At 37.1% G+C, this 144179-nt stretch overlaps 6 protein-coding genes, 1 long non-coding RNA gene and 1 other non-coding gene across 17 annotated transcripts; 3 read left to right on the top strand and 5 right to left on the bottom strand.

The window, feature by feature from the left end:
• Nucleotides 1-9447: 9447 nt before the first annotated feature.
• On the bottom strand, nucleotides 9448-12153 carry LOC110868398. 9 transcript variants are annotated; one of them, XR_004862545.1, is made up of 7 exons: nucleotides 11907-12150; nucleotides 11537-11816; nucleotides 11378-11412; nucleotides 11093-11279; nucleotides 10407-10721; nucleotides 10214-10301; nucleotides 9448-9796 (listed from the first exon to the last, which is right to left on the bottom strand). It is a non-coding gene; the product is annotated as an uncharacterized LOC110868398 (long non-coding RNA). The 9 variants fall into 9 exon arrangements; XR_002552420.2 differs by having other exon boundaries at nucleotides 10407-11279; nucleotides 11907-12151; XR_004862546.1 differs by having other exon boundaries at nucleotides 10407-10669; nucleotides 11093-11412; nucleotides 11907-12151.
• A 14714-nt stretch (nucleotides 12154-26867) lies between these two features.
• Nucleotides 26868-32887, top strand: LOC110868397 (Golgi to ER traffic protein 4 homolog). The gene is made up of 12 exons (XM_022117550.2): nucleotides 26868-27061; nucleotides 27264-27343; nucleotides 28099-28177; nucleotides 28347-28428; nucleotides 28757-28913; nucleotides 29845-29935; nucleotides 30043-30126; nucleotides 30210-30256; nucleotides 31254-31382; nucleotides 31456-31540; nucleotides 31651-31731; nucleotides 32596-32887. Exons 1-12 carry the CDS (start codon nucleotides 27014-27016, stop codon nucleotides 32599-32601), a joined length of 969 nt encoding a protein of 322 aa, XP_021973242.1. The 5' UTR covers nucleotides 26868-27013; the 3' UTR covers nucleotides 32602-32887.
• A 5598-nt stretch (nucleotides 32888-38485) lies between these two features.
• LOC110868395 (transcription initiation factor TFIID subunit 10) lies at nucleotides 38486-42403 on the top strand. Of its 2 annotated transcripts, none has more exons than XM_022117548.2 (7): nucleotides 38486-38642; nucleotides 39813-39959; nucleotides 40059-40123; nucleotides 41034-41096; nucleotides 41340-41397; nucleotides 41469-41519; nucleotides 42114-42403. In XM_022117548.2, the coding sequence occupies exons 2-7, from the start codon at nucleotides 39867-39869 to the stop codon at nucleotides 42192-42194; spliced, it is 411 nt and encodes a 136-aa protein (XP_021973240.1). In that variant the 5' UTR covers nucleotides 38486-38642; nucleotides 39813-39866; the 3' UTR covers nucleotides 42195-42403. The 2 variants fall into 2 exon arrangements, with proteins under 2 accessions (XP_021973240.1, XP_021973241.1); XM_022117549.2 differs by having other exon boundaries at nucleotides 38513-38642; nucleotides 39803-39959.
• Nucleotides 42404-49874: 7471 nt separating this feature from the next.
• LOC110866837 (uncharacterized mitochondrial protein AtMg00810-like) lies at nucleotides 49875-51962 on the bottom strand. The gene is made up of 2 exons (XM_022115987.1): nucleotides 50917-51962; nucleotides 49875-49935 (listed from the first exon to the last, which is right to left on the bottom strand). Exons 1-2 carry the CDS (start codon nucleotides 51960-51962, stop codon nucleotides 49875-49877), a joined length of 1107 nt encoding a protein of 368 aa, XP_021971679.1.
• A 3251-nt stretch (nucleotides 51963-55213) lies between these two features.
• Nucleotides 55214-57027, bottom strand: LOC110868394 (parthenolide synthase). The gene is made up of 2 exons (XM_022117547.2): nucleotides 56110-57027; nucleotides 55214-56022 (listed from the first exon to the last, which is right to left on the bottom strand). The coding sequence occupies exons 1-2, from the start codon at nucleotides 57025-57027 to the stop codon at nucleotides 55411-55413; spliced, it is 1530 nt and encodes a 509-aa protein (XP_021973239.1). The 3' UTR covers nucleotides 55214-55410.
• A 10694-nt stretch (nucleotides 57028-67721) lies between these two features.
• LOC110868393 (R-linalool synthase QH1, chloroplastic) lies at nucleotides 67722-70590 on the bottom strand. The gene is made up of 7 exons (XM_022117546.2): nucleotides 70368-70590; nucleotides 69919-70198; nucleotides 69401-69782; nucleotides 69052-69270; nucleotides 68811-68949; nucleotides 68512-68739; nucleotides 67722-68081 (listed from the first exon to the last, which is right to left on the bottom strand). Exons 1-7 carry the CDS (start codon nucleotides 70584-70586, stop codon nucleotides 67797-67799), a joined length of 1752 nt encoding a protein of 583 aa, XP_021973238.2. The 5' UTR covers nucleotides 70587-70590; the 3' UTR covers nucleotides 67722-67796.
• A 31378-nt stretch (nucleotides 70591-101968) lies between these two features.
• On the bottom strand, nucleotides 101969-102074 carry LOC118480665. The gene has a single exon (XR_004863645.1). It is a non-coding gene; the product is annotated as a small nucleolar RNA R71 (small nucleolar RNA).
• A 38266-nt stretch (nucleotides 102075-140340) lies between these two features.
• On the top strand, nucleotides 140341-141694 carry LOC110866836 (glutamic acid-rich protein-like). The gene is made up of 3 exons (XM_022115986.1): nucleotides 140341-140872; nucleotides 141212-141301; nucleotides 141387-141694. The coding sequence occupies exons 1-3, from the start codon at nucleotides 140341-140343 to the stop codon at nucleotides 141692-141694; spliced, it is 930 nt and encodes a 309-aa protein (XP_021971678.1).
• The last annotated feature ends 2485 nt before the right edge of the window (nucleotides 141695-144179 follow it).

Consider the following 144179-nt stretch of genomic DNA (forward strand, 5'->3'; position numbering starts at 1 on the left):
TGACAGAATTCAATCACTAGTGGAGCGCCCCTACCCCTAAGTGACGTAGAATTAGTGAATGTGTAGTCATTCTAAAATAATTAATATAAACTTATATCAAGTGATAGTCAAATATTTAAACATAAGAAAGAAAACTACCTTATTGATCAAATAAGTGTTAGCATTATTTTGTTTCAATTAGTAGAATTTAATTTGTATCAAACAACTATTGGAATAATGGAAATGATTTGTAAACACATTAATTGATTTACAAGCAATTTTTCAAAAACATTTTCACTAAATCATACACTTTCCACGTTGCTACAAGTTCTACAGATTTGTAAAGCTGATCAGTTTCAGCTATAAAATGTTTGCTTGATTCAGTTACTGAAAAAGCTGATTCCGTTAACTATTAGTTAATAGCTTCGACATTTATGGTTGCAAGCAAATTTTAAGGGGTCAAATAAAATGTTACCACCATGAGAGTATCAGTATGGGATTAAGACCCTTAACCTTTACTACGCTCCTGATAGGCTGATATCGCAAGTATGGGATTAAGACCCTCATCTTTACCACATTCCTGATATCGCTAGGCTATAAGCCCTTTGCTAATTATAGTTTAACTAGAATTACAACCCGCCGCAATACAGCGGGGATTCTTTATTTATAACTAAGTCGATTTAGGACCCGCACGTTATGTTGAACCTGTCAAACAGGAAAAAAAATAGACGATGTAAAAACGTTCACCCACACACGCACGTTGCGTCGTGTTAACTCGCAAAATTTAGAACGAAACGTAAAAACGTTAAACCAAAGACGCACGTTGCGATGTGTTAAGTCGCAAAATTTAGAACTAAGCGAAAAATTTGCGGAAAATGAAAACTATAAAGGACCAAAGTTGAAAGTAAAAAAAGTTGTGAGGATAAATTGCAAAGGATAAAAAGTTTTGGGTTAAAAGTAAAAAAAACAAATAGTTTCGGATTAAAAGTAATTTATGAAATACTTTTGGGTGAAAAGTAAAAAAGTCAATTTTTTTTTTGAAAAACCCCCAAAGCCAAGGTTACAACAACCATATGCATAACTATTTTTTCTTTGAAAAACCCCAAAGCCAAGATTACAATACATATATGCATAAACATGTTGCTTATTTATAAGGTTTTAATTATTTAGTTTTTTATTCTCTCCAACCCGGTATAAATTCTAATTCAGTCGGACATTTAATCCCATTAATTTGTTCATGAAGCTTAAATGCTTAATGTGATTGGTGTTTTGATCACTCTTTTGTTGATGCTAGGGCTTCAAATGAACCGAACGTTCAGCGAACAGTTCGTGAATTGTTCGGCGTGAAGTTCGTGAATCGTTCGACGGGAATTTCGTTTATGTTTGTTCGATTAGCTTAATGAACGAACACGTTTCGTTCAGTTAGCTTAACGAACAAACATAAACACAGGTCTTGTTCATTCGATTGCGTTTGTGAACGTTCGTTAATATGTTCGATCACTTTCATTCATATTCGTCCGTGTTCGTTTGATTATATGAAAAATATAATAAATAATAAATCTTTTATCTAAACATATTGAAAACTTGAAACCCTCTTTTTTTTTTCTAAGTTAGCTAAAATATGGAAATTCTAAGACATTTTTTGGGATAATTATGTCTAAGGTAGTTAAACTTAATTTATTGTTTGGTGGTGTAGTAGACTTCTTGTGTTTTGATTTATCATTCCATGGTTGTATTTAACTACTTATATTCAATGGTTAAGGATAACAATGTTTTAATTTTTTATTTTTAAGTTAAGTGTTATGTTGTGTTCGAGACCAATGTTCACGAACTGTTTGTGAACAACTGAATTTCCTTAACAAACGAACACGAGCATAAACTTATGTTCGGTATGCATTCGTGAACAATTCACGAACATGTTAATTTCCCTAACGAACGAACATGGATTTGTTCGTGTTCGTTCGGTTCGTTTACAACCCTAGTTAACCCTAGTTGATGCATTTTAGGTGGACCAATTATATATGCCAAGGTTTTCAATGGTGGATCGTTGAGTGAATGATTCTTCAAGTGTGAGTTAGTTAGAGTTGGCCAAAAATCGGTTCTGGTTGGTTTAGAAACCGGTTTGGGCATATACCAGTTTTGGCCAAACCGGTTTGAATGTCGGTTTCGGTTCGGGGTCAAACCAATTTGGTAGGTTCGAGGGTGGGTTTTATCCAACCCGGTTTTTTAGTTTCGGTTTGGTTCTAAACTAGTTCATGTTTTTTCCGTACATTTTGTAGTTGACAAATACGAAGTTATATAAAAATAAAAATGAAAAATCCTCATTTTCCACGCTTTCGGATTTACACTTTTCTAAACATAGTATCATTAATGTAAAAATACATAATAAAAATTACAAAGTGGCGTCCATTATAATATTCTAACTTTTTAACGCTCTTCCATTAACCCGTTCATATTTGGCTATAGATTCTTCAACAACATTCTCATTGTTATTTGGATCTTCCAACTTGTCCATCCGTCTACAGTAGATTATGTGAAAACTTTCAAGCAACGTTGATATACTCAACATCTTTCTTTTGATTTCATCGCTTGTACGCTCTGTTGCAATTCCCATTTCCTTGTCAACTCTATCCTTAAAGCGATTTCAAAAATCAGGATGACATTGATACTGTACTTGTAAGTCTAAGGTCCTAATGTGTACAAAAGCACGGCCCAAGGTGTACTCCTCGTCTTCGGTCCAAAAGGGAACACTTGGAAACATTTCGGAAGTATGGTGAAGTGAAACATTTGCGATGCGATAAAGTTTTTTTTTTGTTTTTTTCGTAAGCGATTTTTGCGTTTTTTTAAGTTGTGATAAACAAAATACATCCACTAGGTATTTATAATAACAAGGGATGGCAAAAAGGTGATTTAAGGGTAAAAACGGCTAGAAATCAGTCCCAAACAATCAAATTATCGTTTCTAATTGCTAGAACGAGTCCAACGGTTGAAACCGGTGTCATTTGATTCGGGTTGGGGATTACTTTGGGCATGAAACCCGTTTGGTCAGTTTTGAAGTCTAGGGAGTCAAAACGGCCGAACTGCCTTTTTTATCGGTTTTGGGTGACACCGGTTTAGTTCAGATCTGGTTATAGGTTTTAGTTTCTAAACCGTTTGACGTGACCGTGTCGTCCCGATCAGTCAAAAACCCAATTAAACCTAGGTAGCTAGGGTAAGTCGGGTATCGTATCCACGAAGAGCATGTGGTCAGTATCGCACGACCCGTTCGATTAGTTAGATTATTTACAAATAATGTACAAAGTGATTATGAAGTTTGCTAATTTTTATTTGTTTGTTTGGTTTTGAAAATAAATTGGAATGAACCGACAATTGGTTATTGTCTAAAACAATGTTTGATTAACTAAGATTGCAAACTAAATTACTAAATTGAAAACAAGAATTGGGATAAAGTTCCACACCCGGTTCGATAATTGTAAGTCCTAGGGTTCCTACATGTTTTTAACTCAACTCAATTGCATAACGATTAACGGATTTAGTGTACCGTAACTTAGGTGCCAATAACTATCAACGTCCCGAAGAACGGACAAGAATGCACTTTGTAATCAACACAAGTAAAACCTAACCATGACAATGCATAACTACACATAACCATTTCGTAAAGTCATAACTTTTAACATTGTTCGACAATTTACGAATACAAAACAAATGTAAACTATTGTCAATGGTTTCAAAAATCAAACACAATTTGTCACGAAGTTGAAGCAAGAAACAATTCAAAACCCTAAGTTAAACAACTACCTATACCAGGGTGAAACCGAAGAGACTAGCCGCTCATGGTTGGGTGGACGCGATCACCGGCCGACAAACACGAACACGGAGCCATGACCTTGAGCCTTGAGGAGTGGTGGAGGTTAGGGTTTGAATGGTGAAAGAAGATTATGGTGATGGTGGGATGATGGAGATGATGATTTGATTAGGGTTAGGATGAAGAAGTTGTTAGTGGTGAAGGGTGATGTTGGAGATGAATGGTGGGTGTTAGAGGTGGATTAGCTGAAGGTTGAATGATCCCCCATGGTGTTTTTATCGATCACCACTCGTAACCCCCGAAAAATGGCTCCTAAAACCGTTACAACTCGTCCAAACTCAACAAAACTTGAAATTCGCGATACAAGAAACGGAAAGCCGTCGGCGACGGCCTGTTCAGGCGTCGGCGACGCCCTCTACAATTGCCAGTTTCTGCCAAAACTGTTTTCTTCATAACTTCTTCGTTATAGCTCCGTTTTACTCACCGTTTTCGCCCACGTACTCGTAATTCAGCCCTCTATCATGCCATATTCCAATATATTCATTTTAACTCCATTAACATTCCCTAAAACACATCCAATCTTCGTGATTAACCCGGTTTTGTTCATTTCACATCCCCGGTTGATCCCGTTCACTCCCAGTGTTCCGTAAAGCTCCCAAATAGCTCCTTAAACTCCGTAAGACCTGGAAAACACAAATCCCATTAAAAGTAGGCTATTCGAGATTAAAAGTTAAGCAAATACATGAACTTAAACATTAACGAACACCGGTTTTCGACCACGTATCACCGTTTTTTTTGCCAAATCAACATTTAGTGAGTTTGTTATAGATCGGAACAAAATACCTTGGAGAATCATCGACCTTGCATTTATATTAGATCTACAATACTATGGACGTTTTATGCTACATACTTTATAACTAATAAACTTACACACTAAGATCTCACGTGGTGGTATATAACAAGTTGCACGTCAATCACACAGGTAATAAGCAAACCAATATGTTGTTGAGGGCACACTGGGAGAGGAACCCACACGGAAGAACAATAACATACCGTAAGCTACACACTTGATGCAATATGAAACCTACACATAATATAGCCAAACATGGTCGAAGCCAATCCCTTTTTCAAGACACCATGAAATTAATCAATCATAGAAACATAATATTCATATAACGTCTGAGATAAAATCACATCACAAATAAAATGAAAATCAATCTCAAGACGTTTCATATGTCAAAATTTCACCTTTCGACTTTAAGATCCAGAAATTACGCACATCGTCTCTACTATTCACTCGATTGTTATGCTTTTTGTCCCTACATGCAATGAATAAGTAAAACAATAATCTTTTTTTTGTTTTTTTAACAAACGGGTAAAATGATTCATCATCATCATCATCATACTCAGTATATCCCACCAATAGCAAAGCTAAGGTAGGGTCTCAGGAGGGTAGATGTAGACAGCCTTACCTCTACCCCGTAGGAATAGAGAGACTGCTTCCAGTAAGACCCCCAGCTCGATTGTAGTTTTGTATCAAACCTTGGACCTAAGACACATAACACTCAAACAATCGGGACAGAGACTGATTGGTGCATGTACCCCAGTGTCTTTCAGCTATAAACGGGTAAAATGATTACTTTTTAAAAAGAGTAAACTGCAATTTTACCCCCTGGGGTTTGGGGTGATTGGCACCCTTACCCCTCCTAAGGAAATAATTGCAATTTTACCCCCCAACGTTTGTTGTTATGTCGCAACTTTACCCCCTGCCGTCAGTCAACAGTTATTTGACTGTTATAGGCAGGGGTATTTTGGTAATCTTACCCTATATTTATTATTATTATTTATAAAATCAAATTATCATCATCTTCTTCAAGTAACTCACAGATCCATCATCATCATCTTCAAATTATCATCATCTTCTTCAAATAACCCCCTGTCGCCGCTCCTCCACCACTAGTCGCCGCTCCTCCCCCACCGCAACCACCCACCCCCTTCTTCAAATATCATCATCATCTTCAAACACCTGTGGTTTGTTTGAAGATGCGTGCGCGTTTAGGGAAAGATTCTTGATAAAGTTGATCTTTTAATTTGATTTTGGTTATGTTGAAATAGGGTTTTCTTTGTTCTTGTTTAAGATCCTAAAAAGCATGTTCTCATATTACTGTAGCAAAGAGATTGCTTTGGTTTTCGATTAAAGTGAAAGCCAATACTTTAATTGTTGGTTCTGCTAAGGATTTTTGACTGTGCTTTGTCTTAACAATAGGCATTATGAGATCTGCCTCATACCAACCATTGCAATGAATTAGATTTGTTTTCTTTTTTTCACCAGAGTCATTGCATACATAATAATTTACTTGCAAGCAAGCTAGCATATACTTATCTCTTTTGTATGTATATCAGGTATCTAAAAAAGCATTTAGATGGCAAATTCATCCATACCTGCTTTCCTGTAGAAGGTAAGTAGCTATGGACTCCATAATACACGTGAAAGCGCTTTAGAATTGATACAACAATTTTTGGCTCATGCAGATGACGGGGAAGGACAAAGATTACAGATATATGGCAACATATGACCTATTGAATGAATTAAACAAAGAGGGGTTTAAACTTGACAATGAGCTTGAGGTGAGATTGTCCAATATTGTTCTACAGCAGCTTGATGATGCAGCTGGTGATGTTTCTGGAGGTAGTTGAGGGTGGTGGCTGGAGGTGGTAGTGGTGGTGAATGGCGGTGGCAGTGGTGGTTGGGGGTAATATTACAGAGTAGAACAAAACACAGGGGGTAGTATGAAAGGGCATTATAGTCATTTCACATTCCAGTTAACAAATTTGAGGCCGGGGGGGGGGGGGGGGGGGGGTTGTCACACCCTGGCTTTGCGGAAGCGTGGTTAATTTGGTGTGACTTCTTAATACCATAGCTTAACCATAACAAAGCTATATGAATAAAAACCATGCAAGATCATCCATTCATTTAAGTTTTAAAACCAAATACAATAACATTGTATCAACGGAAACACACCCTAACGACATAAACATTGTTCAGCAAACATAAACATATACACAGTTTAAGGACTGTGACTTGTCCAGGAAAGAGTCACATTCCCTAAACCCGGATGACCTCGTACTAGTGCAGCGGGAAAACGTGCCATACCGTGCCAGATCCTTTAATTCCCTGAAATACATGTAAGTCGAAAAATCAACAATAATGTTGAGCGAGTTCATGTGTAGTGAGTAAGTAAAACCTTTGTAAAATGTCTGTATGTATGAAAATTCCTGGTATGTAGCAATAAGGAAAAAGAGATCAATTAATGTGTAGCTAATACATTAATAAGTGAAATGGCCTAGGAAGCACTCAAACCTGTAACGCGAATTTCATACCGGTCCTTCCGGCGGAACGACATAGTCACCACATGCAGCCACACGCTGGCTCATGCGTGGGGCTCGCAACACCCGATAGATCTATCACTCATGCCTCTCGGTCCTTATACAAGGATTAATGGTCTTACGATAATAGCCTACCCATTCACATGATCTAGGTAATAACCCTCCTTACGTTATCCATACCATGTAAAAAGTACTTGTAATCATAGTAACATGTATTTCACCCCCGCAGTTTAGAAAACTGAAAACAGTTAAGAGAAAAGGGGGACATGAACTCACAGCGGTGCGTCTCTACCAAGTAATACTCCAAGTCAAGCAGCTGTGCAACGACCTACATGTACTAATTCTATTAGACGGACGGCCGTGCCTTAGTTTAAGGTTTAATGTCTTTGGGAAATAGTTAGGCAACTATTTCGTGTTTACACTTCGTAATTATTTGATAAATATATTCCTTCCCAAGGATGGGGGTTTTGATACACGTGCATTTTCTTGTAAAACCAAAATATATTATTAAGTCTCACTTAAAACATATTTAAATTCTATCTCCAAAATATAAATATTTTTCCCAAAAATATTATATTTTATTCCATATAGTTTTTACCCAAAATAATACTTCTAACGAAATACACACTCATGAGTATTTTCTGAAAATACGTAAGTTACGTTGTGAAGTCCGGGTGGTACTAATAATACCGGTGTAACTTAAATATTTATTGTGAAGGCGTTCGTATAATTTTGGAGCCGTTAACCTTTAGTAATATTATTTTTACCCTAAAAATAATATTTACGTAGTTCACAAAATAATCACAAAAATTTACACAAGTGTTGTTATGAAAATATATATTCTAAATATATATATTTTAGCAAGTTGTATTTATAAAATTTCCACCTCCGACACTTGGTTGTTTTATAATAAAATCATGGCGAAATTTATTTGGGAAAAATAAGTTAAAAATTATATTCATAACACTTGTGATAAAAATATTTCCAAGTGTTAGATTTTTGGAAAAATTTCGCCAGAGTTTCCCCTGTAACTGGAGGTGGCCACGCTTTCAAGCGTATCATTTTCTTTTAAGAATTCAAATCAACAATGTTCCCAACATTAACGAACAATATTTCAACATTAAACTAGTCAAAATAGATATAAATAGCAAAAATACATGAACTTGTGGTTGTGTAAAAGTATGTAGTAACCTCCTATTATTTTTAGTAGATCTTTTTATCCTTAAAAATGAAATCGGTTTCTTGAAAATCTAGTTTTTAAAGAAGATGTATCTTTACAACTTCTTGGTCAAAATCACAAAAATATTTCTTTGATAAATCATTTCGTTACACAAGTGTCTACACACTTTTTGGTTCACAAAAATGCCTTTGTTTCAAGAAATATCCGGGTTTAAAACATGATTTCATTTTACACTTGGTTCTTCGAAAATACCACTTGTAGATCTTTAGATCTACTAGTTTAGAACTCCATTTCATAAGAAAAATTGTTTTTACATAAGTTCATGTTTATGTTGGAAAGGGTTCGTCATCTAGAAACTTTACGACTAAACATAAGGCTAGTTCATGTTTTGTGAACATGATCTAGCGGGGTTTGATGACGATCCATTCCCATACTAGCAATCAACAACAATAAATAATCATAATAAAACTAGATTTTTAAGTTTTACACTATTATTACTTATTAACCACTTTGTTTATTAATTTTTTTTTGTAGACTTTAAACTTGATCTCTAGTGTTTATGAGTTTTGCCCGTTAAATATTTTATCAACCATTTTAAAATAGATCAAGAAGGCGTTTGGAGTCACTTACTACTAGCTCGAGGCTAGGGAAGAAACTAGTCGAAAAACGAGTGGTTAAAAGCAACGTAGTGAGGTCCCTTGCAATCCGTGAGCACCGGGCTTCCTCGTACGCGATCCCTCACACTTGTAGATGTATAGAATGGCTTGTATGAAAGTTGGAAGGTGAGTGGGTGATGCTTCTTGGTCTCGGCCGTGAGTGTCAAAGAGAGGGAAAGGAATTGATTTTCTAAGTGGTGTGTGTGTGAAGGTGATAATTATCCTAAAGGATTATTTATAAACCATCCATTGTTATTAACCAACTAGTGTTTTCGATGTAGCGCGTTGCGTTAGAGGCGTTTGTGTTTTCCTTAAAATGTTGCAACCTCCAATCCCAACCCACATTTTCCTTCAATTCAATTTAAATTAAATTATCCGTACCTATTAACTATGACACCCATCATGTACTTTTCTACCTATGCTTTTCTTTCCATCATTCATTTTTTTATTTAGCCAGCCAAAAGAATCACTTTATTACCACAGGAAACAACAACCGAGCCTTAGCAAGCTGCTAAGGAGAGCAGTACACCAAAACAACGAAAGACGGAGCCAAATAGTACAAAAAAAAGAAACCCATGTGTATTAGCCAAAGCGCACTTTGGTGAAATTGCTCCAATTCTCTTGGTTCAGACCCAGAACTTGACTTCAACCCTTCGCCCACCTATACGCTTCTCCTTTAATCTCCTCTACCACCTGTACGCTTCGCCTTTGACCTCTTCTACCACCTGTACGCTTCGCCTTTAATCTCCGTCAGTTCTCTTGATTCCATCATTCCTTTCCCCACTAATACTATGTTTACCAATCAAAATTAACATGTAATTTTTAAAAATAATCACAAACTTAATAATCCTTGGAATAACACATGAATAAACATTTTGAGTATATATTTGTCAGGCTCTTAATACATGTCCATAAAATTCAATATTTTGAACAATGTCTATATTTGAATTTATTTTTTATCCCAGTTTTGACCATTTATCTTCTTATCTACCTACCATAAAACTGCAGCAATAACACAACAGGATATAGGAATTTTTTTTTATCTTTACAATATAGATTTCTGGTAAGATCAAAAGCTAAAAAAGACTAAAAGTGAAAACTTCACAGTATATGATAACAAAACTGCAGCAATAGACCATATAGTATCCAAATTTAGCAATTAAATCATATAAACCCCAACAAACCACCTCAAAAAACTTATAATACCTGTGCCTCAATTCGATATGCCAGTTGCTCTGGCATATAGGTTTTCATGAACCCTAATCTTTGATGTCCCAAAAGTCAATGTCATAGCCTAACGCAACAATAAATAGGCCCACAGTCAACAAAATAGCAAGCTTAATTTAAAAAATATATAAAAATCTCAATAAAAAAGAAGAGATCTAGGAATTTTGTGTACCTTATTCTAGCTATAATCAATCTCCACCACAACCTACCACTTTGTTTAAACGGAGGGTGCTTCATAAACGCCCTTTCTATAACCAACGAACAACCAGGACCTATAAAAATCAAATCCGTTATCGCTTCTTTTTATACACTAATTAACCACTCAAGCGAACAAACAAACAAACAAATTAAGTGGCTAATTGTTATCTCTGTTCATATGATCAGTGGTTTGAGAGTTCGTCACTTTCTTCATCTGTGGAGTTTGGTAGTGTGCACCTGAAAGATTGATCAAGTTGACTTTTATGGAACAATGGAAATAAACCTTGTCCTACAAATCAATTCAAAAGCAAAGATTATTGGCTCAGCAAAAAAAATGGGTTCAGTCTAACCAAACCTGGGATCAAACTACCTGACCAGCCTAAGACCCACCCACCCTATATTTATCCAGTTCAGTCCTAAGCCATCTGGTCCAGTTTCGACCCGACGCACAATTGCCCACCCCTAGTTAAATATTAATTTCATAATTGATGTAAATATTTGTTACTTTAATTAATGAGCATAAATATTAAGTTATATGTAAAGTATGCAAGATTGTTAATCTGATTTGGTGTTGCATGAATATAGGGCTATCACTGAAAACATATAACAGCTATGTTCTTGGCTGTTAGATTATACTGTAGTTTTGTTCTGGAATATTACACGTAGCTTGATTTGGCTACAACATTGTTGGTCATCTTCATGGTTCTGTTCAAGCTCAAATCAAATTATCCTTTTTCTCCATCACTTGTTGAATGCCTTCTTGATAACCTTGTATGAGTGCATCTCTATAAGAGGCCCGGGTCATGTAAAGCCGTTGCAAAGCTTGCCTGAGTGTCTCATTCAGCCGCTAGCAGCCATCGTTGACATCATCAATCCAAATAAAGTTATGGTTTTGAATTTACATTTCTACAAGTAATAAATTAACATTTTTAATACATAATTTACCTTGATCCTTGAATGTTGAAAACTCTATTTATCCACTGGTACTCATAAAGATCGACACCAAGAAAAATAAATATATACAATGAATTAGTTGCAGGAAAGGGATTTGATTGGAATGGTAAAATACAAACAAAATGCAACCATAAAGACCATAGAACTTACCTGTGTCGCAGGAAAAGCATCGAAACCCTAGCTTCTGGCAGGAATATAGAAGAACCCTAATTCAGCCATGATTGTGGTCAATGTTCACCGCCAACCCTAACTCAGCCACAATGGTTGCATAAATCGAAATCCGACCGAAGATCGGTGACCGGTGACCATTGTGAGGAAACCGGCCCTTCTTTTTTTCCTGCTAGTCTCTCTTAATCTCAATAAATTTGTAGCTTAACCAAGTTTCGATTTCCAGAACAGTTATCTTTCTCTCCTGCTAGTCTCTCTTAATCTGAATCAAGAAGCAGATGGGATGAGATGAGGTGTTGAATGGCGAGCACGTGTGCTCACACCGGAAAAAAAGAAACGCATGTGGTGATACCCTAACCGCCGTCACCATCGGTTTCTGCCTGAAACGGCAACCGAAACCCTAGCCAACACTTGAGTACGACTGTTGATCACCGCTGCGGTGACCGCAAACCCCGGTACCACCGTCGTTTTCCGCAAGTTGCTCCGGTTGACTCTAATTTGATGGTTTTCTCCCTGCAATGTTAAAATGAGATGTGATGAAGATGAATTGATAATGTACGGTGGCAAGGAAAAGGAGGTGACACGTGTTTTGATGATGCTGTTAAATTCCTTCTTTACCACTTTTCTTTTTATCATATATAGATGGGATTTATGTCATCTAGATACATGACATATTGATTAAATTAATCATTTAAGGACAAATTGTGTCCCCTTGCTAACCGAGTTCGGTTACTATGGGGAGGGCTTTTTGGTTCAATTCCAACTAAATGTACAAGTATTAGTTAGTTAGTATTAGGAGGTTAAACCGGTTACAAGTGTGTTGTAAGTTATAGCGGGTGTTAGGGTGTTCGGGGACCCTAACTTGCTCAGCAAAAGAAAAATAATGTTAATGACAATATTTTTATGTTCCAGGTTAAGTCCGGTTGTTCGGTTGGATAGTGATCCGTTAAAGTGCTTAACAAGCATTTAAAGTGTCGTTATTATTATTTTTAGTGACACAATTTATTCCCGACACTTTGGATAATATCTAGTAATATTTTTCTCATGATTTAGCACTTTACTAGTTAGCTAAATGCTGAATTTTTATTTAAAGTGCAGAATTTTGTACATAAAGTACGTTTTAGGCACATCCGGTCACTATAATTATCACCTAGTGACACAGTTCTACAACCCTCATTTCCCTACACTCTCTACTAGTGTAGCAAACTATCTCTGGCTCATACAGGCCTTAGAGGCAGTACATGCCTGGTGCTGGCTATGTCAGCATGTTTAATGGGTTATCCGTTCATTGTGCTACTGTGCTTTTGGTGCATCAAGGTTGTCACTAAAGTTCTGTATGTAAATAATAGAGTCACAACAAATAAAGTATGATGCAAGTATGTACATGTATCAGTATTCAGGTAGCAGTTTATCCATAATTTCAAGCAAGCACAGTAATCAGCAGTAATTAAATATTAATTAAGTCGTACGGGTACCTGGTTTGGTGAGGGTTGTCACATTCTCCCCCCGTTAGAAAAATTTCGTCCCGAAATTTTAAGTTCTACTTCTAGATGCAGGGTTCTTGGGAAATAAGTGGGGGTATTTCTCTCTCATTCGGTCCTCACGCTCCCAGGTGTATTCAGGACCATGTCTGGCATTCCAACGAACCTTGACGAGCTTGACACTACTTCGGCGGGTTTTGTTCACCTTCCAGTCTGTAACCTCAACAGGTTCTTCAACAAAATGGAGCGTGTCGTCAATATGGATCTCGTTGGTGGGAATGACAACGGTATCTTGAGTTGGACTTTTCTTGGATACATGAAATGTATCGTGAACACTGTTCAGTTCAGCAGGTAAGTCCAACTTGTACGCTACTAACCCAATTCTTTCCAAAATTCTGAACGGACCAATATACCGCGGATTCAACTTTCCACGCTTCCCGAAGCATGCCACACCCTTCCAGGGTGATACTTTCAACAAAACCATATCTCCTACCTCTAACTCTAGAGGTTTCCTTCTTCGGTCCGCGTAGCATTTCTGACGATCACGAGCCGCCTTGATGCGATCTCGGATCTGTGCAATCTTATCTGTGGTTTCCTGGACCACATCAGGACCAACCAATTGTTTATCACCTGCATCAGACCAACAAAGCGGTGACCTGCACTTGCGTCCATATAGAGCTTCGAATGGCGCGGCACCAATACTGGTGTGGTAGCTGTTGTTGTATGAAAATTCGACCAATGGCAAGTGTTTATCCCAGCTACCGCCCAAATCCATAACACATGCTCTCAGCATATCTTCCAAAGTCTGTATCGTCCGTTCGCTTTGCCCGTCGGTCTGTGGGTGAAATGCAGTGCTCAGATTCAATTGTGAGCCAAAAGCTTCTTGGAAGGATTGCCAAATCCTTGATACGAACCTTCCTTCTCTATCCGAGATGATTGAGAGAGGTACTCCATGGCGCGTAACGATTTCTCTCATGTAAACTTCAGCTAATTTGCTCGTATTATCCTTTTCTCTGATAGGTAAGAAGTGTGCTGATTTCGTTAATCGGTCCACTATTACCCAAATAGTGTCATGACCTATTGGCGTTCTAGGCAACTTCGTTATAAAATCCATTGAGATTATTCCCATTTCCAATTGGGAATCTCAGGCTGTTGCAGAAGTCCTGAAGGCTTCTGGTATTCCGCTTTAACCTTAGCGCACGTTAAACACTTGATCACATAAACAACAGTGTCGCCTTTCATCCTAGGCCACCAGTAATAATCTTTAAGATCTTGGTACATCTTATCCACTCCTGGATGGATAGAGTACCGTGATTTGTGTGCTTCATCAAAAATAACTTTTCTCAAATCACCGAACAAAGGAACCCAAATCCTTTTCATGAAACATAACGTTCCTTCCTCGTTTGACACTAGCTGCTTCTCCATCCCACGGAGATATTCCTTCTCAAGGTTTCCTTCCTTAAGAGCTTCTTTCTGCGCGGCACGAATGCGCAGAGAAAGATCGGTTTGGATAATCATTTCTATAGCCCTAACCCTTATGGGCTTGATCCTCTCTTTCCGACTTAGGGCATCGGCGACCACATTCGCCTTCCCTGGATGATACTTAATTTCGCAGTCGTAGTCGTTTAACAACTCAACCCATCGTCTTTGTCTCATATTCAGCTCCTTCTGGTTGAATATGTGCCGCAGGCTCTTATGATCTGGGAAGATTGTACACTTTGTACCATATAGGTAGTGTCTCCAGATCTTTAAGGCAAATACCACTGCGCCGAGTTCCAAATCATGCGTGGTATAGTTCTTTTCATGCACTTCCAGCTGACGCGATGCGTAAGCTATAACTTTCTCGCGTTACATCAACACGCAACCCAATCCTTGGCGCGAAGCGTCGCAATATACCACAAAATTTTCTGTACCTTCCGGTAGTGCTAAGATCGGCGCATTACAAAGCTTATCTTTCAATAGCTGGAATGCTTCTTCCTGTTTGATTCCCCAATCAAACTTCTTATCTTTCTGCGTGAGGAGCATCAATGGTTGAGCGGTTTTGAAAAATCCTCAATGAATCTCCGATAGTAGCCAGCCAAGCCCGAGAATTGCTGAATCTCGGTTGGCGTCTTTGGCGTTTCCCAATTCTTGATCGCTTCGATCTTTGTGGGATCAACATGAATTCCATCTCCATTCACCACGTGTCCAAGGAACTGTACTTCTCGTAGCCAAAACTCGCACTTAGAGAACTTGGCATACAGCTGTTCCTTCTTCAGCAGTTCCAAAATGACTCTTAAATGCTGTTCGTGCTCACTGCAGATCGAAGATCGATCTTTGAATAAAAGCTTGAACTTTGCAGTTGGTCGAACAGATCATCGATCCTTGGCAGAGGGTACCTATTCTTGATCGTCAGCTTGCTCAACCCCTGGTAGTCAATACACATACGGAGACTACCGTCCTTCCTCTTGACAAACAAAACTGGAGCTCCCCAAGGCGAGAAGCTTGGTTGGATAAATCCCTTGTCTAACAACTCTTGAAGTTGTGTCGACAGTTCCTGCATCTCAGACGGAGCAAGTTTATAGGGTGCCTTAGCCACAGGCGCGGCGTCTGGAACTAAGTTAATGCGGAACTCTACTTGCCTCTGAGGCGGCAGTCCAGGCAAGTCTTCTGGGAAGACTTCTGGGTATTCCCTCACGACAGGGATGTCTTTGATCCTCGGCTCAGCAGCCTTCTTATCCACAATGTGTGCCAGGAAGGCAGCACATCCCTTCTGCAAACACTTACGCGCTTTCAAGCAGCTGATAATTCTCAAAGGCGTCTCACGCTTCTCTCCATGAACCACAATGGTCTCACCATCATCGGTTGGGATACGAACGACCTTTTCGTGGCAAACAATTTCTGCCTTGTTGCTCGATAACCAATCCATCCCCACTACCACGTCGAAGCTTCCCAACTGGACGGGTAGTAGATCCAAAACAGACTCACGCGCTCCCAATTCGATCACAAAACCTCTGATAACTTCGTTGGCTTCTACTATCTTTCCATCAACCAATTTAATTGAGTACGGAATATCTAACCTACTAGCGGCTAACCCAAGCATATTCTTAAACTCTAATGATACGAAGCTATAATCGGCACCAGTATCAAATAAAACGGATGCATAGCGTTGAGTAATATGGGACGTACCGATATCCATGCTTGGATTCCTGGCGTGCTTCCTTAGCTCGGTGTTAGGCTTCTTTCCCATAATTTTGTCTAATCTCCTTTGGGCAATCTTTCCTATAGTGCCTCATATCCCCGCAGTTGTAACATCCCTTATCTTTTCCTTTTCCTTTCTTTCCACGCTTCGTCTCACGCCAACACGTTTCCCTGTTGTGTCCCACTTTGCCACAGTTGTCACATTTCCCATTTTTACATCGCCCGGTATGATGACGTCGGCACCTGTCGCATTTAGGTAGCTTACCCATGTACTCTTTTCTCTTTTTGGCCTTGTTGTTGCTACTCGACTGGGTACCCTGTTTGAAATTTGCCAACTTTCTCTTGTTGTCCCCAGATGACTCTACATGAGTTTCCTTCTTCCCCTCAGGGGTTGAAAATTTGTTCATCCTGATTGCCTCTTCAGTCAAGGCTACACTTAGATTGATGGCCTCAGTGATCGTTGCAGGCTTTGATGTCGTCACCATGCTCATGATTTGGGGTGCCAATCCCCAAATGAAACGCTCAATCCTCTTAAACTCCGGATCTACCATGTAAGGAACAATACGCGACAGGACTTGGAACTTCTCCACATACTCAGCTATTTTTGGACCTTCCATCTTCAAGTTCCAGAACTCAGTCTCCACCTTCTGGCTTTCTGTTCTCGAACAGTACTTGTTATACATTAGCTCTTTTAGCTCGCCCCATGATAAGGCATACGCAACAGCCTCGCCCATTGTCTAAACCTGTAGTTTCCACCATGACAGAGCCCCATCTCGGAACAGCCCGGAAATGTACGTGACCTGATCCTCTGGGGCGCATTTGCTCGCACGCAAAACAGTGTCCGTCTTCTCAACCCAGCGCACGAAGGCTACGGCACCCCCAGTGCCGTCGAAATGTAGGGGCTGGCAGCCTAAGAACTGCTTGTAGGTGCAGCCGTTGGGTGGTTTGTTTCCGGGGCGAGAGGCCTCGTACTGTGCGATGAACTGTAAGAGGCGTTCTTGAAATTCCGCCTCTGTCGTCGGCAAAGGGTTGTTGGTATCGGTGTTCCCTCGAGTCGACATCTTCCTAGAAGGAAGTCGGTTAGGTCGGGTCTTAGTAAGGACACGAGCACATAAGTCTCTATTTAACGAATAAGACCTCAGAGGTATATTACATTTACGTAAATACGCAGTTGTTTAACAATTAATCACATATCATCACGGTTATAGCACAACTTGCAAATAGGAACGTAGCAAGTAAACATGTGGTATTATAGTTATAGCACAGATATGTAAATCATCAACGTGCTTAGTGAGAGCATAGCGACGATATTTTTCGTCAGTCATTAGTCATAAGTATTGTCGCATGTTTAAAGATGATCGGGCTTTCATTATCCTCCGGCCACCATCACTGTGTCTTACCAAAATGCATCACATCAGAAGGGACATAGGGTCACCCTACCCCTGTCCAATAAGTATATCAGTGCATCACAATTACGTGGTCAGAAGTGGTCCTCACAAATCTCCACAATCTTGGGGTCTCTTCCCAATCGTAAAGCAATCTGCGTTATCCAGACACCAACATTTCTGGTGACTAAGGTGGGGGAGGAAAGAAAAGTAAACTGTCGACATGCTTGAATTCCTCCGTGAGCCTGTATATTCCTCGAAGTAGTCAACTGATTTGCCGCTTAATGGTAAAAGGAACGAGCATCAAAAATTCTGGGGACGGTGAAATATCAGAGGTCAAGAGCACAAAAGGGATCCTGATGTACGTGGCGGATCAAAGCATGCTGGTGGAGGACGTGGTGTTTTACTTAAAGTCTTCAGACAATATGCTGTCTTGTGATGTAGACACTTAACTCATGTCTTCGGTTATGCAATGTTTTGTATTTGAAGTTGCCCTTTGTGGTGTCAGCTCAAGCTTCAACGTTCCGCGACTCATATCTTCAACTGCAATCGATGTTATAGGAGTAACTTATCCTGTGCGTGTTTTTCATAATGCGAGGAATGGTAAGGGTTTATAGCTAGCATAGTGCGTTTATAGGGACCATCAAATTGGCTTATCGAGCGTCGTAGAGAAGAATGTAGCAAGCGGTGCGGTCAGTTAGGGAGGGGGGGTTTATTCCCAGTAGTGCCATTGCTGTGCTTAGAGCGGAGTGCTTCATGTCAAGCAATTGCCTGTGAGTTGCGTTTTCGCAGCTCAGCTTCTATCCTTGGCAACATACTGGTGTTTGTGTCACGCCTGGGTGGCATTCTCTTCTGCCGAAATGGCATGAAGTGGGTTAGACAACTTTCCAATTGTCTATGAGATACATAGCACCATAAGCCATCATGTACTCACCTAATTTTACACGTAAATATACTCAATGCATGGGTGGGGAAATAAATTTCTGAGCCTTCACATAGGCTTGCCAATTTGGCTTGTTGCTTGAAATAGAATGAAATCGAGGCTTCATTGCCTTGGTCATTCGTGTTCGAGTTATTTCTTGCCACATTGGTTTTCATTAGCTTGACCCGCAGAGTCCACCAGGATTTCTGTGCACTACAAGTTGTTATTACGTGGGCCCCCGTAATAATGAATTGTCTTGCATAGTTACCCCAAATTTTCTCTCGTCCAAGCAGATGATCAATCAAGGAGCAACAGCAGGTGCATCGGCATGAACAGGGTCATGCTCCAATGCGGTGTTAGGAGCAACGCCTGGCTCAGGGGCCACGGCTGGCTCCAGATCAACAAACTCCATCTCAAAAACAGCTGGATCCACCATCACAGGGGGTTACAGGATCCTCCAAGGGCTGGTCTAAGTGTATGAACTCAAGGTCATGGTCTGGATCAAAACCAGATGGGAGAACAGGATCACCCTCAATACTGTGATCAAACTCAAAGCTGTGTGCGGGAACCGGTGCAGCCGATGATGCCGTATTAGGGTCGGCGTTGTGTGAATGGTGCTGCACTCCCTGTATATGCGAAAATGCGGATGTCAGGAACTCAAATGAGTCTGGGACAGGGGAATGGGCATGAGTTTCCCCTGCAGGAGCGTCCGCAAGCAGTAGGCTAATACCAGCAGCAATAGGGCCTCGCCCTCGAATGGGTCCTCTTCTAGTAGATCGTTATCGTAGTCAGAGGCCACGTCGGGGGGCATATCAACAACGGGATAAGCGGCAAGGGGCACAGGAGCAGGGATCACCGCGAGTGGCAAATTCCCAACAAGATGGCCATCAGTAAGCTCTGCTACGACATCAGGAAGCGCAAAAGGGCTAAAAGTCATCATCGTCTGAGCCGGTAGTATCGGAAATGTACACCTCGTGCTCCGATGAAATATGTCGTCTGATACTATGGCCATGGGATTCGTAGTGTCCATCTTTCTTGTACATGATGAAGGCATGACGTTTGTAACGCAAACACACATATATACATATTAGTCAACAATAAGCAATCAAATAGTTCTCCTAGTCCCACTAGCCTCCCAGCCTCCCAGACTGATCTTCTTAGTCCCACTAGCCTCCCAGCCTCCTAGACTGCTCTTCCTAGTCCCACTAGCCTCCCAGCCTCCCAGACTGCTCTTCCTAGTCCCACTAGACAACTACCTCGGCCTCCCAGACCGAGCCTCGGCCTCCCAGACCGAGCCTCGGCCTCCCAGACCGAGCCTCAGCCTCCCAGACTGAGCCTATAACTATTGAATAAAATGTGCTCACATTTGTTTGTAAAAACGTTTTGGATCTGGACTTAAGTGGTATGCAGTGTAAAAATGTTTTCGTGGGAGCCCTAGTGATCATAGTCTAGACTCGAGAAGGAATCCTAGTTCGCTATGAACAGAGCTCTGATACCAAGCTGTCACACCCTGGCTTTGCGGAAGCGTGGTTAATTTGGTGTGACTTCTAATACCATAGCTTAACCATAACAAAGCTATATGAATAAAAACCATGCAAGATCATCCATTCATTTAAGTTTTAAAACCAAATACAATAACATTGTATCAACGGAAACACACCCTAACGACATAAACATTGTTTAGCAAACATAAACATATACACAGTTTAAGGACTGTGACTTGTCCAGGAAAGAGTCACATTCCCTAAACCCGGATGACCTCGTACTAGTGCAGCGGGAAAACGTGCCATACCGTGCCAGATCCTTTAATTCCCTGAAATACATGTAAGTCGAAAAATCAACAATAATGTTGAGCGAGTTCATGTGTAGTGAGTAAGTAAAACCTTTGTAAAATGTCTGTATGTATGAAAATTCCTGGTATGTAGCAATAAGGAAAAAGAGATCAATTAATGTGTAGCTAATACATTAATAAGTGAAATGGCCTAGGAAGCACTCAAACCTGTAACGCGAATTTCATACCGGTCCTTCCGGCGGAACGACATAGTCACCACATGCAGCCACACGCTGGCTCATGCGTGGGGCTCGCAACACCCGATAGATCTATCACTCATGCCTCTCGGTCCTTATACAAGGATTAATGGTCTTACGATAATAGCCTACCCATTCACATGATCTAGGTAATAACCCTCCTTACGTTATCCATACCATGTAAAAAGTACTTGTAATCATAGTAACATGTATTTCACCCCCGCAGTTTAGAAAACTGAAAACAGTTAAGAGAAAAGGGGGACATGAACTCACAGCGGTGCGTCTCTACCAAGTAATACTCCAAGTCAAGCAGCTGTGCAACGACCTACATGTACTAATTCTATTAGACGGACGGCCGTGCCTTAGTTTAAGGTTTAATGTCTTTGGGAAATAGTTAGGCAACTATTTCGTGTTTACACTTCGTAATTATTTGATAAATATATTCCTTCCCAAGGATGGGGGTTTTGATACACGTGCATTTTCTTGTAAAACCAAAATATATTATTAAGTCTCACTTAAAACATATTTAAATTCTATCTCCAAAATATAAATATTTTTCCCAAAAATATTATATTTTATTCCATATAGTTTTTACCCAAAATAATACTTCTAACGAAATACACACTCATGAGTATTTTCTGAAAATACGTAAGTTACGTTGTGAAGTCCGGGTGGTACTAATAATACCGGTGTAACTTAAATATTTATTGTGAAGGCGTTCGTATAATTTTGGAGCCGTTAACCTTTAGTAATATTATTTTTACCCTAAAAATAATATTTACGTAGTTCACAAAATAATCACAAAAATTTACACAAGTGTTGTTATGAAAATATATATTCTAAATATATATATTTTAGCAAGTTGTATTTATAAAATTTCCACCTCCGACACTTGGTTGTTTTATAATAAAATCATGGCGAAATTTATTTGGGAAAAATAAGTTAAAAATTATATTCATAACACTTGTGATAAAAATATTTCCAAGTGTTAGATTTTTGGAAAAATTTCGCCAGAGTTTCCCCTGTAACTGGAGGTGGCCACGCTTTCAAGCGTATCATTTTCTTTTAAGAATTCAAATCAACAATGTTCCCAACATTAACGAACAATATTTCAACATTAAACTAGTCAAAATAGATATAAATAGCAAAAATACATGAACTTGTGGTTGTGTAAAAGTATGTAGTAACCTCCTATTATTTTTAGTAGATCTTTTTATCCTTAAAAATGAAATCGGTTTCTTGAAAATCTAGTTTTTAAAGAAGATGTATCTTTACAACTTCTTGGTCAAAATCACAAAAATATTTCTTTGATAAATCATTTCGTTACACAAGTGTCTACACACTTTTTGGTTCACAAAAATGCCTTTGTTTCAAGAAATATCCGGGTTTAAAACATGATTTCATTTTACACTTGGTTCTTCGAAAATACCACTTGTAGATCTTTAGATCTACTAGTTTAGAACTCCATTTCATAAGAAAAATTGTTTTTACATAAGTTCATGTTTATGTTGGAAAGGGTTCGTCATCTAGAAACTTTACGACTAAACATAAGGCTAGTTCATGTTTTGTGAACATGATCTAGCGGGGTTTGATGACGATCCATTCCCATACTAGCAATCAACAACAATAAATAATCATAATAAAACTAGATTTTTAAGTTTTACACTATTATTTACTTATTAACCACTTTGTTTATTAATTTTTTTTTGTAGACTTTAAACTTGATCTCTAGTGTTTATGATTTTTGCCCGTTAAATATTTTATCAACCACTTTAAAATAGATCAAGAAGGCGTTTGGAGTCACTTACTACTAGCTCGAGGCTAGAGAAGAAACTAGTCGAAAAACGAGTGGTTAAAAGCAACGTAGTGAGGTCCCTTGCAATCCGTGAGCACCGGGCTTCCTCGTACGCGATCCCTCACACTTGTAGATGTATAGAATGGCTTGTATGAAAGTTGGAAGGTGAGTGGGTGATGCTTCTTGGTCTCGGCCGTGAGTGTCAAAGAGAGGGAAAGGAATTGATTTTCTAAGTGGTGTGTGTGTGAAGGTGATAATTATCCTAAAGGATTATTTATAAACCATCCATTGTTATTAACCAATGGGATTTATGTCATCTAGATACATGACATATTGATTAAATTAATCATTTAAGGACAAATTGTGTCCCCTTGCTAACCGAGTTCGGTTACTATGGGGAGGGCTTTTTGGTTCAATTCCAACTAAATGTACAAGTATTAGTTAGTTAGTATTAGGAGGTTAAACCGGTTACAAGTGTGTTGTAAGTTATAGCGGGTGTTAGGGTGTTCGGGGACCCTAACTAGCTCAGCAAAAGAAAAATAATGTTGATGACAATATTTTTATGTTCCAGGTTAAGTCCGGTTGTTCGGTTAGATAGTGATCCGTTAAAGTGCTTAACAAGCATTTAAAGTGTCGTTATTATTATTTTTAGTGACACAATTTATTCCCGACACTTTGGATAATATCTAGTAATATTTTTCTCATGATTTAGCACTTTACTAGTTAGCTAAATGCTGAATTTTTATTTAAAGTGCAGAATTTTGTACATAAAGTACGTTTTAGGCACATCCGGTCACTATAATTATCACCTAGTGACACAGTTCTACAACCCTCATTTCCCTACACTCTCTACTAGTGTAGCAAACTATCTCTGGCTCATACAGGCCTTAGAGGCAGTACATGCCTGGTGCTGGCTATGTCAGCATGTTTAATGGGTTATCCGTTCATTGTGCTACTGTGCTTTTGGTGCATCAAGGTTGTCACTAAAGTTCTGTATGTAAATAATAGAGTCACAGCAAATAAAGTATGATGCAAGTATGTACATGTATCAGTATTCAGGTAGCAGTTTATCCATAATTTCAAGCAAGCACAGTAATCAGCAGTAATTAAATATTAATTAAGTCGTACGGGTACCTGGTTTGGTGAGGGTTGTCACAGGGGTAAGGTTGCGACATAACAGCAAACGTTGGAGGGGTAAAATTGCAATTATTTCGTTAGAGGGGGGTAAGGGTGCCAATCACCCCAAACCCCAGGGGGTAAAATTGCAGTTTACTCTTTTAAAAAATACATCCATGCTAGCAACCATAGCTTGACAATCAAGTAAAAAAAACATCCGTAATTTCTCAAGCTTACGAACATAACATGAAATTTCGACATACTAATATATTTATATCTTATGTTCATAAAGTTTTGAAAAAGTAAATAAAAATAAGGGTGGAGATACAATAGGAAGTTTATTTGGCTAGGAAGGCTAGGAAGTGATCTTGACCATCCATTTAGTTAATCAAGGACTAAGATTAAATGATGGAAATTGAAGGGAAGAAAAGAGGCGCGTGAGTTTGTTTAGGGGTATGTCAATGCAAGGCAATAGTTTCTCTCTCCTCCAATTCCCCCATTTTTTAAACGTTAATAACTCTTTCATACGACATTATTTTTTTATAAAAATTGCACAAAAAAAAACGAGCGTTTTTTACTCTTTAAAACGAATATACTATTGCTATATTTTCAAAAAAAAAAATTTAAAACCCCAGTTGCGTAAAACGCAATAGAAAAACCCCCAGTTACGTAAAACGCAATGAAAAAAAAACCTAAAAAATGATATTTTTCTAAAACGCAATGCACAAAAAACACAAAGAAATGTCTTATTTGTAAAACGCAATGGCCAGAAAACACAAAGAAATGTCTTATTTCTAAAACACAATAACCTAAAAACTCAAAAGAAAATTTACTTTCTAAAACGCAATGGACTAAAAACACATAAAAATGTGTTTTACCTAAAACGCAATGCACCAAAAACACATACAAATGTCTTATTTCTAAAACGCAATAGCCAGAAAACACTTAAAATGTTTGTTTTCTAAAACGCAATGGACTGAAAACACATAAAAAAGTGTTTTACCTAAAACGCAATGCACCAAAAACACCAAAAAAATGTCTTATTTGTAAAACGCAATGGCCAGAAAACACTTAAAAATGACTCATTCTAAAACGCAATTGCCTAAAAAACAAAAGAAAGTGTTCTCTGTAAAACGCAATGGACTGAAAACACCTAAAAAAGTGTTTTACCTAAAACGCAATGCACCAAAAACACTTCAAGAATGTGTTTTTCTAAAACGCAATGGCCAGAAAACACATAAAAATGTTTTAGTTCTAAAACGCAATTGCCTAAAAACACCAAAGAAAGTGTTCTCTCTAAAACGCATTGAACCATGACAATAGTTTTGACTGTGCTGTGAATTGTCTGTGTTGTGAACTGTCTGAACCAATGCAGTTAACGAATGCAGTTTCCAGAGGCAATTTACAGAAAATTAATTTTTCTGATGCATTTTTATTACAATAATTCAACCCCAGCCAGGGGCTCTGCCCCTTGGACCCCGCCAGGGGGGACCCCGCTACCAGGGGCGCTGCTCCCGGACCCCCGCCAAGATCGTAAAACGCAATGATTAAATCGAAAACCCAGATCGTAAAAATGAAACTAAATAATTTCGTACATGGATCGAAGTGATTTCTTCAACAATTGACGAATTTTGAATGATTGAACGGATCGAGTGATTATCTTCAAAATCACCGGAAAAAACGAGATTTTGTATGAAATTAAACTGAGTTTTCTTCAAAAAAAGCTAAAGAACACGTTGATCGGGTGTTTGAATCATTGATTGGTGATGAAAATCGCACTATAATGTAGTGATTATTGAGATAGAAAGTGAAGAAATGGTTGAAGATGGTGTGTTTTGAAAATGGTGGGTTTTGAAAAGGAAGAAGAAAGGTTTGGATTAACTAAAATACCTTTTTTCTTTATTTTAAAGAGTAAATTGCCATTTTAGTCCCTCAGTTTTGTCCAAATTTGCCATTTTAGTCCAAATAGTTTTTTTTGCCTCTGGGTCCCTGACTTTTCCCTTTTGTTGCCATTTTGATCACATACACTAACTCCATCCAAAAACTCCATCTTTAACCAGGGGTATTTTGGCGATTTTCATTTTAAATGTTTTCAATTGCCATTTTGATCCAATTCCAAAAAATCAAAAAAATTCCAAAAAATTCTAAAAAATAATAAAAATTCTAAAAAAGCATAAAAATTCTAAAAAATTCTAAAAAAATACAAAAAATCCGTTTCGGCGCGAACCGTTTTGAACCCGAACTGTTTCGAGCTGAGCCGTTTCGACGCGAACCGTTTCGACCCGTACCGTTTCGACCCGAACCGTTTCGAGCCGAACCGTTTCGAGCCGAGCCGTTTCGACGCGAACCGTTTCGACCCGAACCGTTTCGAGCTGAACTGTTTCGACGCGAACCGTTTCGACCCGTACCGTTTCGAGCTGAACCGTTTCGACGCGAACCGTTTCGAGCTGAACCGTTTCGAACCGGACCGTTTCGAGCTGAACCGTTTCGAACCGATCCGTTTCTAGCTGAACCGTTTCAAACCGAACCGTTTCGAGCTGAACCGTTTCGACGCGAACCGTTTCGACCCGTACCGTTTCGAACCGAACCGTTTCGAGCTGAACCGTTTCGACCCGTACCGTTTCGAGCTGAACCGTTTCGACCCGTACCGTTTCGAGGCACGGTTCGCGTCGAAACGATTCAACTCGAAACGGTTCGGGTCGAAACGGTACGGGTCGAAACGGTTCGCGTCGAAACGGTTCAGCTCGAAACGGTTCGGTTCGAAACGGTTCGGCTCGAAACGGTTCGGCTCGAAACGGTTCAGCTCGAAACGGTTCGGCTCGAAACGGTTCGGGTCGAAACGGTACGGGTCGAAACGGTTCGCGTCGAAACGGTTCAGCTCGAAACGGTTCGGGTCGAAACGGTACGGATCGAAACAGTTCGCATCGAAACGATTCAGCTCGAAACGGTTCAGGTTCGAAACGGTTCGCGCCGAAACGGATTTTTTGGATTTTTTAGAATTTTTATGATTTTTTGGATTTTTTTTATTTTTTGGATTTTTTTTATTTTTTGGAATTGGATCAAAATGGCAATTGAAAACATTTAAAATGAAAATCCCCAAAATACCCCTGGTTAAAGATGGAGTTAGTGTATGTGATCAAAATGGCAACAAAAAGGAAAAGTCAGGGACCCAGAGGCAAAAAAAAACTATTTGGACTAAAATGGCAAATTTAAACAAAACTTAGGGACTAAAATGGCAATTTACTCTATTTTAAATATTGCTAAATGTCCTAATCCTATTGCTTCCTACACTTGCTAACCAAAATAAACTTTCTAGTTATCTTATCACATAGAAACAAATTCTATTAAAAAAGTACAACCAATGTAGCACAAAGTATCACCACTCAATGCACAAACATACAACAAACAACTCATGTTACAACTTACAACCCTCACATCCCCTTTTCACAAACACAATCACCACCCAAATCCACCGCTGGTATCGACGGCGATCAATCACATCTTGTCGCTGACCACCGCAGATCAACCACCGGTCAACGCAAAACCACCGTCATGTCGAGAGAAAGATTCAGAAAAGCTCTATTACCTCCTGGAGCCGAGGTAATAACTTATTATTAATCGCTATTAAAAACCAATTTGGTTTGATTTGATTTATTGTCACGTTTATGTTATTTGAATTTAAATATTGTATCAGTTTCTTTGTTGATTTTTTTGAGTTATATGGTATTTTAAGTGATTTGGTTTTATGAGGGATAATTAATAATTTGAATTTGGGGATTTTTGTTTGATGGGTTAATTGCAGAATATTGAGAAGTTGAAGAATATTGTAGAAGAAGGGAATTACTATGGGGCACAACAGATGTACAAGACTATCAGTTCAAGGTATGTTGGAAGAAAACTGGGAAAATTTGGGATTTTTTTTTTTTTTGGAATTTAGTTCTTTGTTTCAAGAAGTTATATTGCATTGTTGGTGTTTGTATTCAAAGGTATGTTGGCAGAAAATTGAGAAAATTTGTGATTTTTTTTTTGGGAAATTTGGTTCATTGTTTCAAGAAAATGTATTGTATTGTTGGTATTGGTATTTAGACTCATAGGTATGTATGTTGGCAGAAAATTGAAAAATTTTGGATTTTTTTTTTGTAAGATTTTGTTACTTTTTTTTTTTGAAATTTAGTTCATTGTTTCAAGAAATTATATTGCATTATTGGAATTTAGATTCAAAGGTATGTTGGTAGAAAATTGAGAAAAAATTTGGGGTTTTTTTTTCATAAGAATTTTTGTTTTTTTGTTTTTTTTTTTAATTTTAGTTCATTGTTTTAATAAGTGATATTGCATTGTTGGTATTTGGATGCAAATACCGTTGGCAGAATATTGGGAAAATATGGGATTTTTTCATAAGAAATATTATTTTAATGGAAATTTGGTTTATTGTTTCAAGAATTTATATTGCATTGTTGGTATTTAGAGTCAAAGGTATGTTGGCAGAAAAATTGAGAAAATCTGGGATTTTTTTAAAGAATTTGTTACATAATTTTGGAAGCTTTGTTCATTTTTTCAAGAAATTATGTTGCATTGTTGGTATTTCGATTATAAAGTATATTTTTTTTGCATTATACATAAGTTTCTGCCTATTTTAGATATGCTACGGTTGGAAGATTTTCTGAAGCATTCGACCTTCTTCAATCCGGTGCTTGCCTCCAGTTAGAACATGATCAGGTGCGGTTTTATATCACCCATTTAATCGATTACCATCGGAAAGTTTGTTCATGAAAAAATATTAGAAACCGATGAATATTATAAATAAGCTACTTTTTTCTTTCAAATTAGATTAGCTCTCTTGTTAAGTTATATAAAGTTATATGTGGCCGATACATACAACTTGTAGGTAACTTGTGGGGGTGAGCTTGCTATGTTGTTTGTGGAGATGCTAGTCAAAGCTAAAGTTGACTTTGATGAAGACTATCTTGGTATGTTATTTCTTACTGTGTAGATGCTTCAGCTTTTTGTTTCTTTTTGTTATGTTCCATAAATGCATCTACATGGTTATCAAAATCTATGCAGTTAATCGGTTATAACCGATACATCGGTTATCAACGATACATTGGTTATCGGTCCCCATGTAAAATATCGGTGTCAAATATTGGTTAGAATATTGGTACGGATATTATCGGCGATAGTGACCGATATATAACCGATTTTTTCCGATATCAGTACCTTTCTTTTGAGGCAACTAATTTTATACTTAATTTCCTGCTTTGTCTTTTTTTTTGTTGTTGTTGTTGCGACCATCGATAGATCGTATAAGAAAAATCTACAAAAAGTTCCCTCGTGTTCCGGTTCCTCAAAATTTGGACTTGGCTGACGATGATGCAATCCATCAATTATCTGAAACCTTTGGAGCTGCAAAAATACGCGTTGAGAGCTGCTCATCGTTTTTGAAAGCTGCTATTAAGTGAGTGATTCTGTTTTATTTTCTTTCTTTCCTTTTAAAAAAAATGTTTTTAGATGTTGCAAATACTTGTTTAGAAAATTTATACAATGATATAACGCGTCACTCTTTATAGTGTAATCGGCCATTTTGGAAACATTAAAATGAGGGTTCTGTTCTCTAGGTTTAATAGATCATAGATGTATGTTAAATATGGTTCAATATGTTATATTAACGGGTTTTTAAAGGATGTATTTTTATTGGAGCATGTCCTCACATTCCTAACTAAATGAACCTTTTGCTAAAAGCATAAGAATTTGGATGACACATGTTTGATTAGATATAGACATATAGTTAATGTTTATGAAGTTCGTAAATAAACATGTAGAGAAGTATATAGTTGGCATTCTATTGACATTTAGGCTATGCGGTTAATATCCATGATATCGGTCCCCTAGTAAAATATCATCGGTTGGAATATCGGTACTGATATTATTGGCGATTTTGACCGATAGAACCGATATATCACCGATATTTGACCGATATAACCGATATATCACCAATGTATCACTGAATTATTAGTAGTAAATTGCTATATATATAAATTCTGCATTATATTAAAATTACCGATATCCCACCAATATCTCACCGAGATAACCTATATCTCAAATATCGGTCCTTGACCGATATCCGATATTTTATCGCATTAACTGCATAGCATTTAGGACATGAAATGCTACAAAATAAGAGTTGAATACTTCTTACAAAACTGGAAAAACTGAAATTGTTTAACATGAAACCAAATTCAAAAAGCCTCATCTAACTTGCGAGTTGTGAATAATACGCTTGGGTCTACTTCTGTGTGTGTATATATATATATATTGTGTGTGTGAAGGTTGTGGGTTTATGTTCTTTACTAAAATTAGAACATCCAATTGTTTTCTTGTGTTCCTAGGTGGTCTGCAGACTCTGGTCCTCGTAAGATTGGATCTCCTGAACTACATGATATGCTGGCTGAATACATATACTCCGAATCACCAGAACCTGTACTGTCTTTTTTGTGCTTTTGGTGTTTATATTTTGACTTTTATTTACCGGATCCTAAAAGCAAAATGAATATAATCAAATATTAATTATACTCTTTGATTCGCAGGACATGACCAGAGTGTGTTACCATTTTGCAAGGGGTAGAAATCCGAATAGGTTTGCTTCAACCCTTGTTAATTTCATGGGGAAGGTAAGTGTTTTGTTTTCCTTTTTCGAGTATTCTTTTATAAATATGGATATGCAACCGTGTTTGTTCTTGTGCTGGCTATGCAGTGTTATCCAGGTGAAGATGATTTGGCGATTGCACGAGCGGTTTTGATGTAAGTAAGCTTTAAAACAATATAAGAACCACCTAGCGGTGCAAGCGAGCCGAGCCGAGCTGAGCCCAAGATCGAGCTCGATTAATTTATGAGAGATCGACTGACATGGTTGTAAAAATCCCGCCTAGGCTCCGATTAGTCGCCGATTAATCACTAATCGGAGGTTCACCGAGTAATGACCGATTAATCGCTAGGTGGTCAATGGTGGTCTTATTCTAGCTAAATTTTGGCCAGATTCTGGCCAAATTTCAACCAAATCTTATAAATTCCCTCCAGTTACTTAAAAAATGAGTCAACGAGAGGTTAAAACCTGTCTACTTAAAAATGTTACATATAAAAATGTGTGTGTATATATAAAACTAAAAATTACATATAAAAAACCCAATCCCAATTAATCCCTAATCTTGATTAATTGCTAGTCGGTACCTCACCGACTGACTAGCGCCTACCGATTCTTACAACACTGGAGATCGAGCTCGGCTTGTCTATTATCTATTAATTAATATATTAAATAACAATAATATAAATAATAGACTCGTTTAGGCTCGCGAGGTCGGGCTTGGGCTCGTTTACTAAACAAGCTTGTTTTTAGGTTCTGGCTTGGCTCGTAAACAAGTTTGAATAAGCTCGGCTTGGCTCGTTTACTAGACAACTTTAAATAAGGAGTACATGTTATTAAATATTAATAAAAACTAATATTACACCAAGGCTCGATAAGGCTTAACGAGCCTGACGAGCTTCACATGCCAGGCTCGAGCTTGGGCTCGATAAGGCTCGGCTCGTTTCGAGCATTTTCTCGAGCCGATCTCAAGCAGCTCGCGAACCGCTCGGCTCGTTTGCACCCCTAGAACCACCTTATCATTCTCATGGCTTATCTCACAAATGTGAGATTAAGGAAAGCTCACATTTTGATGATTCAAGAATCAATATTCTGTTTTATTAATTAGTTAACATAAGTGTATAACTGTATATTATTTTTGAATATGGTGTTGTGTAGGTATCTGTCTTTAGGTAACCTGAGAGATGCTAACAATTTAATGGACGAGATAGAGAAACTTGCTCAAGTCAAGGAGCTTGAGTTTCCCGATTCAGAATTAATGCGATTTATCAACTATCTTTTGCAAACGTTAGTTCTGTATTTAACTATTTTATCGACTTTAATTGAAAGAAACAAACATATGATCAAGATTTCATCACAGGTTAATGAGAGATGCATTGCCGTTATTCAATATGTTGAAACAAAAATTCAGCTCCAGTATAGAACGAGATCCTACGTTCAATGAGGTGTGTAATTTTGTTAAATTTGTTAGTTGTGGGACCCACATTGACATCTTTTTTTCCCTCATACTATTAAGTGGGACCCATAAATGAACTGTTAAAATTATTGGGTGCAGTTGTTAGAAGACGTTGGGGAAAAGTTCTATGGAGTACGCCGTAAAAATCCGTTACAAGGGATGTTTGGAGAATTGTTTAAGGTACCTTTATTTTCTTCTCTTCCTTATAGGACGTAGGTTTGACCCGTTTATGGGTAAACGGGTCACTTTGGGCTGTAGTTTTCTACCCATGGGTAAATAGCGAACGTTAGCTAAAATTTAAATCGGCCAGAAAGTCGTCAGAAGTTTTTTAAAATGATTTTATAATGATACTTAAAATAAATTATTTTTTTTGGTTCGAAAATAAAAAATGACAAACATGGGTTTTTGGTTTGGCCCAATCTCGGTGTAAATGAGCCGAGCCAAGCCTGTGCTCGGCTCATCATGCTTTTATAAAGCTCAATCTTGGCTCGAACGTAAAACCCAAGAACCTCGGCTCGGCTCGAGGTAATTTGAGAACAATTTTAAATGAGCTAAAAGCTCGGCTCGAGCTCGCTTTGATAGCTTAGACGAGCCAAAGCTCGGATCACCAATGTTAAATAGCCGGTATATTATATGTAAAAAAATAATATAAAATTTATTTGGGCTCGATTTGGCTTGTGAGCCTGAACGAGCTTTGTATGTAAAGCTCGAGCTCGGCCTCGATATCTAAACGAGTCATATTTCAGTCTCGAGCTCGGGCTCGGGCTCGTTAAGGCTCGGCGCGTTCGAGCTTTTTACCGATCCGATTCCTAGTAGCTCTCGACCTGCTCCATCTTGTTTACATCCCTAATCTCACCTGACCCGTACTAAAAAGTTACTCGTTTTGACTTGAACCCTTTACCCGACTCGGTTAACCTGCCCATTTTGCCACCTCTACAATTTCATCGTTTATGATGTTAGTGCGTTTGTGTGTGTGTGGCTCTTGATTTTCTGGTGATGGGGTAATCGTTTTTTAAAATTCTAACTAATTTTTCCGGTTTGCAGATGTGAGTTGAAGCGGTTGCGTGTTTAAGTTTCATATAAAAGGAGCCAAACCTTTCCCTGAATGTTGGATTCCCAGCTGGTTATCTGGTTGGTTACAAACACCAATCTACTTGTTTGACATTGTGATGAGATGCAAATGTTGTTTACACAGCTCTTCTATATTATGAGTACACATTTTATTGTAAGAGTATGTAATTTAGAAAATAAATGGAATCATAATGAGTTTTTTTTGCCTGTACTTTCTATCTCTTGAAACCATTTTCTTACTAATATAATTTTTATTATATGTAAAGATGTGATTTATTTTGAGGATGAAATCAAAACCCTTTTGGTATGCTGTTCTTTTTTTATTTTTAAATATGGAAATGTGCTTGAGTAACATTGTAACAAGGTCAACATTGGAGATCATGTTTTTTTTAATAATTTACAAACACTTGTTACTGATCTTTATCTACTTAGGCAGGGCGGGGCACCAAGCAGGTAGGGTGCTGCGGGTTCATTGCCACTAGGCAACACTGTCGCCACCTACGCGTGTTAGCCTTGTGGGTTATGTTCACCGGTATTGTTTGCCACTGCGGTTGGGGTTTCATTGCCACTAGGACACACCGCCACCACCTACACGTGTTAGCCTAATGGGTTATGTTCACGGTATTGTTTGCCACTGCGGTTGTTCAATGTGACCGTTGGAACTAGAGTTGGCATGAGTGTTTAATTACATTTAACTAGAATTACCACCCGTCGCAATGCGGCGGGAATTCATTAGTTATGTATCAAATTAAATAAAAGTCAAATGTCTCTTACATGACCATGAACTTGTGTGTAAAACATGAAAAGAATAACTAAGTTGATCTCTGACCCGCGCGTTGCGACAGACTTATCAAACGGGGAAAATAGATGCGTTGCGAAAGGCCTGTCAAACAGGAAAAAAATAGATGAAAAAACGTTGAAACTGCACACGCACGTTGCGGCGTGTTAACTCCAAAAATTTAGAACGAAACGTTAAACGGAAAACTTGCGAAAGATGAAAAGTATAATGGACCAAAGTTTAATGTTAAAAAATATGGGGGTTAAATTGCAAATGATGTAGTGAAAAAATCAAAGTGGTTAAATTGCAAAAGATAGAAACTTTTGAATTATAAGTGAAAAACCAAACTAATCAAAGGGTTTCAAATTACCAAACAATGAAACTATAAACTTAAATTGCCAAAGATTTAAACTTTAGAGTTAGAAAGAAAAAAATCTATTTTTTTTTAGAAAACTCCCAAAACCTATAGTACAACTTCCATATGCATACATACATTGCTTATTTATAGTTTATAATTTATTTGAATAAGAAAAAAAAAAAGTTTTAGGGTAGTTGTCGGCAGACGCTACTAGTGTTTTGGTGTTTCAATGGTACTTGAGTGTAGAATTGACATGGTAGCGTAGGATTGAACGGGGCTAGGGTGGTATCTTTCCACCCATAGAATGTATACCTTTATATAAACAATGTCAAGTTTAATAAACCGTATAAATACTTGTATGTGGTACTGGTCACTGGTGGGATATAGTTTTATAATTTTACTCTCTGGAAATTGGAACTGGTCTCACTATATAAGTATATATATTTTAAAGGATAGCACACTTTGCAAGGTTAAGGGGCAACATGTACAAAGTCGGATGGTGTTAACTTTTAGAGCGCTATGTTAAACATTACAAGATTACTTAGGGTCTGTTTGGTATGGGGTAACGGAATAGATGAGATAATGAAATGGACAAGGTAATGGAATAGATGAGGGAATGCAATGGAGCATTACTATTCTATATCTTGTTTGGTTAACATGTGAGAATAAAAAGAATTATTATAGTGTATTGTTTGGTAGGCAAGAAAAAATGAAGAAATAAAATCAGCGGTGACTGGTGGTGGTTGGTGGCGGCGATTGTGGGTGGTGATAGGCGGCGGTGGTGGCGGCTGTGGGGGCGGCGGTGGCGGTGACGGGTAGGTAGTGACGGCGGTGGTGGTTGGTGGCGGCGGTGGCGGTGGCGGGTGGCAACGACGACGGGTGGGTGCGGTGGCGGCGGCGGTAGTGGGCGTGGGTGGTGGCAACAGTGGTGGGTGGTGGTGGCAGCAGTGGGTGGCGGTGGTGGCGAGCAGCGTCGGTGGTGTCACACCCCAACCGATGGCGGAAACATCAGAGTGCGAGCACTAGGCGTTCAGATTGCTCATGAGATTTCCACAACACTATTATTTCAATAAAGATTAGCTGATTTCATGCAAATGTCTAACAAACGTCATGACAAGTATCTCATTACAAACCAAATCATAAATTGTTCAAATTGTTCAAAAGACTAATATTAACTAGGCGACGTTTCTAAGCATCTCCTAGCTTGATTTCCATGCATTCGAAAGCAACCTATTAGCCTGCAACATGTATTAAAATATCAATACAAAAGTACTGGCGAGTATACAAGTTTGATAATAGAATAATAGATTAAAAACAACTCATATCCACAATGTAAGCAATAAAAATAGTTTCAGTAGTGCTAGTGTCGTAGTCAACGCAGCGATAGCCCAAGTATCCCGATGCTTTAGTGTTTACCCAAGACTCAAGGTAAACTAGAATCCTCCTAACAATACCCCCCGAGAATAATGGGGGAGGTGCATCTCCTATAGCACTACTATTGTTAAGGCGGAACTACACACTCTGGATTAAACGTCACATAGCACAAAGAATCAAGAATCAAGAATCACAAGTTTCACGTACATATAGGATAGAGTTTAAGTTTCAAAGTTTCAAGTTTAAGTTTCATAGAATACATGTTGCACCCCAAAAGTTTAAAGTAAAAGGGGATCGAGTATACTCACAGTGATTGCTTAACAGTATAAACTGCTATTGGATCAAAGGGAGCTCTTTTTAGAATTAGCCTGATTAGATTACAATGGAATAAGAGTCGGGAAAAATAACGAGATTGCATAAGTGTCAAATTAGTCACTGGATCAGATGGCTGTCCGATCGGATGGCAATCCAATCGGATTGCCAGTCGGTCGGGTGACTTATGTGTATGAGGAGTTTAGAGGGCTGCCCGATCGGATGGCCATCTGATCGGGTTGCCACTTGGTTTGAAATTTACAAAGAAGGGAAAAGGTGGCTGCCCGATCGGGCGGCTGTCCGATTGGGTTGCCACTCGATCTGGGTGTAAGTGTCTTGGTCACCTTAATCGGGTGGCTGCTCGATCGGGCGGCTGTCCGATCGGGTTGCCACTTGATCAAGGTTTCCAATGTTTCCAAGTTTCTGAAAAAGTGACTAAGTGTTGGAAAGTTTCAAGTTTCAGGGAACAAGGACAAGTGTCACCTGATAGGGTGGCTGTCCGATCGGACGGCTGTCCGATCGGGTTGCCGCTCGGGCGACCCTTGTTCTTGTTTACCATTTTTGTAAAATTCCTAAGTTTCTAGCTTAACGGTGACGGTACGGCACGTACTGTGACAACAGTAACTCATTAGCACACCGCCGTTCTGATCGGGTGGGAATCACCCTTGTCCGATCAATTGTCTGTTCGTAACGAGTTAATGTCAGAATCCGTTCCATGACCGTCTTCACTGGTATTAACTCAAATCCAAGCCGACTTTAGACTATTCATCCAGTCCACAGCCCGTTTAGATCCAGGTTCCACCGATTGAGGTGAAAGTTTGAGAAAAATATGAAGATACTCAAGTTTTATAGGAAAAAGTCTAGATTTAGCTTAGATTTAGTGTGAAAACGCATGAAACATCTTAGATTTGAGCTAGATCTTCCTCAGAATGACATCACATGGCAGTTTGTACAAACCTCCATGATGACATCACCCTCAAGAACTCAGATCCGAGAGATTTCACGGTGAAAAGTGTGATTTCAAGTGAGAATCACGTAGAGAATGATGTGTAGAGCGAGAAAGTACAAAGATCTAGTGCAAAACGTACCGAAATCAGCAAGAAAATGGCGTTTGTGCGTCTGAGTCGAGCAGTGCTGTCACATCAGTGAAGGACTGATGTGACAACTGCTATTTATAGTGTGAGAGTGCAGAGAGGAGGGAAGGTGTGCTCGGAACGGGTGGCAGTCCGATCGGACGGCCATCCGATCGGACGGCCATCCGATCGGGTGGTCATCCGATAGGGTGACAATCCGATCGGATTCCCACTCTGGCCAATCCAACATTTCCGTGTTCCCGTCTTTGATTCGTTTTGCGAGTTAGGTTAAGCGTTGCATTGCGTATAGTTTAGGTAAAGTATCTAGATTACATCACAAACCAAAAGTCTCCAAGTTTCATAGATTCCGCCAGTGACAAGGCTCCAGTCTCTCGTTCAACCAAGAATCAAGTCTCACGAGTCTAAGGAGTCAAGCCCCAAACAAGTTTCAAGAGTTAAGAATCATAGTTTCTCAAGCATCAAGAATCAAGAGTCCAAGTATCAAGTATCAAGAATCAACATAAAGAATCTAGCTTCCATAGTATCAAGAATCAAGTATCTAGTTTAATCTTTAAGCACCAAGAGTCAAGTATCTAGATTTAAGTATCAAGTCTCATAGTTTAAGTATCAAGAATCAAGCATCTAGAATAAAGAATCAAGTATCATAGTGTTAAGCATCTAGTACCAATCCAAAAGTGTCAAAGTATCACATTACAAAGCACAGGGACCAAAATTGACAATCAAGGGAAGTTCAGGGGCTGATCTTGCCAAGTGTCTAAAGTTTAGGGACGCTGGGCGTTACAGGTGGTGTCAGTGGTGGTTGGTGGCGGTGAAGGCGGCAGTGGGTGGCAACGATGCGCGTCGGTGATGGTTGGTGGCGACGAGATGGTGGTGGGTGGCAGCGGTGGCGGTGGCCGTCGGGTAGCGGCAGGGATGGTGGCGGGTTGCGGGTGGCGACCACTGGTGGGTGGTGGCAGAGGTGGTGGGTGGTGAAAACGATGGTGGCTTGTGGTGTTGTTAATGAATTGTGCAAGAATGGATGGAATGAAAAAAAAAAAAAACAAGGGGGGAGGATGAAATGATTTTGAGGGAATGAAATGCCTTTTGTAATGGGTGATTCTATTCCATTGATCAATCAAACATCATTTTCTTCATTCCCACGTAATTGTCCATTTCATTGCGCCTCTCACTCTTGCATACCAAACACTACCTTACTATTATAATTGCTTTTGAAGTTTTGATGTATAAATTTATAACGTTACACTCAAACACTCAAACACACACACACACACACACACATATATATATATATATATATATATATATATATATATATATATATATATATATCAATAGATTAAACATTACATTTTAATGCATATTGTAATTAATACAAATTGGTTGAGACTAAACGTGAGGGGCGGATATAGCCTTTAAATAGGGGTAGTCTCCGCTACCCGTTAACGCTTCGACGGTAGTGTAAAATTTGAAAAAAATTGACATTTTTCCGATTTCGCTGCCCCTATAGAAAAGAAAAGTTTGAAATGTTGCCCCTTGACATTTTTTTAGATCCGCCACTTGTAAACGTACCCCATATATGTTGAATACACCCTCTTATCAATGATGTGGCTGATTTAGTGAGTGCATTGTCTAGAACAACCCATACAAATTACATAGACCTACATATTTTTTTGTCAAACCCGGTTTGAATCAAAACCAGTTCCGGTTATAAACCGATTTTTGAGAAGTCGATTTTAACCTATATAAATCAATTTGAGTCGGTTTGAAACCGGTTTTCTCAACGGGTTTTCAATATCAGTTCGAGTCCAAACCAAGAGAGTGAACGAGATCTATTACCGGTAGATAAACTGGTGGTTTGGTTTGGTTTGGTTTGGTTAGGATTCAAATCAATCTCGCGAAAACCGGTTTAGGTGGCCGGGTTAAGAACCGGTTTGGCCGGTTTTTGAAGGTACACAGTTTCTATAAGTCTTATAGTATAAGATACCTTTAAAACTTCAAAACAAGAAGTTCGAATTCTCCCAAATTGAGAGAAACGAACGAACCCTCCGGTGAAGGCTTTTTGTCCGGCATCGATCGGTGTATCTATCTCCTTCATTGTTAACAAGTAATCATCTAACTTCAAACATCTTCATTCATCAAAAAATTGTTGAATTATTATCATCGCTGTCATTGTTTCATGCTCGCTTTCATATTTAGGGTTTTTTCATCGGTAATTTCAGTTTCAATATGTTGTTACTGGCGCTATGATTGCAAATTGATGTCGAATTTGTTACTGGAAAAAGGCTAAGTTGAAAACCTAAAGTTGAATCATGAAAGCTAATGCTGTATAGATGATGCAAATTGATGTTGATTTATTTACGAATTTACCACTGAACTTATTCTATTTGTAGCCTTTGCTATGCAGTTTAATATGTTTTTATTTTTTTTTGTCTCTAATTTATCATTCCAATATCAATTTGGCAGTTGAAATGGTAGCTATTAGCATCTAAATTCAGGATGTAGTTTTTTTTTTTTTTTTTGAATTAAGGAAGTGTTTTGTTTTGAGCATTAGGCACTTGAAATTATAAACTGTAATTTGGAATTATTTCCCCAATCTAACGAAATGTAGAATTTTGAAATCTAGTCTTGTTTATGCAAAATTCATATTAGAAATCTAGCACGTTTTTAGTGAAGTTCGTATGTGCTAAAATTTTGAAAATGGTCGGTCGTTTACGTGTAATTATGTATATTATGTAAGACGTGATAATAAACTTGACGTTAGGCACCAAATCATCGAATATTCATCATAGTGTGAAGATTAATGGAAAGAAGAAAAATACTATATAGGTGCATACCTTTTAGTAACCATTGTTATGAGCTGAACTGCTGAAGAAGAACAATATCTCTTTTGTTCTTAAGTTGGTTCGATGAAGTCTGAACGGATGACGTGAGATCTAAAGCAAGAGTTTGTATTTGACTTTTAAATACCGACCATAGTTCTTATTGATCGAGCCGGGGGTCTCACTGGAAGCAGCCTCTCTATTCCTACGGGGTAGAGGCAAGGCTGTCTAGATCTTACCCTCCTCAGACCCTACCTTAGCTTTGCTATTGATGATGATGATGACTTCTAATTGAGCACAGTAGCGCACATGTTTGACCTTAAGCAATTCATAGCTTTAAACTATTAGAAAAAACACATGTTAATTTTGCTTACTTCTGTTATTTGGTACTGAATATTGTACTTTCCAATAGTTAAATTTCTAAGTTTTTATCTTATGTTTGGAGCCCTTTTCAGCTTAGGAACCCATCCTTACGAGTTACAATAAAATAACAGAGAGGGAAAGTGAATATGAATCACAATCAGCAATCAAACGAAGTTAGACATGATGATGAAAACTCACTTTCAGATTTTCTTGCTTCCTTAACGGACTACACCCCAACTGTAAGATTTACGAAAACACCATGAATCGTATCCGATTTCTCCATTTACTGTCAAAGAGTTGGTTAACACTTAACGTTTTTGTGCTATGTTTTCATACAGATTCCTGATGAACTCGTGGAACATTACTTAGCCAAGAGTGGATTCCAGTGTCCAGATGTTCGATTGTAGGTTCTTGGTCTCTTATTTATCATGTGTGACATGTATGCGATTTCTTGAATCTTAGGTCTTCACAAAAATTGTTTTACTATTCGTCAAACATTAGATGTATCCATCTTATAAAGATAACATAGAGGAATTATGTGGATCCACATCATCATCATTATACTCAGTATATCCCACCAATAGCAAAGCTAAGGTAGGGTCTGAGGAGGGTGAGATGTAGACAGCCTTACCTCTACCCCGTAGGAATAGAGAGACTGCTTCCAATGAGACCCCCGTAGGATCCACATCAATATACTCAATTTACTTGCAATGATAATGCAATATGTAGTTAATATCGCGATATATCAGTGATATATCGGTTATCGGTCCCTTGGTGAGATATCGGTACCGATATTATCGGCGATAATTGACCGATATATCACCGATTTTCTCAATATCTGTACCTTTCTTCTTAGTTCTACCATTCGCTTTTTTTATTATCGCTTCTATTGATGTTCTAAGTCTTAATTGTTAATTGTTGGTGTTAAATGTTTGTGTTTTAAGTCTTAATCAGTTCCTACTTGCTACAATTGTAGTGTTTTGCAAGTTGCAAAAGGTTAATTTGTTTATGGTAGGAAAGCATACTGAAGTGTTAGTGTTAAATTGCTATATATATAGCATGATATTAAAATTACCGATATCCCACCGCGATAACCGATATCTCAAATATCGGTCCTTGATTGATATCCATTTTTTTTACCGCATTAACTACTTAGAATGCAACAATAAGTTCTAACATGATTTCTAAAATGATAGCTGTTTCGGTTTAATGAAACATCCCAAGAAAGATATACTAGCGGTTCTCATAGTAAGTACACGTTACCAACTTTTCTCATTAATCTGACAACATAAGTGATGTCCTTTGCATTTCAGAACTAGGCTAGTAGCCGTTGCAGCTCAGAAGTTTGTTTCAGACATTGCAATTGATGCTCTTCAGTAAGTTTTGTAATTAATCAAATGTTTCTTATTCTATTGTCTTTCGATGAGTATCTGATTAGAGATTCTGACTTGCGAGAATGATGTAAAAATATCATATTAAAATGAAAATTCGATTTTAATACACTTGGTTGGTACGAATGTGGTTGTGATTTATTTAACTTGTATTTGGATTACAAGAATCACCACAAGGATAATGTATGATGTATCTCTTACTTTATCCCTTTTTGAATATTATCATAGGCACTGCAAAGCTAGACAGGCGGCCGTGGTCAGGGACAAAAAAGACAAGCAGCAAAGGGTAAAATAGTAAACATGCTTGTAGTTTCCATTTCGTCTTTTTTTGCATTATTTAACTTTTCGGTTTAACAGGATAAACGCCTAATCATGAACATGGAAGACCTCTCCAAGGCTCTTCAAGAGGTAATTATCACTTTTTATATATATATTCATGTCTTGCATACCAAACCAAAGTTCCTATCTGAGTTTATCACAAACATTTGACTTTTGTATAAATCAATATGCACATATAGGGTATGTTTGGCATGGAGCTTTTAGGAGCTTCTAGCTTTAAGCTTTTAAGAAAAATCTCCTACTTAATAAAAAACCTTGTTTGGTTGAAGGAGCTTGAAGCTTTTAGGTTAGGAGCTTGAAGCTTTTGGTTGAACGCTCCTACTAGTAGCGTTTAGAAGGAGCTACAAGCTTTTAGGGAAAAAATGACTATTTTAACCTCTAAAGATAATGAACTTTTTAGGTATGTTCATTTTGGTCATTTTATACATTTTATTGAAAGCTCCAGCTACTCTGCCAAACACCTAAATATATCTAAAAAGCTACAGCTACCAGCTTCCAGCCACCAGCCGCCACCAGCTACTTTTGCCAAACATACCCATAAACATAAACTTATAGGCACACAGTATTAATACTTTAAAGTTAGATTCAACTTACATAAATTATCCATCTAGAAGTTTGTTCTCTTGCTAATAATTAACAAGTCAATGATGGTTGTTATTGCAGTATGGCGTAAACGTTAAACACCAGGAGTATTTTGCTGATAACCCTTCAGCGGGACTAGAATCTGCTTCAAGAGAAGAATAAGCTGCTGCTGCTGCTGATGACATGTGGTTAAGTACGATTTTTGACTTTGCTGTTGCGCTTTAAGCAATTTTAGACGATATACAAATGCTGTAAGATTAAACGTAATGAACGGTTAAGATGTATTTGAGCATGATTGGATCGTAAAGATCAGGCCTGGCAAATTTAACCTGCCATCCCAAAATTGGGTTGACATGGGTGGCTTTTCAAAAGTTTTGGGTTTGATATGGGTAGCTGTTTCTTATTGAACGGGTCAGGGTGGGTTAATTGAGAGAGCCCTTTCTAATGAAATGGGTCAGAATGGATTGGTGTTATTATTCAAACGGGTCAGTATGGTTTGGCGCCATTTTTCAAACTGGAGAGAACGGTGTATTTCTTTCTGGGTACTTCAATTAATAAGTTGAGATAGAAGATAACATCTGTAAAAATCTGATGTCGCAACCTGGTGCGTGCGTTACTCATGCGTCACCGGCGCCGGTTACTCATGTGGAGCTACGCGTAGAACGCTGGATTAAGCACGTATTGAAGCTGGGTTACACACGTTACATGGTGTAGGATGGGTTTTTTTCGGCCACGGTACGTAACCAGCATTTAAACATGCTTAACCAACGCCGCGTGCATAACTGACACCTAAACGTGAGGAACGACACCGGAATGCACGTAACCAACATTAAACACGCGTAACCAAGGGCACGCGCGTAACCGGCGTCGGTTACTTGTGCAAAGCTGGTTTCACGTCGAGTGCTATGTTAAGCGCTTACCACGGCCGGGTTATGTGCGTGTCCAAGCTGCGGTATGCGTAACCTGAGTAAAAACGCGTAACAGACGCCAAACTTATAATTGATACCCGAATGCGTGTAACCAACAAACGCTGGTAATGCGTCGAGTTGAGCGGCTGGTTAAGTTTGTGTTGGGGCTTGGTAACATGGCGCCAGATGTCTGTTTCCCGATCCTGGTACATGTAACCCGTTCCACACGCATAACCGGTTCCGCACACATAACTGACATTTAAACATGTGTAAACCGAGGCATGATTGCGCGTAACCGGTGCCAAAACTAGAAAGTCAAAACTTGGAGGTTGTACAGTATTTGAATCAACCCAAAATAATTCTTTATTGAATCAACCCAAAATAATTCTTTATTGAATCAACCTCGAATCCGCCCCAACCCAACCCAAACCAAAATAATTCTTTATTGAATCAACCCGTTTTGACCTGACCGACAACCCAAACCTGCCTGACCTACCGGTTTGCCAGGCCTAGTTCTGTTGTGTACAATTGAGGTTATCGAACTGGATGAAAGCAGTTGACTTTATATGGAAATTAGGCACAACATAGTAATTAATTTTTTAGCTCATTTTGGCTCAAACCCATTCTGACCTAAATCTTGACCCTTTTTTCAATTGGCCTATCCTGACCCATACCCATTCTGACCCAAACCCATCCTAACACAACCCAATCTAACCCACTCATTTTGCCACCTCTAGTAATGATGCAAACGAGCTATCAACACTTAAAGAAAAGGGACCCACCGTACTCCCTGGTTTCTACTTATAGTACCAATTTAAAATAAAGTAAACCAACACTCTCATTTCTGTTCTTATGAGTAAATCACTTGACCTGAGTCTGAGTTGAAACACAACTATCTTTTATAATTTCTCACCAACACTTATTAATTTGTTATTCTAAGTTACGTATCATGAATAGAATCAATGATTGAAATGTTGTGAAACAACGACCTACTAGCAAACAATAAGAGAAAGAGATGTAGGGAGAAAGAAGCTGATATTTCATTGATAGGTATCAATAATACAAGAGATACAATGTAGTATATATAGAAGAAGAAAGATTGGAGAAGAAGCCAGTCTATTTTAAGAGTTGATAACCATAAATATTATAATATATTTATAACACTCCCCCTTGGTTATCAACTTAATACGCTTTGAAACGCTGCCTCGTTAAAAACCTTGCTAGGAAAACCCAGTGGGACAAAACCTCAGCTAAGGGAAAAAGAGTGCAGCGCGTATTTTCTCCTCATGATACTTCTTGATCATGTATGTTGCCTCATTAAAAACCTTACTAAGAAAACCCAAATGGGACAAAACTTAGTGAGGAAAAAAGAGTGCAACTTGAATAAGTCTCCCCCTCATTTTAACATGTATCCTTTAAGTGACGTGTGTCCATCCTCCTTGAAAGTTGATCAAAGCTTTTGTAGCAGATTATTTGTCGCTCCATCCTTTAATGTGCAATCATTTATGTTGAGCAATGTTGTACAATCTTCTAACGAGACTTTAGGTGTCTCCAAAAATATCATATGTCCATGACTGTGTTTTGTTACATTCCTGCATCTATAAGACTAACCAAGCTTGTTTTGATGGGTTAGTAAAATATAATCAAATATCTTTTATACCTGAAATATTTCTTTGAACTCATTTCAATATCTCTTCACATGACAAAGGCTATATCATGACAATTAGCTCAAGTGAAAGATATTATAACCATACATGGCTAGCAAAACATATTAATGCACATATGCATTTCACGATGGTACTTCTAAAATGAGAATCTCTACTTTGGTAGGAGATGATAATAAGCATTTCTTATAACAAGTGATTTAAGAACCTTTAACAACCTTTAAGGTTCAACTATGCCCATATTAAAATATCCCAACATCATCTTCTAGATGTACTTGAGGGATTGATAAAATATAAATACATATATACTTGAACTGCAGTTCAGGTAATAATTAGACTGTGCCAAGGTCATTCAAAAATTCTCCATCTAAAAGCTCGACAGTTTCTCTCGATGATGTCTACACATCATCACTGTAAATTGCGATTATAGTGAGCTTTTAAAAGCAGAATATTGATAAAACATGGCTAATTTAATCAAACTTATATTCCTCTTTATGCGAATATCTCAAGTTGTACAAAACTCGACCTGACTATTTTAGTCCATACATATTTTGTCAATTTCATATAGTATGTCCTTAAGGTTTTTATATAAATGCTTCTAGCATTATCAATCCATGAGGGAATTCTTCCCATCTTATCCAAATATGCATGTGCATTCACTCTTCATGAGTTGTGTTACATAAACTTACCCATATAACACATATAGATCTGTATCATATGCACAAATGTCATAAACACTTGCTTTTATCTCCAACATCCATATTGTACGATGCGTGTACACTATTTATTTAGATATCACAATCATCGGGTACACGTTTTCTATGTATGTTTCTTGGTGCACAAGTATTACATTGTTAAGATGTTTCAATTAACCTTTTAAGACACTCAATAGTTTTAGAAACTCATCAGGAGTTCCAATTATATCCAACATGTAAAAAATCATAACCTATTCAAATCCGAATATGTATACAATGATCACATTGTTCTCGAAAACTTACTTTACATGACTTATATAATTTAATCCTTCAGGACTCTCATGTAAACTTTCAATATCAAGTAATACATAACATTCATAAGACGCATACCAATTCTCTCTTTATCTTACCAGTCTAATAAGATATTGGAAAGTCATTGTATCCACCACTAAAGAATGAGTCTCCTCATTAATTAATTATTTGCAAAAATCTTGTGCCACCATTTTTCCTTAAAATAACTTCATGTTATTTTCAATTCATAACTTGCATAAAAGACTCATTTGTATCCAACACATCTTACAACTTAAGTTCCATGGACTAGTTATCCAAAACTTTCCATTTCAACAGAGAATTCAACTCTGCCTTATTTGCATCTTTTCATTTTTTGGCCAATCATTTCTATGTTTACGTTCATAGGCAGATCTCAATCTTGATCCTCATCGTTTAATCATTTTAAGCGCTACATTATATACAAAAGTATAACGACGTCGATTTTTATTTCGATTCCGTACATATCTTAGACATGATACAACTTATCGAGATCTCTTTATTTCCAGGTACCTGAGGTTCTTCTTGAACCATCACGTCTACTGTCTCTTCAGGAGACCTTTTTAATATCACCTCGACTTGACCATCTTAATTAGTTGCTCCAACTTTCGAGGAATTGTATTACTAGAATCGACTAGTCTACCACGTTTTAGGCGTGGAATAGACTCATTAGAAACTATGTGGTTGTCCTTCTGAGACACAAACATAAATGGAGCATAAGCAGTTGATTATGTGACTTACTTAGTCACTCTATTTAGGTCAGTGAACTCGTCTGGTTAATTTATTCTTTAATATTGGTAAATGAATTATACTTTAAACTTCTAGTTCATAGTTTATAGTCTGAGGATCAAGATAACATGATAATTCATTTCACTTTTCACTTTCCAACTGCTTGTTATCTCCCCCTAATGTTGGGAACATTCATTCACTAAAGTGAAAAAACCAATGAGCCATAAACAAAGTTCTCACTAATAGCTTTAAATATTCAATCATAGACGATTATTTATACCCAACATATTCTCAAACTTTTTAGAAGTCCCATCTTTGTGCGATGTGGTGGATGAGTTTCAATATATGTCGCACAACCAAAATCTTTGATGAAACATATTTGGTTAATGACCAAAAACCAAATATATGGGGAGAACTATAACTTATTGGCTTGATGTGAATTAGTGGTACTATATGTAAAATTACATGTACCTAAATGAACTTTTGCTCCTCTCATGATCATTGGCTTTGTAATCAATAGTAAACGTTTAGTGATCATCTCAACAATAACACTTATTCCAATGATCGTTAAAAACTTGGGAATCAAATTCATTATTACCAAATAAATATACCAATCTGGAATGATATGTTTGCTATCTCATTAGCCAAGTCACACTTACACAAACTTCAAGTTGTGGATTTGATAACCATTTAGACGATGCATCGATTTAAAACACTAAATGGTATTGTGTTGGGATATTCATATCCTCTAACCATTTCCAGAATATTTAGGGAAACACACCCTACTTTATTTGGCAAATATATAACTTCCTTTGAGAGCAAACATCAAATGTATAATTATCAAGAAGAATCTTCTAGTTCTTTACTAATTTCACATTATCATCGACTCGGTGTGGTCTAACCGGTCATGCCAATTAACTAAATAATCATGATCCATAAACTTCTGATTTATGATCATATATGTATTACTTGCTCGCATGTAATGCAAAACGTAAGATAAAAGAGGATGTATGAACTTCCTTTGAGTTCAAACCATCATGTTAATTATTATTATAGCTCATTATTAACTCCATAGTTTATCACCTTTGGTGGTCCATCTCATTATAAACATGACCATCATTACAATTCTAAATGGTCGATCTCATCATTACAACTTTCTCAATTATATCCATGATCACTACTTTTACAATGCTCAATATATAATCACATTCCCTTCAGGAAATGTGATAGAATCTGAAAACGTTAGATTTTCATTCTTTGCTCAATCACACGAGTATAAAATCACTTCAAACCTTTCACACTCTTTTTTATGATATTGCTACTTCATGAGCATATCTCACGTGTGACAAGTAAAAAGAATTTATCAAGTTTTCCTCATAAACAATCTCTTCTTTACATGATATCAATTGAGAGAAATGCGTATCTGATTCATACAATGTTTATCGGTCTAAAATCTTATGACCTTATGTGAATAGATAATGAGATTTATGGAGTATGACACTTCGTGTGTCAAATCTGATAATAAAACAACCAAATTCAGTCTTTTATTTGCTTTATCCATCCATATAATATTTATAAAAACATATCAAAAGCAATATAAATCATAAACATAAGTTACAAATGAAAAATATTGTGGTATATAAATGAATTAAAGCATCTCAAAGTATAAATAAAATGTTTTGTCACTTACAAGCAAAGAAATATGCAATTTATGTATTAACATGTCAAGATATACCCAATCAAAATTATATATCTTATAATATTTGTCATTTTAAATTGAAAATAAACAAATATGTGTATCAGTTTCCCACGACTTTTGAAAAACATACCAATCTTTTGTTACTTGTGAATAAGCCATTTTCATAATAATATATTTTGTCATGGGAATGTTAATAAACCACAACTTTGGTTTAATTATTCTATTCAATACTATGTATATAACAAATAGTAATACATAGAATATTAGATATACATAAAGTCAAATAATACAATAGTTATACATGTCATCATATTATACGAGTTAAATAAATACACATTCCAACGTATACAAGATAACGAAAAATCAACTAATACTTATTATCTCGTAGCATAATCCATATGAAAAAGGGTTGGCATTTGATTCAAATAATTTTAAATTCAAAATAAAATTAAGAATACCCTATCGAAATATCACACAAAAATATGGTAGAGTTATAATCTTAAACCTTATCGAAATCACAAGGCAAAATTGATTTTAGTCCGATAATTTATTGAAGCGGTTTATATCTTCCTACAAGAAAATCCTAAAACACCAAAAATCACCCAAACACAATTTATTGTTTCCATGCCACCGTTAATATTTCATAATTTTCTAGCTATCAAACTGGATTAATTAATATAGAAGATTTAAAGGTCCTAAAAGTATATATACATTAAAATAATAATGTTTATGCCACTACTAGAAAAAAGACATTTAATGATACACAATGCGTGTCATTAAACGGTATATATGACACGCAAAAGAGTGTCAAGGAAGCCCCTGTCATAAAATGAAGATGACATACATTTGTGTGTCATCCTTTTATGACACACATTTATGACATACCTTTATGACACACATTTATGACACACAATGCGTGTCAAGGAAACGTCTGTCATAAATGAAGATGACACGCGTGAATGCGTGTCATGGTTTTAGAAGTTTTAAAAAAGTATATATTTATTTTAGAATTATTAATTTTCACATTAAATGAAAATTAGTATCTCATGATACAAAATAGGGAAATTGGCTTGTAATAATCCCACCTAGACCTTATTGGCCATTAATAATCCCACCTCAGAATATTCCCCCCACTAGTCCCACCTTTCAGCTATTTTTCCTACAATGGTCCCCCGTTAAAAAAAGTTAACGGAGTTAAGCTTTTTTCCAAATTACAAACAGATTTTTTAAGGCTTTTGATCAGAACGATGATACGAATCCATTAATTACAAACGATGATATCAAATTGAAGGTGTTGATTATCGTCAATTTCCTTGTGGCACAATGGACATTCATTCAGAGCTAGCCTGTGGCGGAATTTTTGGTAAAGCTAAATGCAATTTTCATTTTTCATTGAATGGTTTAGGGTCTAGAATCCCAGCTCTCAACTTATATGTCTTAATAACTTGATTGAAATTTGACATTTCATATGATTTATAATTATAATTTCTCGACTTATTTTTCTCAATAAATTTTACCGTGAATGTTTTCTTTGAACAATATATCATTATATAAAAATAGTACCACAATTTAGTAATACTAAATCTTTTCTTTGAATTCGTGAAAAAAGGATTTTAATGTGATATTTAATAAACTAGTATTCAAGCGCCGCCCGTTGCGGTGAAGAGACGTTTTGTATACATCTTTCATGCTAATATAGATACAAAATAGCAGAGAGGCTGGCATGTTTTGCGAATTACAAACATCATGTTACGGTTAGATAACAAAAATGAAACAATAAAATTACAATATAAGTACTGAATCAGCTCTGCTGTGGAATTTCAGTAAATATCGGTTTGATTCGTTACGGTGTCGCTTGTTATAGCAATCGAAAAAGAAAACCTAAACATAAATTCGTTACATGCAAAAAATAATATCGACACATGTTTTTCATCAATAAAATCTATAAAAACTATAAAAACGAATGGCAATACTGGTACCGATATTGTTCAGTCGGAATTGATTTGGTTTGTGGCGTATAAGTACGATGTAACTACACCCTATATATAATGAGTCAAGACAGCAACCCTCAATCACATCTTTTCACTATACGCGAAGTATAAAGATGTGAGAGGTACGTACGCAGACAGTAGTGCTGGTCTTAGACCAGTTAAGCACACCCTTATACACCACGTATGGTGCTAGACGTAGCGTATAGGGTTTGGGATTTAGTGGTTTGACACCACCAGCCAGCCTAAAAGTATGTGCAATACCCCATACCACACATATATGTCTATACGTGCCCCGTATCCAAGTTGTCAATTTGATAATTCTAGGTGTTTCTTTAACACGACCCATAATTATATTGAATTACTTTTTATCGGAATTGTGTCGGAATTTGCTACGCATCTTTTACAAAAAAAATTTGCACTGTTTTGTCGCTATTTTATCAAAGCATTAGGGCTTTTCTTTTCATGGGAGTACGTCGCAAATGAGTTGAAATTTACGACGATTTTTCTTTTTGCAAAGGAGACTTCCGTAGGGATTTAAGAAGCTTTTTAGTAGTGAATGTTTTTATGGTGTGTGCACCATAGGATACTTATTAGAAGAGAAGGAAAGAATAAATTTTGTCCACTCAAAAGTCTACTGATCATGTTCACATAAATAGGCAGAGAGTACAACAATTTAGGATACAAGATAGGAAGGTATGACAAATTACAATCAATTAAATAAAAGTCTAATAATTGAGAATGATTCTCTCGATTACCCCCTTCAAGCGAAATAGGTGGGCATACTCGTAACTGCTTTCGGAAGGATTCAAATAGAGGTCTAGGTAGCGGTTTAGTGAAGATGTCTGCCACCTGGAGCTTGGTCGGAACGAACTTCGTGTGCAGCTTGCCGGATGATACAAGTTCTCTAACAAAGTGATAATCAATATCATTGTGCTTTGCTCTCTTATGAGCAACCGGATTTTGACTTAGAAAAATGGCACTAAGATTGTCACAAAGCAGAGTAGGTCGCTCATTTGGTAAGGCATTAAGATCCTTCAGAAGATGAGTGATCCATATGAGTTCAGCTGCAGTGTTAGCCATAGCCCTGTACTCAGATTCACAGCTGGAACGAGAGACAGTGGGCTGCTTTTTAGCGCTCCAAGATACTAAGTTTCCGCCAAGGAAAATGGAGTACCCATATGTAGAACGACGCGTTTCGATGCAACGGGCCCAATCGGCATCTGAATATCCAATAAGTTTGGAGACAGTGGGAGTAGTAAATCGCAACCCATACGTAATAGTGCCTTTAACATACCTCATGATTCTTTTAACCATTTGAAAATGGTCCTCAGTTGGGGATTGGAGAAATTGACTTGCCTGATTTACGGCATAAGAAAGATCCGGGCGTGTAATGGTAAGGTATTGTAGAGCGCCGACAAAGGACCGATACAAAGTCGGATCGTGAAACGGTTTTCCATGACTTGTGAAGACATCATTTGTGCCAAGAGGTGTGGCGACGGGTTTGGAATCAAGGAGCCCTGCTCGAGTGAGAATATCCCGAGCATATTTGGTTTGGCTAAGAAACAAAGCATCCGTTGTGTGAGAGACTTCGAGACCTAAAAAATAGTTGAGTTTGCCTAGGTCTTTAATTGCAAATTCAGATTGCAATCTTTTTATGAAGTGTTGAATGGATGGAGCATGATTCCCGGTGACAATGATATCATCGACATATACCAAAAGATATACAAGACAAGCACCACGATGGAAAATGAACAATGAGGTGTCGGCTTGGCTACATTTGAAACCTTGTTGAACAAGAAACGTGCTAAGACGTTGAAACCATGCACGTGGGGCTTGCTTGAGACCGTAAAGGGCTTTGTCAAGGCGACACACGTGATTGGGTTTTTGAGGATCAATGTAACCTGGTAGTTGTTCCATATAGACAACCTCACCAAGACGGCCATTTAAAAAGGCGTTATTTACGTCTAGTTGGTGCAATTTCCACCGGTTTGACACGGCAAGAGATAGCACAAGACGGACGGTGGTGGCTTTAACAACGGGACTGAAGGTATGCGAGAAATCAAAACCCGGAATTTGAGAAAAGCCTTGCGCGACGATACGCGCTTTATATCAATCGATGGAGCCGTCCGCATGGTATTTGGTGCGATATATCCATTTCGATCCGACTACGTTAGCACGAGATGGACGGGGAACAAGTGTCCATGTCTTGTTTTTATGAAGCGCTGACATCTCTGTGTGCATGGCGTCACGCCAATGCTTTTCTTTAAAGGCTGTTTTGAAACCTTTGGGATCGGTTGTAGATAACAAGGTATGAAGAAGTGACGTAGATGTTATAGCATGAAGGTCCATAACATGTTTGGGTTTTGAAATACCAGCTTTTTGGCGAGTGATCATGGGATGTGAGGGTGGAACGGTACGGGTAGGAGAGGGCGGAGGTGAAACGGAATTTGGCGTCAGTTGAGGGGAGGCTGGTTGGGTGACATCGATTTGAGGGGAGGCTGTAGGTGTGCTGATATCGACTGGAGTGTTAGTAGGGTCGAGTGAGGAAATATCTTCAGTTTGAGTGGTGTCTTGATGTTGGGCCAAAGGATGAGCGTGTGTTGTTTCTGGGTAGCATGAAGGACAAGGGTGTGTTGGAGATTCATTTGTAGAGGGTTTTGGTGGGGATTTCAGTGGTGAGAGTGGTTTAGGATTTGTAGGTGTGTCTAATTCTTTATGATAGGAATTTAAAAAAATGGTGGTGGTGTAAGTGTTGTAGGTAGATGCATGAAAAGAAAACGGAAGATAATTTTCATCAAATTTTGCATGTCTAGTAATGTACGTCCGTCCGGTAGTTGGATCGTAACATTTGTAACCTTTATACTGTGTGGAATATCCAATGAAAACGCATGCAATGCTTCTAGGAGCAAGCTTGTGAGGAGCATACGGACGTAAATACGGAAAGACGTGACTGCCAAATACTTTGAAATTGTTATATATCGGAACCATATTATATAGCAACTCATACGGCGATTTGTTATTCAACAATTTGGTAGGAAGACGGTTGATGACATGAGCAGCAGAGGAGAAAGCGTCTGCCCAAAATTCAGTCGGGGCATTTGCACCGAACAACATGGCGAGACCGGTTTCGGTTAGATGCCGATGTTTTCTTTCTGCCCGTCCATTTTGTTGGGGGGGGGGTGTATGGACAAGATATTTGATGATGTGTTCCGTTTGCCTGAAAGAATCGTTGAACTTGATGATTAGGAATTCGGTTCCACCGTCACTTTGAAATACCTTTAGTTTACGTGAGAATTGAGTTTGAGCAAACGTGACAAAAACGTTAAGCACCCCACAAAATTCGGTTTTTGTTTTTAATGGATAAAACCAACAGAATCGGGAATATTCGTCAATAAATAAGGCATAATAACGATAACCGTCTTTAGAGGTGACGGGTGCGGGTCCCCATAAATCACAATGCACCAGGTCAAGTGCGTGAGATGCACGTTTATCGTTTAACGATAACGGAAGTTTGTGTTGCTTAGAAAGTTCACAAGATTCACAAACATGTGGTTTAGGTAAAATATACGTAATACGTAACGATCCAAACTTATTCAAAACTGAAATAACATCAAAAGCAACATGACCAAGGCGTTTAAGCCATAATTCAAAAGACGCCATGGATGGAGAGATAGTAGATGCCGTAAGTGCTTGAAAACTGGGATTGAGAACATAGAGCCCGTCTTTAAGAATTCCTTTTGCGAGTGTTTTCTTGGTGGCCCTGTCCTAAATTTGAAAATGAGAACGAGAAAACAGAAAATCAACCGGATAATCATTAGTCATCTTACTAACTGACAACAACTTTTTAGTGAGTTGCGGGACGATTAAAACGTTCTTTAGTTGCAAATGTGGACTAATTTTAAGATTTACAATATGAGAAATGTGAAGAGCATTACCATTTCCAACATAGACTTTTTCATTACCGCGGTATGTAACTGAGGAATCAACATCATTTAGTGAAGGAGCCATATGTAGCGTGGCTCCAGAGTCCGAGTTCCAATCAGGTGTGTAATCATTTAGAGTACAGTCGGCATGAAAAGCTTGCGCTAAGTTGGCAGTGGAGTGAGACGACTTGTTCGCATAGGAGGCCAGATCTGGACAGGAGCTTGCGTAATGGCAATCATTGCGACATAGTTGGCAATGAGGACTACGCCTTCCCCTTCCATGAGAGGAATAACCACCACGAGGAGACTGACCACGAGCCGACCGTCCTCTTCCGCCCCGAAATTGTGACCGTGACTGTTGTTGATATGCCATGAACGCAGTCGGGGAAGGGGCGGGATTGGAACCATGTAGAGATGTGATAAATAATTCGTGACCTTCGGCTTTTGCAAGTAAATCATGAAAAAAGGGTCGTGGCTGAATGGCTCGGTGAGCCGTAGAAAACGTCTCAAACGTTGGACCCAAACCGCAAAGGAACCAGTGACATTTGTCATCTTCGGAAACGGGAGTGCCAATAGCCGATAACTGGTCACAAAGAGATTTGAACTTTTTAGCAAAGTCTTAAACAGAGAGTACACCCTTCTTCAACTGTCGTAGTGCATCCTTGATATTTTGAGAGCGTTCCATAGAATCATGACTGTATGCGGACTCGAGGGCGAGCCAGACTTCTCGAGATGACGATAGACCAAGGACTTCGGCCATGGCCTCCTCGGTGAGAGATGATTGTAGGAGTAAACGAATGCGTTGATCGGACTCAAGCCAAGAGACGTATTCGGGATTAGGCGCCTCCTTGGCGTCGACAGTAGTGGTTTTCGAAGGGGCGGTGTATGAACCATTAACAAATCGATACCAATCCTAGTGATGCAGAAGAGGTTCGACTTGATTTTTCCAAAGTAAGTAGTTGGAAGAATTGAGTTTTATGGTGAGCATGTGGAGGAGGGTGTTCATTGAGAGAGTAGTGTCAGAGGAAGTTGCCATGGAAGATGAAAAGAGAGGTAGAGAAAGACGAGGGATGTGATGGGGATGGATCAATTGGCTGATACCATATTAGAAGAGAATGGAAAGAATAAATTTTGTCCACTCAAAAGTCTACTGAACATGTTCACATAAATAGGCAGAGAGTACAACAATTTAGGATACAAGATAGGAAGGTATGACAAATTACAATCAATTAAATAAAAGTCTAATAATTGAGAATGATTCTCTCGATTAATACTAGTCCGCATGAAGAGGGGCAATATATGTATGAATTTACAATAATCCTTGTTAAAGCAATCCATTGTTCTATTGAGATAGTAGTACCACTCTAAAAACTAAACAATTTATTTCTCATTTAAGATTTCAAACAATTTGTTTGAAGGAAATGATTAGTGGTCTAGACCTCTCACATATACTTTTTGGGGATGAGGTAAAGGGGTAATTTCTTACGGGCAACTAGAGAACCTTCCTCTTGCATGTTCAAATCTTCGTTCTTCATTCCAACAGGAACTTCCCAATCAAACCAGTAAAGAACGTTTGCTATTGTGGACTCCATAGTTGTTAGAACTGTGTTCATTGCCGGGCAGGATCTTCGTCCCCCTCCGAAAGGGACCATCTCACAATTCCCACCTCCATATTCAACTTCAAGATTCTCAAACCTCTCCGGATAGAACTCAGCTGCATTCTCTCCCCATGTTTCTGGATCTCTCCCGATCGCCCACGCGTTAATTAAAACAGTTGTCCTAGGAAAGACACTATAACCACTAATTTGGCAATGGCTTAAACTTTCATGTGGGAGCAATAATGGGGCAGGTGGATGCAATCTTAGTGTCTCTTTCATCACCATTTTTAAGTATGTCATTTTGGTTGTATCCAGTTTGTTTTCTTTCTTTATTTTTCCTGTGCAATTTCTGATTTCACTTTGCAACTTTTGCATCACTCTAGGACTTCTAGTGATCTCGGACATTGCCCAAACCATCGTCACAACTGTTGTATCAATCCCTCCTGTTAATACGTCCTGAAAAACGTTTATATCAGTTACATAACCTTTTACATTTCTTTGTTACAATCAAAAATAAGAGAAATTCACAAAATAAAAGTTTACCATGATGAGAGCTTTCATGTCTTCTTTAGTTAACCGATAGCCAGAAGCATTCTCTATCGTAGGTAACTCGACTAGAGTGTGGACAAAGTCATCATCATCACTTAATTTGGCAACGGTATTGTTTTGGTGTTCGTCCACTATGGTCTCAATGTAGGCATCAAGATTACTAAAACATTTCGCGAGCTTACTATCCCATCCACTAAATTGGTCAATGAATCGACCTAACCATGGAAAAGAATCACCAAGTGATCCATTCAGTATTTCCATGGTTTCATCAAGCATCACTTCCCATGATGGACCCTTAAGGGGTTGTTCTCTATAGTTCTTACCAAACGCAAGCTTACACACCAACCCTTTTACTGTTGCTAAAAACACCTCATTTAGGTTTACCGCAACATTTGATGGTTGTAACGTTAGAGAATGAACCATGCTTTTGATTTCGGTCACCAACACATTGTTATATGAGCTAGCTCTTTTGGGGCCCAAGAACTCAGACACCAAAATCTTGCGCATCTCCCTCCAGTGATCATTATGAGGCGCGAACGCGATGTCAAGATAGTTGTAAGATAGTCGTTTGGTGGCATGGGACGGAGGGCGAGAACAAAAGATGTGATCTAGATTTTTAAAGACTTGTTTGGCCATGGTAGAGGAAGATATGACAATGAAAGGTTTTGAACCAATATGTATTTGCATAAGGGGGCCATATTGTTTGGAAAGCTTCCATAAGGCTTGATGACGAGGTAAACCTATTAGTTGGTGCAAGTTTCCAATAATGGGAAGTTTTGGAGGGTTTGGGGGAAGTTTAGAGACAGATGTGGGCGACCTATATGATTTAAGAGTAAATAGAAACATGCAAGACATAGAGAGGACTAGTGTTGCAACAAGAAGCCATAAAGGGAAGATAATGAAGATCTCCATGTGATTGATTATGGTCGTATGCATGGTTAATTATATGCTCATTTATAGTGGAGGCGTAGGCTCGGTTATTATTTACCTAATTATTATTGGATTAATATATTAAATTTGAAAGGTTTTTTGTTTTGAGTGAGAATGTGAGATATCTCATTAATTTTTTAAAGCTTGTCCGCGTTTTGCATATTAGATTAATTATTGTCACAATAGATGCATTGGTTTCCAAATATGTTTTTACAGATTATTGATATCCATTATCCATATTTCTAACAACACAACATGTGGGTATTTCAAACATATATGGGTGGAAGGGGCATTTTCGGTGATCCAAGTTTCCCGTACGGCGAGGGGCCGCCAGCCCACCTTTGGTGATCGGTGAAGGACCAAAACGGTGATTACTCATCGAATGGAAAAACGTGAACGTTATGAAAAATGGAACGTTGGGGGTGACCGTTGGAAATTTAAAAAAAAATTGGGGGATATCGCAAAAAAATATAATTGGCCATTGAAAAATGGAATGTTTACTAAGCCACACGACCATGCTTCACTCAAGATGTTGTCGTTTATTCTAGCGCGGAAACGTAATATCGCAGAAAAATATAATTGGCCATGCCTTTTATAAATTTTAGATTTATTATGGTTTAATTTTCTATTTTTAGTTTTATGTAATGTGTTTTTTTAAGTAATTGTAATTTTATTTTGTTTAATATATGTTCTATTTATTTTTAATGCATAATTTCTAGAAATAAAAAACATCAAAAGAGAAATAAACTCCCCATGTGTTTGAGCACCACTAGTGTTTGAGTGTAAAATGAGGAGTTAACATGATATGAAATTATTGGTTAGACAAAAAGTTAACCACTCTCCATTTAGAGAGCACCGCTTCGACCCTAAGTTTTAACCGCAAAGACATCAATGTTAAAATATTAAATTTGAAATGATTAAACCACCTTTAAATTAAACACTATAAAGAAGCAACCCAACTATGCATATATGTCTTGTAATGTAAGCTTTGGGAGTCTTTAAAAAAATGGTAATTTTCCTTTTCAACCCTAAAGTTTTAATGTTTGACAATTTAAGTTTAAAGTTCTATCTTTGTTTCCTTTTTAACCCAAAAGTTTTAATCTTTGACAATTTACCCTAAAGTTTTATTCTTTGACAATTTAAGTTTAAAATTTTTAATCTTTGTTTCCTTTTTAACCCTAAAGTTTTAATATTTGACAATTTAGGTTTAAAATTTTAATCTTTGGTAATTTAACCCCTTTGATTAATTTGATTTTTTACTTCTAATTCAAAAGTTTTCATCTTTTGCGATCTAACCACTTTGATTTTTTTACTTATGTGTTGTAATCTTGGCTTTGGGGGTTTTCCAAAGAAAAAATGGTTATGCATATGGTTGTTGTAACCTTGGCTTTGGGGGTTTTACAAAAAATAATTGATTTTTTTACTTTTCACCCAAAAGTATTTCATAAATTACTTTTAACCCAAAACTATTTTTTTTTTACTTTTAACACTAAACTTTTTATCTTTTGCAATCTATCCTCACAAATTTTTTTACTTTCAACTTTGGTCCTTATAGTTTTCATTTTCCGCAAATTTTTCGCTTTATGCTTCGTTCTAAATTTTGTGAGTTAACACATCGCAACGTGCGTCTTTGGTTTAGCGTTTTTACGTTTCGTTCTAAATTTTGCGAGTTAACACGACGCAATGTGCGTGTGTGGGTGAACGTTTTTACATCGTCTATTTTTTCCTGTTTGACAGATCCAACATAACGTGCGCGTCCTAAATCGACTTAGTTATAACTAAAAAATCCCCGCCGCATTGCGGCGGGTCGTAATTCTAGTTTATAAAAAAAAGAAAGAAACTCAATACATGCTCCTTAAATTCTTACAAACATTGTGAAAAAGAGTGCACTTGGAAATGGTTTTCCCAAAACACGCTTGATCGGACAACGCACTAAAGGTATGTTTGATATGGAGTTTTTAGGGGCTTCTAGCTTTAAACTTTTAAGAAAAAACTCATACTCAACAAAAAGCCTTGTTTGGTTGGAGGAGCTTGAAGCTTTTAGGTTAGGAGCTTTAAGCTTTTGGTTGAACGCTCCTACTAGTAGCGTTTAGAAGAAGCTACAAGCTTTTAGAGAAAAAATGACCATTTTATCCTCTAAAGATAATGAACTTTTTAATGCACAAACTTTTTAAATTTTTAGTTATGTCCATTTTGGTCATTTTATACATTTTAGAGTAAATTACAAAAATCATCCTTTATGTATGTCACTTATTGCAAACTGTGTCCTTTATCTTTAATAATTACAGAAAACGTATTCGATGTTTGCAAATCCTTGCAAGTTATGTCCTTTAGCCCTAACTCAGTTAATTTTTTGTGGTTAAATCTGACCAAATGGACCCCACATGAGGGTATTTTGGTCATTTTACTCTTATGTTGGGTATATTTGGTCAGATTTAACCACAAAATATTCTCATGCGGGATCCATTTGGTCATATTTAACCACAAAAATCAACTGAGTTAAGGCTAAAGGACATAACTTGCAAGGGTTTATAAACATCGAGTACGTTTTCTGTAATCATTGAAGACAATAACCAATTGGGGTAGCCCAGTTGGCCACCGACACCCACCTCTTCCCAGAGGTACCGGGTTCGAGCCTTGGGAGTGGCATATGTCGCCAGGGTAAGAACTCGGCATGGGGAAGTCACCGCGGAGCTAGCTTGGTCGGGTAGCGGCTCCCGGAGTGAGATCACTCTGGCGGTTGGGAGGACCGTGCACTATCCCCCCCCCTCCCCAATCATTGAAGACAAAGGACACAGTTTGCAATAAGTAATATACATAACAGGACGATTTTTGTAATTTACTCTACATTTTATTAAAAGCTCCAGCTACTCTGCCAAACACCAAATATATCTAAAAAACTATAACTACTAGCTACCAGCTAACAACTTCCAGTCACCAGCCACCAACTACTTTTAACCAACATACCCTAAATAAGATTACACAAGGCCACATGTTGAAAAGACACGAAAATTAAATTGTAGTTGAACCAACAACAGATGGAAAAAATTAAATTAAGATAGCTTTCATAATAGATGATTAATTTGGCTAAAAGATATGTTGAAAACGTAGTTTGACCAATAGCATAAGGTATAATTTTAATAATGAAAATAATAAAAGTAAGGCCTTCAAGGAAAAGAAATATAACAAATAAAACTAAGCTCAGTGGTTGCTAAACCGTTTTTTTTTTACTGGATAAGTAGACACTCTAATTTTCTACTTTAAAAATGTAATTAAAAATAATACTTTTTAAAATTTATCTCTCATTATATAAAATCTCTCACAACTCATTTACCAATTTTTTTAATCTTTATCTTACTTACAAACACGTATTTTATTTTATTTCTCATTTACACTTACAGATTATGTCTATATAAATTATAAAAATATGATAGTATTTCTTTCCTTTATTCAATTTCGTCATTTATTATGAAACTTTTTCATTTGCAAATTATGGAGTTTAATTATTGTATTTTTATCTTTTACTTTAACTAAATTACTTTTCTATCACTAAATAGTTTTTTTTAACGAACACGTTAATACCGTTTTAGACATTTTTTTAACTTTTTTTTTTGTTATAACGAGTGTGACGAAGGTTTTTTTTAACGAACGCGCCAATACTCTTTTGAACATATTTTTTAATTTTTATTTTTTCTTGCTATAACGAGCGCATCGAAACCGGCCAAGTTTCTATGGTTTATCTTTTGTACCTTTGTTATATACTATATTGTTTTACCTTTCTTATTATTTGAATGTTTAGAGCCGAGTTACGACGCATAAAGCATAACATGTTTAAAATCATTTTATTTAATTTTTTTACAAATTTATTTATCGGTTGTACATGGTGTGCTATACGTTCTGAATTTTAACTATGCCCCTGTGCAACGCGCGGGTAACTACGACTCTAGTAACAATAATTTGATGGAAGATAAATAGTAGTTTTTCATATATGAAAAGTTAGGGGATGGGTTTTTCAAAATATAAGGGTGGGGTAAAGAAATATTAGATGAGATTTAGTGAGCTTTTAGTTGATTTTTTTTTAAACTTTAAGGATGGGGGAGGAGTTGATGGATAGGATATGAATGCTATAAGATTTTTTATACCCTAAACTACTACATGGAAAGAAATCATTTCCTTCACACTTGATAAAGCTAAGCTATAAGTCTTGTTCAATTATGCTAAAAGAGGAATAATTGAAATGCAATTTAACACAAAAATTTCACCATATCCATTTATTATTATGTTATTTTTATTATTATCGATCATACAATATCCGTTAATTGGTATATTAATCATTACGTAAATATGTGAGCTTTAACTTGCAAGCATTCAAAACTTGTAAATTCGTAAACTTGTACACATGTAATCCCGTATACATGCAAACTTATAAATTTGTAAACTTATAGTAACTCTCAAACATGTAAATCGAAAACAAATAATTGACATACAAAAATCAAAATTGTAGCAGCCATGAAAAATTCTTATATGTTCCTAGCTATACACTACTAAAAAACTGTCTTGTTTCCGACCAAGGTATTTGTCAGAAAACTGTCGGAAAACGGCGTTTCCGACAGAAATAAGTTTGTCGGAAAAACCCTTGCAGGAAAATATTTCCGACAAGTATCCGACTAAATTGGCGACAGATTTCTGACAAAAAAAGAAGTTACTATTTCCGACAAAGTCCCGACCAAAAGGTTGAATAAAGAAATATATCAAATAGTTAGAAAATAATTTTTAGAAATTATAAAATGAGATAAAATAAAATTGAAATTGAAATTACTTATAATTAGAAAATATTAAATAGTTCTTAATACATATATAATAAATATTATGTTTTATTATTATTGTTTTGTTTTTAATTAAGTTGTTTGATTTAAGAAATATAATACGAACAAATGAAATACAAGAAACGAGAAACAAAATATTAAATTTTCGAAACTGTAATATAGCATGGCCAACTACTTTATTATATTGATGATATTGATATTGATTGATTATTGATGCTCCTATCACGCAAATTAATATCGAAAGAGAAACGACTGCATGTGCTCTTAAGAGACAGTTTTCCAACAAAACAAGCTTGAACAACGTGTCAATTACATTTACAAAAAATCTAGCATAATATTGATGGACGTTGAAACTTGAAAGATACAACGAAGATGTAGCCAATATATGTTTGCACGTGTCTGAAACAAATCAAAAGTAAACAGTTGAATTAACCACAAATAGAAACACTAAGGCTATAGGGTATGATCATAACCGTTATGACCACCATGACCCTCCATATGTTAGTGCCATATAACTCACCTCTAATTCATCATCCAAAATCACTACCCTAAGGTAGCGTTCGTTTCATGGAATGGAATGGAATGGAATTAGGAAGTTTTTCTTTGTAAAATTGATCTTGGTTGGGGGAGGGAGGAATTTGAAATCCCATGAATTTCTTTAATCAATGAAATTTGTGACTATTTCAACATTCCATTCCATTCCTTCATTAGAGTGAAGGATTTCTAAGGAATGTTGAAATAGTCACAAATTTCATTGATTAAAGAAATTCATGGGATTTCAAATTCCTCCCTCTCCCAACCAAGATCAATTTTACAAAGAAAAACTTCCTAATTCCATTCCATTCCATTCCATGAAACGAACGCTACCTAAGGGTGTGGTCATGACCCAAACCATTAGCCCCTTATTTATTATCTTTGTCTAAAGAAAAAGGAAATGATTTGTTGAAAAATGGAAAGGAGGACCATGGTTGCCATGGTTTAATTCATGCAAACCATGGTGGATTAATCAAGGGGGTGGTGTAGCCTTCCATTCATGTTCCTAGATGTCAAATCATGTCTCAACCATGATCCCCACACCCTATAGCCTAATAGGAAGATCAAGATCTACCTATGAGGTGGTGATCGGTGACGGAGTTAGCCCATTAATTTAGGAATATCCTGATTTTTTTTTATCATGCAATCATAGAATAATAAGAAAACAATAATAAATAAAGTAAAACAAATATCTAATAGATTTATCCTCCTTTTTTTTCATAGCTTGAACTCGTTCCATCACTCATCATCTTTTACTTTATCAAAAGTTTCTTTTTCGACCCACAAACTATAGCATTGTTCAAATATACCGGGCCCATTCAATTTAGAAAAACATCTTTCAACGGTTGCGGTTGCAACCGGTAAAATCAAAGTTAGCTTCAGTACCCGATAAACCAAAGGACAAGAACTATGTGTTCAGTTTCCACCATAAGATGAGCAAGATCACTTATTCAATTATAATATTGTTTTGGGTCTTTAACTAACTTTATCAATTATATTTAGTCCCCACTTTTAATTTTATTATTGTTAATTTGGCTTATTTTATCATTCAGACTTAATTAGTATATAAGTTTTCGTGTTTAAAATGTTTGAGCTTATAAAAAATGGGATTTTAGTAATATCAAGTATCTTATTTTTTGGTTAAGGGTATCCTCGTATTTTTATTTTTTTTGGGATCCTTTGTATAAAACCGAAAAAAACACTACTAATACGGGGTTGAGCCGTAGCCCATGCTACGACTGGTTACATTATGGTTCCGCCCCCGGTAGTGATCCATTGGCAAAGGCAAAGCCTTTAAACACCTTAGGAGGATAGATCTTAGATCAAGTCTCACAAATAACAGGAACTAAAAAGAAAATTTGCCGTTCAAAAAAAAGGAAGATCAAGATCTGTATGATTAGATAATATGGTGAAACCTTTAGGAAATAAAAAACAAGATAATATGGTAAAAAAAATATATAATTTTTAACCATACGATGGAAGTATAGTTTTGACAAACGGTAAATAGAGAAAGGAGTACAATGTTTGATTCGAGCAACTATATCGGGTCTCCTTCCAAGGTCAAATGGTTTTCTTGGGTCCCGCTAAAAATACGTTGTTTTGTTTGGAGATTAGTCCTCAACAGGATACCAGTCGTCTATTCTCTAGTTGTCTATGCTTTCTAAAATGTCGAGTATGTTGTTACAACGTGTTTATGATTATCTACGTCTTGATATAATTTTTTTTGAATCAGGGTTGTGAGTGGTATAATTTACAAGTAATCGAAGCACATACATGTCATCAAAGCTATCTAACATTTACTTTTTTTATATATAAATTTATAGTGTTTACCCTTTCCGTTATTTTATTGTTATATTATTGCGACATGCTTATTTTTATCCATGTTTCAATAAAAGTTTGTTTCAAAATCGAATAGGTCAAAAAGAATTGTTTTTTTTATTCTTTACCTTAACAAACCAAACTGATATCTTTTAGTGTCGGTACCGTAATAAACCGAATTGATACCGAACAACACCATTAATTATGGGCATAAGTACAATCAGAAGCATTACTGTTTATCTTTGGGTTATTATACCTAGGGATGAGCACGATACCCGTTCGGTACCGAAATACGGGGAAAATTGGTACCGGTACCGAATATGCCCAGTACGGTTCGGTATTGGTACCCGGTGCCAAATGCTCATCCCTAAGGGGGGAGGGGGCGGTGCTTTTTTTGCCTGTGATGAATGTTTTGCACGCGTGATACAATGCAACAAACCACCGCCACCATACAATCTTAACGCATGAAAAAGAATTTCCGTGATAAAATTCAAGCGTGATAAATAGAAGGATGTGAGGGGGTGTGAGGGTTTATTGTTGGGCGTTGTGAGTGATGACCATTTCCACTAAAAAAGGTTGTGAGTGATAGAATAATGGTTGATAACATGGCGAAACTTGATTAGATGTTGTGAGTGATGAGTGAGTGATAACTGATAAGTGATCACCACCCCCTCCCCCTAATTATAATGCAATAAACCGAACCTACATTAACCAAATTCCCTCGCGAAATTTTGAAAAACATATGAACAAATTAGTTTAATGATTTTTTATATCTATAACATACACAAAACACGACACGAATTTAAATGGTTTCGACACGACATGACACGAATAAAAATATAGGTCCGGTTTGAATAATTGCAACCTGCCAACCCGAAACCTATTAAATCGCTAACCTGACAAAATTAAAACCTCTAGATATATGTCTAGATATATGAGTATTTAAAAGTATGATTCTTTGTTGTTCAAAAATAAATAAATTATTATTGATGGTTTTTGGGGAGTTGCTGGCGAGTAAAAGGAACAAGAGCAACTATACTTAAATAAGGAGAAATAATAAACTTTATGCTATTATTGTTTATGGTTGTTCTTGTTTATAGAACTGAGACATAATTAAAAATAAATCTATTATTTGATTTGTTTGTGATGTTCCATTTTCATACTATTGGCCGAAGCCAAATTATACAACATCTTAAAAGACAAAGTCGGTGGAAACCCCACCGGCTTTGTCTTCATCCCCCTCTATTTTTACGGATGTTGCAATTTTAGCTCCTTGACTTTGTTATCTTTAAAGTTTTATAAAATAGCAAATTTAGTCCATAAACTACTACTCCATTTTACAAATAGTTTGCTTTTATCACCCCAACTTTGTGGTAGTTTCCTTTTCAGCCCCAACTTTGTTATAGTTTCCTTCTTACCCCAAAACTTTATCAAATTTTATCTTTACCATTTTTTAGCCCTTAGGTTTAGAAAATGCAATTTTTAAGCACTTAACGTTTTATGAACTTTGTTAATGACACTTTCACACCCTCGAGAGTTTTTGTCTTGGCGACACCGGCTTTGCCTTCTTCCCCCATACTTTCACGGATGTTTCAATTTTAGTCCCTTCACTTAGTATCTTCAAAGTTTCATAAAATGGCAAATTTAGTCCCTAAACTACTACTCCATTTTACAAATAGTTTGCTTTTGACATCCCAACTTTGTGGTAGTTTCCTTTTTAGCCCCAACTTTGTTATAGTTTCCTTCTTGCCCCAAAACTTTATCAAATTTTATCTTTACCCTTTCTTAGCCCTTAAGTTTATAAAATACAATTTTTAACCATTTAACTTTTTATTAACTTTGTAAATGTCACTTTGACAGTTTGACCCCCTCGAGAGTTTTTGTCTTGACGATATAAATTCGAGTTAGTCGGGTCGCGTATAATACGTTATGATTGTACGATATAAATTCGATTTACGTTACGTTTTGATCTAATCGCAATGCAACTATATGATACATTGAGTTCAATCAGATACGTCAAAACGTGTGTTTCTATATGGTTAATACATCACATAGCGTTTGGACTAATCCGTTCGATATTTGCAAGGTACCCGCGCCGCAAAGCGCATGTATCTTATTACTAGTTTATCCAGAAACCCAAGCAATACAAGCCGCTTTTTTGTGAAAATATTTTATTACAAAAGAAAAAATAGAGCTAGAGATGCAAATATCACGGGAAGTGAAGGTATACATTAACAAATTGAAAAATAACTAATCTTCTATCTACTATAATAAAAAAAATTAAGTTTTGGACACGTGTCACTCATAGAAGATATCATCTAAATTGTTAATTTAATATATTTTAAAACAAATACATAAATAACCAATTAATATTAAATGTTATCCTAATTTATTAAAAATATAACTTTTTTTATTAATTGGTATACAAAATTATATTTATTCAACTCGTGTAAAACGCGGGGTTTTTAAAAATATAACATTTTTTTATTATTTACTATACAAAGTTACATTTATATAACACGTGTAATACACGAAGTTTTTAAAGATTATAATAAAAGAAACCAAGTTTTGTACACGTGTCATTCATAGAAGTTATCCTCAAATTTATACTTATCTTATATTAACTAAATAAATAAATAATAAATTAATATTAAATGTTATGATACTTTAATAAAATATTATCTTTAAATCTAAATTGTTAATTTAATATATTTTTTAAAACAAATGTCTCTCTTTCCTACTTATCTTATATTAAATATATAAATAATAAATTAATACTAAATGTTATCCTAATTTATTAAAAATATAACTTTTTTTTTATTAATTGGTATACAAAATTATATTTATTCAAGTCGTGTAAAACGCGAGGGTTTTAAAAATATAACTTTTTTTTTTATTATTTACTATATAAAGTTACATTTATATAACATGTGTAATACATGAAGTTTTTAAAGATATAACTTTTTATCATTTGCTATGTAAAATTAGATTTATTCAACACGTGTAATACACGGGGTTTTTAAGGATACAATTTTTTTTATTATTTGGTAGATTTTTCAACCCGACTATACACGAGTTTTTTAAAGATACGACGTTTTTAGTATTTAATATACAAAATTACAGTTATTTAATATGTGTAATACACATGGTTTTTAAAGATATAACTCTTTTTAGATCTATTTAACAGTTGTAACATATGTGATTTTTAAGGATGTAATATTTTTATTATTTGGTAGATTTATTCAACCCGATTATACACGGGTTTTTTAAAGATACGGCGTTTTTAGTATTTAGTATAGAAAATTACATTTATTTAATCTGTGTAATATACATCGTTTTTAAAGATATAACTATTTTTTACTATTTGGTATATAAAATTACATTTATTTAACCTGTACAATATACGGGGTTCATAAAAATATAACTTTTTATTATTTAATATATAAAATTACATTTATTCAACCCGTGTAATACACGGAGTTTTACTCTAGTATTATATAATCAGAAAGAAGAAATCCAACCACGCGATAGTCATTAAGCCACCTTGATCTGTGTGATATATATGATAACCCCCTAGGATTTAGGATTAAAAATCAATGAAATTTCCTGAGATTTATACCAATCATCAGGCGAGCCAAACACATCCGCATATTGGTATGTAAACTGTGCCATTCTACCAAGGTTTGTTGCACATTCTACTAATATTTGAGAACTGAGGGTGATTCTTTCTTTATTTAACTTCTTCCAAGTGTCCACGATTAAGTTCTTTATATATCCCCTAGCTTTCTCTTCAGAAGCACCGGTTTCATGCATGTAGCATTGGATTGATTTTGGAACATCACCTCTTTTAAGCTCGGCCTAATATTAACAAAGAAAAAGGATTACATTTACTCAGTTTGTATTTTACCCCTACCTTTTTAGAACCTCTGATGAATGAGAGAAAATAATTTGTTACATTTTTTTTTTGGAATTATAGTTTGCTTCGAGTTTGGGCAAGGATTTCTAGGCATTTTTCAAAGTTCTTGTACACATCTAGGCAGTTTGGGTAGCGAACTCAAGTCAATTTCTAGTCACACGAGCGAAATCGAGGAGTTCACTTGCCACCTCATCAGACTTGCATGACTTTGCTACTAACTGCCTAGATTTTTGTTTTTTTTTTTTAAAACGGCTAACTCACACGCCCATCAATTACACTTTTACATATAAGAACTTCTAAAAACTTCCTAGAAACACTTATCCAAACTCCAAACCACCTATAAATAAAAAAAAAGCAATAAATTTAATATACCATTGACGTCCCCAAGTCATCAGCAAGACGGAGAATCAAAGACGAGCATTGTACTATGTTCTGCGAGGGCGCCTCTCCAATATTTGAAGTGAAGAAGTAAAGATTTGAAATTATTACAGGAAGTGATATAGTGATACATGAATTTTTCAAGTACTCTTCAAGAGTTGGGGTATATCCATTGTTGAACCATTGTGCCTCCAGGAGGTTTGCCTCACAGTATTCTACCCACTGCAGCGTACGAGTTTAATGTTACCGGTTACTAGTAAAACCCATTGTTAAAAAGAAGAAAGATACATCACCATTTTTTCCACACAAGGTTTAATAAGTAATTCTTGGTTTGTCAAAGTGTTGCATGCCATTTCATTGATTGTGTTGTAGAATCCAAGGAAGCATATCTTCATGTACTCTGGAAGTTCTTCAATGGCATTGATGTCCCATCTAAATAAGCCATCATTGAAACATATGTAAGATACATGCCTCAAAAACAAAAGAATACAATAAGTATCATTCCTACACCATATATGTAAGACTTACACCTACCTTCTCACAATGTCGGTGAATTGTTCAAGTTCATCCAAAGTACCATACACGTCATAAATATCATCTATGACATTTATTAGCGAAATAAGCTTTGTCATGTTTTTCCTTAGAACACCCAATGATGGTTGGTAACTTACACCAACAGTCCACATAAAACTCTCCACCAACCTGTCTCTAGCAAAGCTGAGCTTCTTGTTCCAACCTAGAGCTTCCCACCACCTACTTAAATACAATACTTCATTAGTTTTGCATTATCACCGAGTATTCGACAACTTCATGTATGGAATATATATGATAAGGTATTCTGAATATCTTAATGATGCATACCAAAAGCATACACAATATATACCTTGATAAGTACTTCAGATCTTCCTGGTGTATCCCTTGCACAATATTGAAATCCAATTCAGCAAGCTCTAACAACAATGGTTTCATATCGCTTCTACTTTTATATGCTTCTATAAACCATATTGCCTCAAATCTTGGAGGCCGCCAAACCAATGGAAGCTCCAAGGCATGACTTATCAACATCAGCATGCTTTCATTACCAGTGTTCTTCTTTTCTAACTTCTCTTTCAGATATATGTTTGTGAACTCTCTGGCTTCATCCAATATCTTTTCATCCTCAACAGCAAGAAAGGAAGCCTCATACAAGTTAAGCATTCCTACAATGTCCTCTTGTACGTTGGCCTTGATGTTTCCATTCTCATCCTTGATGTCCTCAAATATTTCTTTACAATAAAATCAACCATAAATCATAAGGCATCTATCGAATACTCGAATGTGCTTTTGATTTACTATGTTACTTGTTTATATTGTAAATTTATAAAAATTAAAATAAAATGACATATAACAAGCAACAACTACCTTGAGGGATGTGATAGCCATGTTGTCTCAAGAGTCTAAAGCCCAAAGCTTTAAGGTTCAATTTTGATTTGTTCCAGTTTTCATTTGCTTTAAAATGGTAGATGTATATCATCTTCAGCACACTACTTATTTCCTCCTTGAAGTGATAAGATATCCCAAGCCTCTGCAAATCATCAACTAATTCAAGCATACTTAACGGGTCCTCAACCACCGTGCCATTTGAAATCAACATCCTCACACATTCTTTCAATGTATCTGACCTTGTCTCATACTTTTCGCCCTACATGAACGTTTATGTAAACGTGAACAACCATTTACACAATGTCGTGATTAGATCATAAGGTATATTCGTATCTAGTGTCTAGCTACTTTGTTTTTAAATTAATATCCGTTGCGTGTTCAAGAAAAAAAAAAGAACTGGTTCATAAGGCAGAGGAAGGAAAACGTACCACGTAGTTATTAGTCAATGACTGGAGATAATCACAGGACCATAACGAAGGGGGATAGTTTGCGGATCGTCTAACTGTAGATGCATAAGTAGTTGTAGCCTTGATCGTAGGTTGTGTTAGATATATTTGTTTTTCATACTTAGCCATATGTCTTGTCCTTTTACTAGGGGTAGATCTAGAAAAACCAAGACCAGGACAGGTAAGGCAAATTGAAGCCATTGTCATATATGGACTATTCTGAGTACAAAAGAATGGCTTGCTTACATATATTTATATAACTCGTGGGTTAAGTTTTGTAATATTTTAAAACAATTTAAAATGGTAACGTAACCTAAAATCACACATCTTATTACTCTTAATTACGCCAAAATCTATAATTGAGCCATGAACCAATTAATTGTCTACTAGAACTCTAAATTAATACACAAAAAAACGTGTTAACAATTTGTTTATTAGAATAGCGAAATCCATTTTTTTCTCCTTGTAAACCTTGAATCCATGAGATCCCTAACTTAAGGGTGTTTGGTTTGCAAGAATTCAATGGAATTTAAGGGAATTGGAATTTGAATTCCATCTCTTAAGATGTTTGGTTCATAGAATTTGATTGGAATTGGAATCCCAATTCCAATCTTCATGTGTTTGGTTGACAATGGAATTGGAATTAGGCATGAATTCCTTCAAATTCATTTAACTAAAGGAATTCAAATCCTTGCTATATGTGAAGGAATTAAAGTAATTTATTGGAATCTTCGACCGTATCGACCGTATCGACCCACACCGTTCCAACCCGTACCGTTTCGACGCATACTGGTTTCGATCCGAACCGTTTCGACGCGAACAGTTTTGACTCGTACTGTTTCGACACTGATCGATGTCGTAAGGTCGGTCAAAAATATAATTAAAAAAGTGTCCTATTCACCTTTTACTAGTAAAGGGCAAGTAGGGTGTCGAATCCACGGGGAATCAGTGGAAAGTGTAAAAGTTCGTTGCTTTAATTATCATCTAATTCTAAACTAATTGTTTTTTGCAGTTTTGAGAATGATTGTGAAAACAAAAATAAATTAAAGTTGTAAACAGTTGTGAGAAGAGGACCAATCTCCGGGTTTTCAGGTTATGCAGAAAATCAGGTTACTTAGTTACAACCAGTTGGAAATCACATAGACATGATTTGTAAAACTTGTTTTGATAAATAATTAACGGACAATATATTTGATTGCAATGATCCACGATCGAAACCGAAAGATTGATGCAAATGAATAGTAATCCAGTTAATCACCAATTTTAGATTTCATAAACATATCAAGTTCAATGATTAAAGGTTTAAAACAATGACATCCTAGAATTTAATCCCGGTTGTTGATGACAAACCAAATAATTGATGAACAAGAATGATTACGATAATCAAATATTGTTTAATCAAAACAAAAACAATAGGAACGACTAACCAAAGGTTTAACCGAATCCTAATCCAAAAATTCGTAACATAAGCAAACCTAATGTTCAAACATAAACCCTAGCCCCGGAGACGGTCACGGGACAACTAGCCGCTCATGCCGTTCGTACGATCTTCAATAGCTTGAAAAAGAATTGAATTCATGATCGATCTTGCAAGTGATGTGGAATGATGATGTTGATGCGATGATTTTGGGAGCTGAAGGTTGTGTGCGGCTGCCTCCAGTTATCGATGATATCCTCCCCTTTTTAATGCAAATAATATCAATCATCACAAGTCCAAAACCCCACATAAATATGGCTGCCATCATCGATCCTCCCAAAAAGTCAATGATGATGTTTTCTTTTTTTGAGTTTGGAGCTCCCCCAAATTAATAAAGTCTACTGCCATTTTCTTTTGTGAGAAATCAATGATAATATAATCTTTAGAAAATTAAAGATTAGGTAATTATCCTTTAATGTGTAATATGGCTATCCATTTTCTCCAAAGATGCAATATGTTGGCCACCACTATCAATATCACATGATCCGATTCCCCTCTAAACTCCGTAACTTTATCACCTTCGTATATTTACCTGCAAACATGCAAGCACTCGCAATAAAACAATTCTAAACATATAATCATATAAAACAAGCTAAACCACGTCAGATAATCACTTAAACATCCGTGTTTCACACTCTCCATCAGACACGAACGATTTCGACCCGTACCATTTCGAATCGAACCGTCGACGGAACCGTTTCAACCCGAACCGTTTTGAATCGAATCGTTTCGACGCGAACCGTTTCGACGCGTACCGTTTCGACCCGAACCGTTTCGAATCAAACCGTTTCGACGCGTACTGTTTCGACCCGAACCGTTTCGAATCGAACCGTTTCGACCGTACCGTTTCGACGCGAATCGTTTCGACCCGAACCGTTTGGACCAGTACCATTTCGACCCGAACCGCTTCGACCCGAACCGCTTCGACCCGAACCGCTTCGACCCGAACTGGTGGTTGTGGGTGCCGGGGTGATGGATTCGAATTAATTTGACAACCAGACACAACAAAAATGGAATTGGGATTCCAATTCCAACAATTTCCAATTCCAATTGGAATGTTTAAATTCCAAATCCAATTCCTTCAATTTCTAATTCATAGGAAATTCTAATTCCAATTCCAAATAATTCCGCGAACCAAACGCCCTCTTAGGTGCTCCTAGAAGCTTTGTTTCTCCTATTGGGTGACCAACCCCGACGGTAAAACTTGTAACAATATCACTTCAACATATAAAATTTGAAAGTATAATAAATATGTGATTCAATATGGTATATAGGTTGCAGTGCCTATTGGGACTACATGTTGTCAGTAAATATTTAAAAATATTTTTTATTAATTTCTGAAATGTATATAACGACGAACATATCCCAAAGACATGTCGTCGGGAGAGCCTATAACGACGACATCTTAGGCTATACTGACGACTTTTATTTTCGCCATAGATACGAATTCTGGTAGTGACTTTGAGAGTTAGAATGCTATCATGATAGTTCAATAACTTAGGATAGCTGCTTTAGAACCTAACCTTATTTTGATTTCTAGGGTTTGCTGGTTCTAAAACCTGTCTCCCCTTTTTTTTGAGGAAGTAAGGAAGTGGATAAACCTTATAACCTTGTAGGAGTAGGAGCCAGCTAATCCCTCTATCAATCTAACCCCGCGAGCAAGGAAACTAGCTAAACAAGTCATTCCAGGTCAGGAAGGGCAGAAGAAGAACTGAATAATGTAAGGTAGTCCCAGGGCTGGTGCTATAGTAAACCACATGTACTAGGAGTAATCCTGCAAGTAGTATTTATTAAGTTAAGCAGTAAGCCATAGAGCTCGAGATTGTAAGTTTCAGGTAGTAGTTTACAAATTGTATACGCCGACTGTCTTTTGGTAAACTTATGTGCCCTCATCTCTCTTTTCTACTTAACGGCGGGCCCCCTCCTAGTCTCCTACAAGCGCCTAATTGAGACGAATTCTCGGTAGTGCTGTCTCTGATTTGGATTTTCGCTGCTGGCTTAAGGTATACTACTACGGTGTAGGGTGTCTCGATTAGCATGGTTCTTTGATGTGTGTGCTAGGTAACCCGAGATGGGTGATCCCGAAGATAGCAAGTTTCCGAACTAGGTTTCTATAACAACCCTCGAAATATTTTCGACACCCTAAAAATATTTAAAATATCCCAATATGTCTTAAAATACACCCCGTATGTGAAAACCGAGCCCAAAATACGGTATAACATTAAAAAAGAAAATAAAATCAAGGAAATTGCGGCTGTCGGGGGGGGCCTACGCGGGCCGTGAGCGATAAAAAACGAGGCATCACCCGGTGATGACATGTGGCAGCACGTGTTGGACCTATACTCGTGACCCGGATCAGCTACGGCCTAGACCCCCTATTACGCGGGCCGCGTAAGATGAGCCTTAGGTCTATGCGGGCCGCGAGAAACCCGATTTCAGCCCCTATAAAGCTGGAGCTCGGGCCTTCAGTTTCCATCGCTCAATTCTTCAATCTTTCTCTCAATTTTCACATAGTAGGCACTATACTCGGGTATAATACCCCCCTAAATAACGAAGTTCTGCTCCGTTGTAAGTATCATAACCCCTGGATACGTATTAGATACGCTGCCCGATTGATCTAGGGTTCCGTAACGGCTGTCGTGGTTCTGCCCGACGTAGTCGTTGGAATGCCGTCTTGGGGAGGGTATTACTAATGTTAAAATGGGTTATTATACTAACACGTGTGCATTTGTGTAAATTATAGATAATTCTCAAGAAACCTTTACAGAAAACCTATGACAGCAATGTGAGTAATCTCCTTTTTGTAAACAGTTTTTACAAATCCTTAACTCTTTACAATACAATTTAGCAGTGATTGAGTCTTTGTAATTCTACAATTACTGCCGGTATGTTGGGGTTTTCTATACAAAATGTGGAACACGTTACCATTGGACAAAGAGTTAGCCAATGGGTAATATGACCCACCAGTCAGGATTGACAGTACTGAATGAGTAATTGGGTAGATGTAAACGTTGTAATCGCTCTCAATACTGTTTAAATTAATAAATCTTTTCTTGATTGAACTGGGATTCACTCACCAGTATTTTCCACTGACAAAATGTTTTTAAACGCGTTTCAGGTAACACAATGTAAAAGCCAATTTGAAGCCAGCTGGACAGAACTGAAGGCTTGGAAAAGTGGCTATAAAAGTTACCTAAATAAAGAAGGCATTTTATTTCAATAAAATGGGATTTATCCCTATAAATCAGTTTGTAATGAAAACTTGGGTTTTATCCCAATATGTTTATTTATATAAAATGTGGTGTTTTACTCTGATAAAATATTTCCTAACTACGGTCCTGATGTAATTTCCGCTGCCAAATTAATAAACACCGATACCACCAACACTAGATTTCGCGGCCGCCCGTTCCTGGGACAGATAAGGGGCGAGGGTTGCGACAGAAGGTGGTATCAGAGCTAAGCCACTGATTCATCAACATAAGTGTTCTGCTGACACCAAAATCTATCTAAATTGTTAGGAAATAAATTACGGAACTACGTGCATAATTGTAATTTATTGTTATGTGTTATTTGACTATTTGTTAGTTTACAGTATGAGCGACCAAGGACCATCCGACGCGTATCGTCAGTTGTCTGGTTCGCCTAGAAGCGAAGGTGCCTCTTCACAGCCTGCCCTCTCGGGATATTTTGCTGATACTGAACAAGGAATATTCGTGTTTAAGGCTCAGTCTGAAGAGCCATTCCTTCAGAAAAGAGAGGATGGTTCAGTAGGGGGCACATGAGCATAGGAAGCGAATGAAAAAGTTACAAGAACAGAGAGCCCTAGCAGCCGCCAAAAGAGAAACCGATGCCCATGCCCAAGACATGATTAATAGGGGTTTAGCTAATTTCCATATCTTAGCAACCACTGCAGTAGACCCTAACCTAGAACAAATGATAGCACCCCAACCACAACCACCAATTCCCGACCAACCAATGGAAATAGAGAACCCTGAAAATCAAGTAGAAATGCATGATTTTAACCCGGAGGAAATACCTAGGGTACCAGCACCTAACCCCTTAGACCCAAATTACGACCCGTGGGGGGACGATAATAGGGACTATGTGCAACGTTACCCCATACATGAAAATCTGCCCATGCCGAATCTAGGAGCCTACCCAGGTTTGGATCCTCTAGATCCCTATTACGATAATGATGTATTCATTAGGGAAATTTTAGAAAATCCTTATCCATACCAGGCACCCACACCCCCATACCAGGAACCCGCACCCCAGATTCCGAACCCAGTCCTAGAACCTGCACCCCCAATGAGTGCAGAAAATGTACAAGAACTCAGGACATTTGGTGAGGAAATTTTAGAGAGTAGCGAAAGGATGAGACAGGTGGGAGAGCGACTCGTCTAGAAGTACGACGAGCGCAATATGGATTTTTGGATAAATCCATATCCATGAATATGATGGTAGAGATGGTGATAATAATAGTAATAATAATAATAAAATAATAAAATATGTGTGTATGTTTATGAAAAAAACTACGGATGCCTACTACTATTAGTGTAATTTTTTTTTCAGTTGGTATTGTAATTTTAATTCCAGTGTTGGTTTGTAGTAGATGCATATACATACATATATATATATATATATATATATATATATATATATATATATATATATATATATATATATATATATATATATATATATATATATATATATAGAGTATGGTTTGCACGGAAAATGTGTTTTTCCTAGAAAGTCTAGGAAGCGATCTGTTCCATCCGATTGGTGTGTTTAAGGGTTGAGATTAAATCAATGGCAGTCTTGTAATATTTGAGTTATATAATTAGAGACTTTTAATATAGTGAGGGTATTTTGGTAATTGGAAGTGTTTTAAATAAGTCAATAAACTACCATATCAATAACCAATCCCTAAATTCATGCAATTTCCCCTCTTTCTCTCTCTCCCTCTCTAAACCGATCTTCACTAGGTATTCAGATTTCGACGCAAAACAGGACCCCACGAGCATTCAGATTTCGGTTCCAAGGCTTGTTCATACCCCTTCTCTTCACTAGGTATTCATATCTTGTGTTGTGATTAAAGTTCTTGAAGTGCATATACGTTTTCGGTCTTAATCTGCTTGTAACTTGGCTGCGTTTTTTCTGTTTTAATTGATGATTGTAGAGAGGCTTGTACCGCTGTTTCTGAGTCGTTCTTGATAAATGGAAGGATTACCAGCATGGATGGTAAAACACGGCGTCAAGAAATCTGCTTGCTGTTAAAACACAATGTCAAGAATCCTCCAGCAATCTGCTTGCTGTTAAAACACAACGTCAATAAATCTGCTTGCTGTTAAAACATAATGTCCAGAATCCTCCAGCAATCTGCTTGCTGTTAAAACACAGCGTCAAGAATCTGCTTGCTGTTAAAACACAACGTCAAGAAATCTGCTTGCTGTTAAAACACAGCGTCAAGAATTTGCTTGCTGTTAAAACACAATGCCTGCTTGCTGTTAAAACACAATGCCTACTTGCAGTTAAAACACAATGCCTGCTTGCTGTTAAAACACAATGTGATGTAATGTGACATAGACAATAACATAAAACACATTCAGAGTGTTAAAATGCAAAAGAACTGTTAAAACACAACCTGATTATATATTGACTTCAGAGTGTTAAAACACACTGACTTCAACCTCTATGACTGGTAAAACACATCACCAAGAACATGCTGATAGTTTTCAGATAAACACATTGACTTTCAGATTTGAATTCGAAAACAATAAAAATTCCGAAAATCATGGAATTTTAGTTAATGAAGATACATTCCAAAAATAAAATTAAAATGTGAAATTACATGATAGCCCTTCTACTTAAAATCCCTCAATGATACATGTCCAACTCTTATTCCTTCCTAGACTTTCTAGGAAACATAGACTTTCCACCCAACTCCTACTCTATATATAGAGTAAATTACAAGTTTTGTCCTTTATGTATGTCCCAAATTGCAGGCGCTGTCCTTTGTCTTTAAAATTGATGAGTTTTGTCCTTAATGTTTGCAAATCTTGCACGTTATGTCCTTTAGGCCAAACCCAGTTAGATTTTTTGGTTAAATGAAGGCATGTGCAGGGCACATGAGGGCACTTTTGTCATTTTGCCTCCCTAGGGGTTATTTTGTAAATAACTTATAACAAGGGTGCATTGTGTAAAAATAAAAAAAATAAAGATATAAAAAAAATTGTTCATGCTCTCTCTTTCTCTCTCTAACTCCCTCTCTCCTCTCTTTACAAAATGTTCTCTGCCCTCTCTCTAGAATTACCCAAACAAGATCAAATTCAAATTACCCAAACGAATATCGATCCTGATAAGAGACAAAATATCAAACCCTGATCTATTCTAAACCCTGATCTGTTCTAAGCCCTAATTACCCACACAAGATCAAATTGCAGCAAGTGAGGTGGGTTAGAAGCGGCGGTGGGTGAAGGGGTGGGTGGTTGATTGTGGTGGGTTAGAAGCGGCGGTGGGTGAAGAGGTGGGTGCGGCAGGCGGTGGTCCAGTTGAGGTGGAGTTGGGCCATTGCAAGCGGTGGTGGCCGGAGACTGCTTCACCGGAATTCTTTGCGTGTTATGGTCGAGATCTCACAGCTAGAATGTCGATATTCCAAGGGCTGATCTTCAAAAGCTGATGATCAAAGTGCATATTCTAGGCTTTGTTTTGTCGGATCCTCGTAAGTTTGGATCTGGTTACCCATTATCATGCTTCAAAGTTTATTTCAACCTTATTTCTAAAGCAGACCAAGTTGAGCACGTTTAATTTGCATAAGGAGTTATGGTTGAGAGGGAGAGTTTTCTATTTGGGGAAGGGTTGAGAGGGTTGAATGAATTAGACCTGTAAAGTGGAGAGGATAGGGTTGAGAGGGTTTAAGGAATTAGACATGATTCGCCAGAATTCTCTGGGGTGGGGTTGTGTTGGTGAAGGTTGTGGGTGGTGGACGGTGCTTGAGGTGGTAGAGAGAGGCAGTAGTAGAGAGTTAGAGAGAGAGGGTTGTAGGTAAAGAGAGAGAGAGAGAGAGAAGGGGGGGGGAGAGATACATAATTTTATATATTTAAACAATAGTAATAATAATAATAGTCTTTTTTTATTTTAAAAAGAATAATATTAAATATACAGGTAAAAAGACAAAAATACCCTTTGGTAAGCAGATTTAACCAAAAAAATCTAACTGGGTTTGACCTAAAGGACACAACGTGCAGGATTTGGAAACATTAAGGACAAAACTCGTCAATTTTAAAGGTAAAGGACAACGCCTGAAATTTGGGACAAACATAAAGGACAAAACTTGTAATTTACTCCTATATATATATATATATATATATATATATATATATATATATATATATATATATATATATATATATATATATATATATATGATAAGGATCATGTGAGAAGTAGTAGGCTATTTGAGAAACTTGAGAAACATTCTGGACCACACATTTTCCTTAAGCAAAAAAATGAAAAAAAAATGTAAAAAAAAATGCAATTTTTTTTTTTTGCAAAATCGCAGGTTTTTCTTTAAGAATTTAATTTTTTATTATTTTAAAATTTTTTTTTGGATTTATACACATGTGTATATTGTTAATCTTTTTAATTATACATATATGTATATTGTCAATTATACATATATGTATATACATGTTTAAAATTGAAAAATAAGTGTTATTTAGGGTTTAGCATTAGTATTTAGGGTTTAGCATTAGGGTTTAGGGTTTAGCTTTATGGTTTAGGGTTTAGCTTTAGGGTTTAGCATTAGGGTTTAGCATTAAGGTTTAATAATAGTATTTAGGGTTTAGCATTAGGGTTTAGCTTTTGGGTTTAGCATTAGGGTTTAGCTTTAACTTTTGGGTTTAGCTTTATCTTTAGGGTTTGCATCAGGGTTTAGCATTAAGGGTTTAGCTTTAGGGTTTAGTTTTAGCTTTAGGGTTTAGCATTAGGGTTTTAGCTTTAGGGTTTAGAATTAGGGTTTAGCTTTAGGGTTTAGCATTAGGGTTTAGAATTAGGATTTAGCTTTAGGGTTTAGGGTTTAGCATTAAGGTTTATCTTTAGTGTTTATGGTATAAGGTTTAAGATTTATAACACATATTTTTTCAATTTTAAACATGTATATACATATATGTATAATTGTTAATATACATATATGTATAGTTAAAAGATTAACAATATACACATGTGTATAAATCCCAAAAAAAAAATTTTAAGAAAAAAAAAATAAAAATAAAAAATTTAATCCTTAAAGAAAAAGCTGCGATTTTTCCAAAAAAAAATTAATAATAATAATAATTTGCCTTTTTTTCACCTTTTTTTTGCATTTTTTGCTTAGGGAAAATGTGTGGTCCAGATTGCTTCTCAAGTTTCTCAAATAGGGTAGACTTCTCTTAGGATCCCTACCCTATATATATATATATATATATATATATATATATATATATATATGTATGTATATATATATATATATTTATTTATTTATATAAAGAGTAAGTCGCAATGATCGACGTTTTTGATCAATCTGCGTGTTGTGTGATTGGTTGTATTAAATATTATTTTGTGATATTAATATGTGGTAAATGTTTAAAATTCAGATGGACAACGAAGTGAACCAGGAAAACCAGAATGATAATATCCAGAACGACAATAACCCGATTAATGAGAATCCAAACAACAATAATAACAATGGAAACCAAGTGGATAATAGTGTCATCCAACACATAGTGGAACAAGGAATAATAGATGCGATGCCATTTATTATTAAGACGGTTAAGGAAGCCGAAAATAAAAGTCACCATAGCAGTAAACGACCAACCGAACCTGAACACAGCGTGAACATGGGCCTTTACTTCAAGCGCCCATCCCCAAAAGAAGAAGAACCATGCCTTATGGTTGTTCTTACAAAGAATTCTGGTCCTGCAAACCAATAGAATTCTCGGGCACTGAAGGACCCATTGCAACTTTACGCTGGATAGAAAAGACTGAGGCTGCTTTAAAAATAAGCAAATGTGCGGAAGAGGATGAGATAATGTTTGCTTCCAATTTATTTAAGAACTCATCCTTAGAATGGTGGAACACTATCCTCCAGTCTAGAGGAAGTGACAAGATTTACAATATGGAATGAGAGGAATTTAAGAACATGGTAGAAAGGAAATTTTGCCCTCCCAATGAAAAGGAACAAATAGCAAATAAATTCCTGAACCTTAGAATGATAGGGGTGGATAGTAAAGGGTATACTACTACATTCTTTGAATATACTAGAATAGTACCAACCCTTGCATCTCCTGAACCAGTATTAATCTCCCGTTATATCTAGGGATTAATCGGGGAGATTAGGCATGTAGTCAAGGCAGATAGACCTCAAACTATAGAAGAAGCCGTAGAACTAGCAAATACCTTGACATATGAGTTAATACGTACTTGGGAAGAGGATCAAAGGAGGAACCTAGCTCAAAGGCTTACCCAGGAATTCCGTTCTAGAAATTACAACCGTGGGAAAAATGTAGGTTCCACATCTGCACCTTATTGCAAGTATTGCAAAAGGAAGCATTCTGGAAGATGCTCCATATATTGCAATTTCTGCAAAATATCGAGACACAAGGAAGAAGACTGCAGGAAGAAAGCCAACAAAAGGATATGCTACAATTGCGGAGAACAAGGTCATATCAAGCCAAACTGTCCGAAATTAGCTCCAACTACAAACAACAAGAACACTTAAATGCTAGAGCATTTGTTCTGACTGCAGATGAAGCCAAGATGATTCCGGACGTGATAGCCGGTACGTTTTTAGTTAATGATATTTTTGCTAAAGTATTATTTGACTCTGGTGCGAACCAAAGTTTTATTAATACTTCGTTTTGCAAACTTCTAAATCAATCATTAACTAAACTCCCACAAGAATGTCTAGTAGAAATAGCGAATGGGGAAACCATTAGGATTTCTGAAATTTTGCAGAGAGCAAGAATAGAAATTTTAAATCAAAATTTTATTGCAAACCTTTACCCAATGAATTTGGCAGGATTTGATGTTGTATTAGGAATGGATTGGTTAATAGCCAATAAAGCCAGTATTTTATGTGATCAAAAGTCAATCCAAGTAAATTCACCAAAGGGTGAAAAGATCACAATTAAAGGAGATCAGCCATCTAGATCCACAAAATTCATCTCCGTAATGAAAACAGCAAGTTGTATAAGAAAAGGATCTATAGTGTATTTGATTTCTATAATCACTAGCACTAAAGGAAAAGTACTGAAATATATTCCAGTAGTATCTCAATTTTCAGACGTATTTCCAGAAGAATTGCCAAGACTACCGCCAGACAGAAAAGTTGAATTCAGGATCACCTACTGCCAGGAACAGCACCGATTGCCAAAGCACCTTACCGTTTGGCACCAGCAGAAATGCAGGAACTGAAGAAACAATTAGACGAATTATTGGAGAAATGATTCATATAGCCAAGCTCATCGCCATGGGGAGCACCGATTTTATTCGTTAAAAAGAAGGACAGATCAATGCGTATGTGCATTGACTACCGTGAATTGAACAAGGTCACAATTAAGAATCGGTATCTATTACCAAGAATCGATGATCTGTTTGATTAATTGCAAGGAGCTCAATTTTTCTCGAAAATCGACTTAAGGTCAGGATATCATCAATTGAAGGTACAGGAAGAGGACATTCCTAAGACCGCATTTAGAACAAGGTATGGCCATTATGAATTTACTATCATGCTATTTGGTTTAACCAATGCCCCAGCCGCATTTATGGACATGATGAATCGAATATGTAAGCCATATTTGGATAAATTCATAATTGTCTTTATAGATGATATTCTTATCTATTCTAAAAGTAAAGAGGATCATGCAAAGCATTTGCACGCACTTTGAAGTCTATTAAGGAAGGAAAAGCTTTATGCTAAGTTTTCAAAGTGCGAAATTTGGTTAGAACAGATACAGTTTCTTGGACATTTAGTCGATCATGAAGGAATCCATGTGGATCCCACAAAGATCGAGGCAATTACCAAATTGAAAACCCCTGAGTTACCAACCGAGGTTAGAAGTTTCTTAGGATTGGCCGGTTATTATAGAAGATTTATTCGAGGTTTCTCTAGAATAGCCATTCCCTTAACTAAGCTAACCTGTAAATCTGTTAAGTTTGAATGAGGACCAAAACAAGAAGAAGCTTTTAAAATTCTTAAGCAAAGATTAACCCACGTACCCATACTAGCGTTACCAGAAGGAACTGAAGATTTTGTAGTATATTGTGACGTTTCTAAGTTAGGGTATGGATGTGTATTGATGCAACGTCAAAAGGTTATAGCTTACGCATCTAGACAACTTAAGAACCATGAAGAGAACTATTCAACCCATGATCTAGAATTACGAGCAATAATTTTTGCCCTTAAGATTTGGAGACATTACCTTTATGGTAGTAAGTTTACTATTTTCACTGATCATAAGAGTTTAAGGTATGTGTTCGGGCAAAAAGAGCTGAACATGAGACAAAGACGCTGGATGGAGATTCTTAGTGATTATGATTGCAATATCCAGTACCATGCAGGAAAGGCAAATGTAGTGGCTGATGCTTTAAGCCGAAAGTATCATGAAAAGCCAAAAAGGGTACGTTCTCTTAAATTAAATCTGCAAGTAGATTTAAATAAACAAATAAGAGAAGCACAAGAATCAGTAATCAAGGAAGATACTGAAAAGCTAAAAGGAATGATTAAAGAATCAGAAAAAGGAACCGATGAAATTTGGAGATTCCATAAGAAAAGAATGTGAATACCTAAATTAGGGAACTTACGTCATCATATATTAGAAGAAGCCCATAAGTCTAAATATACGATGCATCCTGGAAGTGAATAAATGTATCAGGATTTAAGAAAGAATTTTTGGTGGATAGGAATGAAAAAGGATATAGCTGCTTATGTTTCTAAATGTTTACCTTGTTCACAAGTCAAAGCTGAACATCAGAAACCCTCAGGTTTATTGCAGCAGTTAGAAATGCGAGTTCGGAAATGGGAATTGATAACTATGGATTTTGTTACCAAATTGCCCAAAACAAGGAAAGGTAATGATACAATCTGGGTGATTGTAGACAGGTTAACTAAGTCAACTCATTTTCTACCAATGAAGGAAACTTTTAGTATGGAACAATTAGCCAAGCTATATGTAAACGAAATAGTTTCATTACATGGAATCCCTTTATCAATTGTTTCTGATAGGGATAACCGTTTTACCTCTCATTTTTGGGCAAGTTTCCAAAAAGCAATGGGAACCAAGTTAAATCTAAGCACCGCTTATCATCCTCAAACGGACGAACAAAGCGAAAGAACAATTCAGACAATGGAAGATATGCTTAGAGCTTGTGTAATTGATTTCGGAGGTAATTGGGACGATCACTTATCATTAATAGAATTTTCTTATAATAACAGTTATCACACCAGTATCAATGCTGCACCATTCGAAGCACTTTATGGACGAAAGTGCCGAACCCCAATCTGTTGGGCAGAAATTGGTAAAAGCAACTATCTGGACCTGAGATAGTGCAAGAAACAACCGACAAGATCATTCAAGTTAAGGAACGACTGAAAGCAGCACGTGATCGACAAAAGAGCTACGCTGATAACAGACGCAAACCGTTAGAATTTCAAATAGGAGATAAAGTGTTGTTGAAAGTCTCTCCTTGGAAAGGAGTGGTAAGATTCATCAAGAGGGGAAAGCTAAGTCTCAGGTATGTTGGACCTTTTGAGGTTATTAGGAGAATAGGACCTGTAGCCTATCAGCTACAACTGCCAGAGGAAATGGCAGGAATACATGATGTATTTCATGTATCTAATCTCAAGAAATGCTTAGATGATGAATCACCGGTGGTACCTCTAAAGGATGTAGAGGTAAATGAACAACTTAAGTTTGTAGAGAGGCCTCTACAGATTGAAGACAGGAAAGTCAAGAACCTCAAGCACAAGAGATTAGTTTTGGTCAAAGTAAAGTGGGACTCCAAAAGAGGACCAGAATACACATGGGAGCTTGAATCAGAAATGCAAAGGAAATATCCACACTTGTTCCAGTAGACCTCGAGGACGAGCTCTAAAACAAGGTGGGAGGATATAACAACCCTCGAAATATTTTCGACACCCTAAAATATTTAAAATATCCCAATATGTCTTAAAATACACCCCGTATGTGAAAACCGATCCCAAAATACAATATAGCATTAAAACTAAAATCAAAACAAGGAAATTGAGGCTGTCGCGGGGCGCGTAGCCTTTAGCTACTGCCTACGCGGGCCGCGAGCGATCAAAAACGAGGCATCTGTTGATGCATAATGTCTATCGCCTGCGTCATCATTGTGTGTCATGTCATTATATGTAATAGGCTAGTTAAAATGTTAAGTTTATGTATATTGGTCAGTTCGCACGACCTGGAAGGTCAGGTCGCACGAACTGGAATTGTCAGTTCGTGCGATCTGGAGATGTCATTCCGTGCGAACTGGTGAGCCTATAAATAGGCAAGTGGTGTTCTTCATTTGTGAGATTCTGGAGAATTCTGAAACGAAGTGCTGTCTGATTCTCTCTGTACCAAAACGTTTAATATCAATGATGAACATGTTTAAGGTGACTTTCTACTCTTCTACTCCTATTCTAACACTGATTGACGGTTTCTAGTCTGATTCCGCCTTTCTAGAAACCAGATCTGACTCTGATTGACTCGTTTTGGATGAATCCTCGATCCTACAAGTGGTATCAGAGCATAGGATGAGTCAAATCTGTTGATATCAGTGTTTTGAATGGTTTAGAATCATATACTTCTATTTTTTCTTGGATTTTCAGACGAATTCACAGATAAAATGGACTGAATTTTGGATATTATGTGTAAAACATCATTTTGATCAATCATACAAAGTTACAGACTATAAATCGAACTAAAACTGATCTGAAAATGTCAAAATGTTCAAATCGTGTGAAAATGATGCTCAAATCGTGTGAAATTGATCAGATCGTGTGAATTTGTGTCAAATCGTGTGAAATTCGTGTCCAGTTCGCACGAATTGAACCAGATCGTGTGAAATTCTCACACCGTCTGACCAGCTCGCACGACTTGAGTGTGCAGATCGTGTGATTTCATCAGATCGCATGAACTGAAATTTCTTTTAACAAGTATTTATCACTTCGCACGGGTTGGCAGTCCAGGTCGCTTGAAACAATTCAGGTCGTTTGAAAAATCCAGGTCATCTGAAAGTCCAGATCGTTTGAAAGTCCATGTCGCTTGAAACTGTAATTTTTCAAAACTTCGAAATTTTTCGAAACATTTTTCAAAGTATAAAAATGGACAATCAATAGTTTTACAATGAGTTTTTTGGAGGAAGTACGACTGTTCAAACTCCAGCAAGCATAGCCCAGAATGTGATTATGGAGAATGAGTTAGGAACCATGCAAAAACCACCGAAACTGCTCAACATTGAAGATTATTCGGGGTGGCAGGATAGATTTCGCACGTGGGTTCAGGCGAATCATCTCGAATGTTGGATGAAAGTTGAAACGAAATATGTAGTTCCTACAAATGATGCTGGTCTTCCGAAAACACTTAACACGTTAACTCCGGCTGAACAAGAAAACTTTAAAGCCGAGAAGAAGATGGTTAGTATATTGCAACAGGCAATTAAGGAAGACATTTTGGTACTGCTACAGCATCAGGGTGATGCGCAATCTATTTGGAATGCTCTTAAAATCAAATTTCTTGGAAGTGTTTCAATGATCAAAAGCAAAAAGGCACTACTGAAAAAAGAATTCGACATATTTACTGCTATCAGTGGAGAATCAACGAAGGAGTTGATTGAGAGGTATTGTCACTTGGTTGTGGAGATGAAACGTTTGAGTATAGATAAAACAGATGAAGAGTGGGTTGATAAGTTGGCTGACGGACTACCACATGAAGAGTGGGGTACATTCTTATTGGTTTTGAAAAAAAATTTGGAATACGTGGGTTTCAATTTGAGTACGTTTATCGAGAGAATTGAAGCTCATGAGCTTGAACTTCGGAAGATGTGAAAAATGAAATCTGCAAACGTACAACAAGATGTTCAGCTTTATTACAAAGAAAACTCATCTGCCACATCTGCTCCGAGTCCAAAGATTCAAACGGCATTCAGTGCAGATTCTTCATCGGGAGTACCTCAAAGCATGCCTAACAACAACATTTCACCGTTTCCAAATTACGAACCTAATCCTAAGGTTCAGAATTTTTAAGAACAGGTTTCTTCTCAACATTCTTCAGGATCGAACAATCAGAGTTATAGTCATGGGATACTGTGCAATATCGCGGTTAATATAAAAAACGGTCAAGATTTTACCGAGACAGCCGCAAAGCAGCATATATCACTTCTAGCTTCTGTACTTGAATCTTACGAGAGTCTAGTAGCCGGACGAATTAGTAACCCAGACATGACTAAAGAAGACTACGATCAAATTGATCCAGAGGAACTAGAACTCATCGACATAAAGTGGGGTATGGCGAGCATTATGAGAAGAGCTCAGAGGTTCATGGAAATTACCGGAAGAAGTAGTCTCGCAGGTCCTGATCCTAAACTTGGATTCGACAAATCAAAGGTGACTTGCTTCAAGTGTAAAGAGAAGGGGCACTTCAAGCGCAAATGTCCGAACAGAGAAGTAAATAATCACCAGAATCCATTCGCCAACGATTATTACCGACAGGCCATCTATCATAAAAACAGTTAACAACTATTCAATCCATGACCTCAAATCGAGAACAGTCCATCCAAACATACAGAAAAAGCTCTTTTGGTGAATCAAGATGATGAAAAGATTCCAGAAGGCTTCAGTTGGGATAAGTACATTCCAGGAGGTGGTCTTGCAATGATGGCTGAAATTATTGAAGAGCCGGAACCAGAAATCGAGGAATGTGTTCCTGAAATTGAAGAAGACAGTGAAGTGGTGAATGAAGAAAGTTTTGCAGATCTAGAAGAGGCGGCAGCAGCGGTCTACTATTATCAGTCTGAACAGGAGGTTATTACTAATGCATTTAAATCTATAATGCCAGCTAATGTGTTTGATTCTTTTGCAGGTTTCTTTAGTGAACCGACTACGGGTTTTTTTCCCACAGTACGAAGTTGAACAAACTCCGGTTCAAGAGATCATTGATGTTTCAAAGGAAATGAATGAAGAGACTTTGAAAGAAATAGCAGACAAAGCTCTTATAGTCATGCTGCAAGAGGTAGAACAAACTAAAACACCTTCTGATAACAATGAGACCAAAGATGCAACTCAAGAGTCAGTGTCAGTTGAAAAGGAGTCAAATATCAAGACTTGTGATACATATGAGTCAGGAGAGAAGTCCGAGTCCGATGACAAATCAAAAAATGTGAAGTCCGAATCCAGAGAGAAATCTGAGTCTGAGTCCGGAGAGTTTGGTAAATTGAAAAGTAAAAATGATAAACAAGAAAATGTTTTTGAAAAAGTTGATCCAATTCATAAAAAGCTATGCGAAAACTGTTTGAAACCATGCATGGATTGTCTTGAAAAAGACAAACAGTTTAAGAGTTGAAAAAGTTTAACGAAAAATTAAAATTTGACTTTAATGATGTTAAAGAAGCTTATGACACTCTGTCACGATCAATTAAAATGATTCACAATGAAAGTAAAGAAAATGATAAAATTGTTAATCTGCTCAAAGCTACGGTCATGGATAAGCAAATGTCAATTAACATCCATCTAGACACAATCGCATCTCTAAAGAAGGAACTTGAACCGATGCGCATTGAGACAGAAAGAGTTGACAAAAAGTTGATCAGTTATCTTTCATCTTCTTATGTAATTGATCAGATAATTCCTCAACAAACTGATTTCAAAAATGTTCCACCCCCAATGTGGAATCATTATACTCAGAAATATCCAGGCGGGGTGGAAAAGGAATTGAATCTCAAACTAAGAACAAAAGAGAATGAGTTACCGGAAAACATAGATGTTACATTTTCTCCGTCTGAGACCGACAACGAGTCACAACTGGTTAAAATAGTTGTAGACCAAGTGTTGAATGAAGAAAGTGATAACACTGATTTCGAAACGGTTAAAACTCATTTTGAGAATTCCAGTTCAGATTCTGAAGATGACGGAAAATTTCTTGATAAGTTTATACCAAAGTCAAATAAAGTTCTGGAATACGATTCGATCATTGTGGTTTACACGATGACCGGAACTGACAAACTGTATACTTATTTTGAGTACCCGATTCAGAATGCGAACCTGGAAAAAGTTGAAAAAGTTTTTAAACTCGTGGAAATTGATATTGTTGGACCCAGTATCGCCTTAACAACTTCTTTCTACGTAATATGGCAAGTGATTTCAGTATATGTGAAAAAGATGTGCGGAAATGGAAATCAGACTTTCAAGAAACAAGACCTACAGAATTATCAAGTTTATATCACTTTGAAACAAATTCGTTTAACAAGGTGATTGTAAGATTATTATCTAATACAAATGAATCTTGATTTATGTGGGTGAGAAGAGTAGTTGGAGTTTGAGTGTTTGTATGTGAATGCTAAGCTTCAAACTCAAGTATCTTTTGCCTCTCGAGCCTTCTATTTATAGACAGCTGTGGGCATGAATAAACAATTGTTTATTCATGCAATAAGTCCTGCATAAAGTAGCAATTTGACATATTCATTGAATCCATCGTTCAAGTTGCATTTGTAATCATGAAAACCAATAATGTCATGCTTCGGTCATGGGTGGCAGGATAGAGTTGTGATTTTAGACAAGTGGGTCTGTCATCAGAATTTCTGATAAGCCACTCCATCAGAAATTCTAGTGAACAAATCATTAGAAAGTCTGGTGATCAGAATTTGTCAGAAACTGATGATATTTCATCAGAAATATCATCAGATCCATCAGAAACGACCTTCTTTGATAATCCAAATCAATTCTTTATCAACTTGAGATTCTCTGTAGTAGATACTTTGCTTTTCAGTTGTCCCAACTATTTTTCTTCATCTTGCTGTGTTCTTCAGGACTGTTATCTTCTTCAGAGATCCAATTGATTGATATTTTCTTCAATACTTACAAATAAAGTTTCCTAACAGTTTCCCCCTAAGTATTGTAAGAAAATGAACTATCTCTATGTCCAAATGTAAACAACTTTTAACTAATTCTTGAAAAAGAATGATCAAGTGACTATGTCCCACAGACATAAAGCATAAAACATAAAAGTTAAAGCATAGACCATCCAACCATTGTAAAAGAAACAGAAAAACAAATTCTAAATATTGTTCAAAAAAAATTCCTATCTCATCAATTCATTCAATTGATCTTCACTCCACCTCTGTGTTTGTCTCCTGGTTTCAGCTTCTTTTTGTGATCAATTATCTTTTGAGTTGCCTTGTACATTGATTTGTACCATTCTCTTGCTTCCATCCAATCTTCAATGCAATCTTCAATTTTCTTTCTCAGCTGCTCATTGTTCTTTCCTTTTATCTTGAGTTGCTCTTGTTTTTCATTTATGCAGTTTCTTATATACTTTAAAGTTTGGTTTGAGTACCTGCAAATTTCACTGATTCTGAATAGAGCTTTCTCATCATGAGCATCTTTGAAGACTGCACAGATTTCTGGTGTGTCAAAGATTGCACCAGTTCTTGCCAATTTTGAAGGGATTTCAGCTGGAATAGTTGTGTTTGGTGGAGGTATTAACACCTTAGTGCTATACTCGAAATTGATACAAAGATCAAAGTCTGCTAGTGCTGCTCTTTTGTATAATTTCGCTCCTGCATTTTTAACACTGTCAAGGGCTCTTCTGATCACTACTGAACAACCTTTCCATTCATCAATGATGTTCGTCATCTTGACTATGTCCATTGGATGAACTTCATCAGCCAGGTCTACATCAGTAACTTTTTGAACATCTTTGTCTTTTCTGACTAGGGTGTATTTGTTTTGACTTTCATTCCCTAGTAAGCCTCCTCTAGTAGTCAAAGTATCAACTCTTTCAATTGATACTATTAGATTGGTCAATTTGTTGGGCAATATCACCCAACTGCCATTTTTTCTTAGTTCATAAATACCTTTACTCATTGGTGAGAGTGGCCTTGTTGGATTGTCTTCTGGACCTTTCCAATAGTAGTGCTTCAGATGTTCTTCTGGATACATGATTGTGTGTAGATCACCTTCCAGCACTTCTGATTCTTTGATGTTGCCTTCTGACTCTTCTCTCATTATTTTTCTTGGCCTTTTTGAAGAGGTCACTTCATGTTCCATTCTTTGTTTCTCTTTTGTGTTCATCCTTATGCTAAATTCTGTTTCTCGAGTGATGGTTGTAGTTGTTGGTTGAGCTGAAGTGTATTCTTTATGTTGGAAACTTGAAGTGTCTGGCTTTGATATGCTTGGTGGAGGACCCATGGGTAACTTTTGTTTATCTGGTGGTGGACCCATGGTCTGTTTTTCTTTTTGAACTGTTACAGCTTCTATTTGCTTTATTTGTTCTTGTTGGATGGTTTCTGGTTGATGTTGGGGACTTTCTGATTCTTTTGCTTGGCTTTCTTGTGGAATTGGAGTCTTTAGTTTATGAAGATCAACTTTTGCCAGTGTGGCAACATTGTATTGCAATCTTTTTACTAGCAAATGAATGTTAGTAAGAGATTGACTGTTTGTTTCTTCTTGCTTCTTTATCTTCTGAAACTCCTGATTTTCTTTACTTCTTTGTTCACTTAATTCCAGTACCAACTTTTCAAAAGCCTCAGTTAGACTGCTGTTGTTGGCTCTGAGCAGTTGCATTTCTTCAAGAAGCCTTCCTGAACTTGAACTTTCTCCAGCAGTTGCAATTTCTGTCATCTTTTTCTTGATATCACGCAGTTCTTTAAGAGCCTTTTCCATTTCTGAAGAAGTTCCTTTGTTTTCTGATGACTTTTGTATTTCTTTGAGAGCTGCACTATTTTCTTCAGTTTGTTTCTGCACAGCTTTGACAGTCTCTGATAGAGCTTTGACTTCTGATTTTTGATTTCTGACTTCTTCCAGTATCAGATCAAGTTGATCGTTCATGACTGTTTTCTCAGCAGCTGCTTGATCTTTAAGTTCTTTATGAAGTTGTTTTGGAGACATAGATGGTTGTTCTTGGGAAATAGGAGAAACAACAGATGTTTCCCTTCTAACACCACCAGAAAACACATTTTCTGATGTTCTGAGGTTAAGAGGATTGGAAGTATCCAAATTCTCTGTTTCCTCACGTGAAATTTGAAACAAATTCAAGTCCTGGTTTTCCTCACATCCTTGAACCTTTTCAAGTTCTCCATGAGTTGTTGAGAAACTTTTATTTTTCTCATCCAGGTTTCCTTGATCAGTTAACTGATCTCCACCTGTTGTTACCACATTTTCCTCCTCGGAGTTTGACTCAGAAAATGGGTCTTTTGTTTCACTCACATTTTGTTTTGTAAAAACAGTGCTTCTTTGTAATATTTCATATCTTGGTTGAATTGATTCATCAGAATCACTTTCAGAAGTATAAAATATATTAAGTTTAGATTCTGTTGCACCTGTTTCTCCAATGTGTGAGCCTTCAGCATGATGTTCTTCTGTTGCGTGAGTCATATGCACATCTTTATCAGCTGGATGTGGATCAGATTCATCCTGCTGCTCTATTCTTGGTGTGCTTGATTCTTCTGCATCATGCTCCATGGGTGACACCTTTTCAAATCCTTCTTTTGTTTCTGCTTGCCTACTTAACATTCTCATGTATTCTGCTCTGTATGATGAATTTTCTGGCACAAGATCCATCATATTTTCTGGTAGAACAGGTACATCAAAGTCTGACTTCCATGACCCTGCAGCACTCCAGGGTCTCATAATTTCTGATCTCCACATATATTTTGATTTTGGAGTTTGCAGATTTCTTTCAGAAAAAGCATCAGAAATTATGATAGATAAAAATCTGGGAAATGGTAGATCTGAATCTATCTTTCCAGTTTTGGTCAGAATTGATCTTTTGATCAGATTAAATATTTCTGTTCCAAAATCAATATTCAACCCAGTTATAAGGCTGAACATGATTGTTAGAATAATCATATTTATCTGATCCGTACCTCCGATCTTGGATGATAAACATTTATTCAATATTTCCATCAATACTTGCCAGAAGGCAGGTAACTTGTTCCTCTTGAACTCGTTGATTTTTGAAATCTTCGCCTTGCATCCCATTACAGCATCACGTTGTTCAAACATGTCTTCTTTTGGTGGTGCTTCTTCATTCCCTTATTTTCTCTAGTGTGATTTTGATGAAGATATCTTCCCATACATGTGCTGTTAGCTCCATATTTGTTCTATGTGCTTCGAGAGTGTGTACAACCTGTTGTATCAATCTTTCTGGTACCTCTCTGATCTTTGTGAGAGCATGAGCTATTAGGCTTCTAATCAGAAACTCAATGAGAATTTGACACTTCACATCATATTTATTGGTGTTCATTGCTTCATTGTTGTTCTTCAAAGGAAGATATTCAGCTTCAGTAATTAGGGGAACAGAGTGTTCAGCTGGAGGTGGACTGTTGTTTGAGGCAACCATTAAGGATTTGGGTTTTTGCTTTTGAAAAGGGTTTTTAGGGTTTTGAGAATTGAGGTTGAAGATGGACGTCCCTGTTGTTGGAGGGGATATTTATAGTGAGCTGAGACATAGATTTTTGAGTGTTTTTCGTGGGTTGTTTGTATTCAAGGTGTTTTATGACACCTTAATGATGTTTTAATCTTTTAAAGACGCAACCGTTTTTGAAAAACCCTTGGGTTATCTCTAATTTAATGTATATCTCATTTAAGACAATTAGAGATTCCAACGATTTTTAAAAGATAAACACTAGTATCCAACTTGCACCTTTTTAGGTGGGACCCTTTTTGATTTCAGAATAGGTCCAATCAAAAGCCTTTTCTTCAATTGAGTGCTTTCCCATGTTGTTCTTTTAATGATATATATATTGAAAGATCTATATGTTTCATAAAGAGTTGAATTTTCCCATATATATCATCAGAAGATATTTGATTCATTTATAGGAGTTTGAATCAATTTTTTTTTATTTTTTTAAGATGAGAGGGAATGAGTGGAGTTTGATAAAATTTCTTACCTTGATCTTGTGAACTCCGCATTTTTGTTCTGATGTATCAGGAAGTCTCTCTCATATTGCTTGTTCTAGTCCTCAGAAAAAATTTGAAAGAAACACATCTAAAAAATAATCTAAAATTTTTTGTTTCTTTGCATCTGATTTCTGATGTTTTAATGAAATTTCTGATAAATTTTATCAGATTCTGATGATTTATCATATCCTATCAGATTTCATTTGATTCTTACCAAATTTTCCTTGTTATCATCAGATAAGATTTCTTAGTTCCCCCTGGACCTATTGACATTTTTAACTAATATTTAATTAAGAAAAACTGAATATATTACCGAATAAAAGTAGGTTTGAACACACAAAAAAAATATTTAACAAGCTAAAACAAACACAGATAGACCTAACTACTCATCATCTTCATCCAACACGTTATACATGCACTTCACATATAACCAGAGACTGGTTATTCTTCCTGTATGAAAGGTTGATGAAACCAGGGAAGCAACTCTCAAGTTTTCTTGAAGTGCTAGTTCAGCTCTTGTATAACAACTTCTCACACCACCAAAGTCAAGTTGACTTGTGATTACTTTGGTTACGAAACGAGGGTAGATCAGAAAAGGATTACGGTCATGGACGTTTCCTTCTAAGTTTCTCATGAGAAACTTAGCATAATTGTAAGGTTTTTCCTGTACAATAGCATGCGCCACTTCCATCATCCTGTAAGACAGCTCATTAAAGTGTCCTGTCTTTTTCGAAAAGCAGACACTCAGCTGTGTTACCAAATATTGAAAAGGTGGAATGAACCTAGATTTGCAAATTTGCCTTGACACATTGCTTGAATTGTAGCCCATTTCAGTCAAGGTCCTTTGTATTTCTGCCTTTTCCAATATGGTGATCCTTCGACAGTCACCCAATTTGAGGACATCTCTGAGTGTTTCCTCTTTTAGGGTGATCTCTACCCCCATAACCTCACTTCTTATCCACATAGAAGTGCCACTCATAACAACTTGAGCATTCCACCAGAACTCCTGAAGAAGTTCTGGATATATGGTGACATGTGTAGACATGGCAAAGCCCAAGGGACTTCTCATGATCATATTGTACACAAACCTGCAGTCCTCCCATGCAGATCCTTCTAAGTTGGATCTTAGTCTGAGATTATGATGTTCGTGAAGTATGAGAGGAAATTGGTTGGATTCCATTGATCTTGGGTGGTTCATTTTGAAATAAGAAGTTTTTCTGATGGTAGGCTTTTGAAGAGAAGATTTTGTTGTGAAGAATGTCTTTTTCAGATTGTTAATATTTATAGGTGAAAGTGATAGTTTCATATTAACAAAAAAATTTCTTCTCCTCATTTAAGACGATATCTATTGCAGTGAATATGACAGTCTACTAAGCCTTTTGTGTGAGTAAGCATTCAAATAGGTGGGCGGCTACTTTCATAGCTCCTAATGATATTGGTGCTTACGTGTTTCTGTTAAACTCCTTATAACCGAATGACGTTGCATGTAAAAAAAATCCTTTTTTTTTTAAAAATTTGTGACGATTGATTTCTTTGGATTTAATTTTATTTTCATGCATGTCATGCTTCCCCCCCCCCCTTTTTTAAAATAAACAAAAACAAAACAAAAAAATAAAAGAATTTTATACAAATGGAATATGTATGAAGATATGGACCTTTTGATGATTACTGATTATTATGCACAATTAAACAAAAGTTCCTGATGTAATTCAGAATTTCTGGTAAATCATCACATTTTATTGATGATTTATTAAATTTTCTGATTTTTCATCAGATAGATGAATTTTTGCATCAGAATTTTGTTTAATTGTCCTTTCATTCTCAGTAACTTGATGATTATCAACTTGGTTTTCATTTTTTTTTTTTGCTTTTATTTCTTAAACATTTTCATCTCTTATGTTGACCATGCTAAGTTTGCTGATCAAAAAATTATGTCTCTTTTCATCAAGAGGTTTTGTGAATATATCAGCAATTTGGTTTTCAGTTGGAACAAAATACATTTCAATGTTACCTTTCTCCACATGATCTTTTATGAAGTGATATCTGACATCTATGTGTTTGGTTCTTGAGTGATGAACTGGATTTTCTGTTATTGCAATTGCACTCTTTGAATCACACAAAATTGGTATTTTTGTCAGATTTACTCCATAGTCCTTCAGTTGAGTTTGCATCCACAGCACTTGTGAACAACAGTTTGCTGCTGCTACATTTTCTGACTCTGCTGTTGATGTGGCAACACAGTTTTGCTTCTTGCTTGCCCAACATACCAATTCCCCCCCCCAAGATTTGACAAGCACCAGATGTGCTTTTTCTGTCAATCTTACACCTTGCATAATCTGCATCTGTGTATGCAATTAATTCAAGGTTTGTATCCTTTGGATACCAGAGACCAAGTTCTAAAGTGCCTTTTAGATATTTGAAAACCCTTTTTACAGCTTTTAAATGAGATTCCTTAGGGTAACATTGATATCTGGCCAGAAAACATGTAGCAAACATGATGTCTGGTCTACTTGCAGTTAAGTATAACAATGACCCTATCATCCCTCTATAGGTTTTAATATCTACACTTATTCCATCTTTATCTGAATCTAATTTGTTCCCTGTTGCCATGGGAGTTTTTGAAACTGAGCAGTTTTCAAGTGAATATTTTTGTAGAATTGTTTTGACATATTTTGATTGACTCAAAAATATTCCATCAATTCTTTGTTTGACTTGTAACCCTAAGAAAAAGGTTAATTCACCCATCATGCTCATTTCAAAATGGCTGGTCATTAACTTTTGAAACTTTTGCAAAATTTTTCATTTGTTGATCCAAATATAATGTCATCAACATATATTTGAACCAACAGGGTATGGTTTTTGTGTGTTTTGAGAAACAGTGTAGTATCAATAGTACCTTTGGTAAATCTAGAATTGAGTAAGAAATTTGATAATGTTTCATACCAGGCTCTTGGAGCTTGCTTCAATCCATACAAGGCTTTGTTTAATCTATAGACAAGATTTTGAAATTTTGGATCAACAAAGCCTTCAGGTTGTTGCACATAAACTTCTTCTTCAATTTTACCATTTAGGAACGCTGATTTTACATCCATTTGATAAACTTTGAAATCCTTAGATGCAGCATAAGCAAGAAAATTCTCACAGCTTCTAATCTAGCTACTGGTGCAAAGGTTTCATCATAATCAATACCTTCTTGTTGACAGTAACCTTTGACTACTAAACTTGCTTTGTTCCTTGTGATTATGCCATTTTCACTAGATTTATTCATGTATACCCATTTTGAGCCTATGACAGATTTGTCTTTGGGCTTGGGTACCAGATCCCACGCCTTGCTCTTTTCGAATTGATCCAGCTCTTCTTGCATAGCTTGTATCCAATCTGGATCATTTAGAGCTTCTTTGGCAGATTTGGGTTCTATTGTGCTTAAGAACCCAGCATATGCACATTCATGTGCAGTTGCAGATCTTGTTCTCACACCATCAGCTGGATTGCCAATGATATCAGAATGAACATGCCCTTTGATCCATCTTAACCTGTTTTGAACAATTGTTGGTTCTGATGGATTTAAAGATCCCCCCTGTTCAGTTACCTCTGTTTCATGTAAAGCACCAGAATTTTGATTTTCTGTTGTTCTATTTACTTGTTCTTCAGGGTTAGTACATGATATTTCAGATGATTTAAATGTACAAGCTTTATCATGTTCTAAAAGATCTTCTGATATCATTTCAAAGAGATGCTCATAATTTTCTTGTTTGTTAGAAAAGTTTATTTCTTTCATGTATTCATCAGAAACTTCAGTCTCTGATGAGTCATCAAATGAGACATATAAACTTTCTCTGATTGTCCTTGTATTAAGAATAAAAATTCTATAAGCTTTTGAGGACAATGAATATCCAAGAAAAATACCTTTTTCTGCTTTTCTGTCAAATTTTTCAAGGCTTTCAAAATCATTGAAAACAAAACATCTACAACCAAATGTGTGTAAAAATTTTACACTTGGAATTCTATTATTTATTATGTTGTAGGGTGTTTTGTTTAGCCTTTTGTTGATGAGAGTTCTGTTTTGAGTAAAACATACATTTGCAATTGCTTCTGCCCAAAAGTGAGAGGACATTTTGGCATATGCAAGCATTGTTCTGGCGGCTTCTACTAAGGTGTCACACCCCGACCACGTAAAACAACAAAACGTGGCGGAAACGTCGGGGAGTGTTGTAACAGAATCATTGTTTCACCACCATGGATTAAATAGTTTTGTTTTATTGAATTATTTAATTCAATGTTTTGGTACAATTTATAATAAAACAAATAATTGTTTCTCAGTTTTAAGTCGCTAAGGCACAAGTCCATCCTATATGTAGCGTGCATCAACAATCATCACATAGCAGTACCTGAAACATATATGAAAATATGGTACGTCAGCATAAAAATGCCTGTGAGTAACATAGGATTTTGTGTATTAGATTCATGGCTTTAGATAATATGAGAAAAGGTTTTATGTTTTCAAAATAGCCATGAATCTAATGTAAAAGTTTTGTTTCTGAAAATGTGTCGTTTTGGAAAACGGGTTTATAGTATAGACAAAAATATACTTTGGTTTTGAAAAGTTTGTACAAATAGTATATCATAGTATACTTTAGTTTTGAAATAGTTAAATGGATAGTATATCAAAATATACTTTAGTAATTAAAATAATAGTTTCGGTAGTATATCTCAAGTATACTTTGGTTTAAGAATAAAAGTATTGGTAGTATATCAAATTATACTTTGGTTTGTAAATAGCATATCAACTATGCTTTGGTTAAAAGTAGCATATCAACTATGCTTTAGATAGTATATCAAAATATACTTTAGTTTAAAATAACAAAGTTGGTAGTATATCAAACTATACTTTGGTAAACAGTAGCATATCAAACTATGCTTTGGTAAATAACAAAGTAGTATGTTAAAACATATGTTGGATTTTGTACTTAGTATATCAAAATATACTTTGGTAGATCACATTTGAGAGCACATCAAACTGTACTTTTGTAGTATATCAACATATACAAAGAGAGTGTGATTTGGTATTCATTCAAGCCTTAGTGTATCAAACTACACTTTGGAGACTATAGAAATACCACGAAGGCAATTTCTATTTGGTTAAAATTTGGTTTCTGACATTCCATACAACAGGAATGGGGTGTCTAGTCCTATAGCGCTATATCATACTACCAATCGGCTGGGTGAATGTATAAAAATGGTACAATCCAACAATTTGTTTATTAAGTTTTGGAAAATCAGTATTTAAACCATAGGTAATTGACGGGTGGTCCGTAGGACAACCCTTAAAAGGTTTAATACAACGCATATTCTACACTTTATTCGGTTAATTGCTTGAAATAGATAACCACTTTGTGTTGGGTTATGCAGGTGCTAAAGTACTCAAAAGGTGGGTTTTAGGAGGCACGGATGGATACTAGAAGTTGCGGGACTTAAAAAGAGCGAAAGAATGGAAAGATGGAGAAGTCATGGAAGGAAATAAAGCTCAGGACCGTAAGCTACACCACCAGGCCGTAGCTTACGGCCCCCATCCAATGCCAAAATGATCTGCCGTAAGACAGGAGCAACTTGGCGTAAAAGAACACTAACTGCCGTAAGCTACGGTGGTCTGCCGTAGCTTACGGCTCCTAGCTGACTTGTTGACCTGCTGCCTGCCGTAAGCTACGGCTGGGAGCCGTAGCTTACGGCTCCGACTGATCCCATCTTGTAACATTCGCATTTATTGGCCATTTTAAGGAGATTTATGATGCCTAATCATGTAATTTCGGTTACTACTTGGCTAGAACGAGTTGGGAAGTACATGAAGAGCACTTGGAAGCTAAGAAACACATCTTGGAACTATCTTTTCACTAAATTCTTGTCTAGTTTTTGTTGGTGAACAATATTTTCCATTTCTTGCATTATGTTAGTTAAAGCCATGAGTGGCTAGATATTGGGTGATTATCTTGTGTTGAAGGTTTGAGTAAGACTATGTGTTTTCATTTCATATTTCTAGAATAACAATTGCTTTTTATTTGAATTGATTGTTATGGTGTATGATTGATTGTTAGTAACTTGTTGATTCTTATGTTGAACTAATTAGAAACCATACGTTCTTGGTGCCGTTGGCAATCGGGATATCATGGGTATAGTTAGGTTTGGGTAAGGGTTGATTGATCATCGGGTGATAACCTCACGTTCTCGGAATCTGAGTACTTAGTCCCCTTTCATCACTGCAATTGATTATACATGAACTATGTCTATGTAGTTCTTTCTAGTGAAATATTAACACAGACGTCGAACCAAACCGGAAACTCAAGATAGTCATTTGTCTCTCAACTGTTTACAATCCAAATTTTCATTTTGCAAATTAGTTAATTAATCTTAGTTTTTAAAACCAATCGAATCAAACCAACTCTTGAATTTTATTTTTCTTGCAATTAGTTTAATTTAGTTAAAGTAGATAACTTTCAAATAACACATATTCCACAAACTCCCTGTGTTCGATACCCTCTTGCCACTATCTACATAGTTGTTATTGGGATTAAATTTGCGTGACCACGACATCACGTCAAATTTTGGCGTCGCTGCCGGGGAGTAGTGCGCAACGTGTGTTATTTTTGTTCTTGTTTTGAGTTTGTTATTTTTCTGGTTTACGCTGGGTGTGTTAGTGTGCAGGTATTGACAGGTGCATGCGTACTAGAAGCTCTCACAAGCTATCACCATTGGCGTTTGATCCGGAAATCGAGCGAACTTTGCGAGCAAACAGAATTTTGCTAAGGGAAAATATAATCAGCAGTTCACCAACAACACCAATTACACCAATTACACCACTTCGATACATGGATCCACCACCACCACCACCCACTACGGGTGAATCCACTTCATCATTTATACCAACATCCACCCAACCTTCACCAAATACCACCATTCCACCAAATACTACCGAACCCACCATAATCCAAAATGTTACATCAACCAACACCACACAACCCATTACTACCCAAGAAGAACCGACTATTACCTTTAGTCCTTCTACCACTATACCACCATTATCCCATTTCTTTCCAGGTGCGGGTCCATCATATGCAAGCCATACCATAGCACCAAGCTCAACCATTGTCCATGCTACGTCGTTTTGACCATCCAACCAGTCGGGTTACCAATATTCGACTCTTCCATTTGGGCAATCATCGGGAATTCAAGGAGATGGGTACGATGAAGGTTATGAGGAATTTGAAGGTTATGATGAAGATGGGTATGCTATTGGGGGTGATGGAGAGCAAGGGGAGTACGGTTATATGCAAGGCCAAGTGCAAGTTATTCCAAATGTTGGTGGGGTGCAACAACAACAACTCATACCTCAACATATTAGGCCAAGGCCACAAGGGCCGCAATTGCAACGTCCGGTTCCTTTGCAACAAGTTCGACCACAACAGGTGCAACCGCAAATTCAAAGGCCAATTCAACAACCAATGGTACCACAAGGGCCCATGCAAAGACCAATGGGTCAAGTTCGTCCACGAGGTCGATTTGGTGTGCCAAGGAGGCATCTTAGGGAAAATGCAAGGGGAATTGAAGCACATTTTAGACCGGTGATAACGCACAATCCTTCACCGGTGGTTATTCCTCATAACAACCAAGGGAGAACTTTTGAAGTAAGAACCAATTCTTTACAAAGTTTGCCGAAATACAAGGGGCTAGCAACGGAGGAGCCTTATTTCCATTTGGAGGCATATGACTCAATTTGCAATACTCTTGGGAGTCAAGGTTTTTCGGCCGATGATATCAAGTTGGTATTATTTCAATTTTCTTTGGAGGACAAGGCAAAGAAGTGGTTCTACACTTTGCCTTCGGCATCTATTTATACTTGGGCGGAAATGCAACAAATTTTCCTAGACGAGTTTTATACCGCCCAAAAGACCAATGATGCTAGAAAGGGGTTGAGGAGTTTCCAACAACAACAAGGCGAAATGTTCCATGAAGCCTTCGAGCGCTTTAATATGATGATCAAAAATTGTCCTCATCATGGGATTGAACTTTGGGAGTTGATGAATGCCTTCCACGAGGGGTTGTGTGCCGAGGATGCACGTGACTTAATGTCCATCACAAATGGGACTTTTGGCACAAATTATGAAGATGAGGATTGGGAGTTCTTGGAACAAATGGCCATTACCTCAAAGAGGAAAGCCCAAGCATCAAGGAGAGCACGACCGGCTGTCACGAGATCGCAAGTTCATGCAGTTGACGATGGTAATGTTCAAACTACTAATCAAATTTATGATGTTTGTACTATTTGCAATGAAATAGGTCATGCGGCTGAAAATTGCCAAGGAGGTGATGGGCAATATGAAGAGGTTCATGTTGTGCAAGGTCAAGGAGGGGGTGGTAGAAACTATAATATGAATTCTAACACTTACCACCCCGGGTTGAGAAATCACCCAAACTTTCGGTATGGGAACCCGTCAAATCAAGCTAACCCGAATTTCCAAGGAAACCAAGGATTTCAAAGGCAATATCAAACGGGTCAAAGCTCTTCGGGTGGAAACGAAGTGATGGAGATGTTGAAAGCGATGCAAGTTGAAATGCAACGAATGAATCAACGTGATGAGGTTCGGATGCAAAAGGACGAGGCCCGTGATAAAGCTATTCAAACTTTGACTACTCAAATGGGTCAACTTGCGAGTGAAGTGGCAATTTTGAAGAAAGCAAAAGGCCAGCTACCAAGTGATACCGTGACAAATCCCAGGAATATACACTACAACAAAAATGGCTTTTTAGGACCTTTTCTGTGGGACGCTTGTAAAAGATGGTCCTAAAAAACTATTTAATGGGACTGATGAACTTTTGGGGTCCTTTTATAATATACTCTACTAAACCGGTGTCCTAAAAAACTATTTAATGGGATGGATGGGTTTTTAGGGTACTTTCATCCTATAATTTAATAGGACACTTAAAATGTAGATCCTAATAAAGTACTTTATAAGACATTTAGTTGTTAGTGTCCCATTATGTGGTACTGTATTAGGACACTTGATCATCTGTGGTCCTATTATAACATAACTTAATAGGACACGATGTAGTTAAGTCATAAATGTTCAGTGTTATAGGACCCTTTCTAGTCGAAGTCATATTAGAACTTAACTTAATAGAACACTTGACACTTGGGTCTTATAACTTTAAACTTTATAGGACGCTTAATCATTGTGGTGTTGTTATAATACAGCGTAATAGGACACTTGATATTTGAGTCATAAAACATTAGTTTTATAGGACGCTTATTCGCTAGAGTTTTATTATAATATAACTTAAAAAGACACTTGACACTTTGGTCTTATAAGTTTCACCTTTATAGGACGCTTAATCGCTAGAGTTCTATTATAACATAACTTAATAGGAAACTTCACACTAGGGTCTTATAACTTTAACCTTTATAGGATGCTTAATCATTATGGTGTTATTATAATACACCGTAAAAGGACACTTGATATTTGAGTCGTAAAACGTAAGTTTTATAGGACGTTTATTCGCTAGAGTTTTATAATAACGCTAGGTTATTGACCCGCTTAATCATGGCCAATGAGTGGTGGGGGTGAGTGGTGGTGGAGGTGGAGGTGGTGAGAGGTGGTGGTGAGTGGTAGTGGTAGTCGTTGAGTGGTGGTGGGGGTGGCCGGTGAGTGATGGTGGTGAGTGGTGGTGGTGGTGGTGAGCGGTGGTGGTGGCCGATGAGTGGTGGTGGTGAGTGGTGGTGGTGGTGGTGAGTAGTGGTGGTGGCTGGTGAGTGGTGGCCGGTGAGTAGTGGTTGTGGCCGGTGGTGGTGAGTAGTGGTCGTGGCCGGTGATTGGTGGTGGTGGTGGTGCTGGTGAGAGGTGGTGGTGGTCGGTGAGAGGTGGTGGTGGTGGCCGGTGAGTGATGGTGGTGAGTGGTGGTGGTGAGTAGTGGTGGTGGCCGGTGAGTGGTGGTGGTGGTGGTGAGTAGTGGTGGTGGCCGGTGATTGGTGGTGGTGGTGTTGCTGGTGAGAGGTGGTGGCGGCCGGTGAGTGGTGGTGGTGGTGGCCGGTGAGTGGTGGTGGTAGTGAGTAGTGGAGGTGCCGGTGAGTAGTGGTGGTGGCCGGTGAGTGGTGGCCGGTGGTGAGTAGTGGTGGTGGCCGGTGGAGGTGCCGGTGAGTGGTGGTGGCAAAAATGAAGGACTCAATGGTACAAAAAGATTTAATTGAACTTTTTTTTAATAAAATTGTTGCAAAAATATATTGAAATAGCAACCATTTAATTTAAAAGTTGCAAATTTACTAAAAAAGGCAACCTTTTTCTTGAAAGATTGCAGTTTTTGTTGAATTTTGCAACTTTCGTTAGAAAGGTTGCTTTATTAAATTAAGACACAACTCTTATTTTAAAAGGTAGTGTAGTTTAATGAAACAAACAAAATAAAGTATATAAGTTTTGATTTGTAAATACTAAAAAACTTCAATTAGGGATTTTTTGTCATTTTCATATATCCAAAAATCTAATTTGTTCTATTTTTTCTATTAAACACTTGAATAAAAATGGCAAAAAATCCCAAATCTCAGGGACGATTTTGGCCAAAAAAAAGTCTAACGTTTGGATGAAAATGATAAAAAAATCACAAAAATGAAGGACTAAATGGTACAAAAAAGTTGTTTCGGATGAAAATGACAAACATGCCCAAATCTCTGAGACGATTTTGGCAATTTACTCTAAATTAAAAAAATGAATATCATCTTGAAAGAAAATATATTATTAGAATATTTACGAGAACTATTTTTGCTATGTACAAATAAATAAGTGTAAGTTATATTATGTAGAGTAAACTGTCATTTTGGTCCCTGAGATTTGGCCAGTTTTGCCACTTTAGTTCAAATTTCAAACCTTTTGCCATTTTGGTCCCTGTGGTTTCGTTTTTTTTGCCATTTTGGTCCAAATTTCAAATTTGGCAAGATTCCCCAAGTTAAAACCTGATATTGTGTCTTTACCCTCAGGGGTATTTTAGTTATTTTAAAATTATTATAACACATTTTTAATTAAACAATACACATTAATCAATAAACCCTCATCTTCATCTCCCCCTTCAGATCTTCAAAACCCTCATCTTCATCTCCCCTTTCAGATCACCACCACAAGCATCACCTTTCTCTCTATCTCTCCCTCTCTCCTTTATGCCGCCACAAGCACCACCACCACCGTTTCTGAAACTCCGGCCTGGTCTTATGTCCTTCATCTCCGTTGTACACGGGTTGAGCTTTCTGGGTTGTATTTAAAGAAATGGCTTTGAATGTTAGGATCTGCAAGTATGTTAATAACCCTAATCTGGGGCAGCAGATGATTTGGGGGTGTTAGAGAGAGAGAGAGAAGAGAGAGAGACAGAGGGTTGTTTAGAGAGAAAGGAGAGAGAGAGAGAGAGAGACAGGGGTTCTAGAGAGAGAGAGAGGCAGGTGGTGGTTAAAACGTAATTCAGCAATTCCGGTGAGCTTGATTATATGTTCTTCATCATCATCATGCTGGTGGTCTTCGAAGCAACCAAAATTCATTATCTGTTTCATCATCATCCGCTTGATTTGGTTCTGACCTCGTTGTGGTGAAATCATATGTTTGTTCGACGATCTCTTTGATTGATCACACCTCAGGGGCCAAATGGCAGTTTACTCTATTATGTATTACAAATATTGAGATAAGGGGAATTGGCCTGTAATAATCCCACTTAGACCTTATTGGCCATTAATAATCCCACCTCAGAATATTCCCCTCACCAGTCCCACCTTTCACCTATTTTTCCTACAATGGTCCCCCGTTAAAAATCTTAACGGAGTTAAGCTTTTTTTCCAAATTACAAACAGTTTTTTTAGGGCTTTGATCAGAATGATGATACGAGTCCATTGATGTAAAACTTACTTCGAAATGGTGCTCCAAGTGACTTGATTTTGGTTAATTGGAAATTTAAACACCCGAATTGAAGCGCCATTTTCATTGTTTGGAGCACCGTTTCGAGATAAGTTTTACATCAATGGACTCGTATCGTCGTTCTAATGAAAAGCCCTAAAAAATCTGTTTGTAATTTGGAAAAAAGCTTAACTCCGTTAAGTTTTTTTTAACGGGGGACCATTGTAGGAAAAATAGGTGAAAGGTGGGACTGGTGGGGGGAATATTCTGAGGTGGGATTATTAATGGCCAATAAGGTCTAGGTGGGATTATTACAGGCCAATTTCCCTTAAAACTATTTGGGTTGAATATTTATATTAAAAATAAACTAGTTACTAGTTACTAGTGGTTAATAAATTTAACCAAACTTATTATTTTTATATAAAAATAGGAATGTTACATCCTCCCCACTTTATGGGAAATTGGCCTGTAATAATCCCACCTAGACCTTATTGGCCATTAATAATCCCACCTTAGAATATTCCCCCCACCAGTCCCACCTTTCACTTATTTTTCCTACAATGGTCCCCCGTTAAAAAAACTTAACGGAGTTAAGCTTTTTTCCAAATTACAATCAGTTTTTTTAGGGATTTTGATTAGAACGACGATACGAGTCCATTGATATAAAACTTGCCTCAAAACGGTGCTCCAAAAGATGAAAACGGCGCTTCAATTCGAGTGTTTAAGTTTCCAATTAACCAAAATCAAGTCACTTGGAGCACCATTTCGAAGTAAGTTTTACATCAATGGACTCGTATCATTATTCTGATCAAAAGCCCTAAAAAATCTGTTTGCAATTTGGAAAAGAGCTTAACTCCGTTAAGTTTTTTTAACGGGAGACCATTGTAGGAAAAATAGGTGAAAGGTGGGACTAGTGGGGGGAATATTCCGAGGTGGGATTATTAATGGCTAGTAAAGTCTAGGTGGGATTATTACAGGCCAATTCCCCTAAATATAAATAATTAATAATAAACAAATTTAAAAGTTTCCCGATTTCTTCCCTTTAATCTCATCGTTCGTAAAGGTCCGATCAATCTCTCTTCCCGATTTCTTTTTTATTTCTGATTTGGTTTCAAAAGTTTCTGCAGTAAGTTGCTTTTTTTTGTGTGATTAACTTTATATATAGATTTTTTGATATTGTGGTGGAGGAATTCAACAAGACAAAGAAAGATTGGGACGAAGCCTATCTTCAAACCCTAGCCCACATTAACACTGTGTTCCAGAGTTTACTAACGGAAGGAAAGGAAAGGAAACAAAAAGAAAGTAAAAATATTTTGTGTTCCAGAGTTTCATTTAAGGAAGGAAAAGAAAGGAAAATAAAACATGTCGTGTTCCCGAGTTTCATTTAAGGAAGGAAAAGAAAGGAAATGACGGGAAAGCTAGGCTAAATTCTTTAAATTTTCTTTCCTTCCGATTTGGGAGGAAACGGTGGGAAAGTCATCTTTTATTTTCCTTTCTCGTCCTTTCCTTTCTCACTTTTGCTTTCTTTTCTTATCCCTCGTTAAGTTAACTCGGGAACAGAGCGTTTAAGTTCGAGTTGTTATCTTTGTTAGTAATGCTTTTTTTTTTTTTTTTTTTTTTTTTTTTTGTAATTACACATACCATTGAAGTATGGCTAATGGCTGCAATTAGTAGCAACATTCTTTTACTTGATTTCTAATTTGGCAGTTGAACTTGCTAGGCTTTTAACTATATAGTTAAAACCTTTTATTTAGACTATACGGAGAGGGAGGGGATGAGGAGGGGGCATTAAGCACCATGTGGCAGCCACGTCGCGTAGCAAGAGGGCGTGGTAAAAAAAGCACGGAGTGTGAGGGGCGTGAAAATTGTGTTTTTAAAACAAAAAAAATCAACCAATTGAAACAAATCCAAACAACACCCACCAATCATAGGTCATCAAAATACGACTCGATAAGTTATAAGTTACCAGTACGGACATTAGGTCTATAGCATCGTGACATTCAGATTAGCAAGGCACTCCTCAAGGAGATTTTGGCAGCCAAGAGAAGAAACAAATCAGTGAAAGGTTTGGGGCTTGAAAACCTGAACAAACACGCTCCTATTATCCCTTCTCACCTCACAAGTTCCACTCTTTGGACAGCTTAGTTTCAGGTAATTAAACAATTTTAGGACGTGCATGAATAGCAGAATACTTGCTACACTTTTACCTTTACATAGTCTAACACTTTTTTTGTGGCAGGCTGACATCTTCTGCCTACAGGAGAGAGATTGGGGGAAAGCATGGAACATGTATTTACAATGGTTAGCCAACTTGCCTTTATCTCAAATGGGTTACAACATGGGTCGAGCATGGGGTTGTCTGATGTGTTTAATAATCCATAAAAGATTCTAAATTGTTTTATTAAAAGATTATATTTATATTATTATTCAAATAATAAATGTTTCTCATCATACTTCACATGTTAAATTTTGTTAGTACGTTTAATCAAAAGTGTTTTTCACACGTTACCTGACCTTGGGTTTTGCCTCCTCCAATCTCATTTTTTATTCTCCAACTACTATTAATTAGACCTGCCAGATCGCTAAGGATTTGGGCAGAGCCTTCTTAGTCCGGTTAGTTTTACAAACATTTCTTGATGTTGAAGCAACTGTTCCATTTATTTGGTCGCTTCTCTTATGCTGCAATCCAGGTACGTCTAGCAGCGGAATTTAAAGTCATATCTTTTACACTTGGTGCATGTTATTACTGTATCTTGCACTTTCCCACTTTGACCTCGCAGATTGCGTTCACAGTTTCACATTTCTGGTTTATTTGGCATCCATACTTTCTTATCTGGGTCAACTTGATTAAGATAGAGGGAGTGGAATCTAAGTTTCATTTTTAAATGTTCTTGGTTAGCATGATTTGTTAGAATTAGAATCTAAATTTCATTTGTTTGGTTGAGAAATAGAATTGAAACGTATTCGCTTAATGATGAGTTTTTTTTTTTTTTTTTTGCGATTTAATGCTTTGTCCCGCTGGCGCAATGAGCGGCGGGCAAAAATCTAATTCTTGTTCTAAATTCAAGTGTTTATGGCTAAAAGTTAATGATGTTTAGTCATATATTAGTTTATTGACCCCGACCCGTTCTAACCCAGACCCGTTCTGACCTGGACCCGTTTCGTCCTGAACCAAAACAACCTTTTTTTATATTTGACCCGTTTTCTAAACGTGGGATTATTGTGTACAATATTCTAAACGTGGGATTATTAAAATCCATTTTTTTTTAGTTTTTTTCTATAAAAATGTTAGCCTGCTAATGTAAAACTTTATTAATTTTTTTGTAAAATGATTTTTTGCACTATTACGACTAGAGTTTAATAAATATTTGTTGAAAACTAAAATCTAGGTCGGAGATGAAGCTTTCCTCAAAAGCATTCTAAACTCTACGGAGACTGTAGCAAGAGGAAGGTTTTAAAGCTTGGACCCAAATGATCTAGTTGGTGGTACAGAGATTGGACCAGAACGGTGTGGGGTAAACGTTCAAGTACCAATAAAAAATATGAAAACTTGGTAAGACCATATGGTTTATTTTCTACAATTCAAGATTGTATTGGTGCATCCATTGCATGGCCCCTATTCATTCATCTCGGTATGTAATTGTTAAACTTGTGATATAAATAATTTTAATATCATGGAACTTAATGCTTATACATTGATGGTTTATTTGTAGGTAGTCCATGAGGATTGAGGACGCATGATGACTTAAGATTTTATGCTTCTTATTTCCTTAATTGCTTTTAATTTCTTTGTTAAATGTTAAGACTTTATGTTAGATAACGTTATAACTTATTTATGGCTAGTGTTTTTGTTATGAACATGCTTATTTGAATTATAATGAAGTTTTATTTCTTTTATTAGTTGATGTTATACAATAACTATTAGGATGTTATAGGTTGATGGTCTGTTTATCAAATTGGTTTTATAATCTTATTTGAGATATTAGGACCATTTTCTTGATATTAAAGTAGTTATAACGTTACATCTTAAGGGTCCTATAAATTAATTTTTAAGGACGCTTGTATGTGTATCAAAAGATTAAAAGTAGGTACTCACATATTAAAACATTGTAAAAGTGTCCTAATATGTTGTTTTTAGGACGCTATTTAAGTTGTCTATAGACATATTATGCGACCATAAAATTGGTGTCATAATCTTATTTGGTATATTAGGACCCTTTTCTTGGTACTAAATTAGCTATAATATTACATCAAAAGGGTCCTATCAATTAATTTCTAAGGACGCTTGTAAGCGTATCAAAAGATTAAAAGTATGTAAGCACATGTTAGAACATCGTAAAAGTGTCCTAATATGTCTTTATTAGGACACAATTTTGATTGTTCAAAGACATATTACGCGACCATAAAATTGGTTTCAAAATCTTATTTGAGATGTTAGGACGCTTTTTTAGTTCCGGGACTTATTACGACCCCTTTACATGAAACGCTTTTACCGTTGGTCCTATTAAATGAAAGGTCCTATAAAATAGCATTTTAGGACGCTTTTGCGCGTACTAAAAACCCAGTTTTCTTGTAGTGATAAAAAGCGTTAATATCAATGTGGTAAGCACCGTTCCTAGTACCGAATCTAATGAAAAATGTCTAACTTCTTCGTGTCAAATGAATGCAGGTTTGGAAAAAGACGCCGAAGTTGAAATGGACAAAGAATATGGAGTGCCAATCGTGCCTATCCGCGTGGGAAAATTAAAAATCCCTCACGCATTGTTGGACTACGGCGCAAGCATGAGTGTGCTACCAAGCGATCTATATGACATGTATGATTTCGGTCCGCTTGAAGATGTAGACACCATGGTGAGCTTGGCGGATGAGAGTTGGAGGCGTCCACGAGGAATAATTAAGAATGTTATGATTCAGTTGGGAGAGTTTGAATACCCGGTGGATTTCCTAGTTTTGGACTATGCTTCTACCAACATGGCATCACAACAAAGGGTAATTTTAGGTCGACCGTTTCTATACACGACAAATGCTCAAATTAATTGTAGAGACGAGATTATTACCATGACCGAAAAGAACCGTAAGTTGTCTTTTGATGTTCAAACTAAAGTGATTAGTTATGAGTCCATTGAGGGGAAGGGTGGTGAGTCTAGTGTTTGTATGAAAAACGTGTTTCAAAGAATGAGAAAAAAGCACCCACCGGACCGTGAAGAAACACATATGGGGTCAAGCAAGAGCGTATTTGATTACCCACCGAGTCAAAACAAGATGGATGCATTTTGCTCAATGGCACAAGGAGTTGATGGAAGTGATAGGAACCGGTTCTTTGAGCCACCTTAAATGAGGGTGGCATGGTCTGGCTGAAGACTCGAAACTTAGCGCTGCTCGGGAGGCAACCCGAGGTTTTTCATTGATCTTGTTATTTCTTTAGTTTTCTATGTTTCAGGGCCATGGCAACACTCAAGTGTGGGGAAGATGTGCGGAGATTGGTGTGAAGGTAGTGATAGGAAGTCGGATTTTCTACAACATTTGTTGTATCAAACTTCACCAGGTCAATGTACTCTTTCCTTAGTCTTGTTGTGTTCTTTAGCTTTGAAATATTGTTAGTTAGTTGTTTGCTTTAGTTTATGGTTGGGAGGTAGGGTGGTGTTTTGATGTTGATGTGTTTGTTGGGTTGTGAAAGTTGGTGGTGTTTTTAGAAATAAAAAAAAAAATTGGGGTTCAAGATGCAAAGCAAATGTGGGTGTTCTTGTTGAAAGCGATCCTTCCCTCAAAACCATACATTGGGACAATGTATCCCAAGTGTGGGGATGGGGGAAATTTTTGAGAAATTCAAAAATTTTTGCAAATCCAAGCGAAAAGTGTAAAAAATTGAAAACTTGATATTGTACCATTTAACACACCGACACCCGTTCTTAGTTTTTTCTTGGTGAGAATTGAACCACATATGAGAATTAATTCTTTGCTTGAGTGGCGGTATGTGTAGTGTGTAAATAGAACTTGTGTGTGAATACTTGTTAAATCCTAGAGTTAGCATGCTTTTGGAAATGATAAGGGATTTTTAGGAAGCCTCGTCTAGATGTGTGAGAGTGCGGGATTGGTGGGTTGGACCTCATACGTTACATATATGAGCTTGGTATTGTGAGGGGTGGGGGTTTGGTCCATATAAAGCTATGTTTGAAGCCTTAAGCCATTCGATTGAAACCCAAAGCCAACTTCCCATATAAATTATACCCTATTGAGATGACCCGGTTTAGGATAATGTTGTGATTGTGATGTCTTTGTATATATTGATTGAGTTTTATGTGTTTTGAAAAAAAAAAAGAAAAATATGAGAAAAATACAAAAAGAAGTCATTAGTGCAATAGTAGTTAGAAGTTTATGATGTTTTGGTACATAGTCGTTTGCTTTGGAAATAAAACCGGGTCAAATCAAAATTAGCTCTTATATATATGTTCCACCATTTTCCTACCTTTGCACCTAGCCCCATAACAACCCGTAAGTTCCTTTGATTCAAAAGCATGTTAGATATTGGTTAGGAGGAAACTTGATTTGCATACAAGCTTATTGTCGCACACACACACATATACGCATTGAGTGGTTTAGCATGACTTGCTAATTTTTCTTGTCACCGAGAGTTTTTGTGAGGGGTGTGTTTTGTGGTATGATAAAAAGTTAGTAAAGGGACGGCACTTTAGTTTGGTTCGCATGATTGGTCGCTTATGGTTAAAAATAGTTTTTGAAGTGGTTGCTTGGGACAAGCAACGGGTAAGTGTGGGGATGTGACGGGTGGTCCGTAGGACAACCCTTAAAAGGTTTAATACAACGCATATTCTACACTTTATTCGGTTAATTGCTTGAAATAGATAACCACTTTGTGTTGGGTTATGCAGGTGCTAAAGTGCTCAAAAGGTGGGTTTTAGGAGGCACGGATGGATACTAGAAGTTGCAGGACTTAAAAAGAGCGAAAGAATGGAAAGATGGAGAAGTCATGGAAGGAAATAAAGCTCAGGACCGTAAGCTACGCCACCAGGCCGTAGCTTACGGCCCCCATCCAATGCCAAAATGATCTGCCGTAAGACAGGAGCAACTTGGCGTAAAAGAACACTAACTGCCGTAAGCTACGGTGGTCTGCCGTAGCTTACGGCTCCTAGCTGACTTGTTGACCTGCTGCCTGCCGTAAGCTACGGCTGGGAGCCGTAGCTTACGGCTCCGACTGATCCCATCTTGTAACATTCGCATTTATTGGCCATTTTAAGGAGATTTATGATGCCTAATCATGCAATTTCGGTTACTACTGGCTAGAACGAGTTGGGAAGTATATGAAGAGCACTTGGAAGCTAAGAAACACATCTTGGAACTATCTTTTCACTAAATTCTTGTCTAGTTTTTGTTGGTGAACAATATTTTCCATTTCTTGCATTATGTTAGTTAAAGCCATGAGTGGCTAGATATTGGGTGATTATCTTGTGTTGAAGGTTTGAGTAAGACTATGTGTTTTCATTTCATATTTCTAGAATAACAATTGCTTTTTATTTGAATTGATTGTTATGGTGTATGATTGATTGTTAGTAACTTGTTGATTCTTATGTTGAACTAATTAGAAACCATACGTTCTTGGTGCCGTTGGCAATCGGGATATCATGGGTATAGTTAGGTTTGGGTAAGGGTTGATTGATCATCGGGTGATAACCTCACGTTCTCGGAATCTGAGTACTTAGTCCCCTTTCATCACTGCAATTGATTATACATGAACTATGTCTATGTAGTTCTTTCTAGTGAAATATTAACACAGACGTCGAACCAAACCGGAAACTCAAGATAGTCATTTGCCTCTCAACTGTTTACAATCCAAATTTTCATTTTGCAAATTAGTTAATTAATCTTAGTTTTTAAAACCAATCGAATCAAACCAACTCTTGAATTTTATTTTTCTTGCAATTAGTTTAATTTAGTTAAATTAGATAACTTTCAAATAACACATATTCCACAAACTCCCTGTGTTCGATACCCTCTTGCCACTATCTACATAGTTGTTATTGGGATTAAATTTGCGTGACCACGACATCACGTCAGTAATCGTTTAATTTATCAAAGAATATGTAATAAGCATGTATAATCAGGTAGTTTAAAATCAGGAAAATAACAGATAGGCATATATGTTTCACCCCAAAACAATTGAAAACAGTAAAAGGGGGGACTATGTACTCACTTGAGATTGCGAGTATCCTTGATTAAGTGTCCTAACAAAGCTCGGGAAATCAAGGAATCAAGTGGCACCTAGAATGGATCACTATGTTAAACAATCGGATCCTAAGTTGGGAGATAGGATAGAATGAAGTTCTATAAATCAAATGAGTATTGCAACTCATATGGCATGATTTAATAGACCTAACATTCTGATTTGGAAGTTTACCTAAGTGCTTTTGACCCGTTTCGACCCATTATGGTAGTATAAGCCACTATAATGCGTCGTTTGCGTAAAACTTATGTTCGGATGGTTAACTATGTGCTATGTCAAGTCTTACATGCCCAATTATCCCTAAACATGTTACTAATTCAGATTATATGTCAAAAATATGTTCACATAATCAAAATACGGATTTTAGCTTCAAAAGGGCATTTTGGTCATTTCCTATGGGCATACAAGCTAACTAGCATACGACTAACCAATCCTATGTGATCATAAGGTATAACCTCAGTGGTTATTCCCTATGCAACTATGATTACTAACTAAGCTTGGTCGGATCTTAAAGATCGACCAAATGGGTCGGGTTCGAAAGGCTAAGCGGTTGTTTAGACCGCTTACCTTACGACCCTAAACAAGCACTAATCTAATAGTGTCGAGTTAAACATGTCAAAACATGTCTAACCTACTGATTTGGTATCAAAACAAAGTGTTTTGATACCCTAAAGTAGTTTCGTTGCAAAATGCGTGCTAAAGCGCATGTTGACCGAAACTTTGACTCGACACTACAACTAGCTAACGTGGTAATCAGCGGTTATAATCACGAAGGATTATAACTATCGTGATTACAATCACGTTTCAAAGTTCAATTGAACTTTGACTTGACCAATTGATGGTCAAAACCGAAAGTCAAACTGTTGGCCAAACTGTTTGACTTTCTGCTTAAACATAAAGAACAAGCATGAAAGAAGACTTACAAAGGGTCCTAGCTATCTTTTCTACAAAGAATAAAGTTCCAAGCAGATTAGAAAGCTCCCAAATCAGATTAGAGAGGTGAAGAGAAGGAAATGAGCAAAGAATGAGGAAGTTGGCCAAGCTATTTATAGTTGTTGATGATGAACAAGATCATTACAAGTGGTTTGATTAGCCATTAAGCAATGAATCACAACCATACATGTGTTAGGGACAGCTGGTATTACTTGGAGAGCACATAACTTGCTCAACACACCAAGAATTTACCAAAACAGCCCCTGAATTTGCAAACTGTTGCTGAAAACAGACTTTCTGCCCAGATGTGATCGTCGCGTAGCGCGACGAAATAGGCAGGGGATGGTCGCGCTACGCTACCATGTGTCTGATTCAGCAAAGTTTCAAAAATGACAGAAATGGTCCCTGCACGTGTTTAAGCTTGTTTTCGATGCGTTTAAACCCCGTTAACCTCATTTCAAGGCTCTAAAATGAAGTTAAAGTATAGGGGACTCAAAACATGCTCAAAAATATCTCGGATGTCGGTTCGTTTGATCGTACAATCGCGTTGTTCGGTTAATTACGACGGAAGTCGTAACGAACGCAAAATCGATCCAAACTAAGCGACGAATGGAATTTTTGCATGCCGATCACTAAAATAAAAATATTTTAGTGTGTACAAAAATTTTGGATGTCCAGATGTGTCCAGAACGTAAGATATGCGCGAAAATGCAAACTTATGCCATTTTTGACACTTTTAGTCCCTGTAAGATCATATAAGCATGTTTTCGCACACCGAACCTATCAAAGCTTATTTCTAAGCCATGTTTAGGTTATATATAGTATGTTTAACTTATGATCAAGTTCTGGACTATAAGTTACCTTACGAATCGGTATAGTTTCGCAGTTTGACGCAAATAGTCCCTGCGATCGAATAAACTTGTTTTTGCCATACCAAACCTTCCAAAACTCATTTCTAAGTTATGTAAAGGTCATTTAAGGTATGTTAAGCCTATTTCACTATTCCAGAGTATTTGTCGCGCTAAACTTATTACGTTTACGCACCAGTGCGCGTATAACTTTCTAGAAAGCGATTTAAAGCTCGGAATTGAACAAGAATTGATATGTGCAAAGGATACACATATTTATACACATCCCAGGTATGAAACACAATGTTTCATAGGTTTGGCATTTGTTTGGTGTTCATGGTGACACAGGTGTCACAGTCTCCCCTACTTTAGGAAATTTCGTCCCGAAATTTAATTCTAGAGGAAACTTGTGAAGACAACTGTGATCGTTTCGCTTTCAAATGAATCCTTCGTTTCCCAAGTAGAACTCTAGGTCACGTTTGGATTCTTAGCGAATCTGTTAACTGCCAAAATGTCGTTGTTGTAGTACCAAAAACATGGGGTTTTGAACAACGGATAGGAGAATGTTTCCTATGAAGACTATTATAGGAAACTTGTGTGTGCTAGAAATCAGAGTCGGAGAATGCAAAATAAGATTGACATTGGTCAAGGTCCAGGACTTTTAGCAATTTAAATAACGCTACTTTCGCAATGTAATAAGGAACACTTATATATAGGAAGTACCAGCGGCGTATCCACCATGCCCTTTTTACATTGTTCCCGTCTCGTTATTCTTATCACTATAGGTCTTAACACATGACAAAACTTGCTGTGGTTTCTGTGCACTGAATTCCATAATTACGTATACATCCATAATTACGTAATTCCTTGCACAGTCCGCACAGTTCATCTCATAATGTGTAGGGTAAAATCAATCGAATAACCATGAAATGACTTGACTAGACCACCAAAGGATCTTTTTAACTAGATCAATGAACGATCCTTTTAACCAGATCAACACATGATCTTCCTTAACTAGATCGTTGTATGATCTCTTTAAATAGACCACTTAAGGGATCTTTATAACTCGGAACCAAATAATCGTTTTGAATCAGCACTTTGGAATCCAAGGTTCTTACTATTTGCATAGAAGCCCCTTAAGGATTTAAGACAGTACTTTGAGTATCCTTCTGAGAATCTAACATATGAAAATACGGAAGATTCCACCAGGACTTAGATAACGAGCTTTGGAGTTACACATAAACACAAAATCACCAAATTGTGTATTTGTTAATTTAATTATTAGCTCGTTTGTGAATTTGAAGTACACTAGAAATCCAATCACTGACTTCAATTAGTACTTTAAAATATCCTCAAGAATCTAACTATGAAGATAGGAAGATCTTATAAGGATTTGGAATTTGTTTCTGTCGTGTTATAATATTCGTATTAGGATAAATAAAGAATCCAATTAAGGACTTACGACAGTACCTTTATCAAATCAAAGATTTGAAATGGTACTTCAAGTATCTGATTAAGAATTGCACCTGTACTTTGTTTCTTAAAAGAAACTAGTACTTAGGATTTTTGGGGAGATCACAAATGATCATAGAATAAAGGAATCACACGAGAAGTTTGTTCTCAAAAGAACATGGTTCTTTGGTGTCGATATTGTAGGGGTATGTCGACACATACACACAATCGTATCAGTTTTGGAAATAAAATTGGAACAACCATTTTATTTATAATAACTGAATTGTCTCAAATGTCAAAAGATAACAAACAAAGGAAATACAAAAGACTAATTGTTCACTGCTGCATTGTCGTTCACGTTTGCCTCGTTTATGTTAAATACTTGTCCACGTGCTGGATTTGCATTAGCAAGTCTTGGGCAATTGTTACGGTAGTGAGTAAGATCACCACAGTTATAGCACGATCCAGGTGGAAACTGTGCTCGAACAACAGCAGGATTTGCAGTATTTTGGTTTTGGATAACATAGCGACATGTATTGACCAAGTGTCCCAATCGCCCACAGTGGGTACACTTGAGACACGGTGTTTGATTCACATGATGACGGTTGCATTTGTTTGCACAAGGGTGCAGTACCAATATAGTTCTTCCTAGCACGAGGCTGTGCTGGCTGATTTGGTGCAACCTGATCATTCTGAGCGACTACTGCGAAGTTTTGTGAAGCCTTATGCTTCTTCGACTTCTTAGAGGACTCGGTCTGTTTATCCTTTGGTTTATCTTGTGCTGTCTTGTCAGATGGTCTCAGATCGCCTTTTCGGAAAAGCTTACCCTTCCTGATTTGAGATTCAGTCAGGGTGGCAGATAGTTCAATGGCTTGTCTGACGGTAGTAGGGTTGCTACCAGTAACAATATCCTGAACTGGGTCAGGAAGACCATCGATGTATCTTTCAATCGCCTTATCCAAGGGCGTAACCATGGTAGGACATAACAAACTCAATTCCTCGTAACGATCAGTGTAGGCTCGATGTTCACCGCTGTCTTGTTTGAGATCATTAAATTCCCGTTCCAAAGCCCTAAGCTCATGACGAGGACAGAATTCCTTCATCATTAGAGCCCGAAGCTCTTCCCAGGTTTGTGCCATTGCCACATCGGCACCTCGATCCCTCATTATGCCATTCCACCATGTGAGTGCTCTTTTCTGGAATACACTCGACGCAAACTCAACTTTTCGCTCGTTTGGGCATTGTACATGACGAAACGTGCTTTCGAGACTCTCGAACCACTGTAGGAGCCCCGTGGCCCCTTCAGACCCAGTAAATGTAAGCGGCTTAGCTGAGTTGAATGTCTTAAAGGTGCACTGAACATTGTTATTGTTTTCCTGATTTATCTGGGTGATAAGGTTCGGGAGTACAACAGCGAATTGCTGAGCGATTAAGGCTGCCAAGGCGGCATCCTGAGCTTGATCACGTCGAGGAGGCATATAAAAGGGCAAAGAAACATGAGGGAAAAATGAGTGAGATGTCATTGGATATTCAAAACTAGATGTTAAGAATATCGGCAAAGCATAAGGATTGTGACCATTTGTTCGTTACTTAAAACAAACAAATGACACTGTGACAAATCAAAGTAAATAGGTCAATATAATGTATCACTGAAGACATGCTCACCTATAAGTGAACACTCACCCCAAGAGTTCCCAGGTAAGAGTGACTGGTCCGATACTGCGGATTTGTACGAACACTCTAGCCTTAGACAGAAAACTCCGGGTACAGGCATTCACCCTTCCAGTTTGCACGTGTTCACATTATTTAGACCCAAACTTTGACGAGATTTTGAAAACACCAAAGGCTTAAAAGCCTAAAAACAAATCATCTAAGGATAGATGACTTCTTGTGATGTTTTGAAAAATTTTGACTCGAGAGAATGAATTGTGTTTTGTTTTTGTTAATCACCTAAGGATAGGTAAAGTGTATTGTTTTAAGACTAAACACAAGATAACTTGTGTTAGGGTCCTAGGAAGGTTATAGTCTAGGTCAAAGCATTACTAATAACCTAATTCCATATAACCATTGGCTCTGATACCAACTTTTCTGTCACACCCCGACCACGTAAAACAACAAAACGTGGCGGAAACGTCGGGGAGTGTTGTAACAGAATCATTGTTTCACCACCATGGATTAAATAGTTTTGTTTTATTGAATTATTGAATTCAATGTTTTGGTACAATTTATAATAAAACAAATAATTGTTTCTCAGTTTTAAGTCGCTAAGGCACAAGTCCATCCTATATGTAGCGTGCATCAACAATCATCACATAGCAGTACCTGAAACATATATGAAAATATGGTACGTCAGCATAAAAATGCCAGTGAGTAACATAGGATTTTGTGTATTAGATTCATGGCTTTAGATAATATGAGAAAAGGTTTTATGTTTTCAAAATAGCCATGAATCTAATGTAAAAGTTTTGTTTCTGAAAATGTGTCGTTTTGGAAAACGGGTTTATAGTATAGACAAAAATATACTTTGGTTTTGAAAAGTTTGTACAAATAGTATATCATAGTATACTTTAGTTTTGAAATAGTTAAATGGATAGTATATCAAAATATACTTTAGTAATTAAAATAATAGTTTCGGTAGTATATCTCAAGTATACTTTGGTTTAAGAATAAAAGTATTGGTAGTATATCAAATTATACTTTGGTTTGTAAATAGCATATCAACTATGCTTTGGTTAAAAGTAGCATATCAACTATGCTTTAGATAGTATATCAAAATATACTTTAGTTTAAAATAACAAAGTTGGTAGTATATCAAACTATACTTTGGTAAACAGTAGCATATCAAACTATGCTTTGGTAAATAACAAAGTAGTATGTTAAAACATATGTTGGATTTTGTACTTAGTATATCAAAATATACTTTGGTAGATCACATTTGAGAGCACATCAAACTGTACTTTTGTAGTATATCAACATATACAAAGAGAGTGTGATTTGGTATTCATTCAAGCCTTAGTGTATCAAACTACACTTTGGAGACTATAGAAATACCACGAAGGCAATTTCTATTTGGTTAAAATTTGGTTTCTTACATTCCATACAACAGGAATGGGGTGTCTAGTCCTATAGCGCTATATCATACTACCAATCGGCTGGGTGAATGTATAAAAATGGTACAATCCAACAATTTGTTTATTAAGTTTGGGAAAATCAGTGTTTAAACCATAGGTAATCGTTTAATTTATCAAAGAATATGTAATAAGCATGTATAATCAGGTAGTTTAAAATCAGGAAAATAACAGATAGGCATATATGTTTCACCCCAAAACAATTGAAAACAGTAAAAGGGGGGACTATCTACTCACTTGAGATTGCGAGTATCCTTGATTAAGTGTCCTAGCAAAGCTCGGGAAATCAAGGAATCAAGTGGCACCTAGAATGGATCACTATGTTAAACAATCGGATCCTAAGTCGGGAGATAGGATAGAATGAAGTTCTATAAATCAAATGAGTATTGCAACTCATATGGCATGATTTAATAGACCTAACATTCTGATTTGGAAGTTTACCTAAGTGCTTTTGACCCGTTTCGACCCATTATGGTAGTATAAGCCACTATAATGCGTCGTTTGCGTAAAACTTATGTTCGGATGGTTAACTATGTGCTATGTCAAGTCTTACATGCCCAATTATCCCTAAACATGTTACTAATTCAGATTATATGTCAAAAATATGTTCACATAATTAAAATACGGATTTTAGCTTCAAAAGGGCATTTTGGTCATTTCCTATGGGCATACAAGCTAACTAGCATACGACTAACCAATCCTATGTGATCATAAGGTATAACCTCAGTGGTTATTCCCTATGCAACTATGATTACTAACTAAGCTTGGTCGGATCTTAAAGATCGACCAAATGGGTCGGGTTCGAAAGGCTAAGCGGTTGTTTAGACCGCTTACCTTACGACCCTAAACAAGCACTAATCTAATAGTGTCGAGTTAAACATGTCAAAACATGTCTAACCTACTGATTTGGTATCAAAACAAAGTGTTTTGATACCCTAAAGTAGTTTCGTTGCAAAATGCGTGCTAAAGCGCATGTTGACCGAAACTTTGACTCGACACTACAACTAGCTAACGTGGTAATCAGCGGTTATAATCACGAAGGATTATAACTATCGTGATTACAATCACGTTTCAAAGTTCAATTGAACTTTGACTTGACCAATTGATGGTCAAAACCGAAAGTCAAACTGTTGGCCAAACTGTTTGACTTTCTGCTTAAACATAAAGAACAAGCATGAAAGAAGACTTACAAAGGGTCCTAGCTATCTTTTCTACAAAGAATAAAGTTCCAAGCAGATTAGAAAGCTCCCAAATCAGATTAGAGAGGTGAAGAGAAGGAAATGAGCAAAGAATGAGGAAGTTGGCCAAGCTATTTATAGTTGTTGATGATGAACAAGATCATTACAAGTGGTTTGATTAGCCATTAAGCAATGAATCACAACCATACATGTGTTAGGGACAGCTGGTATTACTTGGAGAGCACATAACTTGCTCAACACACCAAGAATTTACCAAAACAGCCCCTGAATTTGCAAACTGTTGCTGAAAACAGACTTTCTGCCCAGATGTGATCGTCGCGTAGCGCGACGAAATAGGCAGGGGATGGTCGCGCTACGCTACCATGTGTCTGATTCAGCAAAGTTTCAAAAATGACAGAAATGGTCCCTGCACGTGTTTAAGCTTGTTTTCGATGCGTTTAAACCCTGTTAACCTCATTTCAAGGCTCTAAAATGAAGTTAAAGTATAGGGGACTCAAAACATGCTCAGAAATATCTCGGATGTCGGTTCGTTTGATCGTACAATCGCGTTTTTCGGTTAATTACGACGGAAGTCGTAACGAACGCAAAATCGATCCAAATTAAGCGAAGAATGGAATTTTGCATGCCGATCACTAAAATAAAAATATTTTAGTGTGTACAAAAATTTTGGATGTCCAGATGTGTCCAGAACGTAAGATATGCGCGAAAATGCAAACTTATGCCATTTTTGACACTTTTAGTCCCTGTAAGATCATATAAGCATGTTTTCGCACACCGAACCTATCAAAGCTTATTTCTAAGCCATGTTTAGGTTATATATAGTATGTTTAACTTATGATCAAGTTCTGGACTATAAGTTACCTTACGAATCGGTATAGTTTCGCAGTTTGACGCAAATAGTCCCTGCGATCGAGTAAACTTGTTTTTGCCATACCAAACCTTCCAAAACTCATTTCTAAGTTATGTAAAGGTCATTTAAGGTATGTTAAGCCTATTTCACTATTCCGGAGTGTTTGTCGCGCTAAACTGATTACGTTTACGCACCAGTGCGCGTATAACTTTCTAGAAAGCGATTTAAAGCTCGGAATTGAACAAGAATTGATATGTGCAAAGGATACACATATTTATACACATCCCAGGTATGAAACACAATGTTTCATAGGTTTGGCATTTGTTTGGTGTTCATGGTGACACAGGTGTCACATAATGTTCTATTTTTTCTTTCAACAACCCCATTTTGTTGAGGGGTTCTGGGAGCAGAAAAGTCATGAGAGATTCCTTTGTTTACAAGAAAGCTTTCAATTTAAAATTTTTGAATTCTGTCCCATTGTCTGATCTGATCCTTCTTACTGTCAGTTTTAACATATTTTCAATTTTCTTTATAAAATTAATTATCAGATAAGGTGTTTCACTTTTCTTTCTCAAAAATTCAACCCATGTATATCTGGAAAAATCATCAACTATTACTAGTATATATTTCTTTCCAGAAAAACTTTTTGTACCTATGGGTCGACACAAATCCATGTGTAAAAGTTCCAAATTTTGTGTAATGGAAGATTCAGAAATTGACTTGTGAGAGCTTCTGTTTGACTTTCCCATCTCACAAGCATCACAAATTTTATCCTTTTTAGAGGATATGTAAGGTAACCCTTTTACCAGAACTTTACTTGCTAATTTATTTAGGTTTTTGAAATTCAAGTGAGCCAATCTGTCACACCCTCAAATCCACACGCGGAGTATTACCGCGAGGCATGTGACGACCAGGATCTTAGCCACTAATTATTTTGAACGGATTAGTTATTGTTATAAACATTAGCATAATTAGTGACCTAAATTAAATTTTTCAAAACATAGTTTAAGTTCACAGCGGAAAGGGAAAGAAAACGCATCATAATTGACGCCACAAGTTTATTATCATGTTACTTACGAACCACGCACTCCATCCGATTGCAACGTCCGTCCAGAGCTGTATTGAGCAACCTGGAAAGCATGCAGTAGAGTGTCAACATAACGTTGGCGAGTTCACGTGTTTGTAGTTTTCCAGTTTTAATTCCAAAAAACTTGTTTTAACCAGTTAATTTACCCGTTTATACATGCCATGGGGAGCCACCCCATACGTAAGCGACTAAACTGTTTTTCCAATACCGAATACTAATTAACCCCACGTTTCCGCAGTGCCCCGTTTGTCAATGTTCTATCATCATTGACGGTTGTCAGAGTCTATTAGTTCACGCCCGTTCCCAGTAACAATGGTCGGTGTGAGGCTGGTTAGACCTAAATAGCGCTATCAACTAATAACCCGTTCGCCAGACCCCGGCGACTAATCGGTATAATGTAGTAGGGACTTAAGTGATAGAGTTTTGTTTAGTGTTGCTTGTTGCATTCCGTATAAACCGTAATTAACCAAAAGTTCCCAGTAACAAGGGAAGAAAAGTAAGTTTGTTCCCAGTAACAAGGGAAGAAAAGTAAGTTTGTATCCCTCACAGGGGGATAGTGTTGTTACCCGTATCCCACACAAGGAGATAGAAATACCGTATCCCGCACAAGGAGATAGAAATACCGTATCCCGCACAAGGAGATAGTAAGCAATTCCAAACCAGGAATAGTTGTTTCATTCCGTTTCCCAACCACCGGGAACGCATGCTTTAAGTAAAAAGTAGTGAACTCACCTTTGCTTTGCTCGGTAGTTAATTTACTTGTGTTACGTTGGTCAACCATACCCTATTATGGTTATACATATTTATTAGGTTCGAATGCAAGTAACGTCTTGTATAAATTTCACGTATCTAACACGTAGCACGTAAATCCACACTTCATATAATACACACACATGTTGCATAATGTACAGAAATGGTAGCAGTAACACGTATCCTACCAGCATACATGTTATTGGGCCTATCCAAGCATATAACAGATAATCAGTAACAATTAAACATTAACAGTAGCACACGGTCCAAAACATCAGTTTATGCGGCCCAATAACTAAGCAAGGCAGTCCAGTCGAAACCGGGTGGTCTCGACTCGAGACCAAGAGCCGCAACTATGAGATTCCGAGTCGCAATCTATGCGGTCTCGAGTCGTGCACTTTTGAGTCGCAAACTTGAGGTCTCGAGTCAGGCTTGAGTCGAGATCAGAAGATCTCGAGTCACAGCCGTGCTGGTCTCGACTCCTGAAGTGCCTTGTTTGGTTTCGAGTTGATGATTGATGGTCTCGAGTCGCAACGCTATGGTCTCGACTCGTTCCATGCTGATGCTTCCAGAATTTTCAGAATAGTACGATCCAATCAAAATTCCTAAACATGTACTATCCAATTAAATTTCATTATCATGTTTCCTATACCGTACCCTCCTAAATTCAGATTAAGGCTCCTCAATTCAAATATTCTTATCACATTCAACAAGTTCATCAGATTCATCCAAATAGGCCAAGCACTATAACTCTTCCATCAAAACATATCATCAAATTAATTATGACTTATAGCAACTAAAACCCAAAAAGCACTCAAACATACAACAGATTGTCATGAGACTTTTATTAAGATCCTATTATCATCATCAGACATCACTAAAGAAACACATACTCCTAGTTAACCAATTATCTTAAACAGTTAACAACAATTTTGCACAAAAGCATGAACCAAAATGATGCAAACATAAACCTCGGATTAATATACCCTTAGTCACCATCTCAATCCTCATTCAAAACATTCAGATTGTACTCATTATCCCAAAAACACACTTCTAAATCCCATACATACTAAACAGTTAATCTCGCATATATATCAAGGTTCTCAAAATCATCAATACAAAACACACTATCACTTCACAATTAAACAACAACTCTAACTGATGTGCAGATCTATGCAGAACAGCTAGTTTACGCATCTATTTTAACAAAACAGCAGACATCAAGATGCAAGGAAATCACATACCGACCGGAGGGTTAAGAACATGCTATTGTGTGCGACCCGAGGCTGAACCCAGCAAGCCCCGAGCAGAACCCGAGACTGCGGCCACTACTCCTTTCCCGAACAGAGACTCGAACTGAACATGACTCGGGCTGTCATTATCATTAGCTCAGGCCTGAGCGGTGAGATTCGCAGGATAATCAGAACTGCTGTCGCTGCTTTTGCTTCCAACAGCCGGCATTTTTGTCTAATCAAGAAACAGGAGGAGGAGGAGGGTAGAAGGTTTGGTGTCACCGAGTAAGATGAGAGAGGTTAGAGTGTGGGTGCGTGTGTGGCCGGAGAAAAGGTGGCCGGAGGAGCTCCGGTCGCCGGAGTAGCAGAGAGAAATGAGGAGTGTGTGTGCGGGAGTGTGAGAGCGGCTGCAATTGTTATGGGTTAGGGTTTTTGTCCCAAAATGAGGGGGGTGAGGTTTAAGTTCTTATTTATAGTCTAGGGTTTTGGGTTAAGGTAGGTTGGGTTAGCTTGGGCCTTAGCCCAAGTGCGCGAGTTCGTCTAGATGGTTACGCGTCTTGTTCAACCGACTGGCCCGATAACGGTAAATACAAAAAATATACAAGTAAACCTCTCATTGTGGATTATTATTATTTCGCAAATAATAATAGTAATAGTAAAAGTAGTAATAATAATAATAACGCACGTTTTCACTAAAATACCCTTCTCTCGACAATGAGAGTACATGTTGTCACCCAATCTTTTATGCCACAACCAACTACTTCCTTTGTTAATCTTTGAAAATAAACATAGTTTAGGATGTTCATTTTCTTCTTTGAAGTCAAAGTAATAAATTGATTGTCTTATCCTTTTCCCACTCAAATATACTTTATTATCATCCATACCTATTAGCAAGCATTTTTCTGGTAAAAATGTTACCTGAAAACCTTTGTCACAGAATTGACCACAGCTCAGCAAATTATACTTTAAGCCTTCAACATAAGCTACTCTTTCAATGGTCAAACATCCATACCTGATACTTCCGTATCCCATTATCCTTCCTTTCACTCCGTTTCCAAAGTTCACCATTTTACCCAGCCTTGAGACAAAGTTGCTGAGTAAGCTCCTATCTCCAGTCATGTGCTTGGAGCTTTCTGAGTCGCAGTACCAGATCTGCTACACATGATGGTCCTGAAATGAAATGATTAGAGGGTTTTAGGTACCCAGGCATGCTTGGGTACGCTTTCTGATGATATTCTGGTTCTATTAAATCTTCTAGATGACCTTTCATCAGAATTTCTGTTGGATGCTGAGCCATTAACAGAATTTTTGTTTTTCTTTTGGAGATGGTGTTGAACAAGCATCAGTATTTCAACACACATACATGAATCATCAGAAATTTCTGATTTTTCTTCTTGTGATGGAATGTAGGGATAGTTTTGAAAAGATGAGTGACATGCTTCTGGAGTTTTTACAAACTCTTGACTGCATTCACTTCTTTTTGGTTCAAAATTTGGCTTGTCAAAGGAGTATTCAAAACATGTTGATTTGCAAGTTTCAGAATCAGATTCTGATAAGTTTTTATCAGAATTCTGTTGAGTAGCTTTTACAAAGACAGTAGGTTTGTTATTGTTTGTTCTTACATAACCCAACCCTTCTCCTTTGTTCTTTGGAGTGGACTCTATGAAATTTATGAATTCTTTTGCTTCTTGAAAACCTCTTACATTAATTTCTTTATCATTGATTTTCTTGTAAAGATATCTTCTTTCATTTTCATAGAACTCAATTTTAGCTCTTTGATCTAAACTTTGTTCTATCAGTAATTGGTTTTCAAGAATGATTTTATTCAAGGTCCTCTGCAACTCATCAGATTTTTTACAATCTGATTGATGTTTAACTTGCAAGTTTAAAAAATCTGACATGAGCTCATTTAGCTTGTGTTCAAGATCAAGATTGTCTAAACTTACCTGTTGTCCTGAAGTCTCTGGTATGTCATCAGGAAGTGCCATGAGACAGAAGTTGGCCATTTCTTCTTCTTCTTCTTCTTCTTCATCAGAAGAGTCATCAGATAGCCATGTATCTGTTCCAGCAATTAAGCTGACTTGTTGTTGTTGCTTCTTAGCTTCCTCAAGCTTCTTTTCATAGTAAGCAACATCTTTCAGCTTCTTGGTCTTACACTCAGATGCATAATGACCTTTTTGCTTGCACTTGTAACACACCACCTCAGCCTTTCCCTTATCTTTAGATCTAACATCTTCTTTAGATCTATCATCCATCCTCCTTCTATCAATCCTCTGGTACCTCTGGCTTCCTCCCCTCAACCTTTGCTCAAATGTTTTGGTGAGCAGTGCTATTGCATCAGCAAAGGCTGAAAAATCTGATGATGAATCAGAAGTTTCAAAGGCCTGGCTGCTTGATGGTTGTGGATCATTGGAAGTTGTTTGTCTTTGTGAGTTAGAGATAAGAGCTAAAGATCCCCCTCTTTGAATGGTTTCTTCAAATATTTCTTCCTCTCGGGGGATCAAGATGCTATATAAGTCGTGAAGACTCATGTTTCCTAGTTCTAAGGTTGAGGACAAAGTCATTGTGAGAGTTCTCCATTCTCTAGGCAAAGCATCAAGAAATTTAATGTTTCTTTCATCATTTGATTTAGTTATTCCAAATTTCTTTAGCTCGTTTAAAAGTTTTGTGAACCTTTGATATGTATCATTTAACTTTTCATTAGGTAAACTTTTAAACCTTTCATAGGATGAGACGTTGTTTGTTCTCTTGTTTCTCTTCATCCTTTCTCCTCCTTCACAAAGATTTTCCAACTGATCCCATATTTCCTTGGCTGATGCACAAGCATCAACTTGTGAAAATATGTGATCAGGGATGGCCATTATTAAGAGTGATTTTGCTCTTTCATCCTTAACCACCAGATCCTTGTCTTCCGGGCTCCAGTTTATTTCACTTTTTGGAGCACGAGAGGCAGGGATTCCTGGTGTTTGGTCAGTTGCTGGAATTGCTGGTGTTTCAGTCATTGGTATATGTGGACCCCTTTCAATGGATTGGAACAGAGCTCGGTCATGACCATTAAGGAAATTGACCATCCTGATTTTCCATTGGGTGTATTCCTCTCTGACCAGAGTCGGAGGTTTGGACATAGAACCAATGTTAAAAGCATTATTCCAGGTTTGAAAGCTGGCCATATTTAGAAAAAAAAGAAGAAGAGCGATTGATCGTTTGAAAATAATTTATTCAATCTGCTCTGATACCAATTGTTGGACCCAGTATCGCCTTAACAACTTCTTTTTACGTAATATGGCAAGTGAGTTCAGTATATGTGAAAAAGATGTGCGGAAATGGAAATCAGACTTTCAAGAAACAAGACCTACAGAATTATCAAGTTTATATCACTTTGAAACAAATTAGTTTAACAAGTTGATTGTAAGATTATTATCTAATACAAATGAATCTTGATTTCTGTGGGTGAGAAGAGCAGTTGGAGTTTGAGTGTTTGTATGTGAATGCTAAGCTTCAAACTCAAGTATCTTCTACCTCTCGAGCCTTCTATTTATAGACGGCTGTGGGCATGAATAAACAATTGTTTATTCATGCAATAAGTCCTGCATAAAGTAGCAATTTGACATATTCATTGAATCCTTCGTTCAAGTTGCATTTGTAATCATGAAAACCAATAATGTCATGCTTCGGTCATGGGTGGCAGGATAGAGTTGTGATTTTAGAGAAGTGGGTCTGTCATCAGAATTTCTGATAAGCCACTTCATCAGAAATTCTGGTGAACAAATCATCAGAAAGTCTGATGATCAGAATTTGTCAGAAACTGATGATCAGAAATATCATCAGATCCATCAGAAACGACCTTCTCTGATAATCCAAATCAACTCTTTATCAACTTGAGATTCTTTATAGTAGATACTTTGCTTTTCAGTTGTCCCAACTATTTTTCTTTATCTTGCTGTGTTCTTCAGGACTGTTATCTTCTTCAGAGATCCAGTTGATTGATATTTTCTTCAATACTTACAAATAAAGTTTCCTAACAGATATCTCAGAAGTTAACAACAATTCGATTCTATCAAAACCAAAAAAATCTTTTGTTAAACAACAACCAACAAACAACCCGGGAAAGAAAAATGAATGAGTGGATAACAATGGTAATAACAAGAGACATGGTAAAAATTACAAAAAGAAAGGTGTTGGTTTTGAGATGAAAATGGCTAAGAAAGCAGTAAAGCCAAAAGAAAATTTGAATGAAGTGTTTGTGTCTGGTAATAATACAGAAGTCGAAAAGGATTATATCTTTAGTAAGCAAGCAATTGACGATTTTATTGCGGCCAAAAAGATAAGAGACGAGACCAATAGATCCACTTTTGTTGAATATGACAAAAGAATCTCTTATCGATGCAATGAAATCAGTCACATGGCCAACCAATGTGTCAAGAATATGATAAAACCAGTTTTCCATCAACCAAAACCAAAAATTTCAAAATATGTTAAGGGAAAATCACCTATGGTATCCCCGTGCGTATTCTTAAACGCGGTGAATCATTGAAGTCAGAGGACAAACCAAAATCAACTTTTGAAATTGGTGAATCTTCAAAATCACAAAAGACTTCAAAGGTTTATCCTAAAACAAAGACTTCCGAAAGTCATTCATGGGTGGAGAAACCTAAACATTCTTTTGAGAAAAAGAAAATGGAAGAGGTTTTAAAATCTGAACCGAAAATCTTTGCAACCATTGATGAGAAAATTGAGTTTGAGTTAGATAAGTTGATTGAAGAATTCCCACCTATCAAGGAAGGAGCTCTAAAATCAAAACCGGAATCTGATGTTCCAAATGTTGTTTTTAACATTCCAAAAGTTGACAAAGTAGCTCATGATATTGTTTTTGGTAGTGTACCAAATGTTGAAAAATCTTGGGTATCATTGTTTAAGTAAATGTCTTTTGATGTGTGTAGGGGCATCCAAGGTCTATCATTTCTAAATGGATAATGGATAGCGGAGCTTCACGGCACATGACAGGGATGTTAGCACTGCTATACGACGTCAAATCAATCAATGGAGGTTATGTCGGGTTTGCTGGAACTCAAGGTAGAAGAATTGTTGGAGAAGGAATACTTACTAACGGAGTCGTATCTTTCGATAAAGTGAAATACATTGCTGAGTTAGATTATAATCTGTTGAGCATCTCTCAGATTTGTGATAAGTCATTTACTGTTCATTTTACAAAAGATGAATGTCTGATTCTTAAACCAGGGTTTAAGGTACCCGAAGAAATGGTGTTGATGCGCGCTCCTTGTGAAAACGATCTCTATATACTATACATGAGTGTTGCAACAACGACAGATAAAAAGGCACAATGCTTTGTGAGTAAGACGAAGGCGACTGAGAAAGAATCCATCATGTGGCATCATAAATGGGTCATATGCACTTACGAAAAATGAACTTTTTAGTTCATAATGATCTTGTTGAAGGTGTTAATTTGAAAAGCTTCCATCTTAACGATGATTGTATTGAATGCAAGACAGGGAAGCAGACGAAGAAATCGCACCCGAAAAAGCTTTTGAACTCCATCAGATTACCTCTCGAAAGACTCCATGTGGATCTTTTCGGACCTGTAAATGTGAAAAGCATAAGTGGAGATCTATATTGTTTAGTTGTTACTGACGACTTTACAAGATTCTCCTGGGTGATGTTTCTAGAGAGAAAAGACGAAACATTTGATTCTTTGATGAAGCTATTCAAAAAGATGGAGAATCTTTACAAACTGCCAATTAGACGTATTCGAAGCGACAATGGCACAAAATTCAAGAACAACCGTATGCTCGAATTCTGCAATGATAAGGGCATTCTTCATGAGTTTAGCGCATCGTATACTCCTCAACAAAATGGTGTCGCAGAAAGGAAAAATCGTACATTGATCGAAACGGCTCGTACCATGTTAGCAGATTCGGAATTACCGGTATATTTTTGGAGTGAAGCGGTCGCCACGGCATGTTACACGCTCAATCGGGTTCTTACGGTTAAGAGGTACAAGAAAACTTGTTTTGAATTGCTTCATCTTTACAAACCAAATCTGAAATTTTTAGAACCATTCGGATCACCATGCACATACATTGATCCAGACGGTAAATTTGGTTCGAAAGCTAATGAAGGTTTCTTTGTAGGATATGCTAGTCCGTTGAAGAGAGTTTTTGTTCCGAGTTTGGGGAAGATCATACAAGTTCAACATGTTGAATGTCAACAGTTTACTGCTCCGAATCAACTTCCCAGAAACAGGTTGCTATTTGATTACGACAATCTTTGGGAGTCATTCCATTTGTCGACAGAGCCGAATGTGGAGGAACTGGCATTCTTATACCAACAACAGCACTCTCTTTCACAAGAACAAGTGTTGAGACTGTTGGTGGTTTCCTCGCCCACCGTGGGTTCAAATGATCATGAGGCTGGTCCTAGTGGAACTGCACATATACCCCCAGAAGAAACAACTCCAATATTTGACCAATCTGACGACTCAGAATCGGAAACCGGTTCGATTTCTGACGAGGAACCAAATATTGCGACTTGAAATGACATTGATCACACGGGTGATTAGAATATAGCAAATTTGCAATCGGAAGTGAGCGTACTGGATATAGTCAAGCCAAGAACGTTATCTTACCATTTGTCAGAGCAAATCATTGGTGACCTTCAAAGCGGCGTGAAAACCCGCAATCAAATAAACAAAGGGCTTACATGTTTTTACTCATCTGTAGCACCTTTACAAGTAGACTTCTCATTAAAATATTTTATCTCGCAGGTAGAGCCGAAAACGTATAAAGAAGCATTGACCAAAGAGAGTTGGGTAAATGCAATGCAAGAGGAGTTACTATAGTTTGAAAAGCTTGGAGTGTGGAGGTTGGTTGATCTCCCGGAAGATCAGAAGTTGACCAAGACTAAGTGGGTCTTCAAATGTAAAAGAGATGATAGAGGGGTTATAGTAAGGAACAAAGCACGGTTGGTAGTCCAAGGATTTAGTCAGCAAGAAGGGATTGACTTTACTGAAGTATATTGTGACACCTGTGTCACTGTGACCATCAAACAAATGCCAAACCAATGAAATTTTTTATTTCATACTTGGGATTTGTGAAAATATGTGTATCATTTGCACATATCAATTCTTGTTCAATTTCGGGCTTTAAATCGCTTTCTGGAAGGTTATACGCGATCCGATGCGTAAATATAACCAGTTTATTGCAACAAACCCTCCGGAATAGTGAAATAGTCTTAACATACCTTAAATAACCTTTACATGACTTAGAAATAAGTTTTGGATGGTTTGGTATGCCGAAATCAAGTTTATTCGCTCACAGGGACTATTTGCGTCAACTTGCAAAAGTCTGCCGTTTCGTAAGACAATGTACAGTCCAGGACTTGATCATAAGTTAAACATACCATATATAACCTAAACATGTCTTAGAAATAAGCGTTGATAGGTTCGGTGTGCAAAAACATGCTTATATGATCTTACAGGGACTAAAAGTGTCAAAAACGGCGTAAGTTTGCATTTTTGCGCATATCTTACGTTCTGGACACATCTGGACATACAAAATTTTTGTACATACTAAAATATTTTTATTTTAGTGATCGGCATGCAAAAATACCATTCGTCGCTCAATTTGGTTCGTTTTCGCGTCCGTTTGAGTTTCGTCGTAATTTAGCGAACAACGCAACCGTACGACCAAACGAGCCGACATCCGAGAGTGTTCCAAGCATATTTTGAGTCCTCTAAACTTTATTGACCTTATAGAGCCTTGAAAATGGCTTAACGGGGGTCAAAAGGGGCTGAAATGGGCTTAAAACTCATGCAGGGACCTGAACTGTAATTTTTGAAACTATGGCTGATCTGGGAGGGTCAGGCGGCCCGCGTGAGCCCCCTCCCATATCCCAGGCGGGCCGCATCAGTGTGCCAGTTCCAGAAAATCAGTTTTTAGCATTCTGATGCAACTTCAGGGGCTGTTTATGCAATTTCTTGGTGTGGTGAGCAAGTTACCACCTCTCCAAGGCTTTGCACCTGCTCCTAACACTTGTATGGATGAGATTTATTGCTTAATGGCTAAACAAACCACTTGTAATGATCCTAGTGCATCACCACAAGTATAAATAGCCCATCCATTTCATTCATTCCTTGCTCATTCTTCTCTCTACATCTGCTTTGGGAGCATTCTCAAGCATTTGGGACTTTGTCTTCTTTGTAGAAAAGATAGCAAGGACCTTAAGTGAGCCTTCTTTCATTCTTTTATTTGCTTTTTCCTTATGTAGTGCAGAAAGTCAAACGTTTGGCCAACAGTTTGACTTTCGGTTTTGACCATCAATTGGTCAAGTCAAAGTTCAATTGAACTTTGACACGTGATTTTAATCACGATAGATATAATCCTTCGTGATTATAACCGCTGATTACCACGTTAACTAGGTGTAGTGTCGAGTCAAAGTTTCGGTCAAAATGCGTTTTAGCATGCATTTTGCAACGGAACTACTTTAGGGTATCAAAACACTTTGTTTTGATACCAAATCAGTAGGTTAAACATGTTTTGACATGTTTAACTCGACACTATTAGTTTAGTTCTTGTTTAGGGTCGTAAGGTAAGCGGTCTTAACAACCGCTTAGACTTTCGAACCCGACCCGTTTGGTCGATCTTTAGGATCCGACCAAGCTTAGTAAGTGATCATAGTTTCATAGGGAATAACCGCTGAGGTTATAACCTTATGATCACATAGGATTGGTTAGTCATTTGCTAGTTAGCTTGTATGCCCATAGTAAATGACCAAAATGCCCTTTTGAAGCTAAAAATCCGTATTTTGATTATGTGAACATATTTTTGATTTGTATCTGATTTAGTAACATGTTTAGGGATAATTGGGTATGTAAGACTTGACATAGCACATAGTTAACCATCCGAACATAGTTTTACGCTAACGACGCCTTATAGTAGCTTATGTTACCATAATGTGTCGAAACGGGTCAAAAGCACTTAGGTAGACTTTCCAATCAGAATGTAAGGTCTATTAAATCATACCATACGAGTTTAATTACTCGTTTGATTTATAGAACCTCATTCTATCCTATCTCCCGATTTAGGTCCGGTTATTTACATAGTTACCTATATAGGGTGCCGTTTGATTCCCTGATCACTCTAGCTTTGCTTGGTTGTTGTTCAAGACTTCTAAGCACCCTCAGGTGAGTACATAGTCCCCTCTTTTACTGTTTTCAGACTGTTTTGGGGTGGAACACATGTGCCTACTTGATACTTTCATGTTTCTCATGTTTTTATATCATCTACTTACTATGTTCAATAGTACACTATTAGCACACGATTTCATTATGTTTTGCTATGTATGTTCACTTAACATGCTAGCATATTGATTTCCGTATATTACATTTTGTCGCATATGCTCATCCAGCATATGGACACATTGTTTTACATTTTGAACCGTTGTAACCGTTTGATCCTGTGAACCATTTGTGATCACTTGACTATGTGAACCGCTTGTGACTACTTGACTATGTGAACCGTTTGTAACCGTTTGATTATGTGAACCGTTTGTGACTACCTGACTATGTGAACCGTTTGTAACCATTGATTGACATGAACCGTTTGAAATATGTTTGAACCGTTGGGTTTGGGAAGTGATTAGGTAACGGGGCGGGTATAATGTGTTAAAAGCATGGTGGATACGCCGCTGGTACTTCCTATATATAAGTGCTTTTAATATATTATATGTCGTTGCGTTAACTAGATCACTTGGGCAAGGATATTGAAACAAATTACAAGGTTTTTCTAACGATATATATACTATTCGAGTTTTATTTCAAAAACGATTCACAATCTGGATTTAACTAAACAAATGTTTTGGAGTTAAGAATCATGGCTACGGGATTTTATAAACTATAACCAATTTGATTTAAGTTGGTTAATTATGTCGCAATACTATACTTTTCAAAACAAGGTTTTTAAATAAGTATTGCAGCATGCAAACAAGCCATGAATCTGAAACTTATACAAAACCTATGTACTCGCCGGCATTTTTATGCTGACGTACCTATTTTCACATGTGTTTCAGGTACATTAGTTGATGGCATTTGATGATGATATTGGTGTACTCTCACATAGGAATGGACAAGGCCTTAGCGACTTTAAAACTTGGAGGATAATAGTTGTATTTATCTAATTTGTATCAAAACATTTAGTTCAATAATTCAATAAAACAAAACTGTTTATTCCATGGTTGTGAAACAATGATTCTGTTACAACACTCCCCGACGTTTCCGCCACGTTTTTGTTGTTTTACGTGGTCGGGGTGTGACATATATGCTCCCGTTGCTCGACTTGAGGCAATCAGAATCTTCTTGGCATTCGCGTCATGGAAGGGATTGAAGGTCTACCAACTGGATGTCAAATCTGCATTCCTCTACGACAAGATTAAAGAAGAAGTGTATACCGGTCAACCACAGGGTTTTACCGATCCTGTACACAAAGACAAGGTGTATCTACTCGACAATGCGTTATACGGATTACATCAGGCCCCGAGAGCCTGGTACGAGACGCTTTCCCAGCATCTGCTGACCAACGGGTTCACCAGAGGGACTGTCGATAGTACTTTGTTCACTAAAGAGGTTGCAGGACATCTACTTATCATGCAGATTTATGTTGACGGTATAATTTTCAGATCAAAGAACGATGAGTTGTGTAAAGAGTTTGAGAAGGTCATGAAGAAAAAGTTTGAAATGAGTTCAATGGGGGAGATGAAGTTCTTTCTCGGGCTTCAAGTTGAGCAACTGCCCGATGGAATCTTATACACCAGACCAAGTATGTGAATGATGTGTTGGACAAATTCAATATGTCCGAATCATCTCCCATATCAACTCCCCTGGCTACAAATCATGGCATATGTCCGGATGAAAGTGGTGAGAAAGTGGATGAAACGCTTTATCGGTCAATCATAGGATCGCTAATGTATCTGACAGCATCACGACCGGACATCATGTATCCAACTTGCCTTTGCGCCCGGTACCAGTCAAGTCCCAGAGCATCGCACATGATGATAGTGAAGAGAATCTTACGGTATCTCAAAGGTACGTTTCCCAAGCACCGGCTTGGTATCCTTGATCCGGTGACTTCTCTCTAACTGGATATTCTGACTCTGACTTCAGGTGCTGTAAGTTGAACGCTAAGTCCACAATTACTGGTTGCCAGTTCTTCGGAACTCGGCTAATCACTTGGCAGTGTAAGAAACAAACCACAGTCGCTCTCTCGACTTGTGAGGCTGAATACGTTTCGGCTTCCACCTGTTGTTCTCAGATCCTCTGGATCCAACAGCAAATGAGGGACTATAGTCTGCAATTCTTAGACACGCCAATTTTTGTGGACAATGAGGCAGCCATTAATATCACTAAAAATCCGCTTCAACGCTCTAAAACAAAACATATTGAGATTCGACATCATTTTATTCATGATTGCTACGAGAAAAAATTGATTCGAATTGATTATATTCACACTGATGATCAGAGAGCTGATTTTTACACAAAACCCTTTGATAAAACAAGATTTAATTAACTTTTAAAATTAAATGGGTTAAAGAATTTGTTTTCTGGGAGGGTGGTAGAGTGTGTGGCCGAGGCGGACGGCGATCAGAAGTGATCTGCGTCTAGTTGTCATGTTTTCTGTACAGTTTCTTTACTGCTTTTGATAAAACCGAAAACACAAAAATATGTTTTTGATTTAGGGGGAGAAAGTTTATAGAAAATACAAAAACATGATAAAATTTCAAAAATACAAAAACAATGAAAAAATAAAAAATGAGTTTTGTTGTGAAAAAGAGGAAATGATAGTACATCAGTGGACTATCACAACATGCTAAAGAAATGGAAAGTCAAAATGATTTTAAACGAGTCTCACTGATGATGTGCCAGTAGACTTCACACGACTAGTAGATTGTATTCGAGATATAAACCTAAATATCAATACTTGCTTATCTCGTGGGGAACATCTCCCGGATATATGGGTAACCCCCGAAATCTTGTTTGAGAGATTGCCTGATTCTGAGATACTAGGTCTTTATACTATTTGATATCTGGGGTATTATACTGGGTCTTCTGATATTGCGGAAGCAATGGCCTAGACCTTGTATAATACTTTGCGCGCTTTTAAAACTTACCTTATGCATAAAAATTGATAAAATATCGAAAGATACAAATCAAGTGCAGTTGTAAAAAAAGATTCTCTAAAGGGAACACACCTAAAGTCGAGCCTTCATCTCTTTGATTGAACGGAAGTTCATACCTGAGCTCTCAAGGTCTCGCACTAACCCAGATACAGATATCAGATTGGTATACTCACCTGTAAGATTGAATCTAGGGAATTTTGATACGGGAGTATATTCTAAGGTGGGACACGCGAATAAGTTAGTTTCTTAAAACACTAATTCGTATCTTGAATCAATTGAAACTTGTGTAGAAGTTTAAGTGGACAACAATACTGACAATACACTAGTGAATTTTTTAAGACTTAAAGTTAAATCAAGATCAACGGTGTTGGTGATAAGTCTCAAAAACTGATATGATCCTCTTACACAAACTCAAAAAAAGATGCCTGTAAATATGTTTGTACAGTTTCCTGTTTCTTAAATCCAAAAAGATTTTCTGCTTGTTTAGCTAAAATGTTGAAAAATCCAAAAAGATTTGATATTTCATCTTATTTTCGACAACAGACGTTGGGGATCTGATGATCAAAGTTCCACAGTGCTAAACATGTTGGATCATTTGGGTTGGTTAAGAAAATGTTTGAAAGAATGTTGGTAATTGCTCAAAATGTTTAAAAGTTCATTAATTTGAACTTAATTTGTTTCAAAATGTCAGCGAGATCATAATTTGGTCGGCCAAGGTCATTAACTTGGACTTGGCAGGTTAAACAGTTGACCAGGGTCATTAACTTGGACTTGGTTAACTGAGTGTGTTGGTAAAAAGTTAAAAATATTAAAAATTTAAAATTTTTTGAAAAAATAAATGGTTCACACGAAGTGGCCAACTTGCACGAGCTGGCCAGAGTGTTTTATCTTGGCCAGATCGTTCCAAAATGCCAACTCGTGCGAGATGGCCAAACCGCTTCATCATTCAACTCGTGCGACCTGGCTCCTCTATATAAAGGGAGACCAGATCGCATGAAACCATTTTAGTTCCCACACCGCATCAGACACGTCTGTTCAAGAGACTTGAGCGATTTGTTTGATTTCTTTGTTTTCAAGCCGTAATCTTGTGTTTCTGTGTTCGGAATCCTTGTATAAGTTGGATCACACAACTTATATCATGGGAAAGGTATAGATTATTGGTTAATTTGAATCAAATCACATGAACCCGTATGAACTCGAACGAACAGAAACTTTAAACTTAGATCTAGGCTTATAAAATGGGCTAAATCGAACAATAATCATATCAGTGTGCTCGGTTTGTGTTGTAGAACAGATCTATTGAATTAATTTCATGATAAAAACAACTTTTGAAAACCTGCAAAAACACTATTCATAAGTGTTGGTTCAAACGAGGTGATGACCACCAGATCGCACGAGATGGTCATACGGAGTGAATGTTCCAGACCGTGTGAAATTGGCCAACTCGTTTGAATTCCACACCGTTTGAAATTGTTCAGTTCGTTTGAGCACCACATCGTTTGGATTAGTCAGTTCGTTTGTATATCAGATCGTTTGAAACCAAATCGTTTGAAAATGTTCATCATGATTGGCACGAGGTCGCATGAACTGGCCACATCGCTTGAAAGCCAGATCGTGTGAACTTTAGTTGTATTTTGAAAATTGTGCAAAATGTTTAAATTGTTTTGTTTCTGTTTGTGTTTCAGGCATCGAACATGGAATTTGAACCATCACAAAATATTTGTTGTGTTTACAATGAAACATTATCAAAGATGGTTGTGTTTAAAGAGATTTTGGAATTCATGAAGCGTTTACCAATTCAAAAAGCATTAACAGATCAACACAAAGTTTTCAAATCTCATGTTGGTCATTTCTGGAAGAATGCTAGTTACGATGAAGTGAATGATCTGATTAATTCAAGTGTTAGTATAGATGGTGAAGATAAAGAAATTATTATCACAGAACAGCTTGTACGAGAAGTATTAGAGTTTCCAGATGATGATAATTCGCCAACAGGGTTTCAAGAAAGGATGGTCAAAGGTTGTATGCTGAGAATGGGTTAGAACGGTCCGTTGAATAAAGCAAATTATCTGAAAGCTTGTTTCATGAAGCCGTACAAATTCTTTATTCACTCAGTGATTCATGCGCTAAGTCATAGAAAAGGTGGATACGATGTTATGAAAGATTATCAAATGTGTATGGTGACGGCGTTGGTGCTCAACAAGATATACAACTTTTCAAGAATTGTTTTTCACAACATGAAAGATAATATTACTTCTGGTAGTAAAAGTTGGGTGTATCCAAGATTTGTGCAGATGATGCTGGATAATGCATATCCGAATCTGGTGAAAGATGAACAAAATGATCTCATGCTGTTGCATCACATGGATAATGAAACGTTAATCCAATTATCCAAGTATATAAAGAATTGGCCTGAACCGAAGAAGACAGAGTTTTTCGGATTCATCAAAAGTGATAAGTATGAGGATCTAGATCCAGGTGATTAAAGTGGAGGAATGATGCTGAAATGAAAGAAAAAAGTGCAATCGATGAATTAACGAAGTTAGAAGATTTCTGTGAAACACGAAATGATTGGTATACAAGAGAAGAAAAAGAAAAGAAGAAAAAAGGCGGAAAGAGAACTCCTACACCAAAAGTCCAAGCTGAAGAAGGATCATCTTCTCAACCACAGAAGAAACGTAAAAAGAAAACGGTTGAAACATTGCTGGTTGATGAACCAGAAGAAGATGAGACAGAAGCTAACGTTGAAAAAGATCAAGAACAGTTAACTCCTAAAACTGAGCGATTGTTGAAAGATATTGATGATACTTTAGAAGCTGAGAAAGCAGCTAGTAAAAAGGTAGTTGATGATGAAGAGAAGAGTTTATCTGGTTCAGAAGATGATGTTGATGCTGAAGTTGATCGTTGGATTAAAGAAAACTATGATCCAAGAGATAGAGAAACACAAAAGAAGAGAAAGAGGAGTTCGGGTGACGATGATGATGAAACCTATGTTCCACCAGAGGATGTTCAGGTTGTAACACCACCATCTTCAGGAGGTAGAAAGAAATCAACATCAAGAAAACGTGTCGCAACTCCAGCAGCGCGAAAGTTAAAACTCAAGCTGAAATTGAAATCTATCCAAGATCCACAAACTCAACCTTTACCAGAACCACAATCTAAACCACCATCACCATCACAAAATCAACCAAAATCACCACCACCACCACAACAACCATCACTAAATCCTTTACAATCACCACAATCATCACCACAACATCATATTTCATCACCCATTCATGAACAACCACCAATAACTTCACCACACATCCAACAAACACCATCAGTTCATACTACTCCTGGATCGTCTGGTTTTGAAAATTTTCCACATATTCCAGAGAGTACAGTTCTTGAAAAGCTTGTTGATTTTAGCTTTGTGAATGATGATCTTGTGAAGGAGTTGCAAACGAAGGTGAATGAGGTGTTAAGTGAGAAAAAGAAGTTAGAAGAAGATTGAAGCTGATCAAGCCAACATAGATATTCTGAAAGTTCGAAAAGCTGAATTGGAAGAAGAAAAGTCTCAAAGGGATGAGCAGAATGAATACTTTAAGTTGAAAAATAAAGAATTAGAAGCCAAGAATGCTAAAAAGGAACATGAAGAGTATATGTTAAAGAAAGTGTTGGAAGATTTGATTGGTAAGCTGATTGAGCAAAAGTTTGAAGAGATAGAACTTGCGGAAGTTAGAGCAAGACGTGAAGCTGAAATGGAAGCTGGAATGAAAGATAAGGGTAAAGGTGTTCCAGTTGAAGATGATGTTCAAGTGACTGAAAGAGAAATTGTTCTGACTGAGCTGCAAAGAGTTTGGAAGAAAGTAACATGAAGAGTATATGTTAAAGAAAGTGTTGGAAGATTTGATTGGTAAGCCGATTGAGCAAAAGTTTGAAGAGATAGAACTTGCGGAAGTTAGAGCAAGACGTGAAACTGAAATGGAAGCTGGAATGAAAGATAAGGGTAAAGGTGTTCCAGTTGAAGATGATGTTCAAGTGACTGAAAGAGAAATTGTTCTGACTGAGCCGGAAAAAGTTCCAGAATCATCTATTCTAGATCCTTGTCCAATAACTTCAGTATCTGGTGAGATTAATATTGAAGATGATGAAGAAGATGAAGATGATAATCTGACAGATGATGCATATAAAGTCTATTCAGTTCATAGTGATGATGATGATGATGATGATGATGATGATGATGGAAATGATGATGCTGATCAAGGTACTTCTGGCATAAAAGTAACTGAAGCATCAAAAGATGAGAATATTGATGAATATCTTCAAGACAATGCAAACGAAGAACTAGAAAATGCAGGTGGAAAGGGGGAGCATGGTGATACTGGAAAAGTTGATGAGAATGTTGATCAGGGTACAGGTTTGATTCTACGTCTTAAACATGATGTAGAGGAAGGAGAGATCTTGCATACTTACACCAGAGCTGAAATTGTTAAGATGATGGTTATTGAAGATAGTGAGTTTAACTTTGATTTTGAAGAAGAGTTGAACAAGTTTGATATCAATCATCAACCTGAATATCAGTACAAGTATGTTGAAGAAGCTGATAATGTTGGTGCACTGAATGTCTGTTGACTACGTTTGTATTGAGTCTTAGGTCTAGATAGGTTGTACGGAGTTGAAAAACAGAAATTAGGGTTTTAGAATGTTAATTTCGCTCATAATGACATATGTGTCATTAGAAGCGAAATCAATTCTTGATATTTCGCTTATATGTACATTTAGGTTAGGGGTTTCGCTCATAGGGTATCTTGGTGATTTCGCTTTTAGATCACATGGGATTTCGCTCTTTAGTCAGTCATAGGAGCGAAATCAGGATAACTATATAAACGCATGTGTGATTTCATTTGTAACCATTGGAGCGAAATCAGGTCTTGTGCTAGGTGACGAAACTCTGTCAAAATCTACTCAGAAAGCATTAATAGAGAAGGAAATTGAAAGGAAAAGCTGTTGTTACTTTGTCTACACTGATTCTGCCTTTGTAAACAAAGATGAACTGCCTTAACTGACTTTTCGGGTCATAGAACGGTCCAACAAGTGGTATCAGAGCTCAGGACGAGGAGTTCATACTACTACAGCTTGATTCTACCAGATTCTCTTACTTCTACTCACTTCTTCTCATACTTTTCTGATTTGAACTGGTTCCTACGGTTGAAATGGACTGAATTTCGAATATAACGTGTAAAACATAGAAATAACAAACCCTAGAAAGAATCAGGTTAAAATTCGGACTAAAAATGGTGAAAATTAACTAAAAACCTGATTTCGCTTTTATGGACGTCGAAGGATTTCGCTTGTAATTGCTTGATTTCGCTCATAAGGACTTAAATTTTCTGATTTCGCTTTTAGACATTGTCTGATTTCGCTCGTAGGGACATGATCTGTTGATTTCGCTTATGTGACATAATCTGCTGATTTTGCTTATCAGTCATATACTGATTTCGCTCGAGTGAACATCTGATTTCGCTCATAGTGCATTTTGTTGATTTCGCTCATAGGTGATTTCGCTCGAAATCACAGTTTTTCAAAATTTCGAAACTTTTTCTAAGTGTTTGCTGATTTGTCAGGTACATTCAAGATGGATGACATTTTCTTGAACCCGTTTAGCGACATGTACGCATTCGCTGGAAATTCGGGAGATGATACATCTACAAGTAACAACAATGAGAACCCGCCAAACGCCAAGAAGAAGTTATCGGATGCTTTGGAGGTTGAAAGTGCTCGGAACTTACAACAAACCACCAAAGTTGATGGCTATCGAGGATTATAGTCGGTGGGCAAAGAAATTCGAAGATTGGTTGATGACGTTTGCGTTCCTTAGTTGGAGAAATCTCAAAAATGGCTACGATAATGGAGGCAAAAAGGGTGAAATGTTATCATCATCCAAGGAGATAGAATCGTTTGTTGCCGAGCAGAAATGTGTCGCGTTATTATTTCAATCAGTTCGAGAAGATATAATATCTTTGATTGACTATTCTAGTTCTAAAGATCTCTGGGAAAAGTTAGAAAAGAAATGTATAGGTAGTGAAGAAATCAAGAAAAACAAAAAGAAACTACTTAGGAAAGAGTTCGATATGTTTGGGTGTTTAAAGAACGAATCAGTTTGTAAAATGATCGAGAGGTTTGGGCATCTGAAGCTGGAACTAGCTAGACATGGAATTAAGTATCCTGAAGATGAGCTAGTAGACAAATTGTTCGATTCGTTGCCAGACGAAATGGATTGGAGATATTATGCGCTGATGCTGAAAAATACTATCAAAGAGCCAGAAGTGTTAACCTTAGATTTGCTGATTGAGAAACTTG

Source organism: Helianthus annuus, chromosome 7 (assembly GCF_002127325.2).
Source record: "Helianthus annuus cultivar XRQ/B chromosome 7, HanXRQr2.0-SUNRISE, whole genome shotgun sequence".
NCBI lineage: Eukaryota > Viridiplantae > Streptophyta > Magnoliopsida > Asterales > Asteraceae > Helianthus > Helianthus annuus.

Excerpts from the sequence above, each read along its gene's own strand:
- LOC110868397 (XM_022117550.2), top strand. The coding sequence starts at position 27,014 with ATGTCGAGAGAAAGATTCAGAAAAGCTCTATTACCTCCTGGAGCCGAG. Across the intron at positions 30,127-30,209 it reads TTGTTAATTTCATGGGGAAG|TGTTATCCAGGTGAAGATGA; the intron begins GTAAGTGTTTTG and ends CTGGCTATGCAG. Across the intron at positions 31,541-31,650 it reads GAGATCCTACGTTCAATGAG|TTGTTAGAAGACGTTGGGGA; the intron begins GTGTGTAATTTT and ends TATTGGGTGCAG.
- LOC110868395 (XM_022117548.2), top strand. The coding sequence starts at position 39,867 with ATGAATCACAATCAGCAATCAAACGAAGTTAGACATGATGATGAAAAC. Across the intron at positions 39,960-40,058 it reads TAACGGACTACACCCCAACT|ATTCCTGATGAACTCGTGGA; the intron begins GTAAGATTTACG and ends GTTTTCATACAG. Across the intron at positions 41,520-42,113 it reads TCTCCAAGGCTCTTCAAGAG|TATGGCGTAAACGTTAAACA; the intron begins GTAATTATCACT and ends TTGTTATTGCAG.
- LOC110866837 (XM_022115987.1), bottom strand. The coding sequence starts at position 51,962 with ATGGAACAACTACCAGGTTACATTGATCCTCAAAAACCCAATCACGTG. Across the intron at positions 49,936-50,916 it reads TCCGGCAAGCTGCACACGAA|GTTTTCTTTTTCGATTGCTA; the intron begins GTTCGTTCCGAC and ends ATTTATGTTTAG.
- LOC110868394 (XM_022117547.2), bottom strand. The coding sequence starts at position 57,027 with ATGGAGATCTTCATTATCTTCCCTTTATGGCTTCTTGTTGCAACACTA. Across the intron at positions 56,023-56,109 it reads ACATGAAAGCTCTCATCATG|GACGTATTAACAGGAGGGAT; the intron begins GTAAACTTTTAT and ends AACGTTTTTCAG.
- LOC110868393 (XM_022117546.2), bottom strand. The coding sequence starts at position 70,586 with ATGGCTTCAATTTGCCTTACCTGTCCTGGTCTTGGTTTTTCTAGATCT. Across the intron at positions 69,783-69,918 it reads TGGCTATCACATCCCTCAAG|AAATATTTGAGGACATCAAG; the intron begins GTAGTTGTTGCT and ends TTTATTGTAAAG. Across the intron at positions 68,740-68,810 it reads AACCTTGTGTGGAAAAAATG|TGGGTAGAATACTGTGAGGC; the intron begins GTGATGTATCTT and ends CGTACGCTGCAG.
- LOC110866836 (XM_022115986.1), top strand. The coding sequence starts at position 140,341 with ATGAAAGAAAAAAGTGCAATCGATGAATTAACGAAGTTAGAAGATTTC. Across the intron at positions 140,873-141,211 it reads AACACCACCATCTTCAGGAG|AGAGTACAGTTCTTGAAAAG; the intron begins GTAGAAAGAAAT and ends CACATATTCCAG. Across the intron at positions 141,302-141,386 it reads GAAGGTGAATGAGGTGTTAA|AAAAGTCTCAAAGGGATGAG; the intron begins GTGAGAAAAAGA and ends AATTGGAAGAAG.